General features: G+C 35.3%; 1 protein-coding gene across 1 annotated transcript; it reads right to left on the minus strand.

Annotated features, from left to right (window-relative positions):
- Nucleotides 1–5141: 5141 nt before the first annotated feature.
- LOC145672846 (glandular kallikrein, prostatic-like) lies at nucleotides 5142–97206 on the minus strand. The gene is made up of 8 exons (XM_081741998.1): nucleotides 97075–97206; nucleotides 63805–63896; nucleotides 57913–58025; nucleotides 56905–57023; nucleotides 36400–36559; nucleotides 15582–15692; nucleotides 10119–10274; nucleotides 5142–5877 (listed from the first exon to the last, which is right to left on the minus strand). Coding segments are annotated over exons 1-8 (963 nt in total). The 5' UTR covers nucleotides 97077–97206; the 3' UTR covers nucleotides 5142–5667.
- Between the last annotated feature and the right edge of the window lie 46973 nt (nucleotides 97207–144179).

Genomic DNA, 144179 nt, shown 5'->3' on the forward strand with positions numbered 1-144179 from the left:
TAAGACAACACAACTCTCAGTGATATTCCTATCCAATGAATCTCTACTTTGGTTCTCACTAGAAACCATCCTATATAGCCACATCGTTCAGGGCTAGAATCAAAGAAATTCAGCCAAAACAGGTCCTCACTCAGAACCTTCAACCTACAAAATTCCACATCATTCAGTGGCTGTCTCCTAAAAATGAAACCCTGTTACCCAATTCTCGTACGTATTTATAGCAGTCCACGACAACTACCTAAGGGACATCCCGCAGAGTGCGGGGAATTAAAGGTTCATCTTGAAAAAAAAATGTTTTTCGCTTCTGCAACCCCCAGCGAGAAGTGTTTCCACCTAAAGAAGATTATTAGACATACATAAAATACAAGTAATTTACAACTGAATACACAAGTTACCTAAATATAATTTAAATATAAATATAACTAAGACCAAGCCTGGTATTTTTACTAGTTCTATTAGCATATTATTTCTAAAAATATATACATTTATATATAAGATATCAAAAACCAGTAAGGTGCGCCTTGCACACTTTATCGAACGTGCTCCAGTTGAACATAAAAAGTTGATCACAACAATCAACCTGTACAAAGTTCGTTTACTCTTTGCTACATGTCAGGTGAATGGTATTTTTTGAAAGACTGGGTCACTAAGTATTTAACACCACCGACAACCAACTGCAACCCATAATAAGTTACATAGGAGCTATTACGTAGAAAACGAGTTACCCTAAGGCTCCTGCGTTTTGAATTAAACAAACAACCCGAGTCTGACTTGGAATTAGGATCGAAAGTGTTAAATAAATCTCGAACACAGTTCGGAAAACAGTACACTGAGAAAAATCCGTTCTCCGTACAGTAGTATATAGTACCGTACAAATATACGGAATCCTTTTGCTTACTACAGAAATCAGTACGGAACATACATTACCCATATGCTACATAGGCACTGCTCTTAGATATTACAACATGCCATTGCAGGATGTCTGATATCTAACAGTCTTCCTTATATTACATTCATATGTGGATGTTAAATTTGTCAACGTATAGATGGAACACTTATACAGAAAGTATTATAAAACATGCGTTTTCAGTTATACGTTTGCTGTAAGTTAAGACCAAAAACTAGAGGGTTTACAAATGTAACATTCAATTTTATGTACGCCACATACATTTTTTTCTCAATGTAGTATTCCAGGAGAGATTGATTTTTGCTATCAGCTATTAATTATTTGGACCCTCATTGAGCGTACTTTTCCTCAACGTCTGCTAAACTCAGCAACAACCAATAAATATTTAGTTAACATTTAATTTTACTACAATGCCTCTGCAGCCATGGATATATTTGATTGTTTCTCCAATATCTATTCATTAAGATAAAGTGTTTGGTCCTACGTTCCGTCAATATAACATCCTTTTATTTCGGAAGCTTTATGAAAGTGATGGGTTCTTCGTAACTGTTTCCTTGAATTAATTTTTTCTCTCCATTTCAATTCTGTTGGAATCAATTTGTTCTAATTACACTCATAAGTGAGCAAGCCAGTATCTAATTAAAGTGTAGAAGCTAGGATTTAAGTGTTCACTTTCACGTTTTGTGGCTTCTTTATCAGACGTTTCAATTCCATTTTACCTCTCTTGATAAAACACTTCTGTTTTTTTTTTTCGCTTTGATTAAGGAAAAACAGCACTTCTAGTTTTGACACTTCTCTTCCTTTCTCACATTTACAATAGTTTAGTGGATAATCACATTTACAAGAAACCATATCAAATAAGGTTTCTCTCGTAAATATTTGAAATTTTAATACATTAGCATTACATGTAAAAATTAGATTTATTTTACTAATTTTAGGAGCAAATAAAGTCTTTCATGAGATTGAAGGATGAAAATTAAAATTAGTTTTTAACTTAAAAAAGCTTTTTCATATTTAGATGACTTCTTAAGATAAACTACGTAAGCAATGTACTTTACTAACGGACCCTCTTCATAAACGAAGTTCACCTTTTCTGTTTACCTTTTGCAATACAATTATTTCACAAACTTTTATTGTAGCTAGTTGAACACAGCCCTTCTCGAGACCCAATAACATGGGAAACAACATTATGTTTGTTCACTGAGAACCGTAATCGAATCTTATTATTATTTTGATACACAAACTAATTACGCCCACACGCAGAGATAAAAATAATAGGCTTGTAAGCAATAGAGTTAAGTAACAATGGAGACAAGTAACAGGCGACAATGTTACAAAATTGGCTAGCTGGGACTGGAACTGGAGTAAGACGAGTTTATTTAAGCAGATAGTGCAGAGGAAGCTGCAGCAACACTTCTTACTAAATATTACACAGATTTATTGACCTATTCGCACAAGTCAAAGGGTGGTGGCATCTGAAACTTTGTGGTATTTTTTGCAATTTTTTTTAGCTTATATTTGAATTTTTCCGAGAGCAATTAGTACTAGGGGTTATACGGTAGTTGATCTTCATATTTATAAACCTTACTCATCAATGTTTTTGGACTCCAAGCTAATGGCGTCACCTTTAAGCTTGAGATTTAATTTTACATTTTTCTTGTTTTATCAATTTGATATAGGCGGAAATGATCAGTAAAATTATTTTTTTTTCGAAACGAACGTGTTCTCCACACAGCCCGACAAACAACTGTCCGATTCTTTCGTAGAAATAGTAGCTTACTTTATAATGTATTATACCAATATAAGGGAAATAACGTTAGTCTGATATGTGATTGTTGCAACCAATTTTCGAAATCTCATAAAGCGATTCACTGATAAACAAACTGTTTGGAACTTTAAAAGACAGATGTTATACAATATCGCATAATTAACGAAATATGAATTTTTGGCTTCTAAACTTATCTCCCATTTACAGATTACCAAGTTTCATATCCTTCAGTTGTTACTTTCGAAATACATGATAAATTCAATTGTTAATACGTAATATGTACGTTCATTTTTATGTCCTATTAATAAACAATGCACACTATCCAACTAATTCCAAACCTGAAATGTCAATTCGGAAAAGTATAACTAATAGCTACTAATAAGCCCCTAATATTTTCTTACGGTCTAATAATAAGTATATAAGTTTTAGACTATAAATAAGTTTCAAGTTTGAATAACATGTGAGGAAGTTTGATACAACCAGGATTAAAACTTGTTTCCCAACCTATTTTCACACCCATTCCTATAATCCTGAACATCTTAAAATAAAGGATTTCTTTAAGGATTTTACAGTAATGTTAAATAATAAATAATAATGTTTTACCACAATGGGGCTTGAATTTCCGAAAATAAATTGAGCAAAGTTATCGAACTATGAAAAAGAATTAAAAAAATTAGAACAAAATTAAGTATTTAACAATGGGGGTACACATTAGGTAACATAGGATGAAAAGCTCATTTTGAATTTATACTGTGAATTACAAGGCTGATGGACTCGCGCAATGTAAATTCAGTTCCCAAACACGGCTTCCGAAAATGTTATTTCTATTTTTTGTGTATGCTGATCCTTTTCAAATATATGCTGTAATGTTGCTAGCAGCGATTTTCTTATATGTGCCATACACAATACAGTTAGGTTTATTTGGTAGTATCCTGGAATAACAAGTTTATTTTACCATCTTTTATGCTATAAGTTTACTTGACTATTCCAGGAAAAGTCGTATTTATTATCTGTCTACATTAAGACAAATTTAAATCACACAGTTTCATTAATTGGTTTGAAGATCTCAGGCAGTAGTGCCCAAGTACTACGGGGCTGGCGAATTTTCAGTTTGAAATTTATATACCAAAAACGGATATGGTTACAGTATTAAAAGTAATATGAAGTTCTGTTGAGTTAATTCTAATAACAACAGACTGCATTACTTCTTTTACAAGGTCTGATTCTACAGCGTAAGGTTTACACGAGGGTTCATCGTAAAGTTTTAATATCACCAGGAAGTTTTAAGATATGGTGATAAAATTTTGTCATTGTTATGTTTGTTTTTATGTGAATGATGTTAAGAAAATTAGTTCCTAATGTTTGTAATATTTTTACAGGGTGTGCTAAAAGTGACCAGAGTGCAAGATGGATAAGATCAAGGCTCATATTGCGATAAATTTTCTGGATTTGAAGGGTAACAATGCCAGACAAATTCATAACGAAATGCAGGCTGTATATGACGATGATTGTTCATCTTATGACACCATTGTATAGTGGAAAAGGAATCTCCAAACTGACCACTTGTCCCTCACAGACGACGCAAGACCTGGAACACTATCTCTGACGGACGATGGGGCCACTGTGAAGAAAGTGGAGTGTTTAATCCTCGAGACAGACGAGTAACCATCGATATGATTATGAATGGGATTTGTCTCAGTAATCGTAGTGTGTAGAAAATTGCCCATGATGTCCTTCAAATGTCTAAGATATATGTGCAATTGATTCCTCGTTTGCTGACAACTTTTCAGAATCACCAGCTCATTCAAGTTGCAGTCGGGAAAGCAAGGGCGTGGTTCCTCCAGGTATTGCAGGATCCGGCTTATTCTCCCAACCTCGCATCCAGATGACGTCATTCATGAGGCAGAAGACTGGCTCAAAGCACAATGTACAGACTTCTACAATGACGATATCCGTAAAGTGAAGGAACGCTAGGAGAAATGGATAAAATTGAGTGGTGACTACATAGAGTGGGGTTAACAACTACAAATAACAACAATCGCTGAATCCTGCTTTTTTACTATAATAATTAAAAGTTTACAACATCCCCTCGTATTTCGTACTCAAAAGAAATTGAAGACGCATTGCCGAATATTCGTTAATGGATGGTAATTTGGCACAAGAAATGTATGGTTGGAGTTGCGTATTTTAGTATGCCGCTTTTAACAATTAAAATATTTTTTTTAATGTTTTATCTACATATGTGATATTCATGCTCTTGATTACTTGCTCATAGAAAGAAAACCAGAATATTGCGTTTCTTGTCGATATGAAATTGATGTGTAAGCACATAGCTATTTATTAAAACATAAGGTACATTATTATTTTACAATATATTTTCAACGAAAACAAATAGAATGTGAAACGCACAAATAGGTAAATTCGAAATCTTAAATATAAATGTTATAAGAAGAGTATAAGGGCATATTTTTATGTAAATTTATTTTAGCTTGCGGAAGGTTACAAAATTCACAAATGCTTTTAAAAATGTAATTATTTAAGATTAATCTAAATAAAAACTTCAGCTGATTGAAACATTGTCAATTTCTTTGATAGTAATCACTTCTTTTTCTAAAGCAATGGTTAAACCAAACCGTACGGCACTGTACTTAATACAGGCCACAAGCATTATGTACGGCTCTTTACAGATTTCCAAACTTAAAGACTGTTGTGACAAGAAAGTTGACAGTTGTTTATTATTTACATTGTACTGTTAATCATTAAATACATGGAAGCAACGAACAAATAGCTCAATTAGTTTATTTTTCAAATGATGTTATCCGATAAACTAAATTTTACAAAACACTGCAACTCTCAAATGACCAATATTTAAGAACATAATATATTTGAAACAAATTATATAAATAAATACATGCTTATAACATAATTTAAACAATGTCGTCCTCAACAAGTAAATATAATACGAACTAACCTATAAAGTCTATATATGCTGTTAATATTTTGAGTTTCCTTCGGTGATTTCTAGATGGTCATCTTCCTCCTCTTCGTCTATATCGATATGATGATCTATCCAGTCCGAATAGAACGCAACAGGTGTGTATATGATAGGAAAGAAATCCACTCCACAGATCTGTTCTGGGTTAAAGCGAGACATAATACCAACAAGTTTACCATCACATAATAGAGCGCTTCCGTAATCTTCCTGTTAAAACGAAAATTAACATTTAATTATTTCATTACTCAAAATAGCAAGAGGGATGTTTGCAAATAGTTTGATTAACTTCTATTTCTATTAAATTGCTGTTTTGTAATATAAGTCTGCGTCATTATACACACTTATTCTAGTGCGAAACTATTATATGTCCAAAATAGTTCTGTCGGATTTCCACATCGAAGAAAGACACATATTCTATAAATTTCTCTTTTGGAGGTGAAAAGCAAAGGTACAGTTTTAGCCATGCTTGTCCCTTCCAGCCCGTTGACTGTGGTCGACAGTTAATAGAGCTTTCATTGAGAACCGATCAACTATGGAAATCTGAAACAGCTGAATCCATTGCTAGTCTAAAGTTTGGACAAATGCGAGTGAAAACGGAAGAATGTTCGTCACGTTCGGTAGGGATATGGCAAATAGGTAGAAAGTTGATACATTTAAGAACAATTCCTCCATATGCGTAGAAAACGAACTACTCGAGACAAACAATACTGTATATATGAGACACTGAAACGGTCATTTTATTGTTGTGCTCCAAGCATTCTCTTGGAATTATATCAGCTTGTGTAAAGTGAAACGATGTTTTCCATGTTCGTCGACTGTGCCTCAGAAAGAGATAAACTAAACAGTTGGTAATTTGTAGAGTTAAAGACCCAACAACGGTTGGGTTGTCCTTTTAAATTAAAGTTTCATTTCTGCATAAAGTTCCAATGTGAGATGACAAGTTTATTCTTTATGGTATTACATAATCTGTTATTGATTGATTGGCATTCTATAAACACTGAAGATCGTGGAAGCCATGCTCCTAAATGGAAGAGGTGTTATTCTGCTTCAGAAATTTCCAAGCCACATCTTGGTACTGTTATCCATGACACCATTATACTGTTTGGTTGGTAAATACTAACAAAGATTTTGTGGATATTCCATGTGAGATTATCATTTTTCATTCTTTGTACAACAATACGCAACCACCTTGTTCCGAACACTCGATAACGTGTCCTATGCACTGGACGCACTGTTGACTATTTTCACTGTAGGAATATACTCTGCGTGGACGTTGGAAACTCATGCTTACTGTTGATGAGGAGTATTTCTCGTTTTTCATTTACTGTTTACTTCATGATATTGCCTTTCCTTTTATAGAGCCCAAATCTCAGAAAACGTCTTTCTGTATGTAATAAACAAACATAATAAACATACCATCTTCAGAGAATTTTTCACAGTTTATTTTATCCACTGGCTACCAGTATATGCTATATATTTTGTTCACAAATCACACACCAGTCAAGTCCTTCTTCAGTTCTGGAAAGAGGTGGTATTATCTAGGTGTTAGACCAATAAATGATGTACATGTGAGAGGATATCCCCATGCAGATGTTCAAAAATTTATTTGTTCAGACAGCTGAACACTGCCTTGCATTAACATTTTACAACAGTGATATGCTATGAAGGTTTCTAAGTCGTCCCTAACAATCACTTGTCACAGTAGACAGGAAAAAATTACAATAACATTCTATGTTAATTGTCGGTTTCTTTAGTATGCAATCCACAAAGATCATTCGCTATTGCAGAATACCTAATCACTATCTTATCAACAGAAGAAAGAGAATGTATTTTAGATAAAGATTCACTCAGTTTGAGATACTATTTTGACATAATTTAGGTGTCGAATTAAAATATCGAATACATGTTTAAATAGTTTTATTTTTGTTTACTAGGATGATACCCTTCAAGTAATAAACAGTCTTGAAGGCAGTTAGATATCTGATGTGTACAATTTCTGTTTCAGTTCCGAATGACCTAGCTGACTTTCAAATCAAAATGCAGAATGTAATGAATGTGATGTGTGCCAATACACACACTCCTATAAACCTGTGAATCGTTACGCGGCTTGTGGTTTTCATATTTTGGTGCTTGTGACATTCTTTAGAGCAAACTAAAACAAGGCTAGTACATGAAGTTCACTTTCTGGCAGTTACGGAGCAATTTCCCAGTACATCCACACTGCATGAACAAGTGTGTTACATACTGTATGTATCTCCAAGGAAAAATATCCCCGAGAATATAACAATTTTCCATTAATATATTAATCTGAATTTGTAGTATATTTATTTAGCGTTCAACGAATTGATGGAAGTGTGGAAGTTACATAGAATACGACATTGAATTGAACGAAGTATAGCAATTCCATAAGATTTGTAAGCTTAACATTAAATCGCTGGCTGTTTTCTTGGCTTTGGCGGAGGGAAACTGTCAGAAAAAATATTACCTCCAAGAACGTTACTGCAAACAAGCTTCTTACAATTATTATTTGTAGTGTTGCAATTTATAAGTAAGTGAACGATCTGTTTATATACAGTTTATTCTAGAATAACATAAGTTTTTCTATTCTATAGAATACGAACTACGGAGTATTTTTTGTTAAATAATATTTAATGTCATAATGTTGTTCAAATTAAAAATAAAATACGAACGGAAGTCCCAAACGAAAACCAGTCACACAGTTATAAGAACAACAGGAATTCCAATAGTACAAGTCTAGTCTTAACTCCTTTTCTGATAGTATATCAATGTAACTCGGGTATCAAATGAACACTCTACTTAATTATACTTGAATAAAATTCCACTATGTTCGTAATGTTTTGGTGATATGGATAATGCTCATCGACTTTTACTCTTCAAATATTTCATTGCAGTATATTAATTAAATGATTAAAAACAAATCATCGAAAATGTTATTTGCAACAACATTTTGAAGTATTCTTAATATTTAATCTATGTTTTGCGAGATTTCAGATTTCACATCAAGCTGATACCGTTATTTTTAGATTGAATGCTTAAAGATAAAGTAGTGCAGATTTTTTATAAGAAATCATTATTTAGCATTTACTTTTCATAATTGTGAAATTGTGAAGTTCATTTTACTGATAATGTCATATAAAAATCCCTTAGTCAAAGTAACAATATTAATGATACCTTTAGTAGCTAAATTCAACTACCAAATAGATAGGGTAATCGTGTCTACAAAGTAGAATTAGGTGGAAAAAAGAAAACTAGAATTAGCAGTTATCTCTTTAGCATTATTTACAATTCACTACATCGGGTATGAATTAAGGACCGATTTTCGTAAACAAAGTTCAACTTGTGTTAATTGTTAAAGTCATTGAAAACTTTGATGATATTCAGAGATTGTTAGATTCCACAGGGACGTTCAAACAATTTCTACTTCTTTTCTAATGCAATGTAGGAAAACATTTTTATATTCAAACACAAAAGTATAAAATTCAATGTGTTTTAAAATAATGCTTCTAATATTTTGTACGCAATTGACATTGGTTTTCGAATATGTTGTTGTTAGAAATATGAAGTCAAGAATGTTTTGATGTTTACTTAAAAATGTTTAAATGTTAATGAAGATGGTTCTCTCAGTAATTCAGTGGAATAAATAACATCTGCTTCATTGAAACATAATTCATAACATTCAATAGTTTCTACTGATGATTGCAATATAAAAAATATTTTCTGAGGTAAAATCAGAATTTTTTCCTTATTTACTTATTATTATATTATAATTTCAACAATTTGTTTACGTGAAAGATAAAGGATTGCAATTTACGGTAGAACGATAACATTTATAAATATGTATGTGTTGACATTGACAACAGTCCGTATCGTATATTTCCCATTATGGCCAGACCAGAACATTTAACTTGTTAAGTTTTGTGGCTAGATATGTATAAACATATTTTTTGCATACAATCCTGGCATAATACGTACAGAAGCCATTAATAGTGGATGTATTCTCAGTTATAAAGACGAAATTTTGTGAAAAATAAGAAGCTAAACGCAGAAAGATTTCCGAAAATAAATGAATATAAATGTTTTTGATCTTAAGAGTTATCACTGAATATTTAGTGTGTGAATTATGTTTTAATTAGTTCCAGAAATTATAATATATCAACCAATGGCTACTATATAGATGCTGTAACGCGCATTGGTTTCTCCTTACTTCAAGACATTTACTGTTAAGGCAAGTAGAACAATTTACAAACATGTGCTGTATTTCTCTTAATTGTCTTTGAAAGTTTGTTAAACTACATTTTTGACCTTCATTAAAATGTTTGATTATGAATGAAATACATATTGATTTGAATGGCGTACTAATATAAATACAGATCATGGAAGTAATGTGAAGGGTATAAAAGGAAATATTTTCATTGATAAAAACTTACTGAGCACACTGTTTCACTTCCAGACTCAGGAGATCGAATAACGCAAATATCTCCTTCTTGTGCGTTAGGTGGAGCTCCGTACACTTCAATGCATTCCATTATGTCTACCACGTCTACTTCAAATTTCATTAAACACGGGGATTGCGCCGGAAGATCCTATAATATAAGTTGCCATAACTAAGAATTGCTGTAACTTTATAACTTTATGTAGATAAGTGTCATAACATAAATACCATGCGAAATATATATATATATATATATATATATATATATATATATATATATATATATATATATACAGTATATATATCGGAAAAATAAAATTTTACTCACATATGGTGCATTCGTAGCACAAAGGAATCAAACTCAGTTACCAAAGTTATGAGAGAAAGGTGTATAAATATTTATACAATAGGCTTAAGCGTATAGAAAAATTAACATTGTTTTCTACAATATCAGAGATGTTTGCAATATTGGAATATGAATTATTTAAGCTCTGAAAGGAGTTTCACATCTTAAGAATCTTCGAGATCTTAAAGAGGTCCTTCGCGGCTGCACAGATAGCACAGTTGCCATGGCATGAGTGACACGAGTTCGATTCCCTTCGAGACCTCCTTTGGTTTGGATCCCATATTAAGCTGTAGATCCATGTCTCATATAGCATCGCTGCTGCAAAGGCCGTTAAACTCAGACTCAAATCAAATCAAACCAAAGATCTTACGTTAAAGGTGAAATACTTATGTCCACAAAAAACTTGACTTATTTGTGTATTCAACACACCGTATGTACTCACATTATAGGGTACATTAGGGTAGTTACAATTAACTGAGTAATTTCAATAAATCACAATAACAGATTTGGAAGAACTTATGCATCTATTTAATTGGGCCAATTTAATTGTCATATATGATAGCAGAGAATTTATCAATAGAGTATATTGTAATATTCTCCAATCTACATATTAACGTGTTGTACTATTTAGGAAAATTGCCTTAGGCCTTTCAACTCCTAAACATCCTAGAACAACAGTACATTAGAATTACTCTGACCTCTACATTTTCTGAGAGCCTGTAATTGGAAATGAAAGAGAAAGCGTTCAAGATACTAATTTCGTTACCATCTAACTACAATACCACAATGAAGACAGCAGTGTTCGGCTTGAAAAAATGTGAGCAAAAAATAAGAGCTAATATGCATCTCTACTTCCTTTTCTTCTTTCGTTACATCCATCTAAAAAAGAATATCCAGCATTATCGTCATTCAAGGCCGCCAAAACTGGAAGCTCAGTACAAGGACCTTATCCTATTCTGACACACTAGTTAACATGTCGAAAAAAGCGAAGGGAAAGGATTTTAGTGATCGAAATTCAATAATAGACCAAGGTGAACAACTCTTCTATACAAAATCATAAGGAGGGATTATAACACATCTCGAATGAAAATATCTATATCTCAGCAATTACTTCATAAAAAAAGTGAATGACAACCGGAATAATAAGGTTGATAATAAGCTAATAAAACTCATTGTTTAAGGTACACCGCAATGAACAAAAGCCAATAGAGCAAAAGTATGAAAATAACACAGAAGAAAACAGAAAAATTACGTTAGCATATTAGAATGCAGGAATATTATGACAGTGAAACCATAAACAAAAAAACAAACAAAAAAAACAGCAACGAAGTTTCTAAATGGTAAGAATATAAAAATCCAATTAAAGAGTGTACACATGAATTTTAAGAGAAAAAATGCTTTATTTATATTTCAAAACTTCAGAAATGGTACCTTCAGAAATGACACCTCAAAAAATGTTACAATTTACGTCGTATCAGAGTAACAACCCAACCATCATCAAATGCAAAATGCTTTCAGCATAGCCAAAAAGATATTAAGATAAAAATATTTAACATTATGAAACCACATGACAAGAATGTCCATCGCCATGAAAAGTATCCTGCGCTTCTTGCGAATCAATAGGTCATCAGATATGACTCAACGTACATCCTTTAAAACTTAAACTTCTGAAATCACCAACATCCAATGGGAATTATACGTACAGGGTGTATGAGAAACAACTTTCGTCAAAAAAAATTTCAAGCGGGGCACAGCTTACGAAATGACAACCATTTAAACGAAGATCTTCCACAGTCTTGCTTATATTCAGAAACGGCTAAGGATAAAATGATAAACAAAAAGTGAAGTAGGGAAATATAATAGGTAGCATTGAATGGAGTGCTCTGTTTGTCTAAAAGCTCCTAACATGAAACACTACAAGTTTAATGAAGGTTGTAAATAGGATGGTAAATTAATTTATGTATCATTGAAAGGAACATTTTTAAAAACTGTTGCAGTATATATTGAGTAGAAAACCATTTACCAAATAATCATTTAAATGTAAGTCCTTGCACAGTCATACAAAACACCAAGTGCTTACAAAGGTGAAATGGCTGAAGATGAAAAGATGAAAGAAAAAGTAAGGTAGAGATATATCATAGGACACATTGAATGAAGTATGCTGCTTGTCTCCCAGGTTCCCTATCATGAAGCACTTGGGGATCACTCGAAAATTGTAAAGAGGAGGTTATGTTATCGCATATATATTCTTTTAAAAAGTATGATACACTAACATTCCTTGAAATATAGTTGTTTCTGCTGGCGATCGTTCAAGAAAACCGAAGAGATCTAACGATTGAGATTATTAGCATTTACACAAATCAAATTACTTTTCATATTTACCAAATACAAACTATAAAGTCAGTAATTTTCCTGCAATTTGCAGACATCAAGTAAGTCTGAGTAGCATTATTTCATTTGTTGCTTGTACCAGCCAAAGACACCTACTTTGAAGAATGGCACCAAGAAGAATGTACCAAGAAGAATGGCACCTACTTTGGTCATTAGCATCCCTGAAGGTAAAACGAGTAACTCCAATGACAATTTAAGTTATTACCCCGACACAATCAAATTGCCAAGAAGATGGTTTATAACTAGCTGTACGAAATTTTTCTTTCTACAAAAGAACTAATCGGACTGTAGGCAAGTATAGTGTTTTTTCTGGTGCGGCGGACGTAATGTATACTAACATTTTTATATTGATTGGGGAATATTGCCAGTTAGCAACTCAGGAGCTCTTCTAAACAAAGAACATTATCCCAACCCATGTAACTTTGCACAGCATACACTTCATTTTTTCGCAGATTATCTACGACCAGCAGTCAAAATCCACCATTCCCAGCATGTATCTCAGAATCCTCGATTTGAGGGCAATAAATATATTGTTATTGACGTTCTTGAAGCTATCAATCTAAACCACATGTCTCATGCCACCGTCTAATATTGTGCGTATTCTACATGATTATAAGTTTCATCCTTGTCATGTTTGAATCCATCAAGTACTCTTATATCGTAACTGCGAGAAATAACATGTTTGTTGTTAGCGAGTAAGGGAAAAAGAAATCGGAAGAGTCTAACCTTTTATGCTTTATGCCATGCATGGACGAAGCAACTTTTACAAATGAAGGATAGGTTAATCTGCACAATGAATATCACTTGTCAGAGTGGCGTATTGTGAAATTTTACTTTGGGTAAGCAATGGTATCATAGGCAGCTCGTGAAGGGCATCACACTGGCAAAAGTAAGTTTTTTCCTCTCGAAACTAGGAGAACAAAAGTATTAAAAATCTAATTGTTGCATATAACAATTAATATATTAATTAACCTTTATTGCCTTAATTTCAAGCGACAAGACTACTTTTTATACCAGTGTGACTTCAATCACGAGTAGCCTTTGAATCATATGAAACTTGGTAGTCTTTTTTCTCCAAATTCTAGAATCATTTAACAGTTCCTTACACCAGCTAATCCATAATCACCTAATCTAGCTTCCATTATGACTTACGAATTCGATGTTACAATGCCGAAAAGATTACACAAGTCATAGTAATAGACTTTTTGCTATGGTTAGTTTTGTTTCATTAATAGATGCTTAATTATTCCAAGGCTATATAGTGAACGAATTAGCAGTTGCACGCAATCGTCTTTGTTTGAAGAATATGTACTCTCATTATGGCTCCCTGGTAACCTAGTCTTGTTTGGCCGGAAAACAAATAACATCAATCAACTGTTTCATAATGGATCTCTGTTTATGAACACGCTCATTATGTTGCTCAGGAACGTACGCAGGGAGAAGGTTCTGGGGATACAAACCTCGCAGGAAATCTCAATTTTTCTGTAAATCAAGGGGTATTTTTTTTTTCAAATTTTAATGTAATGTATCCTCCTATTGGATTTCAACTTCCCAAATAGCGTTTTACCCCTTTTGAAAAACATTCCTGCGTTAGTGTCTAGTGTCGCTGAGCTTATTTTCTTTAGTTCATGGTCAATCTTGGATTTCCCAAGTTCTTTTTGAATAATTATTATTTGCATATGACATTGAGAAAGATTGTTGTTATCTAAAGCTTCTTGTACATTATTAATATAAATACGTAGTTGTATCCTTCATTCTTCTACATATTCACATCATTCGAAAAAAAAGTAAACAATGCCAACAATCAGTAAAGGGTGGCTTCATCAAGATTGGCTTTAAGCATAAAATCTCACATTTTTTTCTGGATGAAAGTGATTTTGGTATAAAATTCTTTATATGGTAAATGTTTATTACTCTATAATATTTTGGCTCGAGAGGGGTTTAAGCCCTGCACATGTACTGCCAGCAATATTTTTGGTTTGTAGAACAACCACACACAAATGAGTTATTGATAGGAAAATTCATACTAAAATGTCGAACACTTGCTTCCACTTTAGTCGAACAGTTGGACGACCATTTTGGCACAATTATCTGTTTTTCTTTTTTCGTTTCCGTTTTATGGGAATGCTATAGAATAAAATTAAATTGGCGAATCCCACAAATTATACCGCCAGAATTGTCTCTATTTGCATTTCTCAGGCTTCTTGATTGTCTCCATTTCACAGGCATCTCGTTTCCACTAAAATAATCAGACACAGCTACTGCATACCTTCCTCCTATACAACTGCATGAGATTCAAGTATATCACTACTCTGTAAAACACCGAATATCGCAATAAAATGGGCACACGTCAATACAATTTATAAATTATTAATGTTTTATTATTTAACAAATTTTAGTATATATTTTTTTCGATGGTGACACGAGGGTGAATACTTTTTTAAAAATAGTTTTTAAGTTTTAAATTTCGATACTTGTAAGCAATACGAAGAATTACATCTAGACCCACTACAAGTTAAAAACTCGAGATATGTTACCTGAAACTGTGTATATTAAGCAATTTCATTTCACTATAACTTCAGAAATGAAACATACCATTAGCTGATAAAGTTTAAACCCTTACATAATGAATCAAGTTATATATAGGAAAAATTAGTTTCCAAATTTAGTACCTCTTAAACATGTAGCTAATGGCTAAGTATTGAAACGGAATGACCTTACCACTGGACCCCAGCCTAACGCTGTACAATTAGATCCAATTTGTACTTTGTAGTTCTTCTCTGGAAGAGGAATAATGTTCACGAAGTTGTCTACCGTAAAAGGTAATTCTAACTGAAAGAAAAACAAAGAATATATAAAAACTAGAACATAGTTGATCAGAAGTCATAACAATTTGAATTTCAATTTTTAAATGAAAATCATCTGTAGATGCTTTCATTTCGATGCCAAAATCCACTTGTGAAATCCTCACACCTAAACAATAAGTCCATATGAACATAAAACGAAAAACGCGCTGTTTCAAAGCTACGAGATGCCAAAATCGAGAAAATTGTAACTTTGAGGCTGCCTTGCTTGCAAACTACGAGAGATATCAATGGCTGTTAAAGAAATATTACAGATAATACTACGTTGTTCGTCTAAATAAGCATGTTTTAGAGTTGGGACGGATTTTATAGAGGGAGCTGCGGTATAGGTTCCGCTCTTAATCCCCTCTCTCTAAAATCCTACTCAGCGGTAGAATCCAACTCTGAAACATGGTTATTTACATAGACAGCGTACAATTGTCTCTAATATTTCTTTAACCGCCGTTGATATCTCTAATAGTTTTGAAGCTCAGCAGCCTAAAATTTACAACATTCTCGATTACGGCATCTCGTAACTTTGAAATAGCGCGATTTTCGCCTTATGTTCATATGGACATTTTCATCAGTAGATATTGGCTACATAATAAATAAACAGCCTATATATATATATATATATTGATAGATAGATATAGACACCTACGTTCTATTCCCGGTATAGGTCGGTTTATTTCGGACCGCACGTTAAGCTGTAATAAAGTACTAAGGTTTAATAATAATGATGGTCTATAGTTACTATATACCGGTATTCCTAATCCTTATTCCCAGCCTATCCAACATCCATTTTCATAGGAAAGTTAATTGGATTGAATACGTCTTGCGAAAAAATCTTAATGCCACCATAGAGGTGAAAATAGAAGGAAAACGAGAAGGAACAAGAAGAATACAACTTGTGGAGGTTGAAAAATAGAAGAAACTATTTGGATTTAAAAGAGGAATCTGAAGATTGAAACACATCAAAGAAACATTTCTAGGCCCAAACCTAAGAAAGAACAATAAACAAAACGTCCTTAGACGTAGAATCTGTCAATAGGCATAATAGTTAAAAATTCTAATCCAAACAAATTCAATAAGACTCCTCTGTATATACATAAAAATCAAACTCTATAAAGTGTTCGTATGGATATTAAATATTTAACATCGTGCACACATCAGCATTAAAACTCACCCAATACCTTGTTCACAAGTCACAACAAACAAAACAAAACAAAAAACTCATCTAACCTTCAGTGTTGCCAACGAAGCAATAAATTTTTCAACTCAATTCTTGTCTCGAGACCTTTAACTCCTTTCTAATTTCAAGACGAGACGGAAACATAATAAATGTTCTCTCGTTTAGAGACGAGAATCGAGACAAATCAGAAATTTCACAAGTTTTGTAGGCAACTCTAACTAACGCTAGCAATAGATATCAAACTGTGTTTAACGCTCGAAATTAATAGCATGAATGTACGAACATGATGAAAATCACCTATCAGTGTTTAAAGATTTGCAAATCATTACACAATACACTCCAATCACAAGTATGGTTTAAATATTATGTCAACATTTTAGAACGTGAACCTCTTGTGTCGCGGAATGATTCTCATAACTTCTGGATGAACGTAAGGGGAAAATTAGAGCATTAAGTTTGTAATAAATTAACAGTACGAGACAACACAGGAAACCTTTTCGGATAATCGAGACAAAATGAGAAAGAGTTCTTAGACAATCGAGACGAGACAACATTTGCACAGATGAAACTTTTGTAAAATGAGACGAGAAAGTTATTTTTCCTCGTCTTGTTTCGTCTCGTATTTTGGCAATACTACTACTAACGTAATGCTTATCTAAGTATTCCGCCATATACTTTGTTAACCTGACAACTAACATTAATTTGACATTTCAGTAACTTAACATTACGATTGAAACATCCAACTAATATCACAGCTACTCGATCTGACATGCACTAGTCATAGCATCATTTTGTCATCATATTCACTCAACTCTCCATTACAACATAACTATAGAGGGCGCGGTGACTCAGTGGTAAAGCATTCACCTCTAATATGTGTAGTTCCTCGTTCGATCCCAGCACACGCCAAGTGCATTTCGTGCTGGACAAACATTCTGTTGATGATTCATTCTCATTTCTCATGGTCTCCATTAGCTTAGCTGGCATAAGCGTGGGAATTAAAACTGAAAGATTTCATATCATTTCATTTACAATATAACTACAGCATCAAGCTCACAACCGTCACCTCACCGTCTTTGCGCGGATAGTGTGCTCACCTAGGGACGTCATCCCTCAAAATCGTGAGGGGCTAAATATTGATAGATGCCGAGAGCCCAGAAATCTAAATCCTAATCCCTAATTAGGGTCACAACCCCTTTCCATATTGTCGCGGGAGCGCCAGCTAATAACCTCTTCCTATCTCCAATGTCTTTCGAGAGTTTCTAAGTTCTTTCGGCAGGTGACAACAGGTTGACCGGTCAATGAATTACATAATCGCAAGAGAGACAAAGCCAGCGCTCTCTCTTCTCGTCTATCTCCTGTTCAACAGCAGCAGCAGCAGCGTATAAACCTGGACGGAGTAAGATCGGCAGAGGAAACATCCGGAAGACAGTTGCGGTGGCTAGTGAAGAAAGACTTTCTTTAAGTTGCCAAGTGATTGATTACACCTCAGGTGTGGAAAAGTGTGGTTGGCGGACAGACTTTGTCTTAAGTAACTATTGACTTCACCTAATTTGCCTGTACAGTCAAAGTCACGGTGTTATGTGTATGAAAATTTTCAAAATACACGAAATGTTTTTTTCTTTAAATTTTGATTATTAATTCCCATATACGAACCCATGCTCATAATAGCACGAGCCACATGCAGAACCGAGATGAATTGTACCGTCTCGTTCGATCGAGCCCAAATGCAACGGTGACAAGATCATGCTTCCTCAACCTCACACTCACATCATTTCGACATCACAGCTTTTTGAAGCTCAGACTTACAGGATTTCTTCGTCATTACGAAAATTAGTGAGGATGAAGTCTGTAGGGTGTAGTTTTAACTTACATTACGGTTATCTTGGCCTGTGACTGCTTGAGAAATTAGAGGAGTCTAGGATCATGGTGCACCTCCGTATGTGCTGAAGTCAATAAAGAGTTCAGGGCGATCTGCTTAGACCTTCAGGGAGATCTCCTTTATATATATTCTAATACCTGGAAAAATGCGTTTTTTTTTATTATCAACGGTTTATAAATTGAAAATATGTTTGCTAATTAGTGTTGTTAAAGAAACGACAAGAGACCAAAAATAAAGTCTTCTCGTCTCGAGAACTCTTGTCTCGACTCGTTTTCCTAAATAATACTTTTCCGTCTCGTCTCGATTCTAGGGAAGCTTTTTCTTGCTGATCTGGATTTTCTGGTCTTATTTTGTAAATATATGTACAAAATTTATGCGTTTTTTAAAAATAATTTTACTTAGAAGTTATCAGAATCTTCTGCATCATGTGAGGTCCTCGAAGAGTTAATATAACAGCAATTAAAACATATACATTTTAGAAATAAATTATCTAGTGATTTGCGTATTTTTTAAATGTTGAACTCTTTCTTATGTTGGTGTTGTTGCTTTATGAATTTATAGCATTTATAATATGAATCACTTAACAATAAAAGAGTTGGTTGACTTTAGTTTAGCGTCCCTTTCAGCAGCGAGGCTATATGAAAAGTGAACCTACTGATTAACGTCGAATCCGAACCACATGAGCTCCCGATGAAAATGGAACCCGGGTCTCCCACGCCAAAGCCGCGTACGCTAACCGCCTAGTCACGAGGGAGCCCGACAATAAAAGAGTGTTTGAGATCTAAAATTTAAGTGAAATAGTACAACGGAGTACACTCGAAAAATTTCTCGTTTCGTCTCGAAAACGAACTGAATATTGTAATGCTTTTCTCTCGTCTCAAATTGAAAAATATACTTTGATCTCACCTCTCCTCTTTTTCCGAGAATTCCTTGTCTCGCACACAACACTATTGCCGAATCATTTTTTTTTAAATGATGCGAAAATACACTAAGTATTGTGTAGATGTGAAAATATTATGTAAGTTGAGTTTGAATTGGATTGTGATATGGCGATATAAACTAAACTTAAAGAGTGAGGACACGATGGCTCAGTGGTACAACGTTAGTAGTAGAAAATGGATCGATCTGGCTCAACATTAGCCATACTTGCTCAACTCACAAGCCCCTGGGAAATTGACCACCGTGCACCGTGAGCCCACGGTCTTTTACGACCCCCATTTTAGGGGTGAATTTGTTCCCTTTTATGAGCACTTTTAAGGGGGTGTATTCGTTCCCTTTTATGAGCACCATTTTAGGGTGAACTCGTTCCCTTTTATGAGCATATTTTCCAACCCCTACGAACACAGCGAAGAGAAGATAACACATAACACTACGTAACATAACAGAAGATCAGATAACAGATAAGAATATGAAACATAGAAGGGGTGAATTCATTCTCTTTTATGAGCATATTTTTCAACCCCTACGAACACATAACATAACAAGGGTATACTCGTTTTCAACCCCTATTTTAACATAGCAGATAGCACAGCTAATAAAAGAGCATGGCTTATTTTTCAACCCTTATTTTAACATAGCAGGCCTCCATTTTAAGGGTGAACTCGTTCCCTTTTATGAGCACTGTTTAGGGGTGTACTCGTTTTCCAACCCTTATTTTAACATAGCAGAGAATAGGGGTGTATTCGTTTTGGATTCCACCCTTATTTGAACATAGCAGAGAATAGAAGTGTACTCGTTTCCAACCCAACATTATTTTCTTTTACGGAGTAGCAACACCCCCAACCCTCCTCCTTTCTCATCCAGGGCTTGGGACCGGCAATGGCGGAGTTTAAAAAAATAACATCATCATACTCTCATAAATGAATAAAGCATAATATCATTAGCATCAATAGTAGTGAGTGAGAATTTGTTTAAAAAATCCTGCATCGAATAACCAGATGCACGACATGCTAGATATAGAAAACAGTAATGTCCACAAAATTGAGATAAATCACCTTGAATACGTCTATTATTCCATGTATAATACAGACAGTTTCGTTTTAAAAACCTTATATGATGTTGTATATAGGGAGGTATACCATAGCTATCGAAATATTCTCCCACACACATATTAGATATAAACAGCAACCCAATGTTCACCAGGCTTATCACTAGAATCAGTGTTTATAATTATGGCGGCTGGAAATGTATGAATAAACAAAGGTAACTCATCAGCAGCATATACACCAATAAAATGATCTTTAGGCAAATTTTGTTGTAATGCTTCATAAAGCTCAATTGTATTTAACATCTTTAATTAATATATATTTTTCTCTGGAAATCAATTTCTAATTCTGAAGAGAATTAACCATAAATAATTGTTGTTACAGGAGATGGCAGTGCTTCTTTAAAATGAACCTCTAAACGTACACTACCTTGCCGTTGCGGACTAGTATGAAATGCAGCACTTGCGCTTGAATCAGGAGTTAAATCAAACACCAGTAGAGTATAACCATTAGGATATTCAGCGAGTGAAATATTATTACCTTGATTAGAATAATAAATACCTGAACCTGTAAATAACGTAGAACATGCTTGTACATATAGCTTATTATCAAAATCTGGCTGTAAAGGTTTGAAGGGCATTGGATTTCCATCAACATACAATGTAAAAAATGACATACTAAAATGTTGAAAATTGAATGGATTTGTTTGATAAGTACCATTGAAAGCAGTATTAGTAACAAAACCAATAATAATACGTTTAGGCACTATGCCTGAAAACAGATCTGGAAGTGTACTATCCATAATGCCTTGTGGCAGAGTTTCTGTCTTCACCTGCACTTTTGTTATAGGATATTTTATTCTAAATTTAGGATTTTGTAATACTTTATTTTGTGCTATTTTAACTGCTAGTGATACATCAACCTTTTTCACAAGCAATGTTGCATCTGTAATTACAACTTTTCCATCAGCATCTGCGTCACCCATTAGACAAAATGTAGGTTTAGCTGGAATTAGTTTAATGCGCAGTTGTACACCATTCAGTAAAAATTTCTCCTGATTGAAAATATCAGCATGAATATAACCCAATAATTCAAATGACTGACTTAAAGCAGTGAGAAGAAAACGTTGTTTAAATCCTACATTAGCATCGGCCACACTGTCCATATGCCCTGCAGTATCTTTAAACCACATTGATGTTTGAAGATGCGTTGTTTTAGCTTCAGTATTATAATTTAGTAGTTTTTCAATATACGATCGATATGGATATGTATGTGAAGAGTAGGAAACAATTTGATTATTTAAATATAATTGCACTTCACTGAACATTGCATTGAGAAAATCATTTACAGGGCCGATTTTCTTATCGACAGAAGTTATTTATATATTTATGACTTCTTTTACGTGGCGAAGTTAAGGCTCTGCAGCCTTCTCCGTGGCGAAGTTAAATTAGAACCATCTGATTTAGTAATTTTACCTTTAACATATAACATTGTGTGCGGTAAGTCAATATAGTCATCCCCATGACCGGGGACTACAAATTCTATTGGTGCATTATCAGCTATTGAAGCCACAGGTTTATATGGAACTATTTTATTACCTATAATACTGGTTTGAGTGGGTAAACCAGCAAATAAATCTAATTCTGATTTCATACACTCACACTGCATTTTTCTCTTTTCTTACTATTAATATTCACACATGGTAAAATTTATAATACCATATTACGTCTACGAAAATGTAATTTTACACATACACTGCCATATTGGAAAGGAAGTGGATTACCTGTACTATCTCTTAAATCAATAATAATTTGATCAAATTGTTTACGTTGCACAGTGACATAATGAGGATTATCAAAAATATGTACATTATTAATACCATACTCTGTAATATTTGTATTTATAATACGTAACAACGGAGCTACGGTGTCACCCACCATTTGTGGTTCTACAATATCACTGTAAATATACATAAGTGTAGGTAGCGCTTTTTGTAAATCAGGTGGATAACGAGCATGATGAACAAGTGCAATATCTTCTTGTTGAATATGATCAAAGCCTAGTATTTTGGCTAGTTCAGGAGATAGGCGTACTTCTATATGCTTCTCTTGATCTTTTATTACTCTATTAACCTCAATTCGTTTCACTGATGCTTTGACTTTTAATTGTAAATTTAATATATCACTTTTATGATTAATTTGAGATAGAATATCATCAACATGATAATAGTGGCTGGTAAGATTTGAGTTATTTTCCAGTTTTTTGTATTCATGAGACGATAATAAATATTATTTGTATATTTGGAAACATTCTGAAATGAACTTGTATAATGCACTTCAACAACAGCTGTTTCCCACACTCCTTTCTCCAGTACAATAGGTTGATATAATTTAGTAGTATAACAAGCAAGAGTATTTTGAGGAAAATATTCCATAGAACTATTGCTAGGAAGTGTGAGATAAAAACTATCACTTTGCTCCATAATTAATCAATCAAAAATATCTTTGGACCTTTTTATCCGTTTCACACCAGCACCACCACTAAAATGAACTTTCTTTCTTTTTCTTCTTCTTCCAGATCCTTCCAACACTTGATTTAATTTATTTTGAGCTTTATTTTTTAAATTTGTTTTAGCTTCCTGCCATCGATCATGCAAAGACTCTTCAATATGTCTATTATTATCTAGTACATCTCCTGCTACATTAATTCCTGTACGTATCAATTCTTTACCAACAGTTTTTGCACCTTGTTTTAATAAAGGAAATACAGTACGAAATAAACCTCCTAGAAAACTACCAATGCCATAACCTTCTTGATATGCTGTACCTCTATACACGTTATAATTACCTCCTGCTTGATATATGTAATAGTTAAGGTAGGGCTCATTCATCTTTCTTTCTATATACTTAAAAATAACAATAGATTACAATAGAATATTATTATTATTGCTTATAAGTACACCATTTGCGTTTACGGGGTGGAGGACCATCCTCTTCGTCCTCTTCGTCTTATGTTAGTTTTCTAATATAATCTATTCGTTGAGGATTACCAATGTACTCTAAGGGTATATTGGCTTTTGCTAATAATGTAGCAAAAGGTTTCCAGCCGGCAACTGAAATATTTTTCTTACGACATTTAACAAAATCGGATATCAAATCCACTATATTTGCACCTGGAATTAATTTATTATTAATATTCACATTTCCATTATCGTCCCATTGAATATTTGTATTTTGTTTCAATTTACGTAATAAAGGTCTCGCTTTACGTTTACAAATTTCAGGGAGAGTAGATATTATTTCATCATCCTCCTCCTCGCCCTCCTCGTCCTCTTGTTCTTCTTCCTCCGTAGTAGTTGTTGCTGTTGTTGTAACTGCTGCCGGTTTTTGAATTATATTTAAATATTTTTGTAAGACTTCTCTATATTTTGTCCATTTTTCTTCTGCATTTAAACTTTTATTATTTAAAATTTCTTTCATTTCATCATCAAGATTAGATATCGTTTGATAATGATGTAATTTTTCTGGTGAGATTAAAATAAGTTTTTGTGCGTTTTGCATAATTATTTAATTAAACTAGATAGTATACCTCCAATAATAGGTGCAAGCAAAGCAGTAAGAAAACCACTTTTTTGTATAATTATTCGTTTTTTCTTTTGTTTTAATGACGGACCTTTTTTCACCAAATATCTCAGTTCCTTTTTATATTTTTTTAGCTTATTTATCTGTGTTTTATTTAATGGAACATTTCCCTGTAATACGTTACAGGAACATTCACAAATAGAGCGAATTAAATAAGGATCTGCATTTTGTAAAATTGCCTTACGTGCTTTCGGTTTTGACTTTGCTAAAAGTTTTAACAAATGGGCATTTTCCTTACTAACACTGCGTTGGTCGCGCCCTCCACACTTACGTGAGTGGTCGCGCGTTCTACTATTGTAGAACATCAGTATTTTTCTGTACTGCTATGACTTTTAGCAATATTGGGTCTTGGTTATGTTAGTTATAGTATTACATAGGTTTCATAATAGTTTTAAATTATTTTGTTTCATTAAAACAACAATATTGACAAAACTAAAAATTTGGTACATCTTATTTAAAATATACCAATGTTGAACAGAAGACGGAATAAGTATTTAGGTGAAAGTGTTGAAATAACAGCATAAACCTTCTTCTATGATAGATCATATAGGTATATTGATGTATTTTTTCTGAATGATTGTCTACTCCAAGCAATAGTCACACACGCTTTCCTCTTGGTCTGGACACACCCATAGTTTTCTATAAGTTTTTTCTTGTTGACTTGTTGGGATAACAGCCCCAATGGTAACATTTTCCTACCACGGAAGCTCTGTCTTGTGGTAATGAAACGGCTTCGCTGAAGCCCAGCAGAAAGTCTTCCTTTGCATCGATGCTCTTTTGGCAAGGATTCCATGGCTAAACGTTCGTTTATTGCTGGTTTTGGCAACTCAAAAGCTAGATCGTGTAGGAAATTATAACGTCTGACATTCTCATCGTTCTTATTTCACTAAATATGTTAAGAGCATTAAACCAGCTATGTTCATCATCAGTTCACCACGAATTAGGCATAAAAATTATGAGGAACAAGCCTAAGAAAAGTTGGTATTCAAATTGGGAGTTCGTGAGTTTCTTGGCATTATGGAATCTACGTACCAGCGAGGATGTTCTACATTTTTATCTCTAAGATAGAAAACGCACGTGTCTCGAGAGAAGGTGGTGTGTCAGGACCCATGACTTCAAGACTGGCTTGTACTGGAATATTTTCTTCTTCTTCCGGTATATTGTCTCGTACACCTTCGGTATCACTGCACTCAACTGTTTCTTCAACAAAATCTTCCTCGAGCTTATCCATGTCTTCAATCCCGAATACACTTTCACCGTCACTTTCTGCCTCTTCTAACCAAAGACGCACCTGTACTCTTTCATACTCTGAGATTTCAAATATATACATGGACGTATTCCGCAAAATTAACGTGAAAATGTAAAACGAAATAAATCACTAGTAGGAAACAAACTAGTACGCCAATAGTCGCGCGATCTACAATAGTAGAACACTAATGAAAATCATGTAACAAATCGGAGCAGGTGCAAGAACAAGCGCTGAAACAGGACTAGAATGTACAGAAGGTTGGCTGAGAAAGGTACATAGCCGCTCATGGCCGAGTGTGTTGCCAATTGCTCACGGTTCTAAAAATAAAACACCTGTTCTACAATAGTAGAACGCGCGACCACTGCAGTGCTAATCATTTTTTACGGCTATTAAAGCATAAATAGTTGTTAGAATATAAACCATATTACAATTATTATTTTTTTACAGGTACATAAACATAATTAAAAGAATCTGTTGGAAAGATATTTGTTCGAACTCGCTGCTCATCAGGAGTATTTTGTTTTAAATCAAAGAGTAAATAACCATGTGCAATTCGAGTTGCATCTTGATATGCTTCTTGAATAAATTTTGTATTACCTGGATACAATTGTCGTGCGAGATAATTAATTTGAGCTTGGTCTCTAGGATTTTTAAAACAAACAATATAATGACAATTTAACGAAATATCTCGCATTCCTTTTTGTTGATGAAAAATATTCTGTGTGATAAATATTACACTTATATTTCTATGATGGCTACCCTTAGTAAATATATCTACAATCCGATGGTCACACTCACGCATTAAATCATCTATAATGACAAGATGTGGACCCTCATGTGCTTGAAATTCATTATTTTGAGGTAAACCTTCTTTAAACGTACAGTTTGAAAGAGTATCATACAACGGTTGCCATTCACCATAACTCCATACAATATTTTTAAATATCTTACTATAATGGTCAAGAAATGTTTTAACAAAATATGATTTTCCACAACCTGTAGGACCTGCTACCATACATGTAAAAGGAATTTTCCATTCCATCTCTATTACAGATATATTGCATTTATTTTAAATAGCGTTTTTAAATATTTTGCTTTCTTTTCTCCTTTACATAAAAAAACAGCGTTTGTGGAAGAACAAATTTGATTTAATATACTTTTTACTTGTGATACTGATAGACCTCGTGATGATGATGATGATGACAATTTAACTAAGCAACGAAAATTTACAGTGTTGCTAGAATTTAAAATATAAAGTTCACCTTTTGAAATTATAAAATCTACAAGAAATACTTGTGACGACATGCTTCACCTATAAATTCTTGACTTCTCTTTTTTTACAATATAGTATGTTTTAAATCAATCGAAGAATTTTCACTTTTTGGCAGACCTAACCATTTCACATAGGCCTTATTATTTTTCTTTCGCAAAACTTTTTCAATTAAATATGTGTTTGGAAATTTCGTTAATTGTAATTCGTGTTCGTAAAATCTTCCTTCAATAGGTTTATTATTTGAGTCTACTAAGTGATATGTTGGAGGATTAGTGAAGAAAACTTTAGCAATTCGAAAAATTTCTGTACTCCAATTGCGTGTAAAACCTCTATCAAAACCAGGACGCTTAAGTTTACTAATTCTTACATATTCACCTATCTTAAATTTACTTTTTCTTTTTATCACAGAAAACTTTTTGCAATAGATGTTTGTCAATAGATGTTTTTCATTTTCTTTTTTAATAGCGTCGATAGGTTTCATTTTAATAGTGGAATGAATAGTATTATTATATTTATGTAGTAATTCCGGTAGAATGCCAATCCATTTATAATTTCCCTGCAGTGTAAATTTTTTCCACATTAAATTACGTAATGATCTATTAAACCTTTCAATAATACTTGCTTTCACATCACTGTACGTGGAATAATGTTTAATGTTATTTTGGTTCATCGCCTTCTGAAACTCTGAGTTATAAAATTCTCGACCCCTGTCAGTTTGTAAAAATTTAGGGTTTTTGTTTGCTTTTCTCAGCACTGTTATAAATGCTTGTGTAATTTCTTTCCCAGTTTTATTTTTCACAGGAATAGCCCAAGCATATTTAGAGAATGTATCTATCACAGTTAATAAATATTTGAAATTTCGATTAATTTTTGCTAGACCTTTCAATTTTCCACTATTCATTTCAACTAAATCAGCTTGCCATAAATCATGAATCCCTTTCGTTATAACGGGTATTCGAGGATAGTTTCGTCTTGCACTTTTATGTAATTCTGCAACTATTTGTTCTCGAACTGATTGTGACATATTTTTTTAATACTAATATATCCAAAAAAATTATATCGTATTTACAATATACAAATCGTACATTTTACATCTTTATTATAATACCCCCAAGGAACAGTGTGTATATTACAATTTAAAATTTTTCTTTTGTCATCATACGGATCTAATCCTAATTTTCTTACCTGATTTGTTGTTAAATTATGGTATTTACTTTTAATTTCAAATTGTGTTTTATAGATCGTTTCGTTTTTAAATATACATGATTTATAATCGTCAAACGTAATTTGTTCTTTAACTATATTTTTCTTGATCCCTTTACATTTTTTCAATTCTTTATTTTCACCAGTTTTTATTGCATAATTTTTTGCCCGTAACCCAACATATTCAATCATAGGAACTCCACCTAATTCGTCTTTCATTTTACCCAAAACGTGTTTATTTTGTGTGCTATATAAAGAATTATTTTCAGGATAATTTGTGGTGTCAAAATACTCAATCATATCTTTATATCGTTATAAATATTGTTAGTTTTAATTTGGTAAATGAAAAAGTCAGTATCCATATATGCAATTCTAATTTTATCTCCATATCGCGGTTTCATTATATTATAATGGAAGTTATATATAGCTAATTTTGATAATTCTAAAACTGTCGCTCCTACGTAAATTGGTTTATTCAGAGTTACCGATTTTTTTACCATATGAAACAATGCCAAATTATCAGCCAATTTTACCCAATTTTCAAACTGATTTTGCGCTACTAATTTTTTACACTTTTTTCATTGTTAATTAATTTTATATCAATTCGTTTTCGTACATTCTCCATTGTCTTTCCGTATACAGAATTATTTAATAACTTATAGAAATCTTTTTCAAATTCAATTGTAGCATTTGCACGGCGTTGAGTATTTTCTTGAATATAAGATGCAAGCCATTTAGATTGACGGAACCATAATATTTTATGTACTTTTACCAATATTAAACCTTGTTTTAGATAAAATTGTAATACTCTATAATGCAAGATATAATTCGATTTCGATTTAAGTGTCAATAGTAATTTTGAATATTTACCTTTCGGTGGAACTTCATTAGTTGGAGCAGACGGAAAATCAGAATGGTATTCGTGTAAATAATTTGGATACTCTAAATCCACTTCTAGAAAAAATCCCCATTCACTATCCGTGGGCCAATTGATAATTTTATGTTTGTCTTGCCAATAGTCAATTTTATCCTCCCACCGAAAACCACCATATGGTAAATAGTCAATCATTGATAGTCCGTACAGATTGTTCATGTCAATATACAGTAAATAAGATTTTTCTTTTTCCGCATCAAAATCATGTACGTAAGAATTATTAGCTTTGGCATATCTTAACACAGCTTGAGTAATACCTCCGCGAATCGATTTTTCTACAAACATATACATATTGATATCTGATAAAAGTTCAAGTTCAATTTTTGTTCTATATAACATGGCTTGCCATGCCAACCCAGGTGCAGTAAAACAATTAATCGGATCAATACAAAAAGCATTTAAACATGTCTTTCTAAAATTCTCCAACACATCTGCTGTGAGAAGTACATCTCATTTTAAATATAGATCGTGGTAGTCCCCTAAATTTTCACATTTAAACACACGCCAAATCAGTTTTGCATATTGATAATCAGTCTCGGAAATTTGTGTTCCATTCAATCTGCTACTAAACGCCTCTCTTCCAGGAAATTCAGTTTCTTTAAATGTATCTAAATTTGTTATGTATTCATAAAAATAAATTCCCTTACGGAGAATTAAAGGAAACTTTTCATCGGAAAAATATTGCTTTGTATAGACAAATTGCTCAGGTTTTAATTTTGACACCAAATTTTCGAGACTATACGGTAGGAATTTAAATAAGTCTACAAAACGTAACTCGATAGGTCTACCATTAAAATTAAAATGCTTAGAGAATGTTATGTATTTCTCAGTGCTTTCAGCAATTACAAAAATATTTCCAGGGTTGCAACCTAATTCTTTCACAAATAAATGTGCATCATACCCAGACAAATTATGGAAGAAGACAGGGATAAAATTACTTTGACGCTTAATTTGTAAATTACACTTGTTGCATACCGTGGCAATAAATTGACCAGTTAAATGGTTATGATGTTTAACTTTTCTATTGTTACTCGTATATTTACTATCACAAACTGAGCATTCAGTGGATAGGTTAAACTCCCGTAACTGAGAACTATTTAATAGTATTAATGGTTTTTCTTGATCTAATATGTTTATGATTTTTCTTAATTCATTCTCCATAGCAGACATAAACTTCATCGATACATTTTCTCCCCGATAAATAACTAAATCTGATTTCATATAGTTGTTACTCCAACATACAATATAACCAAAAATGCATGGTATATGTTGGTGAATTTGTATTGTATGAGATCCACTTTGTTTATTTATAGGTTTTAATAAACTTTCCATATCTGCAATTATTATCACATCATTCTGTAATAATTTCAATTTTCGAAATTTTAAAACTTCTCCTTGTTTCGGCATGTTAATTTTCGTTGGAGTGCGTTCTTTACATAATTTGTCATGTTCATCTAATTTTGATTTGTTATAAAAAGATATTAAACATCGTCTACAAATAAATGTTTGATGACTACCTAACTGATGTCTGACTAAACCATTTAAATTTGTAATTAAACAATAATGAGAGTTTAAATATAATAAATCAATATGTTTACCTACAGCTGTGTTTTCGCTTATACGTAACGGGAAAATAGTTTCATGATCATAGTTAATGCCATATATATTAATGGAAATTTGTTCCTTAGTAAATACGGAATTATACATATGTTCAAATTTGCTTATGTGTTCTATTTCAACGGGAAATTGTATATTGTTTTTTTCAAATAATGGTAATAAAGTATTAATATATTGTATGTAATTATTCACACGATATGGATTATCTTTTGTGGGATGCAACGCAGCTAGAATACTATACATAAAACTTCTATTATCGTTATTTTGAATATTTAAAACACATTTTGTGGATAAAATCCATTGAGGCAATTTTACATAAGTTTTCTCTTTATGACTCTTCAATAACGCATTATTTTTTATTAGACAATAATGAGAGTTTAAATATAATAAATCAATATGTTTACCTACAGCTGTGTTTTCGCTTATACGTAACGGGAAAATAGTTTCATGATCATAGTTAATGCCATATATATTAATGGAAATTTGTTCCTTAGGAAATACAGAATTATTCATATGTTCAAATTTGCTTATGTGTTCTATTTCAACGGGAAATTGTATATTGGTTTTTTCAAATAATGGTAATAAAGTATTAATATATTGTATGTAATTATTCACACGATGTGGATGTTCTTTTGTGGGATGCAACGCAGCTAGAATGCAGTACATAAAACATCTATTATCGTTATTTTCAATATTTAAAACACAATTCTTTTTGGATAAAATCCATTGAGGCAATTTTACATAAGTTTTCTCTTTATGACTCTTCAATAACGCATTGAGATTTTTTATAAGACAATAATGACTGTTGCAATTTTCTTCACAATACAGTAAATCTATACGTTTACCTACAGCTGTGTTTTCGCTTATACGTAACGGGAAAATAGTTTCATGATCATAGTTAATGCCATATATATTAATGGAAATTTGTTCCTTAAAAAATACAGAATTATAGATATGTTCAAATTTGCTTATGTGTTCTATTTCAACGGGAAATTGTATATTGGTTTTTTCAAATAATGGTAATAAAGTATTAATATATTGTATGTAATTATTCACACGATATGGATTATCTTTTGTGGGATGCAACGCAGCTAGAATGCAGTACATAAAACATCTATTATCATTATTTTGAATATTTAAAACACATTTTGTGGATAAAATCCATTGAGGAAATTTTATAAAAGAAGAAGCGGAAAGAGGATCATATTTACTGATTTTAATTTCTAAGTGATGGTTTGGTTCAGAACATAAAGACCACCCTGATTTCTTAATTGCTCTATTTTCTTGTTCAACTAAAATTTTATTAAATAGTTTTTCTATTATAGAATTCACATCTGTACTCGGTAAAATAATTTCGTTACCACTATTTACAAAGAATCGACATGTTTCTAAATCTACTGGTTTTACAAAAGTTGTAGCCAACGAAAAATTTACTTTAAATGCTGAATTATCTTGTTCCTGTTTTAATATATCTAAACAGTCTTTTCTTTTATTCTTTAAAAAACATCCACTATCCTCATTTAAATCAGTATCACATTTTAAAATAATTTTTTTTAAATTATTATTAAATAGAGTATCAGAATTGATAATATTTGATTTGACCTTTTTTGTTGCCATTTTTTTTTAAAAACTAACTCTTCAAAGTTACTATAATAATTTTGAACTGAGTTTTTATAATATAATATTAGTAGTATTATTATAAAATGTCTTACTTACAAAAGAAAACAAAACCACACTATTAATAAACCACACTAATAATATAAACGCACACACACAAAAAATATCTGAACTTTACGCTTCACACGGTAAACATGAAGTGATTACAAAAAAACATGTCGGTCAGTCTTTTATACCTGTCTGACAGCATTACGTCATATTGCGCAATAGTATGAGTCATCCTCGGGGATTCCCCTCTTTTTTTATACCTTTGTGATTGATTACATTACGTTCAGGGATTCCTATCGTTGAATGACAAGTTATTGTCTGTTAAAGAGAAAACTAGGTCAATGTTTTTTAAAATCCGGATGAATGACGTAATGAGAATTATCTACATATGGCGGAAGTTATTATGTAACTGATAACAAAACACGGAAGTTTCGCATTCCTGTACAATCTTTAAATAATCATCTCTGCTATGTTCAAATATAGCTTAAAACAAGTTCACTCCTTAAAAGAATCTTTGCTATAGAGTTCGATTGTATTATCTGTTATGTTCAAATAAGGGTTGAAAAATGAGCCATACTCTTCTACTAGTTCTGCTATGTTACATAGTCTTATGCTAAGGGGTTGAAAACGAACACACCCTTGCTATGTTTCGTAATTAAAATAGGGTTGGAAAAGGGAATGAATCTTATGTATTCTCCACTCTGCTGTGTGTTCACCACCCCTATTCTCTGCTATGTTCGTTATGTTCAAATAGGGGTTGGAAACGAGTTCACTGTTTCGTAGTCTCTGTCTGATGCGCTATGTTCAATTAAGGGTTGGAAAACGAGTACACCCCTAAACAGTGCTCATAAAAGGGAACGAGTTCACCCTTAAAAAGTGGTCATAAAAGAGAATGAATACAACCCTAAAATGGAGGATGTTGTGTTTATTATCTGCTCTGCTATGTGTTCGTAACTGCTATCTTACATGTGCTGCTTGAAAAATATGCTCATAAAAGGGAACGAGTTCACCCTTAAAATGGAGGCCTGCTATGTTAAAATAAGGGTTGAAAAATAAGCCATGCTCTTTTATTAGCTGTGCTATCTGCTATGTTAAAATAGGGGTTGAAAAAGGGAACGAGTTCAATTTGCTCTTCTGTATGTTCGTTATGTTACGTAGTCTTATGTATTATCTGATCTGCTATGTGTTCGTAAGGGTTGGAGAATGAATACACCCATTAAAATGGAGGTTGTAGTTTTATGTGCTCTTCTATCTGTTCGTAATTAACATAGGGGTTGGAAACGAATACACCCCTTCTATGTTTCATATTCTTATCTGTTCAGCTGTGTGTTACGTAGTGTTATGTGTTATCTTCTCTTCGCTGTGTTCGTAGGGGTTGGAAAATATGCTCATAAAAGAGAATGAATTCACCCCTAAAATGGTGCTCATAAAAGGGAACGAATACACCCCCTTAAAAGTGCTCATAAAAGGGAACAAATTCACCCCTAAAATGGAGGTCGTAAAAGACCGTGGGCTCACGGTGCACGGTGGTCATTTTCCCAGGGGCTCGTGAGTTGAGCAAGTATGGCTAATGTTGAGCCAGATCGATCCATTTTCTACTACTAACGTTCACTTCTGGTCCGAGATGTCTGTGGATAGATACCAAGCTATGTTAACATGTGCTGCTCAATATCATGTCAATCGGTTTTGTCAGGGTTCTTCCGCTTCTGTCCACATTTTCATTTCATGAATTCACTTTATATATAATAATTTTAAAATTCCCTTTGATTAACCCACCTTGTTTTTTACCTTATAAGGCAAAAATGTAGGATGTGAAACAGAAATATTTTATTTTTTCATTTACTAATTATGAAATGTGTGCTTTTCTTCACTTTTCTTTCTTATTTCCACCTCCCATGTATTTAAATTAAACGAAATAAACTAATATACGCGTATTTATATAATCAGTCAGGGAGAAAGACACCCCTATAAATTCTGAAAATTATAACCTGTATTTTGTTCTGATAAACATATAATAACGAATTGTAGGACCCCGAAAAAAGGCATTTTACAATTATCTTATAGCTATCAACACTTATATTCTAGATTATCTTGCTCGTCACACATATATTATCCATTATCTGCAATCCATATATATCATTCGTTATCCAGATATTATCTGTTATCCGAATAGACCCGTCATCTGGATATTATACGTAATCCGGATATTATTCTTTATCTGTTATCTGGGTATTATCACTTATCCGTTATCCAGGTATTGTGCTGTATCCGTACTAGACCTACGGATTATCCATTTGTTCAAAGCCGATACCGGATAATTTGTTATCCGCATATATTGGTCATCTCTAATTACAAAAGGGTACATACAGTTGCGAAATAAATAACTCAGTGCTGCAAGTTACTTCAAGAGAGGAAAATATTTCCTAACCTGTTCAAGTTAGTTATCTTCTTGGAGAGAGTTGTGCTTTCATGTGAGTTCCGTAAGCAGAAGACTCTCTTAGAGAAATCCAGAACGTCCTGAAAAGCAAATCTCTTTTCGACACTAAGCTTAGTGGTTTCAAAAAAGAGGATAAGGAAGATTTGAATTTTAAGAAATGCAAGAAAAAAGTCATGCGTACAAGTTTACAAATCCCATATTACTTATTATAATTAATTCACATATCGAAATACTAATGATCTACTCACACATATCTTGAAGTGTGAGCAATGGAAAGTGATTTTGGAAATTCAAAACTGCATTATTGTTCTAATGCTATGAACTAAAATGGTAATTTTAACATCACCCGATTATGTCCTGAAGAGTAAATGGACTGAAGAAAATAATAGTAAAAGAAACTGAGGAATAAAATGGAAGAAAATAAAGAACTTTTATAAACCAACAGATACGGTGTTGTTCAACACAAACGTACATGTCACAGCATGGGATCGAACCAATGACCCTGAAACCACAGGTGAGTGCTCTATCACTGAGCCAATATACTCCAATTATGACAGTTAAAGGCGCTGCCGACCCGGATGTCAATTGGTGGGTTGATGAATTGATTTGGAGTTTGATCTCCTGTTCAGCGCCGAGTGGAAAAGTATTATACTTCAAGATCATGGTACATGTTTCATACATTTTCTCGAATTCACTAAATTGCGCCATACAGCTCCGTGGGATGGATTAATTATTTCATGCTGATGAATAATTTCTTGGTATTACTTCATATTGCCTTTTCCTGATATCAAATTATGTTATTTCGTAGGTACCTATGTGCGTAGACAAGAGTCTTCAAATACTTGTGAATTCCCTTTGAAACTTTCTAAAAGTCATTAAATTTGTTAACTTGTGAAATCACTGAATCCAGTAAAAGATAGGAAGCGAAAATATGATAAATGGAAACTAAATATTACACTCTGTATATATGATTATTATAATATATTTAAAAAGCAATAGCATCGTTTTTTTATATGCTACTTGTTTTATATACCTGACAGACAGAAGCGGATTAAGAGCGGAGCCAATGGATCCCAGACTCCGGGGCCCCCATGCTCAGGTGCCCAGAAACATCCCTCTCTTTAATACTAAAATATAGCAATCAACTTAATATATTATAGGCTTCAAACCAATGCTAATTTTTTTCTGCTCACTGCGCTCACGGTATCGCTACAGTTAAGCCTTCTTCTACCTGTGTCTCCACGATACTTATTTTGTGAGATTGACCACTTGGCTTGTAATTGGCATTTGTCTGTTTCACTGCAGTATATGAGCATTTAACTGTTAATAATGAATGCAATAAAACTAATTATTATAAACTTGGAGCACATTAAAATATTAGAGCATAGTTCTCGGTGTTTCAATAAGACTATGAGACTGTGAAAGGCAGCAAAGAAACTTTATGCGCTGGAATTATTCGTAATATAGGGCCCCAAAGAAATAGTCTGGTTCAGGGTCATAAAGCCTTAATCCGCCCCTGTTGACAGATATGTTAAATATAACGGTCTTGAGAATCAGTATCAATTAAAAGTGAACACATTAACAAAGTCATAAACAGAAGTTTGAATTTCAAACTTACTTCATATAGAGCAATGTCGTTTGATAAATCCTTATCGTCGAACTCTTCATGAAACAGCTCTCTCTTGATGGTTCTTCTTTGTTCACAAAATGTAACTTGATGCTGAAATATATTCCCAGCTACCGCAGTTAAAGTCAACTGGTTACGGAAATAGCGAACCCTGAAAACAACAAAATCAAATATATTCTATGTTTTCAGTTTCGAATGTAATTAACTATTTCATTTCTATAATGTTTAGATAGTTATAACAATAGGCAGTATTTCAAGTCTCTATAAATGATCTGTTTCATCTTCAGTTTTCAGTAATATTCACACTTTTCCTACTAGCAGAGGCTTCAACTTAATGTAAGTTTACGTATTATTAATTTTAAACCTTTGGAATTATTTTGTCAGCTAAATTATTCATACTTTCGTACTTGGGACTCCAATGCATACGTATAGCTTTCTATCTATCTATCTATCTATCTATCTATCTATCTATCTATCTATCTATCTATCTATCTATCTATCTATCTATCTATCTATCTATCTATCTATCTATCTATCTATCTATCTGTCTGTCTGTCTGTCTGTCTATTTGTTTGTGTGCGTGTGTGTGTGTCTAAGTCACTATTGATTTTCCAGAAGTTTCCGATTAAAAGGCAATGTGTCTATCCAAAACCATGTTTATTGGATTTCTTTTTGAAAATATACATTATTTATATATTTATTTAGACAAGGAAATGAGAATTCATTATTTTCCTGACATTGAAACAAATTTAGTGAGGAAAGTTGCTTGGCAATTACTGGTAACTAATTAAGAGATAACTAACGTCACGCTTTGTATGATGATGCATCTTTCAGTATGTGGTGTGTGTATGAACCCGTGTCAGTAGTTATCTCTTTACTTCAACGACACGTGTACTTGTTTCAATGCACTATTCAAACGTTTCCTAATATGGGCAAAATTAGATGCAAACCTGTGACATGTGATCATACTGTTTTCATTCGCGTGAATCAGGGGGTGAATAACATCCAAATGTGGAAAAGAAACTGTTCAAGTGGTTAACTAAGAGGTGAAGCACGTATTAAAGTACAGATGGTGATTAGAAAAATGGAAACACCTGAACGAAATTGCAACTTGCCAGATTAATATGGTGTCGGGCCACCTTTCGCCTTCAGAACAGCCTTGATGTGACGTGGGATGGAAACATAGAGGTCGTGAAAGGTATCAAGTGGAATTTTACACCATTCGTCGTGCAGGGCATCCGCAAGTTCTGTGAGAGAGGATGGAGGTGGAAATCGTCGCCGGAGTCGTGTTTCCAAGACGGACCACAGATGTTAAATTATGTTGAGATCTGGGGATTGGGCGGGCCAGGGAAGGCGTTGAACTTCATCCCGATGTTCCTCAAACCACGCTGCAACAACGCCAGCTGTGTGAATGGGTGCATTATCATCCTGGAAAATGGCGTCATTGTCCGGGAACAACATCCGGACCATAGGATGCAAGTGGTCTCCTAAAATTGCAACATAATCGTTGGCAGTGATTCGTCCGCTAAGTGTGACCACAGGACCCAATGAAAAGCATGATATGGCGGCCCACAGCATCACCTAGCCGCCGCCATGTTTCACAGTTTGACGGAGACACTGCAGATCATAAGCTTCTTTGGGCGTTCTCCACACATAAACACGGCCCGTGGTTGGGAATAGGGTGAAGGATGACTCATCCGACCATATCATACGTTTCCAGTCCTCAACGGTCCAAGTTGCATGGTCGCGGTACCATTTGCGGCGTGCGAAAGCGTTATGGTCCCTGATAAGCAGCTTGGCCCGTGCAACACACCCCGCAAGTTCATGTCATGTAATTCGCGGCGGACTGTGATTGTCGAAACAGGGTGGGGGAGGTGCTGATTGAGTTCCTCCGTCACTTGCTCCGCAGTGGCACGACGGTTCTGCGTATCAATACGCTTTAATACCCAGCGTGACCTGTCACTCATGATTTTCTTCCGCTCACTGTTCCGCTTCCCTGGTGTGGTTTTTCCGTGTGTTGTGTAGGCCGTCATCACCTTCGACACAGTCCCACGCGACACACCTAACACAGTAGTCACTGCCGTCATACTCACTCCACATAAACGCGCACCAACAATTTGCCCTCTTTGAAAATCTAAGAGGTCTCCCATTTTACACTACCTCCGTCTGCTACAGCCACTTTACACTGCTGTTCCACTGCGCCTGACGTAGTATGGAGACCGACCTAACACGCCACAACCAGCGGTCCGGCGCTGCGGGCACCACGACACCACTGCCAACCCATACATCTGACGTGTTGCCAACTACAGGTGTTTCCATTTTTCTGATCACCATCTGTAGTTATTTTAAAAGAAGAGAGTCCTTTTCTGCGAAAAATCCGCTCATTGATCAGACGAAGCAATGTGTCGGGCTTCTGATGGATAGTTACAAAGTGACATAAACATTACACGGAAACGCATTGAGCGTCCTAAAATAACAACTTCTCTTCTGGAGTAGTTCACTGAAAACCACTCCGGAAAGAACCAATAGAACTATGGAAGAGGTATTTCAAACCAATATCAAATAAAATGGAGGCTCAACACCATAAGATTTATGGTCTTAAGGGTAGGATTGAGCAAACAAACAATTCCTTCCAGCAGGTTCATTAAACATTAAAAACATTTAAAAAGGTTAATACAATAAAATAAACATAGGTACAATGAACAATGAAACAGGGTAACCTGGAGGACGAATTTTAAATCTAACGTTTTCCCTTCCAATGCTAGAAGTATGTGCATATTCTGTCGACAAACACTTTTATCCGTTCCTTGTAATACTTCTTCAAGACACATCAAGCTTTGGGAATGCTTACAGACAAGCAAGTTGATAATTTAGTTCGAATTAATGGAATAATGGACACAAACGTGTTTCACAACTTTTAAGCAAGGCATGAAATTCCATTAGGAACGCGCATTTGTTGCAGTAACTTTATACTACAATAGAATTACCATCTCAAACATTCTTCCAAGTTATGCAATACTTATCTTCAATCCAAGAAATCGCACATATCATCAAGAAATAGAATAGTCGAAACAGTCATGAAATTTGTTGCCCATCGAACTCTCGTAAAATGAACTTAACAGTACAGTCTATAAATAGATGCTAAAATTACTGAAGATCTTTGGAAAACTCTTCAGAGCTACACAGCTTTGCAAAAGTTGGACAAATTAATCAAACAAATGCTTGGAATTTGTAAAAGTATTATAATGACTAAGGGTTGCAATTCTATTGTAGACAGAAACTTACAACAGAATAGAACGTGAAAAATAATTCAAATAAATGTTCGTATATTAGGGTTGTCATTCGTACAAGAAAATCCGTGACCAGAACAGAACCGAGATCTGCGTCCCGGGGTCTCGAAAATATTTCTCGGGACGCTTAAATGTCTCGGATTTGATCGAAGTAGAAAGGAAGGGAATATTATAGTTTACTTTTTCTACAGAATTATGTATATATTATCCGCTTCAAGTTTTGAGTATGGCAATTCAAAAGTTGGAAAAAAAATAACGCAGCCAGAACATATTGTCAATGAATTAAGTGTTCTAAAAAAGGATAAAACACGAAAAGACAAAACGTGTGAAAGGAAACATCCTACCTTGAGTGAGCTAAAACAGACTCTGAAAGCCACGAAACATGAGAGATCTTGAGAAATAAAACAAATGCTTACGAAGGAAATTAACAAATCCTCTACTTACGTTTCCTGAACTAGGGAGCAGAAGAACAACCGAAATGACTAAAAATGTGATTTCGTAATACTTGAACACGTCTATCTAATGGAAAAAAGTAAATTAGTGTTATGTACTAATTTACTCCGTTATACTAATTTATATAACACTTTTCATGTTAAGCATTTGAAAGATTCTTATAACTTAGTAGCGTCCCGGATTTCCATTTTTGTACTACGATAACCCTATCTATACATACCAACACAATTCCTTAAAATTAGGAAATATTCACTGTGAAAATATATTATAGTTAAAACGATCAATGATCATTTTGTCATTTCACTTAAAATACTCACCGCACTGAATGTCCACCCCAAACAAAGATTTGAAAGTTCTTCTCCAGTTACCTGAAGAGAAGGAAATACAGGTGAGTAAAAATATAATTTTAGTATTTCCAAGTGCGATTGCAGTTACAAGTTAACAAGAAAGTTTCACAAAGATATGTTCTAACCTATAAAGAAAGTAAATGATATAAATTGTTAATCTAGGAAGTAAAGGTACAAAAGAATTACAGGTTGCTCTAAACATTAGATACTCGGATAGCATCCAGAAACAGCATTTAAAATAGGCTGAGCCTAATTTGTAGTCCAGTGTACGTCCGTAGATTTATTTGTAAGTCCTCTTAAAGGTTGTTCAAAAAAGTTTCTATTCTAGTTTAATATAAACACTGAAGTTTATTCGTATTATTTTCCGTTTTGCTTTTCGTTTGCTGTTTCTTATACGCTAAAAATTTTAGTTTTTACTTTATGGATTTCGCTTCCAAACATATTGACTCGAAGCTAATTGTATTAAGCCCCATTAGAAACATAACTCGACAATTTGAGCATAAAATACTAACCGATTGGATATTAAAGTATTCCTTTGATTTATTTTTGTAGTTGATAACAAGTAGCGTAATTCATTTATTTTGAAATAGTTTATTTAAATAATGTAAATATCAACATACCTAATATTTCATATTAACATTATCACTTTCGTATTAAAACATTTATAAAAGCTTTAGTAAGATAAATAAAAACGAATGTGATATTTAAGGATTAATTAGTTTGTTACTTCTATTTATTTGTATTAAGTTTCAGATTTAAATTACTTAACTGCAATCACATGAGAATCTTCTCTTCAGGTAACTGAATGGAACGAATATATTAATATATAATATATACAAAAAATCACACCAAAATCGATACCGAGGAGGAAAAATATTAGTTGTACGTGAAATTAGCCATGATTAGTATACGAATAACAAATGTCATGAATATTGTCAGTTATTTTGTTTTAGTCTTGATTTTATTGATATTTTAGTTTTCAGACCAAGTGTTTTCCCACTTACATAATAACGTGTAACATTTTATCCACTGAAGCTTTCCTGGCGTCGTATTGCAAACAGGTATTCTCGGGTTTGCAGGAAGATAAATTTTGTTGTATCTTGCAACTTTTCGCGAGTTGACCTTGTTCGCACCTTAAGGCAAGTATGATGGAGCAATAGTGTGCGTGGAATACATACCTCATGTGTGCGTAGGTTGGACTCTTCTGATTGGTCGTTGAAACAGTGGCTTCTGATTGGTGGTTGTAACGCTGATACGAACATCAGCAGGAACAGAAGATTCCAACGGAGTCAAATATGGACACCAATTATATCCCACCATTACAAGCATGAATAAGAAGCCGCTATTTCAACTACCAATTACAAGACTCCAACCATACACACGTGACGTATATATTCCACCAACTTTATTGCTCCATCATATTTGCGAGAAGATGAGGAAAATGTTATTCTTTGGAACGTTGTAAGATACAACAGTATTTACCTGGCTGATAATCCGAGAAGACCTGTGTGTAACATTTTATCGTGGATTTTAGGCATAATTTCTATAATGTATAGTGGTAATTGATAATTTAACTATAGCGTAGATACGTAAATTGGTTAATTATAACATGATATTGAATATTACCATGCGGATAAATAAAAGTAAATAGTACAAAATGTTAAGTACAAAGGTTATTACGTCTATATTGCCCTACTTTCGTTATATTATAATTTCTGGAAGTAATTAAAACGTAGTTTATTTACTAAATGTTCAGTAATAACACTCAAGATAAAATATCTTTAAACTGATGTATTTTTCGAAGATTTTCTACCTTTACCTTCTTATTTTTTCACAACATTACTTCCTTATGATTGAAAATAGATCCACTACCAATGGGTTCTTTACGTATTATATCAGAACTGGTAGATAAACATGTTCAAACATGTCTGTCTGCAAAACGTAACAATTTAAATGTTCAGGTCTGGCCAGAAAGAAAAATAACATACGATACGAACTGTTATCCATATTAACAGATACAACATTATGTTATCGTTATAGGGTAAATTGAAGGACGTTACACCTTTTTAAATTAGTATATATATTTAAGTTTAATAACTGATAGCATTATCTTATTAAAATTTTGGTTGCCTACGATGATTCTAATAAACTTCTGATACTTCCAAAGGTTCATTGAAAATCAACGTGTTAAAGTGCAAAGAAATTGACTAAATTCTGTTAGAGCACAAATTATGTAATGAATTATGTTATTTGGATGCAAGATCTCTTTCAGCGGTAGGTGTGGATCGAAAAAGTGAATCTCATGTGGTTCAAAGTATGATAAAATCCATAAAGAAATTTTCCAGACGAATACAAAATACTAGAAACACAATTCAATATGCTGATTAATCTCAAATTTACCAACTTATATACTATGTATGAGCGGTTCTGGGAAAGACCGTTGCATGTCACACTTCCTAACTTTTGAGAATACTGAAAAGGAAAATTTAACATTCCATGCAATTCAATGTAATGGTACATACCTAAAACCTTTCCCTGTCATCTTCGAAATTACCCTACCAATATACTTTCTGTGGTCCAACCACAACCCATTCCATCTAATAACTCAATTTTACCGAAAGTGATGCTTACTACTGCTTTTTCCTCTCAAAATGAATAATGTAGAATGTTGTTGTAATAACACTCCGTTACACGAGCTTTAATTAAGTTTATTAATGTAAAATACCGTCAGTACACAAAACTAATATTGATTCCTCACTTTTCCATGACGAGCTATCATCCCGAAATCATATAATCGAAGAGGAATCCAAAAGAGAAATGCATAATGAAAATTTCTTTCAAAGGTAAACTAAATCATTTAATAAAAAAATGAAATTTTAAAATAATAAGCCAAAGATTTCATGAAATATCGGAAACACGGTTCTAGAAGGAAAGAATTTGCTATTCTGCTGTTTAGAAGAAACATTTTACAGACATAATGAGTTTAATTACGTTTGAAAGATAAATTAATAATAACCCCTTCCAGACATATGTGAAGTATGCCTCCTTTTCACAATTTGTTCTATATTTTGATATATACGGTGGATTCTTTTTATTTGCAAGTCCAAACGAAACATAGAACTATAGAACTTAACAAAATGTGAGGTACGGGATCTAACCTGGGTTGCATTTAAATGAAATCCAACACGTACAAAGGAAACAGACTGTGATGTTAAAGGGGGTGAAAAGGGGCAAGAAGGGAGTAACTTTCGGGATAGGTTAATCTACTCGCACTTACTTGCAGGTCTGATCGTTGTCCTCTCCACGATTCCTCCAACGGGCCTACGTCCGTCCATCCCTCTGTTTGGCTGGCTGGTCGTTCAAGTAACCAAAGTTAAGAGTCGGGGAAACCCGGACTGAGTAACCAACTTCGCGAAGACCGCAACTTTAGACAAACTTATAACTTCTTCTTAAAAAGCAATACATCGTCGTTGAATCAAAGGTGCTCTCTAAGATAGAGCAAGGCTATCAATCGTCAATTTCAAATGTAGCTAGCGGTCTACCTTCTATCTCGTCCCTCGCTCCATGTCGACTGTCCCTTCCGATAGTCTCTCAATCCATTTTGTCTGGCGTTCCTTCCGGGTTCATATCCTCGGTTATTCACTTTGATTTGTGTCTCGATGGAAAAAGTGCATGCTCGTAGATTAACCAAGGTGAAGTGATGATAGGAATGCGGACGGGGAAGCAATCTGTTATTTTATTAACTGAAAAATTTACAACGTAAGAAATGAATGGCAGACAGCAAAGGCAAATGAACTTAGAAAAAACAAGTCGATAGGTGATTTAATTTGAAACGAATGATGATGCTTTTGACTGAGATGTTCTTTTAAAATAAAATGTCCCATTGTTCAAAATAAGAAACTTTTCCATATGTCCAAATACACATATCTTCACATCCCCCCCCTGAAATCAAAGTCCCGAATGAAAACATTTCGGAGACAAACAAAAAAAATCACTTTTTAGAATTTCTGTTTAAAAAAAAAAAAAAACTTAAGCATCTTTGTAGTTTCATTCAGTCTTCATGATAAAAACACAGCAGCAAATATAATCTGAAAAGAATCATATGATAAGAAATGATGAGTACAGCAGAAATGTTCACACACTAACACAGTTGACAGCAGAACAGTCAATGCCAAATGACGTAAGCACAGCAACGTCGATCTTGTAAACACAGCATCACTAAGCATAAAATGTAGAACTGGAAATCACAGGTACAATGTCCTTACACATCACTTAACTGGAAAGTTCATTCAGTACAAGTAGATTATAGGAGTAGGGTAGACAGGTATATGATAGTAACATCACAAAATTTAGGGGATACAGTCAATGACTGCCCAAAACACGTAAGATATGAGAATAGGGACAATAATTGGATAAAATGATGGAATGAATAAAAATCGACGAAAAATCAGGGGAAAAAAAAACAAAAGTAATAACTAAACCATAATCCATACGTATATATCTATATATAGTAAATAAAACTCAAATTCCAATAAAATTGTAACTCTATAATCAAAATTATAATTACGCGGTAGAAGAAAAATTAATCTAGCTACCCATAGAAAGAACAGATGAAACAACACAAAAGAATGTTGATTTCAGGTTTTAGAAAAACGAATTGTGGAGAATTTAGTTCCACAATGACCGACGTGTTGGCAGAGTTATAGCCCTCTGCACTGGCTATTAAAAACCTCAAAAGAAATCAACATGACAGACTATCACCAAACATATTCCTAAATCCCTAACTAATTATGCGCTAAAAGAAAAGAAACTTCTTTCTTCTTATATGAAAGTAAAAGTACGTATACCCACAGGAAAATGTGGAATTAAGTCAAATCTATAAATATACAAAAATATACATCAAATAAGCACAAATCTTCATCATACATAAATCCCAAGTCATCTTCATGATGAAATACACAAATTTATTATATACACTGCAGGCGATGAAAAATTGATCATTCCAAAAGATCACTAAAATCACACAAGAGGTTATAACAGTGTATATTCCTTTGAAAAGAATACATTGACTGAGTATATTCCCAATAACTAATAACAAATCGTAGGATCAAATCAAAAATCCAGGGAAAGAAAAAAAACTGCATTCTTCTTTACATCCACATTAATATCATAAAATGCATCTTGAAAAATGCAAAAAACGTAAGAATTCCTTCTTCATCACTATCATAACATAGATAGCAAACAAATATAAATTCATAGTTGCGTCTATCTCCCTAGTTTTCTTCTGCTAGACATAATGTATCAATAAGATGTTGATTAGATGACCAAGAAAAAGAACGTGTTCTACAAAGTTAACCAACAGTTCTAAGTGACTGAAAAAAAATGATGTCTATATGAGTACTCCTTTTTCTCCTTATCTTCGTTGTAATTGTTATTGCCGGCAAGACTTAGAAATACAAACAAACCAAAACAAATTCCATAATGACATGGCCAGTGTCAAAACAAAATTCGTCACCAACTTCACAGATGTTCCTAATCCATCAAATCTTCCTTTGAGAACCGTCTTTTTTTCCTTCTTTTTTTTTTAAAAAAAAACTTCATTGCAGAGAAACAGCTTCCACTTCTTTTCCTTCTTCCAAGGGAAAATACACAGGTAAAAGACGCTGATAGAGATCCCAATTCTCCTTGTCGAAAATACACAATACAATACGGTCTACGTTGTCCACATGATCCTCTAAAAATTTTCGTGTACTCAACAATGCAATTCTCGCAGCAGGTTCCTTAGGGAAATGAAATGCACCAGCAGCGATGCAAGGAAAAGCCACAGTTGAAAACTGATTTTTCAACACAAAATCAAAACAATTGTTATAACAATTCTCCAAAGTCTTCTTGTTCGCATCTCTGGGACCACACGTCAATAATACATGATCAGCGGGGAGATTATAGCCTGGAGCAATCTTCACTTGTCCTGGTTTTAAAGAACGTATTTTCTCACAATCTTTACGAAATTCTTCTCCTGCAGCTTCTTGGATACTTCTATCTGCTCCTCCTAATGGAATAAGTAATTCATTCGTGGGATTGACAACGGCGTCAGCTTTAATCATAGCGATATCTCCTCGAAAAACACTGATTTTCTTGTTGATTGCAGAATTGGCACCAAACTTCGGTTTCAAACTGGAACAATTCTTCCCTGTTTCAGCCCAAGTAGGTAATTGGTTGGCAATTTTCTATCATGTTTACCGCAGGATTAAAAATAATCTCATAGAGTTCTTCTTTTTCTTTCTCTCTCTTATTTCTTCCTTCCTGTTCTTCGGCACAGCAGGCATTCGCAGTAGCATCCTCGACAACGTCTTGTATATCCAAGTCAACATTATCTTCTTCTTCCTCTCCCTCGTTTTCCTTCTCCTGTCTCTCGTAGTACTTCTTCAATCTTTGTACTGCAATCGAATCAACCTTGAATCTTCCTCGTGCAGTCTTGAACTTAACAAAATAGGAATTTGGGTGGTCAATATCCTGAATTATTCCTGGACCAAAATAACGTCCACTGAAAGCTCTGGTGGATCCTTTCTTCATGGTGCTGTCCAAAATCCATACCTTGTCTCCGACTTTGAAATTGGGTTTCGAATGACGTTTGTCATAAAATTTCGTTGCCGTCTTATGTCTCTGGAACCATTTATCATGGGCTTTGTCTCGTATTTCTCCAAGTTGCTGTAAACGTTCAGCATTGTCCTGAAATTCACAAGGGGTGTCCAAAATTGCTTCGTGTAGCATTCTACATCTGAATCCATGCAAAAGTTCAAAAGGGCTGTATCCAGAGGATAAGTTAACAGTTAAATTGTGGGCTAACACAATAGATGGCAGCAGTTCGACCCATTTTCCTTGATCTTTATTACACAACGCAGATTTCAGTCTCTGTTCAATGTTTCGGATAGCTATCTCAGCAGTCCCGTTAGCGTAATGAGCTTGAACATTTACAAATCGAATCTTAGCTCCAATCATTGCACACAACTCCTTGAATAGGTTACTTGCAAAACATGGACCTTTGTCTGTGACTAATTCTTTGAAAATACCGTATTTCAAAATTACATTTTCATAAAGAAAACTACTTACAGAAGACGCTGTTATATCTGCTAATGAACCACAGATAGTATACCGAGTAGCTGCATCGACTACGACAATCAAATACTTGTGTCTCAAAATATTACTCGAGGAGTACACCCCTCCAATGTCTACAAAAATGCGATAGAAGGGCGGCACTTGAGGATACGTTTGCAATGTACCATAAGCAGAACCAGGTTTATTTTTGCTGGACTGGCAAATTAAACATTCTTTGCATTTCTGATAAATATATTGTTTCATATTAGGAAAATACACAGATTTCACTAAAAGATCATATGTCTTAGAAAAACCTCCGTGACTTGAACCAATGGCAGAAGTATGAGCCGCATCAAAAACTTTGTAGCGTAATGAAACAGGTACAGCAACTAAAAATTTCATACCACTAGATGTTTTTTGTTTTCTATACAAGATTCCTTCTTTAACCGTGAAATAAAAGGCCTGTCTTTCAATTTTGGGATTTTTCTTTTCCTTGTTTTCTAACCAATCAAAAATATCCTTATAAAACGGGTCCTTCATTTGTTCATCTCTGAGAGAAGGCTCGTCACTTAGCATATTGTTACACTCTGTAACAGTGGAAGAAAATACTCGAGGGTCTTCCTCATTTTGTTGCTCATCAGAAATGTCCCTGGGGGCACGAGAAAAACGTGAAAGTGCATCGGCTTCTATGTTAGATACCCCAGATATGTGTGTCACAGTAAAGTTATACTGTTCAATAAAACTAAGCCACCTAGCAAATTTGCCTACATTTTTCGTCTGCTTTAAGAACAAAAGACTCTTACAATCGGTTTTCAAAAAAAAGTGACGTCCTAGTAAAAAATAACGAAAGGATCTAAAGGCATATATGATACTCAAAAGTTCAAGTTCATAAGGGTGTCTAGACTTCTCGCTTTTATTTAAGCTACGGCTACAATAAGCAATGGGTGCTAACTCTGGGTCATCTGGAGAGGATATAGGTTGTTTGAGCACGGCAGCCAGACCGCGAGTTGATGCATCACAGAACAAGTATACAGGGTGTTTAGGATTATAATGCATCAAATATGGCGATTTTATGATAAGATCTTTAATTTTCTCAAAAGCATCTTGTTGTTTTTGTGTCCACTTAAACGGTACATCCTTTCTGAGAAGTGAATTCAAAGGTTCCGCAATTTCAGAAAAATTAGGTAAGAATCGTCTTACAAAGCTAGCTAATCCTAGAAAACTTTTCACATGTTTTTTCGTCTTCGGACGTTCATAATTACTAATGGAGTCAGTTATTTTCTTGGAAATTCGCAAGCCATCGTACGAAATATCGTGTCCCAAAACTGTTAATGAAAAATAAGCCAATTTCGTTTTTTCTGGTGCAAGTTTAAGACCACGTTCTCTAATTCGTTGAAATAACTTCTTGGTGAGGTTGATAACATCCTCAAAAGTATTCCCACCCCAGAAAAAATCATCAAGGTACCCGAAAATTTGTTCAGATTCTAATCCTTCCAATGTCATTTTCACTAATCTGTTTAAACCAGCGGAACTAGTGATAAGGCCTTGGGGAAGTGCTGTAAAACAAAAAGAACCAGCTCCTGGGATTGAAAAGGCAGTGACGTGTTGGTATTCTTCCGCGATTTTCACTTGAAAAAAACCACTGAGCAAGTCCGAGCAGCACAGGTAGCGACACTTTCTAAGACGCGAAAGAATGTCTTCTATCGACGGTACAGGAAAACTGTCTGGTGCAATGTGTAAATTGATCGCTCTACAATCCAAACAAAATCTATAAGATCCAGACTTCTTTTTCACGAGAAGAATAGGCGAGTTATAACTCGAGATGCACCTCCTAATAACCTTTTGTTTAAGCAAAGTATCAATCTGTTTTTTAACTTCTTCTCTTAAATGGAAGGGGATAGGAAACTGATTGGTGTGAACTGGGACGTTATCTAGCATTTTAATTTCATGTACGTAGCCCTTGGCCACTCCAAAATCATCCTCTGACCAAGAAAAACAATCCTTATACTCCTCTATAACAGAATAAAACATTTGCTTCTGATCGTCCGAAAGTTGAGGGTTAATGTCCACACGCTTGACATCAAAACCAGCAGGAAAGTTATCGTTGTCTTGTTTACTGGCTAAACCATGATTTTGAACACTATCTGTATCATTTGGATAATGAGCACCCGGCCTAATGTCAATAGCTTCACCTAAATGAAGATTTTTCTCTAAACACAACTTTTTGTTGGTTGGGTTGACTACTCTAATGACAGGATTAACAGGATCCACTCTAGACTCATTAACAAAAATTTCGGCTTTAGAATAGATTTTTTCATTGGGTTGCAAAACATTTTTAATTCCCACTAAATCATTAATTTTTCTAACAGGTACTGAAACACTGGAATTTGGTGGCAAAGTAACAGATTTCGCCGTTATGAAATACGCTTGCATAAGGTTCGCTGTTTGTTCAGAAACTGTGCCTATAGCATGACTTTCAGGTAAAGCGTGATCAGTAGGCTTCCCAAACCTAACTATGTGAACTACGTGAATATCCTGGTTAATAGTGACATGTTGAGGAAGTAACCAATCATTTCCCAACAAAACAGAAGATGCAAATTTGTCAACAACTCTAAAAGTATGCGTAAATGAATAGCCGTCAATTTTGAACTTCAGTACAGCTAACGTGTTAGTTTCAAGTCCTTTACCCGAGATGCCACGGATAATAGTACGTCTTTTAACGAGTCTAGTGTTCGGAGGAAGGAGCTCTCTAGTGCAAATTGAAATTTGACTCCCAGAGTCCAATAACGCTTTATACTCTTTATTTCCAATAGTAATTTTGATACAAGGCAGAATCCTATCCCTAACAATAGGCGTAGTAATCGTGTGGGTCTTAAAAACAGGTCTCTCACTATTCCCTGAACTATTTCCACTATGTAAAACATTACAATTATTACTTCTCCTGACTTGCGCCATGTTGCACTCTAATGCTTTGGCCGGACAGTGTATTTTATTATTCGCGGGAGACGTACTATGATTCTGTTTGCACTTGTTCTGTTCGTTCTTAACTATAACAGAGGTATTCGTCGCAGAGCCCATTCTATCATGCATATTATTACTATTCTTGGCACTCTTACATTCAGAGGAACAAAAAGAAGAAAAAGAGTTACATTTCTGTTGATGAGACGGAATAGAATCTACTGACTGTTGATCACCGCATTCTTTCTCAGCGGATAAGATATCATAATGCAAACGTGCAAGCATTTCTTTTTTTTTCCCGTTGTTCTTCGAGAGGAAATGAAACATGAGAATTATCGCGCAATGAAACATCAGCTATCTTAGCGATAAATTCCGGTGTACTAAACTGCAAGACTTGTTCTTTCGAATTAGATTTAATGAGCGTCTTGTAATTTACTATTAACTCAGCTGACTGTTCTTGTAATAAAAACTCACATAACGCATCAACAGATGGAAACAATTTGTTGCATGTAAGCTTAAAATACTGAGGCAATAACCCTTCAATAAGGAAATTAATTTGTTGTTGAATAGGCATGGCTTTATCAAAACTAAGTATGAGATCTAGCTTCTCATAAATATATGTCATAATAGGTTCCCCTTCTTTTTGATCTCTGGAACGAATAGTATGTTCCGTCACCTTCTTAACTACAAAACCACCAAATAATGTGATCATTCGTCTCTTTATGTCTACATACGACAAGTTCACAAATTCGTCTGTCCTAGTTAAAGCTAGAAACCACGCTAAGGCTCCGTCCCTTAACAGATATGGAAGCAAATGACGCTTCTTTACTGCATTGAACTCATAAATGACGCAGTAAGATTCGAAATACTCAAAAAAACGAATGACGTCTTCCCCATACTTGCCGTGAAAAAATGTGGGGCGCACAATAGAATCTAGAGACGTAAGTCGAGTTTGTGCCATAATGCTAGTATTCACCATTTTCTCTAAATATCTCTAAATAATATAACTAAAAGCACACAAAACAAAATAACACAACAAATTGAGAGGGTGGAGGGAGGGTGGCAAAACAAATAGAATTTCATCAAATTCTAACGGTGGGCGGCAAACAAACTAATGCAAAATAAATCGAGGGTCGCAGATATGTGTGCATCCACACAAGTTAAAACCACATCTCCGCCATGTGCAGTCGCCCCTTGTCGGTCTGAGAGCTCAGATGATGAGTTAATGATTGACGTGTTTGGGGATGTCAGATCCGACAAGTTGCGCCCAGGATTTTGTAAATATAGAACTTAACAAAATGTGAGGTACGGGATCTAACCTGGGTTGCATTTAAATGAAATCCAACACGTACAAAAGAAACAGACTGTGATGTTAAAGGGGGTGAAAAGGGGCAAGAAGGGAGTAACTTTCGGGATAGGTTAATCTACTCGCACTTACTTGCAGGTCTGATCGTTGTCCTCTCCACGATTCCTCCAACGGGCCTACGTCCGTCCATCCCTCTGTTTGGCTGGCTGGTCGTTCAAGTAACCAAAGTTAAGAGTCGGGGAAACCCGGACTGAGTAACCAACTTCGCGAAGACCGCAACTTTAGACAAACTTATAACTTCTTCTTAAAAAGCAATACATCGTCGTTGAATCAAAGGTGCTCTCTAAGATAGAGCAAGGCTATCAATCGTCAATTTCAAATGTAGCTAGCGGTCTACCTTCTATCTCGTCCCTCGCTCCATGTCGACTGTCCCTTCCGATAGTCTCTCAATCCATTTTGTCTGGCGTTCCTTCCGGGTTCATATCCTCGGTTATTCACTTTGATTTGTGTCTCGATGGAAAAAGTGCATGCTCGTAGATTAACCAAGGTGAAGTGATGATAGGAATGCGGACGGGGAAGCAATCTGTTATTTTATTAACTGAAAAATTTACAACGTAAGAAATGAATGGCAGACAGCAAAGGCAAATGAACTTAGAAAAAACAAGTCGATAGGTGATTTAATTTGAAACGAATGATGATGCTTTTGACTGAGATGTTCTTTTAAAATAAAATGTCCCATTGTTCAAAATAAGAAACTTTTCCATATGTCCAAATACACATATCTTCACAGAATGATTCAATAAATGAAATAGCTTAAAACATTCATTTTAAATGCCTAAAATTTAAATGATATTTTATATAAAGACGAAACTTTAACATCCAATAGACTATATCTTTGAGGCAGCATATTAATTGCAATGATTCAACATCACAAACAAAAGAACCTACGTTTACCCACACATGTATTAAGCCATCGTGAAAAACGCATTTAAGGATAGTACTAAGTACACTGAATTAACAACAAAACCACATACAACGTTAATTACCTCTTTTCACTTTTGTTATCTTCCTATAATTTAATTTGTTTTTATACGACCTAACAAATCTTTAATTTATTTATCGCATCAAATACATCACTAATAACATTTGGATGATACCCAAGAAATCTGAATTTTTCAACCACTTCGGATACATCGCATGAGTTTGTCAAAAACTGTTTCATAGATCAACCTCATCTTAATCTCTTTTGTCATTATCAAATATGTTTGTTTTTGTGTCAGTTTATCACACGCCCGTCCGTTTATAACTGAAAAGAGTTAGAATTATCTTCTCCTCTTTCTAATCAGTTCAACACTAAAGTTCTTGTACTATAAATGCCGAATAAGAGGACCGAAATGTCGATGTACCTACGATTTTTACCACTGTTTATAATACAGTTTTCAAAGCGAATAAATTTGTTCAAATTATCCAAGTTCACATTAACGAAACTCTACTCTTTTAGTATTTAGAAATAAACACACTACAAAGAGTAAATGTGTCACTTCATCTTACTTTTGTGTCTCTGTGTCCCCTACTTAGGACTCAGGATACTTGCCCCGAATGCCATAAGATCACAAACTAAGTTTCGGCAATAGTACTTTTTCCCATCAAATCTTCTATAAAATCACCTGATCCAGTGATCGCAAACATCATAGTGATCTGAACTTCGGTGTTATCTGTGTCTATGTTTGATCCTTCCTAACATCTAGCATCGAATTTACGTTGGTTTTGTTAACAGTATGTTAAGTGTAGTTTGTGAAGAATAATAAATGGCAGAGGATGTCTTCAAAATTCTTCTTTCGTGTGAATAAGAGCAAATGATGATGAAAATTATATGTGGTTATGATAGTGAAGTGTGATAAGAACGTGTATAAGTGACAACAACAGAAATGTGCCTAATGTTTATTATTTAATATAATTTTCGTTCTATTTTTTCTATAATTTACATTTTCGTTTGCTCATGCATACAACATGTGTCTCTTTCTAAACTAAAATTCTTGGTTTACCTTCTGATACAATAACACTCTCTAGTCTTAATAAATGTAACTGAAAAGCATGAAAACTTGCAACGACTTTTAAATATCACATCTGATTGGTTAGGTATTTCTCAGGCATTCTTAATAAATCTGTAGCTCCGTCAGTTAAAATATAATTTATGAAAAATTCTTCATAAAGGTTAATGAATAAAAATGAGTTCTTAGTAAATTTTCTGCAAAACAAAATTAGTAGCTTGAAAATTATAGAACTGGAATTAACAGACGCGGAATTTTGTAAATTAATCAGTAATTCAGTAACTCCTTATATATATTGTTACTTACAAAGATAACTTCTTCCATAGAAGAATATCTAGAATTTGCTGAAATGTTTGAGTTAAATTACTCATATAATCTACAGTACAAACTTTTCGTTAAAACTGATGATAGTGCTGTTTATAGTAAATTATTGCTTCAGATAAATACGAAGATTATATGAGTTTTCGTTCATGTAATGCTTGTAATTCGTTAGCGAACTTTTCGCAAAGAAGACCTTTAGGAGAAAGTATAGCGCAAATCAACATCCGAACAATATCTTTCTAAAGGACGAAGGTAATTACCATATTTTTATAAACGAACATTAGTATTTGTCACATGTTCTTCTTCTGTGTGATCGATAGTGGTAGTACCTTATCGTTAGTCGACAGAAAAATTTCGAAGAAAATTCATGAAACGTGTAGTCCTAACGTAAACTTAAACTTTTAATATCTCGTTGTCAATCATGGGAACTGAGCACGTGTAAATACACTAAATGATTGTTCTTTGTTATGCTCGTAAGTTCGTCGTAGTTTAAAATTACTAGTAAGAATGAACTTTCTTTAAAAATAATTTCGCCCACATAGGCATTCGTAAAAGGAAATTCTGTTTCGAAAACTCTAAATGCGAGGTTACACTAACTCCCTCAGCTTCTCAAAATAATCCAGTTCTAAGTGATCTGTGGGCCACAATTCTCATTTCAGGTATGCTCCTGTTGATTCTGGGCCTTGAAGACAAATTACGTTATGTTTTTGACACTCTACTGCGAAGAGTTATTGGAGAGATGAAGGTTTGGCATGTTCTACTGGTATTGCTACTACTACGCAGTCCAATCAAGGTTGCCAGGATCAATCCTCTCGAAGTCCCAGGAAAAGAAGGGAAGTCCTCCGACCGCAACAATTCCCGGGACCATTCAGGAAGTAGAATTGGAGTTAATATCGCATAAGTGTCAACTACATGGGAAAGGATGGAGCCGAGGCAGATGCTATTAGCACTGACGAGGTTCTTCCACCAGGTGTCAATACCTTTAACGTCTTATAAGGAATATACTTCTGATAAGGATATGTTTTCAGAATCTATTTTCACACCACAAAAGTTTGATTTTATTGTTGGAAAGCTTTTCTGGTAGGTGATATTTTCTAAGTACTAAGTAATTACGTAGACAAATTTCAGGATTATCTTTCTTCATGATATTTTTTTTAATACAGATAAATAAGAGCGAGATTGATGAGCAGCTAAGCACCAAAAATTCATAAGGCAAAAGAAAATTCTTGACACTAAAATCAGACATCCTTAAAAGGCAGAAAATATTGCCTTACCAATTGTACATTTGTTGTTCTTGCCTTATCCGATTGCTAGTTTCTTGCGTTATAACTTCTGAGATTTTATGCATGTTGATACGAATCTTTCAGACTTCCCAACATTTATCTATTGTGTTTTTTATGTTATCTGATCTTTGTCTTGTCTCTAAATTCGAGAGGATTTCTTCAGATGACACTACATTTTCTCCAGATTACACGGAACAACTTTAAGACAGACAGGCGTGTGCTGCAGGTATCAAGTGATTGATTGTTTCAATGATGTGAATTCTCTAGTATAGTTGTTGTAAGTGGGGAGTTTGCAATGTTGCTTTTCGTAGGAGAGATTCGAATTCCATTCACATTAAGATTTCTTTCGGTTGTGATGCAGAGCAAAGATTAAATTAATGTCTTATGTTACTTTTATGCTTACTCATAATTAAGAATTGGTGAAAAAATTCAATCAATTATACTTTAAAGTAGGAGTGATATGTTTAACAATTATACTCTCGTCCTCTTTCTATAACCAGTATATCACCTCGGGGTACAATGACTTAATAGTGAAGCATTCACCTCTGGTGAGAGAGACCCTTTATTCGACCCTCATGATGTGAATTTGTTGTAGACAACTTCGTGTTGTAAGTTCTTTCAGAATGATTTCATTTCCTCTCATATTTCAATTCAGCTAATCACTTTATAATCCTACACTTTCATGAACGACCCCTCTTATGTATCCAACTGTGGGACAAAAACCGAAATATTTTGTTTCCTTCCTAGCTAGTTTTCTTACCCGCTGCAACTTGCAGCACTTTAGTACCGCAATATTTATGGTTATCTTACGAATGTGAAATAGAAATTAAGTAACAACTTTTTGAATACTACGTTAAACGTTGACTGCCATGTGTATGGAATTCCATACACACAGCTGTCCCATACAGCGCCGCGTTTATGGTTTGTCATATACAAATAATATGTTGCACTTTTGTCGCGTTCATTCGACAGGTGTGTATGCAATTACAAACATATGGTGTAGAAGTCAAAATTTCATGTCCTCGCCGCATATATGAATACCATACACAAAGAAAATTATACATTTAATAGCTTAAACAAAGACAAAAACGAAATATTACAGATGGGCTGTTGCGCGTGCGCATGGGTGATAATGAACAACACTGATGGTGGCAGTCAAAGTGTTAATCATTTGTAAAAAGAAAAATTAAATTAGATGATGTTATTGCTATTATGTTATTAGAAATTTTTAAAAATAAGTGTGCATTATTTCGTGAAATATATATTTAGAATATAATCTATTCCATTGAACATACAACTTCATATTTATGCGAAAAAAGCTGCTACTTTTCGTAATAGGTGAAAATATTTAAAAATAAAATAAAGAAGAGCATTAAAAATCTAAGTACGTACTTGAAGTCGCAGTGTGCTACTGTAAGCACCCATTTATCATCTATAAGTACTCCTGCACAGCCATGTCCCCATGCCCATTTTTTCTCCACTTCATCGTACATGGAACGTCGTAATGACACCTTTAATATCAACAAGAAAAGAAACAAGTAATCTTTACTGCTTAGGTACTAATTATAATTATTATAGTTTTCATTTAGGCCTGCTATACACTATAGGACAGATTCTGGAAAATCTCTTACGTTTTTTCCTAGAGGCAAAAATCTTGGCGTGTATGGCATCAGATCGCATGTCATGCCCTATGTTCTGAACGATCCTATTACATTTCTCTTGTTTAGGGCACGCTCTATTTCAGAAAGAAAATTTGTAAGATTTCGATTTAAGCGATATTAGGTGAGAGAAAGTGAAAACAAATTTGTTTCCTCCTCACCAGTCTCCATTGTCTCCACGATACGAAGGCATTTTATTTAACAGGGAGTCATGAGATGGAACAAAGATACACAAGAGGCTCTTCCATTTGTAGTTCATTTTCCACCATTTACAATACTATGTTGGTAGTATTATTGTTTCGGAGATACAGACACGGTTTTTGTTCAATAACGTCTATTTTCGTTCCTTTTTGCTGTCATAATTAATAGTGTTGTTAACACTATTCCTGTACTACCAATGCTTGTTCAACAGTAGGCACCACTTCGTTTTATCGCAATGCACTATGGATCAATATCTCGCAACGTCATTTAGTCGGACAAAAAAAATCTCCAGGTATATGGCACAAAAGGCTAGGATATCCTACGATATATGTTGTAACATTTTTCCTAAGATATTTCGTATGATTTATCCTATAGTGCATAGCCGACCTTAGTTTTATTTTGCTTGAAACTTTTTAAAATTGTTAATATTAAAGTTACTTTAATTCAGTTACAGCTGTTAGTCATTCAACTAGCTTATGTATAATAACTGTAAAGGATATAAATTCAGCTTTCAAATACTGATAGGCCGTTTGCAGCTCACCATGAAAGGAAATTCTCCAGTTGTTGCTTCCGTTCCTTCCCACACCACATCTTCATCTCTTGGTTTTTCGTTCTTTACAATACAAGGAGTGTAGCATCTTAGCATTTGCTTTCCTGAAATAAGAGTGTATAACGTAAAAGTTTCGTGGACTGTATTAAATACAGCGAATATTAGATTCCTGCTATATTCATCCTTTATTATACCATGATTTCAAAAATATTTACGCAAGATTTGTGGCTCTACACTTATCGGTTATCAACTTTCCTGTAACTCTTCCATGTCTAATTAGGTCAATTTGACACATAAAGCCTTAAAGGAAGCTGGTAGACTGGAATCCGTATGTGCACAATGAAACAGCCATAATATTTGACCAAACTGTAAACACGAGCAGATGTTTGGTGGTTCTGTCTACCTCTATTCCACAATTGTCCGTTTGAAACTGCAAAAAATGAAATGAAATCTTTAAGTTTTATGTCCCACGGTTATGTTGGTTAGGTTAAAGGAGACGGTGATGATGAGAGATGAGTGAAATGGTTGAATGAAGAAAGTGGGAGGAAACGGAAGAATCCCGAGAAAACCCACGAGCAAGGTGTTTGTCCACCGTGAAGTCAACACAGCGCGAGCTGGGATCGAACCAGGGACCCCAAGCAACAGAGGTGAACGCTCTACCACTGAGCCACCGCGCCCCCTGTTTGAAACTGCAGTATTCATGATGTCACAAAAGAACAAAAAGTGATTTCAAAACGCACAATTTCGTACTAAAATAATGAAGCACGTAAAAGTAAGTTCAAATCACAAAGGTGTTCCAAAAAGCATGATACAGCGAGTGTTTTCCAGCTTCGGGGCTACCCAGCAAACAAGTTGCCGCAAAAATACTGGTCGTCCTGCCGTGAAATCAGGATCGAAGATGATGGCGAAAGTGCAGAAAGTTTTTCAAAGATATTTGTCGATGTCGTTTCGTTGTGATGCACAGAATTTGAAGCTGAGGAAGTCAACTCTGCAGAAAAAGTTGGAAATTAAGGCTTGCCTAAAGAAAACTGCACCCAATTGCATCAACGATTAGGAGGAGCGTGCGAAAGCAGGGTGCCGTCACGTTTACGAATAATCCCTGTGCAAAATCCTTGTAGTGTATGACGAGACTTATGTGCCTTGGGAGTCAGATGAAGTTCCAGGGAGGTATTTCCATGCCTCGGATCCATCTGCGCTACGATACGACGTAAAAAGGAAGAGCCGGAGCAAGTTCTTCAAGAAAATACTTGTGTGGCAAGCAATAGACAGCAAGGGGAGAGTTTCGGAGCCCTTTATAACTGAAGGCACTATCATCGCCAATGCATACCTCTCAAAATGCTTGAAGAAGAGATTGATTCCTTTTTCATCCGGACGCCGAAGACACAAAGTTTTGTTTTGGCGAAGAATGTCATAGTGAAGACATCCCATTCGTTGAGAAAGCAAAGAATCCACCTAATGTACTCCAAGGGCGAGCCATAGAGGCATTTGGGGCCTTATGTGAACAGAAGTAAGCTAAATTTCACCAGAGCAAAAAATCTTCGTGACTTTACGCAGATTTGAAAATCTCTCAGCCAAGAACTTGCCTGAACTACAGAACTCGACCTGATGCGGAGGGAGATACATAATCTGCGGAAAATTTGGTACAAAGGAATCCAGAATGCCAATCTTACTTCAATTGTTTGGTACGGAGTCGTCATTTTAATGTACATCTCAATTTGGAAATAAATTTCAAAAATATATCTTAATCCTCATAGTTTCTCCAGCCTACCAATTTCTTGTTCACCCTTTATATACGGCACGCATTGAAGGAAGCAAGAATCTAGTGGATGATTATATTCAACAGTTTAATAGAGATATGCAATAACAATATAGTTCTTCGTATGTAGTAAAGTTATAAGCTTAACCAACTTTTCCTTTCAACAGTATAACTATAGAAAGTTGTAGGGCCACACTAGGTTGTCAGTGTAAAGTATTAGTTATATAGTGACAAGTATTCTTACACAGTTCAATATGTGTTGCAATTATATGAAGTCAATACAGGATGATAGATAAACTAGAAATCATAGAAAGTACTGCAACAGTCGAAACTACCCAATAGATTGAATACTTTAAAAGCCAGTTCGAACAACCAAATTCACAAACTTTCTCTCTTTGCATACAAATAGAACAATTTCCATTCTTATCCCTATTTCTTATAGTTATGACTTACAAGCTATATTACAAACAAATGGTTTGAAAAATTTTGCCTCTCGCCTCAAGTTTGTATTAGTTTTAATAGCTTGTGTTATATTTCATTTGCTGAAAATGTACTACAATTTTACAAACTTAAACACAGATGAGAATTTAAGAATTTGTCTACATCTTTTACATCGTCACCTCATTTCGATACAATTTATGTATGCTGAATTTTTCTCAAACCAAGGCGGCTGGGTTTCTGAATACTCAGGAAAAAGGAAACGGGACTACAAAGTCAGGTGATAGCTGCTGATATTCATTAAAAAATGTGTATTTAACAAACTACCTACTACAACGTAGATACAGAGGTTTTTGCCTCTCGCCTCAAGTTTGTATTAGTTTTAATAGCTTGTGTTATATTTCATTTGCTGAAAATGTACTACAATTTTACAAACTTAAACACAGATGAGAATTTAAGAATTTGTCTACATCTTTTACATCGTCACCTCATTTCGATACAATTTATGTATGCTGAGTTTTTCTCAAACCAAGGCGGCTGGGTTTCTGAATACTCAGGAAAAAGGAAACGGGACTACAAAGTCAGGTAATAGCTGCTGATATTCATTAAAAAATGTGTATTTAACAAACTACCTACTACAACGTAGATACAGAGGTTATTACTTGATGAAATACCTGTCATTGTTCAAACACTTGTTGAGTCGGGCTATTCCCGACTGTATCCCGCAAGTATAGTATTCTACTGCTACTCTACGTCATGAAGATCGGTTCTGCCTCTCCAAAATTCATAAACATATGTTGCCAATTCATAATGTTTCCACAAATGAGAAGAAGTGATTTCTGAATATTCGCTGGGTGGTTACAACATACTTGGAAAAACACAGGACGGAGTACAGATGCTGATCAGAAAAATGCAAAGACCTGAACGAAATTGCAACTTACCAGATTAATATGGTGTCGGGCCAGCTTTCGCCTTCAGAACAGCCTTGATGCGACGTGGGTTGGAGGCATAGATTTCGTGAATGGTAGCAAGTGGAATTTTACACCATTCCTCGTGCAGGGCATCGGCCAGTTCTGTGAGAGAGGATGGAGGTGGAAATCGTCGGCGGAGTCGTGATTCCAAGACGGACCACAGATTCCAAGACGAACAATTATGTTGAGATCTGGGGATTGGGCGGGCCAGGGAAGGTGTGGAACTTCATCCCGATGTTCCTCAAACCACGCTGCAACAACGCCAGCTGTTTGAATGGGTGCATTATCATCCTGGGAGATGGCGGCATTGTCCGGGAACAACATCCGGACCATAGGATGCAAGTGGTCTCCTAAAATTGCGACATAATCGTTGGCAGTGATTCGTCCGCTAAGTGTGACCAAAGGACCCAATGAAAACCATGATATGTCGGCCCACATCATCACCAAGCCGCCGCCATGTTTCACAGTTGGGCGGAGACACTGCAGATCATAAGCTTCTTTGGGCGTTCTCCACACATAAACACGGCCCGTGGTTGGGAATAGTGTGAAGGATGACTCATCCGACCATATCACACGTTTCCAGTCCTCAATGGTCCTAGTTGCATGTTCGCGGCACCATTTGCGGCGTGCGAAAGCGTTATGGTCCCAGATGAGCGGTTTGGCCCGTGCAACACGACCCCGTAAGTTCATGTCATGTAATTTGCGGCGGACTGTGATTGTCGAAACACGATGGGGGAGGTGCTGATTGAGTTCCTCCATCACTTGCTCCGCACTGGCACGTCGGTTCTGCGTGACAATGCGCTTTAATACTCGGCGTGACCTGTCACTCATGATTTTCTCCCGCCCACTGTTCCGCTTCCTCGATGTGGTTTTCCCGTGTGTTGTGTAGACCGTCATCACCTTCGACACTGTCCCACGCGACACACCTAACACAGTATCCACTGCCGCCACATAACCGCGCACCAACAATTTGCCCTCTTTGAAAATCTGAGAGGTCTCTAATTTTACACTACCTCCGTCTGCTGCAGCCACTGGACGCTGCTGTTCCATTGCGCCTGACGTAGTATGGAGACCGACCTAACACACCACCACCAGCGGTCCGGCGCTGCGGGGCCACGACACCATACATCTGACGTGTTGCCAACTACAGGTGTTTCCATTTTTCTGATCACCATCTGTATATTTCACATTTGGGAGGGTTCTAAACTCTCACAGCCACTCCAGTCATTGTAAATGACGGTTACTTGTGCTAGACTAAGCATAGCAATGAGGAACAGCCACGAGAGGGAAGCAGATGGATATCAGTTTAGTGAAAGTCAGTTATATGCACGAAAATATTCTCTATCCGGCTACAGGAGTTCTGACTTTACGAATAAGGACGGATTTTCATGTATATGTGGCTTGGATATCTATGTATAGCAAACAAAAAGTTGCGTTACACGCGGAACCCTACTTAAACAACTTTGTCAATTAGCTATTCAGTAACATCGCAAGCGACGTACCTAACGGACGTTTGCATGAATATCTGTAGTCTTTTATAATATATCAACAGTATAAATTTAGTGTAATTTTCGCATTCTCTCTTTCAAAGAAGTCTTTCACATTTGAATGATTTCTATTACATTGTGTAGAATTCTTCTCAAAATATTTGGTTAGAATATATGACAAGTTCACACTTATGATTCCGTGGAAAAAAATAAGGATATAGAAAGAAACCTGTTGAGAATGCTCCAAGATCATTGCAAGCAGAACTAAACAAGAATGGAGAAATGAAGCGGGAAGGATAACCGTGATTGGTCCCACATGTGAAAGTATATCTTTTTATCCGCACTTTCTTCTGTTTCTCGCAAAAATTCGCAAAATAACATTACTATATGACTTACGGTTCCCGAGATATGGCTCCTTAAATCTTCCGAAATTCGAACTTTTTTTGGCCAATATCTGAAGAATAGTGGCCAGTTAGCCAGTAACCCTTTGGTTAGTGGCCACCGGTTACTATTTGCTACAAAAATGTTTACCATGCGGTTAGGTATTGATCAAACCAATATTATATGTCTATAATTTATGATTTCTGAGATGAAAAATTTGCATATAACAGACACACACACACACACATACTCGGACATAGAGAATTCAGTAACGAACTTTGCAAGTGCGTTAGAACTCTCGTAAAAAAATTATATTCTGTAAGATTTCCAAATAGTAAGACTATTCATGGCTTTGGTCAGTGTCTCTTTTGTTAAAAAAAATCTAATTTTAAAATTCAGTTAGAAACCAATTGTTTTATACAAATATTTGACATCAAGAATTAAATTTTAGATGCCATCTGTATATGATCACAGAAGAAAGAACGCTTAATTAAAAAATTGTAGTTCATGAAACGAAATCTAAGTTTTACGTACGACGCTTAAGCCGGCTAGGTTAAAGGAGACAGTGATAATGAGAAATGAATGAAATGATGGAATGAAGAAAGTTGGAGAAAACGGGAGAACCCCGAAAAACCCACGCACACGGTATTTGTTTACAACAAAACTCACTTGGCGCGAGCTGAGATCGAACCAAGGACCCCATGCAACAGAGGTGAACGCTCTACTACTGAATAAAATCGTCTCCTTTGTAGTTCATGCGAGAAGAAGAATGTTATGAATATAAATACCCTACTCTTGAATGATAAAACCTTATAGGTTTAGTATGTTGAAATGAAATCCAATAACTTACCTACAGCATCATCTCTGCCAAGTGAAGGAATCACTCTCAGAAGAAGAATTAGACATCTAAGGAAGGATATTGATGTGTAGGGACTTAAACGCCTGTGTTAGAGAAAAAACATAAGAACGCATTATACAAATAAACTCCTTACCAAAAGTTCTACCTATTACAAACATGCTAAAGCTTTGAGGAAATTAATTATAAAACACGAGCGCAATTAAAGTTTCAAAAACACTTGTGAGTCACCACGTTATTATCTATTTAGATGGCCACAGTTGTATTATTGAACATTGTTTACGAAACCTGAAAATGTGAGATTTGAATTGTCCGAAAACTATAAATCTCGCTTGATGCGCGACTTACTACTGGGCTACTAATGTGACGGTCTTTCAACTGAATCATCTATTTCTTGATTTTTCATGAGTTACCTTCGGCCATTAGCCATCACAGTAATTTTCAAACATATAGTATTAAGATATTTGGAAAATATTGAGTTAACATTAAAATAAGAGCAAAGAACTAGGCTACTTGATATCTGAAACCACTTTAAAAGTAAAACACATTGAACTCCATGGGTACCAATGACATGCATGTGGATGTCGCGAAAATGTATCTCTTATTAACTGTCATATTAATTCTGGAGTTGATGATATTTGTTGTAGATGCAAGATAAGACTTAGTTGTACTATTTCTCCTTAGGTGAAGGCACCCTACTAACAGAGAAGACAAAACAATGTGCTGTCTCAGTAGATGATAGATCTAAGGCAGCATTATTTACAACATACATATGTCTGAATTGACGATAAACAATGATCACAATCAAGATCTACTTCCAGATCGGAAAACGAGAAGGCTTTGTCTTTGATCTCCGGAAAGTGTTGCCAACCTGATACAGCATAAAATTCCTTCAGAACACCAGAGTTTCTCATTTTCAGTCCAAATATTCCATAATACAAATAATTGTTTTTATCAGTAATGTGATCGCTCTCCTCACGCACGCACAATAATTATGCCCTACAAAGCGGTCTAGACAGTTTTTAAGAGTAAATGAAAAGGGTATTACAGCACGCACATAGCAAAATGATACCTAGAGCGCAAGGGGTTAATATTAAGAAAAAATGTATTACATATATTGATCAAGTTTATTAATTCTATTATACGTTATATTTTATATTATAAAGAAAATATAGAATCCAAATGGTAGTAATTTATTTATTGCAAGTTAGAACATATTCAATTAGGAAAACGTACGAGAAAATATATTTAAAAACTATTTCAAGTAAGCCTTTAAAATGATAAAATTACTAATTTCCCATATGATATTTTAGAACAGTTTGAATTTATCAATCACAAAACTTTCTTTCAACTCACAAATTCAAGCTGATTCCAAAATCATAATTTCTAGTTGCAGCAAAATATAAGAAAACCATTTATCTACTTTATTTACTTCATTTGTGATTGTATGTTGAAATCTATACAATTAGGTTAAAGGAAATCTCTTTTAAATTTAAATATTGAAGGCATGTTTCACAGATACCATTGTATTTATTCTTATTTTAATTACGTAAACAGTTAGTTAACCTTTCACCTTAAACTTTTCATAAGCTTAATATACTGTATTGTTCTTTTTTCATAATGTGAGAACGTAATCTCGCCTAGAGACTGTCTTTTGTCTGGGGTGCAAGCAATATGAGTGCCGGTATCTGTTTTGTTTGGACATTTTATATTCATTGCCTGTACAGTGCATTGTGCGTTTATCTTAGTGTCGTGTCTACAGAGGAAGAACATTTTACCATTTTTTACAAATCCAGATAGTTCTGCAGACACAGATAAGTCATTCTATTATATTATTTTACCTTTTGTTAGTTTTCCCTGGAAGATACCAGACATTTTTCTTTGTACTTTTTTTATGACCGGAACCATTAAATAGTAAATACTTTGTACGCAGTAGTTTTCTTTCTTTATACCTTCTAAGTAAATTCGTTTTCTCGATCACTCCCGGCACCAAATTATATAACATATATTCCTTATATATTGAATGTAGACAAAATATTGTGTATAAAGTATTTATTATTTAATTGTCCCGGTTATAATAACAATACAAACTAAAAGGCTTGGTATCTTCCAGGGAAAACAAACAAAAAATAAAATAATATAAAAGAATGACTTATCTGTGTTTGCAAAATTATCTGGATTTGTAAGAAATAGTAAAATGTTCTTCCTCTGGACACATAACACTAAGTTAAACCCATAATGCAATGTAAAGACACTAAATACAAAATGTCCAAACATAAAAAATATCGACATTCACATTGCTTGCACACCAAACAAAAACAGTCTCTTGGCGCAATTACGTTCTTATATTATTAAAAAAACAACACAACATATTGCGCTTATAAAAAAAATTAAGGTGAAAGTTCAACTAACTGTTTACTTAATTAAAATAACAAAGGTAATATACATACATACATACATATATATATATATATATATATATATATATATATATATATATATATGCAAAACTAAATGCAAAGGTAATATATATATATATTGTTCAGTCTACATTTGGCCAATTTCGACTTATCTAAAAATTTAGAAGAATCAATGGCGCCAGATCCGCAAGTGCTCGATGTGTTTCCCTTGGTTCCTAACAATAGCCCGAGAGCGTAAGTTCCACTCTTATGGGCTTCCCTGAAGAACTGGAAGGGTAATTCCCTTTGCATAGCTTTCCAAAGTCCTTCCACAGTTGTCACACGCAGTTTTCCCAAAGTCCGCTCAGCAATCCAAATTCACAATAGTAATAGGACTTGCATCTGGAGCTTTAACAGGTACCTCATTGAAAGGTATCACCTGTATATCACTTGCCTCCTCCATCTCCCTGTGAGGGACGAACGTGAGGTATGCGATGAGGCCTTGTCCATCTGAATGCGCACCAGATTGCCGTCATTTCCGTACATTGTTGGAATCTCATGCTCGTAGATCTGCCGCATGATCTGCCCCTGAAAACACTGCGAATTTATTTTCCAGTTTTTCGCCACCCTACTAATCTTCAGTTTATCTCGATAACAGTAGCCAGTAACGACCCCTTTTGGGAAGGATTCTTTACAGACACGGACCCACCTTCTGAATTTCTTGGCGCCTTTCTCTCGGTATATGATGGCTCTCGGTTTGCCGCGGTCGGAAAGGTAAATCCATGCTTCATCGAGCGTTACGACTAACATCCACCTTTGTTTTGCCAGATGCCCTTCGTACAGCTTCCGGGCGTTACACTTCCATTCCTTTTGGTGGGCATCCGTGAGAAGATGACCGCGAGCTTTCATGACTTTTTCCAGCTTGACTTGATGGTGTAACGGCCGGTTCACAGTCCTCAAAGACACGTCAAGGCGCTCCAGATGTTCCTCACAAGAAACAAGCAAATTGACGGCGTGTTTAAAACAGATACTCTAGGTAACTTTCACGAATACAGTTCTTGTCCTGTAGCGCTATATGCAAAATGTTATGAGTGCTATTACACCGTTATATACCAGGAGGACATTATGTTTTTGATACTTATATTCAGTGTCCAAACATTTATAAGAGACAGCTATTTTTATTCCCGATATTACGGTAATGTTTTTACTTTTACCTTTACAGCTTCATTATCATAGCGTTGTATGCAAAATGTAAATTGTGTAATTATTACTAAATCTGAATTCCAAACACGTATTTATTGTTTTTCGTGTTCAGCGCTCAAAAATTATAAGGGAGGGATGTTTCTATTTACGTAATCATTTCAAAGTTTGGTGACTTTTACCTGTACTATTTCATTATAATAGCGTTATATGCAAAAGGTAAATTATGCAATTACTACTAAATCTGAGCTAGGAACATATTATCATTGTCCTTTTATTGTGCAGTGTGCAAGAAATTATAAACAATAGCTATTTTATTTCCGTAATCATTTTAATGTTCAATGAAAATTATACCACCAGCGGCAGCCGGCAGAGACGCGAGGAAACGCCAATGAACCACAAAATTAGTCCCCCAAAGTACGTTAAATTGCCTATATGCGTCATTGGCTTACATTAAGGGAATCTAAAAACACTAAAAATGTAACACTGGTTGGGTTCGAATAACCAACTTTACGATTGCTAGAAGCGTCTTCTTTTGACTTCACCACGTAGACAATGTAGAAAACCTTGCTCGTAGAGGGATAATTCGTTGAGGTCTTTTTAATTTGGTCAATCAGAGTACTTCTTTAACCGTGTATATTCGACGATAAGCAATTTGGGTCAGATAAAATGTGTTAGCCATGTAGTTTATAAAAAAATGACGCCCGTCTATTTACCTTATTTCATAGTTCACCCATATTCACTTTGTAATGATCTTTGACAGTTGCCATCTAAATTCATACAATTACACGCATTCATCCCAAGATTTTTTACTTCATGATAAAGAGGTAGGGGTTATTGTAGACTTCAGGATCTCACTTTAGAAACAATTCATCAGAAAAAAATAATATATAATAATAACCGCATGCGCATGACACTCGATAGTTCTTGTTGGTCCCTTCGGGATTCTCCGCTACAAATCGAAGGAGCGCGGACCAAAACGAAGTCCTTGCTGCTACGCGGTGCTAACTTCAATACTCCGACTCTAGATATCATTTTCGACTCCACGATACCTTTCAGCCAGTGGCACAATGGCGGCAATTCTTCGACTTGTCAATACGTATATTGACGTTCTACATTTACTGCCAAGTGGGCCACTAGATGTTGGTGACGTTTACGGCATAGGGGTGTTTTATCCACTTTGTCAAAATCTGAAAATTTTGAAATTAATTAATTTGTGATATCTCCTGTTTACGTGTATAATAAAAAAATGAAATGCTTTTTCTTTAAAAATCTAATATTAGATAATTGCGACTTGAAAAATGTGCTAAATCATCTTATTTCCGCAAACCAGAACGAAAAAGCTTCAGCTTATTTTGAAATCCATTAATATCTTTCATAAGAATAGAAACTAATTAGCGTTTTTTCCTATAGCTATACTTGTATGTCCAGCTCATTTGGATGCTCTGTAATATTTATGTTGGTCATAAATATTAAATGTCGAAGAAAATCGTACTTGAAAAATTCTCTTCTGAGCATGTAGTGTTTGATTGAAACAAAATCAAGTATTTTTTTATTAAAAAATTCCTTAGGACAATTTCTTGCATTTATAACGATAATATGTATTTGTTAATATGGAAAATTGTCTGTAACATGTGATATCATTTTCTTCTATGGCCAGATCTGCATATTTATGGTATTTACTTTGAGCCAGACATGAATATCTAGGATTTTTGCAATTAATTTAGAACATAAAAGATATGCCAATGTGATTGCATGTATAATCGTTTATAAAGAAGATATTTGGTAAAAGCGGAAAAGGTAAATATTAAAGTATTCTCGAATAATACATGAATTTACATATTCTGTATTATATCATTTTGAACAGTTAGTGAATTACGTTTAAGTAATTCTTTATTACATCAAAAACGAACTTAGGTCAAATAACAAAGCGTGAATTGGACACTGAGTAAAGAAAATTAGCTTTATATATATATTTAATGATGCGTAGTAGCATGTACATATTATCATTATACACTTAACCACATAATATGATTGTAAAAGAAAATAGACCTTCGTACTCCCATCCCATACCCTCTGAAAATTGATAAACCTGTGATGTAAAGCAGTTCTATTACATCTCTATCATATTGAGAGCTTCACATCCTTTCCGAAGCTTTTGAACTCGTTTCATAATTTGGCATGAAGAGTGAAATGCAGGGTAATCCAAAACCTATTATTCCAGACTTTTCTCCTTCTACTGCCCGTGCGTCATCTACTACAAGTGATAGACGTTTCACATTTCTAACTGCTTTCATAAATGAACCGCTTGCTGCAGAAACAAACATTCCACACTTCGCAATGTTTGCAGGAGACACAAAAGCTGTAGATTATATTTACGATATTTCCACCATAACTTGAAAATTGAAGGCGTCACAATGCTCATTGTTATTGAGCGGACAAATGTCATGTCGGTGCCAAACGATCCATTGACCTATTACAAACCATTATCGTCACACGAAAAGGAAAATATGTAAATGTTGGACGTTTTTGCTTTCTGCAATAAGGGGTTCAAATATCCTTTTCCATTGTGATGTGACGAAGAACATGTGTCTGACAGCTTCTACCTACTCTAAGACTGTTCTTGTGTTGCGTGTATAAAAGTTAGAAGCTGATTTACGCCTGACTGATCATAAAATACAAAAAGAAACTTCTCGATTTCGTTTGAGTTTTTTTATTTAGTCACTCATTTCTAATATTTGTCTCTATACAGTTAATAAGAAAGAGCTACGAATTAAAAGCAATTCACCATTTTTATGCCACCAAAAAACTTTGTCATTTGTCATTTGCAGTATATTTAAAATATGTGTTGGTTTGAACAGTGTTAACTTTAGTGAATATACCTGTACTTTTAAATATAAATTTTCAATTAACATTTTTCGAGAATCGCCTTCATATTTATTATGTTACTTTCATATACTGGCATATACTGGCTTTCATGTATTAGCTCTTCGTATTATACAGAGTTAGCATAAATGACTCATTCGTTTTGAAAAGGCTATATTTTCAAAAGTACTACAGATACACACACTAGCGGATCCAGAAGAATCATTTGGAGGGGGCGGTTCGCTTCCTGGAAGATGAGCATAGCCTCAAAGTGACCAGAATTTCAATTTGGAAAAATGGGACACTGATGAATCCGGGGCTGGAGAGGGGTGTAAGCTTGATTCCCAGATTAATTTTATGACCCGAATATATTTTATGAACCGAATTTGTAAGTTTTTTAAAAAATGAAATTATATTCTTTCTCTAGATTTAAATTAAATACGCACTTCTGTTTCGGAGGCCCCACGGTATCATAATTCACTTCACACTTAGTCACTGCGATTTATCAGATGCTCTGTATTGGACAGTACTTACACAAAAGAAAGTGCTATATTGAAGATGGTATTTATCCTGTCATCTGTTATCTGCCACGAAGCCTGTCCCATTTCTCCTCTGTGTATATAAATATAGCTTCCCTTTGTTTCACTAAAGTGATCACAAGAAAACATGAAGCCTGACATAAAGCTATCAATTTCATTATCCAATAGAATGAGAGGGTATGTTCCGGTCGTCGATCCGTATCCATGACATTTTTTCTCAGTGCCTCTCTGAGAGGGACATCATCTTTGATCTCTGGCGCTATGCGAATAACATTTCCTGAGGGCAAGGTGTTGAATTTCCGTTACGTTTCGTTTTTCACCATGATTTCAGTTTGTCAACATTGTTGACATTTTCTTAAGTGCGTGTTAAGATTGCGGCTATATAAATTGTACCAAAATCTTCTGATGTATCAAAGGTGAAGAAAACATTTCTATGATTGGTATAGAACCCAGGATTCATGAGGAGTTGGGGAGTCACTGACTGATAAACTTTGACACCCATGGAATTGTTCATTTCTCAAGAAAAGCTCCCAACTGTACTCAATTGCTCTATTTAAAGATGAATGTGTAAGGAATTCAATTTCTGGTACACCCAGGAATTTTCCACTTAAACAGGACAGAGCAAGAATACAAATATAGGACATTATTACAAAAGTATAGACTTCTGTACATAGGGTATTTTGATTTGTTTCTTGAGTTTAACGTTCCACGGTAATGACATGACGGCTAAAGAAGACGTGCATTTCTTCTTTAGTGGAATCCGAACCACCTTTTTCGTTAAGATGTACCCTTACCGGGAATCAAACCCGGGCCATGAGCACCGTATAGGGTATTTTGTCCGAATGTTCCGCTTTTGCAGTGGTATAATTGAGTATGTAAAGAAAAAACGCATTAGACCAGATTAGGAATAGTGGGTTGGAAATTGACTCTATTAGGTAATTTCTTAAAAGCAGCATTTAGAAACATGTATAATTATAGTCATGCTTACAACAACAATAAAACTATATTATAGTAGCCTTCGCCCAGGTGGGATTTCGCTCCCAGCCCCCAAATTTGTTCGGAATACGGCTTCGCACAATATAACAAATGCTTCTATGTGGTACTGTGACACAACATTTCGCGTTCTCTCATCTGTGTCTTTCATATAGAATTGGATTGAGCTAAAACGCTGTCACGGAACATTTTAAACACCTCACAAACATTTTAGTGAACCCTCCCTTCTCTTTCTGTCCTTCTACGTTAAGTGGCGAAAAATGCTCAAATCCATTCTTCCTTTTTCGTCTAATAACTTTCTAAATCCTGCCTTCTTCCAATTCTTTATTATCTCCTCTTTTACTTCTTCTTTCATCTTTCTCTCATTTATCACCTCTTATGTCTCGTCGCATAATTCATCTAATTTCTCTTTGTAACATTTTTCTTCCATTACTACTACTGCTCTTCCTTTATCGGCTTGTTGTATAACAATGTCTTTCCTTCGTCTCAAGCTCTTAAATCCTTCTTTCTCTTCTTTTGTAAGATTCCCTATTTGCTTGTTCATATTCTGCCTCACTATAGCAGCAGCTTTTCTTTTTATCGTGTTCCTTTCTTCCTCTTCTTTTATGTCCATAATTGCTTGTTCCACTGAAAAAACTAATTCCCTTGTATTCGTCTTTTCTTCTTTCACTTTGAACTTGTATCCCAAATCAAGGCACTTTTCTTTTTCTTCCTTTAGTATTACGTTTCCTATCTTCACAACTCTATTTGCTTTCCCCTTTTTTCTTTCTCTCCATCCTAAATTCTTCCCTTTCTTTTCCAATCTTTGCCACTCTTTCTTTTCAAACCTATTTTCCCATTCATTTAGGCTTTTCAATACTTCTCTCACAAACACTAACAATGCATCTTCAATTTCTTCCTTTATCTTCTTTGTCACTCTTTTAAACTTCCCTTGTCTTCTCTCTAATTAAATCCCATACAAGTTGCTTCTCTGCTTTCTTCACTAACTGTTTATATCTCCTTGTTTCATACTTTACACCTTTTTTAACAATCCTCAGCCCTTTTGGTGTTGTGTTTTCCTCCAAACATTTTCTTAAGAATTGTATTTGTTGTCTCTTAGAAATCTCCTTCCTTCTCCTGTCCCTCCATCCGTTTATCCTCCTATTCACACTTGGAGGTACTTCTATCTGAATGCCACTCATTCTAGCTTTGGAACTTATTGTATAAAATAACAAACAAATTCTGACCAAAGCATATATTAACTAATAAATAATAGCGTTACAGTTTTGGCAAAATAACTTTGCCTTCATCAGACACATTGTGAAATACAATTTCTAAGATAACAGCTTATATACTTCTTAAAGTGAGAGGAAGTATTACATGAACCAATCATATTCGTCCTTTCCTTTAACAATTTTTAATTAATACAAATGCAACTTTTAATGATCAACTTTCACTTAAGAGCTAAACTTTTAATTGGCACACCTGTGTATGAATAACTTTCACTTTAGAAAAACATAAACTTTTAACTGTCTATCCGTTGTTCAATACACCTGTTTTAACCTCTTCTTTCTTCTCTGTTTTATCCAGTATCTTTCTCCATACATCATGAATATTTAGTCCGCTATTCCAATTCATAAGTTTCTTGCTTCCTTCCTTTCTTATCCATGATGCCTCTTTCCATTTTCTTATAATGCTTCGTTTCTCTTTTTCCAGCCCTTCTACGCCTTCCCAGTCTATGTCCTGTCTCCCTTACATGTTTATATATAGCGTTACTATCTCTCTTCAATCGAACATCGTCCCTGTGCTGTTTAATCCTTTCTTGTAACCTCTTTCCTGTTTCACCTACATAAGTCATATCACATTCTTTGCATTTAATTCTATATACAACCCCTTCATCACTTATTTGAATCTCTGTTACCTTCCTGTTCCTCGTTCTCAACGCATCTAACATTCTTCTGCTATCTTTTGTGTACGTTCTTACTCCTCCTTTTTTCAATAAGTTTTTTTATATAGTTTTATATAGTTTTATATAAGTTTTCAATAGGAAGGTAACAGAGATTCAAATAAGTGTTTGACAAAATTCAGTCAAATATTTGTCAGTTATTTTATACAAGAAGTTCCACCACTATCCGAATTTCAAGTTTCTAGTTTAAGTGTTTTAGCCTGTGCGAAGATCAGGACCACAACAGCATGTAGCTTGTATTATTTCCTAAGAAAAGGTGAAATGCCATTAAAAGTCACAATGAATGTTTCCGTGTTGAACCTCAAAAGTCACAGTTCTTTGTTGATGTAGTATCTAGCGAGAGTACCTTTGATCTTTGATGCATGAGGTTCTGTGGTTTGATACCAGATGAGTGAACATCGAACGCACTACAGTGGTTCAGATCCAACTTTAAACTCTGGTTCTCGTTCTGTAAAGCATCACTTTTCACGAACGACGTAAATGCATATCAATCAATCACCAACCTAAAAGTCTCATCTCAGATTTAGAGAGCTTTACAGTAAGGAGCGCTGAATATTCTATATTTCTCTTTATTCAAGGTAAAGGTAATTGAAGTTTCAGGATTTGAATTCCATCCCCACATCTTTTTTTTTCTAGGACACAATTTTAAAATATATATTTTTAGTTCACAGAGTGAGCAGTGTTTCCTTCTTCCTACAGCTGTTCGTTCAACGTATGAATCATTCTCTCTCGTTTGCGGCTTATGGTAACCGTCCCAAGGAACTAGGGACAGAAGTATTCACAATTGAAATATGTTTGTATTAAGTACCATTAAGTATCACACATTTTGATTATACTCTACTAGGCTTGTTACACAGATTGGATCGTCCGGGAAAAGACAATATTTGTATTTCCGAACGATACATGCTGGAAGTAGACATTTGGGGGGGCGGTCGCCCCTCCGCCCCCCACGTGGATCTGGCAGTGGATACACACACGAAAAAAATATATGGAAAGAACCACAAACTGACCAAGTTTGATTTGTGTAGAGTTTAACACCCTCTCATTTGCACATCGTAGCTCATGATTTCCTAAACGCTGAACTTCTGCATCGATGGATTGGACGTATTCGTGAGAATGACCTAGCTTTTTTCCCTGACCTCCCACATTTCCTGATTTAATACCCCGAGACTTCTTCCTGTGGGTGCTTGTTTAGGTACCCCCACTAAAGCAATCCTTAGTCAAGCTCAAAGAACGCATCAGTGCTGCAGTGCAGACAACTGACAGGATTATGCTACAAAATATATGGAATGAGCTCGAGTATCGTCTGGACGTGGTCTTGTCACCAAAGGGACTCATATTGAACATTTTTAAGGGGTGTATAAACGTGGCGAGCTTCTGGTTCTTTTCATATATTTTCATGTGAAAATGAATGAATCATTTATGCTAACCACGTATCTTAGGCACAGTATAGGTATATAAAACATTGCAGCTTACCCATGTGGTTTGATTTGAAAAAGTCACTTCCATACTGCCCCTGATATACAGCTCTTTTTCATTTTATATTTTACCTACACATTTCACAAATACATCAGACACACGCTAAAATAAAATTAACGCTTACAAAATTTCTTATGGCACCATAACTGTCGATCACTCACTGAAATGACGGACGCTACAGCTCAACAGTACAAAATAAATAAATAATTAAAAAGCTGTAGTGCAGAACTTAAAAAAAATATAGAGCATAATGTACAGTGATGTGGGGTGGAAAATTTTCCGCTACATTTTTTCGGGAAATTTTCCATTTTAAGAATATCAGTAATCAAGTAACAATTCCTCAGTAATCATAAAATTGATTGAATTCATATATAGAAATGTTAAAAAGTGAAAGATCGTTTAAAGAATCTGAAAATTTTTATGCCTCAGACCATTTTCAGTACTATGTAGGAATAAGCGAAACAATTTTTCGTGAATCGAAATATTTTCTGTATTCTATGGAAAAATTGAAAAACTTTTTATGAGTCGGAATATTTTTATCATTTTGAAGCAAAAAATGAAACAACTTTTTGTGAATCGGAAAGTTTTATTGGTCTGTAGAAACAAGTGAAAGGAATATTCATGGATCGGAAAATTTTCATTACGATGTAGAAACAAGTGGAAAAAACTTTTCATAAGCCGGACAATTTTGCATAGATCTATTATATATAATGATGTTAGGTGGAAAATTTTCCACTATATTTAACTGCACATTGAGCTACAAAACTGAATTTCCGTAGAAGAAAGTTAGTCAGCAACAAGTTATAATTTTCCAATTAGCTTTCGGGAACCGGAAATTTTCTAATATTTCAAGTTGGGAAGTAAAAATTTACATTGTGTTTCTTTCTCTCTCTCTGCGAGCTCCTTCGTTGCTAAGCGGTTAGCATATATGCCTTTGGCATGGGAGACCGGCTTCGATTCCCAGCGGGAGCTCATGTAGTTCGGATTTCACATTAATCAGTTGGTCCCTTCTCATATAGCATCTCTCCTGAAAGTAGTGCTCTCAAACGGGTCTGGTCGGGTCAGGTCAACTAGATTCGGGATGTCGGGTCGGGTCAGTCGGGTCAGCTCGGGTCGGGTTGTCGAGTCAGGCTACTCGGGTCGGGTTGTCGTGTCGGGTCATTCGGGTCAGTTCACTTTGGTCAACTGAGTTTAGGTTGAGCTTAAACTCGGTTGGAGTCGCAACTGCTGTTTTTCACTAGCTGCCTAATTAAAAATAGCAATTTTCAATTGATTTTATAGAAACCATAAATCTATTTTGAACACTTGCAGCTAGTGTTTTTATGGTAAATGCTTATTTTTGTACTTGTGTGTACTTTAATTTTTAAACGTGGAAGATTGATTTTACCAATCAACTGTAATATTAATATCTACGCCAATATGGAGAATGGATTTAGAACAAAACTAGAAGTTGTTTAAGTAAGGCCAAAATAAAGATTGGATATCTACGGCCAAGCCCAAGCAGGGCTGCGGTGGCTTAGTGGTAGAGAATTCATCTCTGGTGTATGGTGTCCATGGTTCGATCCCAGCTTGTGCTAAGTAGGTTTTGTGGTGGAGAAACGCCGTGTAGTGGGTTTTCTCGAGGTTTTCCTGTTTCCTCTCACTTTCTTCATTCCACCATTGCATTCATTTCTCATGGTCACCATATCCCTTAGCCTCGGTGCAGAATCGAGGGACCTTAAACTGAATATTTCATTTTATTTCACCAAGCCCAAGGACATCGATACAAGAACAAGATAAAGATTGAATATGCATGACGAATTCCATAGTAATCTTGCTCTTGGCCTTGTTTTGGTTATCACCAAGTAGCGATGAGCGTATTTTCTTGCTTTGCGTATAGTATGAAAGACCATAATCAAAATCACACTTGGTCTTCATTTCTACCGATGAGGCGAGCATTCTTGGCTCTTGTATAGCATGAAAGACCACCAAGACTACAAAATCCAGGACCAAGACTTGACTGTGCAAAACAAAGAATAAGACGCAGTATTGATGACCAAGACCCAGGGAGCGAATTGTTTGAATTTCATTTGTTGGGCTGAAAGTGATGAAATAGAATTAGTGCTTTATAATTAAATATCATACTGTATTTTTAAATTTTAAATTACAAAGTTCATATTATGTATCTTCTTACGTGCATCTATATATACTGTAAAATACGTTTTAATTACCGAGAAAGAATAATCAAATTGGCACGGGTCCCGGAATCATAAGAACCTATTTTAGAATGAAAGTTGAAGGGTTGGAAAAAATCACAGGTGTTCTCCTGTTTCCTCAACCCTTATCATTGTGGTTAAACGATTTCGGTTTGTCTCCGCCAAGAGACTCTTGCTACTGTCTTCCGAGAAGACCCCCTGCCGTCCGAGCAGGTGAGAACACTGACCTTGAAGAAAAATTTCGTCACATAGAACTAAAGCAAGAAAAAAAATTCTCCTACGTCGGACATTGGTATCAGTTATAAAAAGAAATAACCAAACCTCAATAGTGCCAAATATTCATTAAGATGTATATACAAATCCCCCGTTTGATCTAGCTAGTGGTTAACGTGTAAGACTTCGGTACACGTGGTCCGGGTTTAATTGCCAATGGGAGTGCATTTTAGCGTTCACCCAGTGTCGTGACCATAGTGCTCTCAAACGGATCGGGTTGACCCGACCCGACTCGGATCGGGTCAGCTCGGGTCGGGTCTGGTCGGATCAACTCGGGCCGGGTTGTCGGGTCGGGTCAGCTCAGGTCGGGTTGTCGGGTCAGGCTATTGAGATCAGGTTGTCGGGTCGGGTCAGTCAGGTCGGGTTATTCGGGTCGGATTGTCGGGCCAGGTCAATCAGGTCGGATCACGGTTCGGGTCAGTCAATTCGGGTCACGGGGTCGGGTCAGTCAATTCGGGTCGGGTCAGTCAATTCGGTCTTCAACCCGACCCGTTGAGAGCACTAGTTGAAAGGGACGTTAAAGTCAAAATCAACTCAACTCTATCTCTCTCGGTCTCTCTGTATATATATATATATATATATATATATATATATATATATATATATATATATATGTATGTAAAGTGCCGGGAACCAGTGATGTAATCCTAATTTTTTTAGGTGGGTATACGCTCCATCCCTTGTCACACACACACATTATATTAGGTGTTTCAATACTATTAGTCTTTGCACTATTAAGATTTAAAGTTGAAAGTTCATAAGAAAGTTGTAATGAAATATCCTACACTGGCTCTCTGTGCGTATCGGTTGCACAACAAGCAGGATACATATATATACGAAGTAACAAAAGAAGTCCGAATGGAGAGCTATGTTTTGGAGAACAGTTACCGAACCACTTAAGCTATGAACCTGAGACTAACAAGAAAAAGATTACCTACATGTTATAGATTAATTTAAGACCTTTATTTAGCTCTCTGCGTTAAGTGGATCAGGCTGTAGAAGTTGTTGTACTTGCATGACTGATAACTATAAGAAGAAAAAAATGATTTGGATCAATGTTGTTTCCGCCACCTTGCTCATTTCTTTTGTCCTATCTATCACTATGACACTTTCAAAGGATGTATTTGATGTATACAGAACTACACATATCTCGTTTGAGTTAAAATGTTGAGTACATTTGGAGTAATTTAAGACTGAAATTTTGAATTTTAACGTTGTAAATCTGTCACGAACCACAGCCTACTGGCTGCTGTGATTTTCAGGGCCATAACCAAGAAGAGATTAATCGCCCTCAATCTGTAGTTTGTCCGTCCTGCAGCTTACAACCTCTCTTTCTCTCTCTCCGAAATTGTGTTTAGTTGTTGTTCTTTTACTCGGAGAATGAATTTAGCTTTCTTATGTCGGATCATAATTGCATTAAAATAGAAAAAGGTTAATTTTGGTTTCGTTGTAGCATGATGCTTTTAGAATTGATAGATTGAGTCACCCAGTAGCCTAAGTACCAACAGCAATAATGTCGAAATTAGTATCCGTATTAATATTAATATCGACCTTATTGCTGTTGGTACTTAGGCTACTGTGTCACTCAACTATTCAATTAAAACAATGACAGCTATGTCCCAATGAGCAAATAATTAACGACTTGAAGTTTTAATAGCTAAGTATAAAGAACAGACAAATAAACAATACAATAATACGAAGACAAGCTGTTTTCATGAACTACCAGAACTAGAACTTAGAATTTTAGATGTCTCGAAAAAGCAGAAATAAACTTAGGTTATACCACTGTTACAAGTTCAAATCTAGTGTTTGTTGCGATCTTCAGACACGAAGCTTTCTTTTGCTGCTTTAAATACATTACGATAGTTCCGGGATTCCACCTTAAAATGCAGGATAATATTTCATACAGTCATGGTGTTGAAAACTGACTCTAAACTTCAACAAATTCGTATAAACAAGCGGCTCTTGAGGGAAGTCACATCGGGTCTATGCCAACTTCAAGATAAATTTAAATCAGATTAAGCATATGACGCCTGCGGCGGTGTTATGTTTGAATATTTTTCGTGTTTGTAACTTGGTCCGATAAGTTTTTTTTTTCAATCAAAAGTTTTCTTTATCAGAAGCGATTGAAAAGATCTGCTTCGACCAAACAGCAAAGAGGAACCTTGGAGAACATTTTCGAGGCCAATTTATGGTCGAATTAAGCCCAGATACCAGCGCCGAAGTTAGAGTCGGGTAATATCGGTATACCTATCTAAAACTTTATTCCAATAATTTATTTCGATTCGAGGCTTAGGTTGCCCGTCAGGAGCGATTTTTAAAAATCACAAACGACAATCTTTCCGAGAGAAGTAGCTCAAGTGGTAGAGCGTGGTTTCGGATTCGGTAGATCGTCGGTTCAATTCCCGCTACCAACCATCCTGATTGGTTTTCCTTAGTCCTACGTACCATTCAAATACCAGGATAGTACCTACTAAACAGGCGCTGGCCGATACCTTCCCAAATCCTTTTTATTAGTGTTAGGAGATTGGAAAGACGTGTTAATTGAAATAATGCTTACCAGATCATTGCAATGTAAAATTGTTGTTAAAAGAAGAAAAAGAAGGATATATATATAATGTGCTTGTTTGTATTGTAGTGTTCGAAGTTTTACAGAGTTCTAAAGTGTATTTGTTCTGATATCTAGATTCAGTATATACTTTATAATTTATATCAGTTTATGTGCAATGCAAAATGGTATCAAAGTGCATATCTAGTATTTGCTAATTGGTATTGATTTGTTTAGTATAAATTGTTTATATATGATAAAGTTTAGGTGTTGTTAGACCTAAAAAATAAGCCTAACATTATAAATGGATGATACTGCATAAATAACATTTAGGAGCAATAATCCATAAAATTTTCTACATGTTAACAATTAATATTGTTGTTGTTAGATAAAGCATTATAAAATGGACTCTGAGCTGTATCTGGTGATTGTTAAATAAATAAAATAAATACGCACCCTGGGAAAAAAGGAAAAATATATAAAGACAAAAAATGCCCTCCTCCTAAAAGTATTTCCTAAAAGAACCGGGTTCAGGTAGGTATAAAAAAACAAAAAAAAAAAAGAGAGAGAAATACTCAAGAGCGCATACAATCCGTATGCAAAATTTTAATCTTGATATCTTGAAAACTAAGGGTGTTTTTTTTTAATTTCCCTCACCCCTCCGCCCCCACTTGGCACCGCCAAGTTTACCATCCGGTTCCGAAACGCATCTGGGGTGCTCCTTGGTCCATGCTTGACTTGACCAATAAAAAAAAGAGACTGGTTTATTACCTGTATATGAGCTTAATTAGCATTTAAACTCAACACTATTCCATAGTACCGATTCGTACCATGAATTCCCAAAGCGTTAAACACTACTAAGCAAATATTTTCAAAGTAACTGCTGTATCAAAATGATCAAAGATTGCTGTGCCATGCTCATACGGTGCAAATCTTTCCTGACTTTTTGTTTTCTACCATTTTCTGTTAAAAAATTTTCTTCAATTTTCCTTTTTATCTGAAAGAAAATGAAACAACGAAGAAAAATGTTTATTTTTACCCCGTCCGTTTTTTTGTTCAGTATATCAATCGCTCCTCTCTTTGATGTCAATTGCGGCTACAAATGAGCAGTACTAATCCGAGGTTCGTTGTTGTATTTGGTGTTATTGGGAACGACGGTGAATGTTTCAAACTAGGCCGACGATAGGTCATATGATTTGTTATTTTTGTGGAGGCCAACGACTTCTTGGCGCAAATACATTCATTTAATTTCGTTACTCTTAAAGTAAAGACCACACTTTTTCGGAACTCCTTCCGTGATTAGAAAGGTACTGGTTCCATCCCATATTGTCTTGCTCAAATTGTATCCAATCGATAGACTTTGAATTGAATTTGGAATTTGGAAGGTACGGAGAACGCATGTGACATCTTGAGGAAAAATTACTGCATGTTCAGAGCGCTGTTTTCCGTTATAGAAGTGATTCTCAGAAAATTTTATTCTCACGGCTCGAAAACGCAAATATTTTAAAGGAATTTAGACATCATTCGCGGTAACAGCCTGAGGACCAGCTGTTTAGTGAGACATTTTTGTTGTGAAAAGTAAATGAAAAGCAGTTGTTGTTTGTTCCATTGAAGTGAGTATACTATTGATCGAATGTAGCATATACCCGGGTACTTCCTAAATTTTAGGTAGCTATGCGATAGTTTCCAAACTTTAGAGGTGGGTATACGCCGTATACCCGCGTATACTTTCCATTACATCCCTGCCGAGAACATACATCGAGTTCTTAGAGTACAAATATCCCATTCTATTATTTAAAATTAAAATTTATTAAATGTGATGAATATTTTCCAATTCATAAAAACACACTTCACTTATTCGTACATCGTTGTTTAGCAGTAAACGTTATTGGTAATAAATATTGTTTTAAAAAGTTTCATGAAATGAAAATCGAACGATTCTTTATTTCTTCAAAGACGTTTCAAAAACTTCAATGCGTTCTTCCCTCAGAATCCACTTTTAATATCACAAAATTATATTTTGTCAGTTTAATACGCGTAAAATGAGGTTTTCTCATAGCTTAAGTACTTTTCTAGATTTACATACTGCAATATTTATGAGTGCATAGAGATAATATAAAGTGCATCCTATAAATTTTTGACTATTAAAAATTCGAGTTTAAATAACTCATGAAAACAAATACTGACCATTTTCTGGAAATAAACATTTATTTATTCATATATTCATTCAGAAGGGAAAGTGAAATATAACTAATAAGGAAGTTGATTTGTGTAGTTGTTCTTGTAATAAAATAATAAAAGAAACATAAAAAGCTGCAGTATTTGCGCTCCGTTCTAAAATAAAAAAAAACAGTTTTTTATAGTATATATAATGTACTTGTTCTATCCAATAGTCATTATTTCCAATACATTTGTATACATAATAATGGTAGTTTTACAATACAAATATTTGCTCTAAGATGTTTATACAAAATTTCAATATTGAAATTATGATTTACGAGTGTTAAACACAATAAAATCAAAATATTTCGTCTTATTTTCTGTTACAAAAATAACCTTCATAACAAACTGTTGTGTTGTTATTTCATTATATAGGCAGGCCTATATGTGAAGAAATAGTGAAATGTTCTGTTTTTCAAATAATTATAATTGATAAATTCACAAAGGTTTGTTTTCGATTTCTTGTCAAATTTTAAATATTGGAATGGGATATTTGTTTTCTTTGAACTCGATGTATGTTCCCTGCACTTCACAACACACACAGAGAGAAAGAGAGAGAGAGAGAGAGAGAGAGAGAGAGAAACACTGTCTGAATTTTTACTTCCCAACTTGAAATATTAGAAAATTTTCATGTTGCGGAAAGTTAATTGGAAAATTATAATTTGTTGCTGTCTAAGTTTTCTCTACTGGAATTGAATTTTATATCTCAATATGCAGTTAAGTATAGTGGAAAATTTTCCACGTAACATCACTATACATAATGTCCAAAACTGTCCGGCTTAAGAAAGTTTCTCCACTTGTTTCTACATCGTAATGAAAATTTTCCGATCTATGAAAATTCCTTTCACTTGTTTCTACAGAACAATAAAACTTTCCGATTCACAAAAAGTTGTTTTATTTTTTGCTTCAAAATGATGGAAATTTTTCGACTTATAAAAAGCTCTTCAATTTTTCCATATAAGACACAAAATATTTCGATTTATGAAACAGTTTCACTTGTTCCTACATAATACTGAAAATTGTCTCAGCCATGAAAAGTTTCAGATTTTTTAAGCGATCTTTCACTATTTTAACAATTTGTTCAGAACGAAAAATTTTCCGGAAATATATAGAAGAAAAATTTCCACCTCACATCACAGATAAAAAACGATGTAGGAATAAGTTGAGTATGTTTTTATGAATCTGAAATTTTTGTTGAAAATTTTCATCACTGATAATGTATTATAGTTTTTTCTAGTAATAAAGACGTGAGTATTGAAGTGATCTTAAAAACACACATTCTGTCTGTAGTTGTATTGCCGATTGCGTTGTTTTGTAGCTGTTATAAATAATATACAACAGTAATAAAATAATATACATAATAATATAAACAAAAATGACGATATTACCAATAAAAGATAATATTAATTAAAATGGAAAAATATAAATGAATGCCTTGTGCGACACTATTTTTATAGGTCTGATTTATATTTTTAAAATGTAACGTTTATATGTTTGCCCGCAGCAATTCATATTCTTTCTTATTCCTTTCATTCTTTGCATGCAGCTCTGAAGGAACGGGTAAAAATATAGTGAGGAATTACGAAAGAATTCATTCATATTAGAATGATACGCTACGAAGAAAGTTCAATTGAAAGATAAACAAACATTCCCGTCAAGAGGACACGGATAATTTCAAATAGTTTTTTTTTAATTTTTAGTTAATCTAGGTTATGTGTACAGGTAATATCTCTGGATATTTATTCTTTCTTACTCCATTATATATATATATATATATATATATATATATATACGTCAGCGTTTTTTCAGATGTTGACTTTTGCGGAGCAAAATTCCAAACAAATATAAATTTGCATCGCAATTTGTAAGTTTTTTTTATCGCACTCCCGCCAGCGAAGAAAAACATTATTATTGTTACTATTATTATTATTATTATTATTATTATTATTATTATTATTATTATTATTATTATTATTATTATTATTATTATTATTATTATTATTATTTCATACAAAGAAATAGTAAACATTTTCTTTGCATTACAAACAACTATGATAATGAAAAGCAAAATAAGGGAAAAGTAACAGCAATTATATTTTTTAAAAGTTTTAACTTTGAAATCATTACAGATTGCTTAAGGTGGTAGCTGTTTGGAATGTGTCTGTATTTTTTAAAATTAAGTTTTGAGTTCGAAATGACTTGAAGAAACTTGTAATTGGAATTAGGCACGGCAAAGTGAACTTAATTTTTTTTTACGATAAAACAAAATATCTTATTTCACAAATAGTCTAGTTTCTAATTGTTGCCAACTGCTACTCGGATAAAATTCGTTTTCCATATTTTAAACGTTTTAAATCAAAAACCTTCTTCCCTAAGTTGAATGTAAACTAAGCGAGCATAGCAAAACAGATATATACTTCTAGGTTAATACTATAAAAGAAACATGAGAACAATAGTATGTCAAAAAAGTACTGCCAAGGTCCAATATTTGAGCTAACAATCTAGTTTTTGAAAAGCAAGGTCGACCCTTGGGTTTGGAGAGTTGATTGAGCCACTTTCTTTACACAGAGAAAAATTTGTTCTCTGGACGCTGGTATATTGTACAAATATACGGTATCCTCTTGCTTACTATAGATATCAGTACGGAGCATACGTTATCCGTATGCTACATAGGCACTGTCCTTAGATGTTGCATCATGTCGTTGCAGGATATCAGACATCTAACAGTTTTCCGTATACCACATGCATATACTTATGTTAACTTCGTCAGCTATATGCTATATACGTAAATTTGTAAATGAGATCCTGTCCGCCTACATTGTTTCATACGGAAAGTACATATAAATGGAACACTTATATAGAAAGTATATAAAAACTTGCGTTTTCAGTTATACGTCTGCTGTACGTTAAGTCCAAAAACTACAGTAATTACGCATGTAACCTATCTTTTTAAATACGCCACCTACATTTTTTTCTCAATGTACACATAGAATAAAGTCTTAAAGAGGATATGATCTCTGTCGTTAGTTCTACGGTCTGTTTCCAATAATTTGATTTGTAGTCAGTAGTAGATTGTGTTCTTGAGAGCCAACAGACACTTGAAGGCAAACGTCGGGTTTCCAAGAAAACTAGTCACTGAGCTTTAATTGTATGTAAAATAATAATAAAAAAAAACTATTGTGAATATCACTCATTTTATCTTTCGAACTCCTTGTATACAATACAGAACAAATTCTGACAAAAAAGAAAACTAATAAATAATAACATTACAGTTTCGGCAAATTATCTTTGCCTTCATCAGACAGATACTGTATCTGGTGAAGGCAAAGATAATTTGCGAAACTGTAACGCTATTATTTATTAGTTAGTATAAGCTTTGGCCAGAATTTGTCTTTTTAGTCCAGTCAACAAAGGAAAAAATAGACTTTTGTCGGAACTAAGTAACAAGCTGAAACTTTTGCAGTTATTACATCATAAGGGAAGTATTTCCTCAAAAGTTCCCAACCCCCATCCTCTTCCTTTCTCTACACGGCCCTAAACATGCAAATTTGCTTACCTACATTGAAATATCAATAACTCGATTATGCCAGCTCGTATCAATACGATTTCTTGAAGTTAGCTTCCTCACATTACGTTCTTTAAATTATTTCCTTACGTGTTCTTAGCTAAAGTAAGTATATATGATGCTATTGAAATAAATTGCTGAAAAGTAGGTTTTTCAATATATGTTCAACATATTTGTTATTATTACTAAAAACATGATAACGCTCCAACAAAATGTTTCAAATAAAACTTTTCGTTTGTTTTATTAGCGTGAAAATAATATAGTATTAATAGGTTTATAGAAATGGGAACGATGTCTAGCGAGTTCTTACCAAATGACAGCACATGCGGATAGTCATCTTGCCGGACCGGCTAGGCGAACGCTTACCCCATTTTTGACACTGTCCACTTGATGCGTCAGTTTCACTTGCAGAATTATGAAGTTTGTATGTTCTAAGTGATTCTGAGTAGTGGAAGTGAGAAGTACTTAATGAGAATCTAGTAGGTTATAGTTTCTGTAAGATTTTTGGTTTATAATTTGAAGTGTAGGCATATATAAGTATGCCTTTAATATTCTGATTTGTTGCCTAGAACGTAACATTTTATTTACTTACTCATAACCAATTTATATTTTTATGTTTAAAAAAAATCTACAGACAGGTTTACGTTAGGTTTAACTGCAAAATAGCAGTTTTCGAGTGCAAGGCAAGCACTGAAATGTTTAATCAATACATGATTATTCACAGTCAATTTAAAAAAAATGTATAAAATATGTTATGTAATATGCCTAGATAAAAACCTAAAAAAATATTCATTTCAAAAAATACTTAACTTTTTATAACGTTTTGTGATTATACAATATTTTATGATTATGCAATTTTCGAGCAGGCAATATTACTATTTATTTTTTCTCAATATCACACCCTAATTAATAACAGAAAGTAGAAAGTAATGTTCCTAATTTTAAACTTGAATTTCCATATGATTTTAATTAATGAAATTTAACTCAGTATACTATACTATTTTCACAAGAGTGTATAATTTCATATTGTTCGAGGCTACCTGAGCAAGATTAATATAATAAACAAAAAATAATTTGGATTTAATTTGTTTAGTTTGTGGAAATGAACTTAACGTAGACAATGTAGTTAAAAATGGTGTACATTCTATTTGCGAAGCTAGTGTACAAAGAAAATGAGATGTGCATGAACAGTTACGGAGAAAAAGTATTTAAAAAGTGCAAACTTTAAGAATACAATTAATTAATTGGGGAAAAGTCTTATTCCAGAAAGTCTTGCTATTTTACATCACAAGTTACAAAAAACAAAACTTAAGTGAATCCCAGAAAGTTGAGAGTAAGTTTGTTGTTATAAATCACGTTCTGGTATTTGCTGTAAAACCTAGATCATTTTTGTCACCCATATAATATAGACAAGCCTTGCACTAAAAATACATCGATAATACGGTTTAAAATACTTAATAAACATAGTTCATTAATGGGAGTGTGAACATCTTACCATAAAACCACAATCTACCTAACATCAATCATTAACGTTGGCTCCCCAGATATTTATTCAGATGCATTTCTCCAGTATGTTTTTGATAATGTTGACGTAAATGTGCGAAGTCTTGGTAGGAAAGGCACCATTTGTACTATGGGAGGGATTCATTGTGTCGAAACTAAGACAGCAGCTAAGAGAATTCTAATTGTTTATTTTGTTAACACCGTAACTATCAGAGAGTACTTATATCCAATGAAAAAGAGAAATTCAGGTCTTTCTTCTATGGTCATTGAAGACTTAAGTGAATTTCAAAAAGTAAGATCTCTTACGGACCAATCTTCATAATTTATGTTTCCTCTCAACCTTATATGGCTTGTTGGATTACAGTCGCAGCCAGAATGGAGTGGATTTATGACTATTATAATGAGAAATTCGAAAAAGTGTCCAACCACATATATTACGGCTATACGTACTGCAATTGATCAAAGCAGAAAATAGTGAGCAGAAACCAGTTCTAGTGATTGGTGGATTTCTTGTTTATTATGTTCTTTGTACTTACGGAAATGTTATTCAAAACTGTAGCAACTACACTAAGTGTTCACTGAATTACGACCACCTACCTAATACTTTGTTGATCCACTTTTGCTCAGAGGATGGCCTGAACACGGCGTGGTATGAATTCTGGTAGTTGCTGTTACGTTTCCACGGGGATCTGACACCATATAAACCTAATGGCATCCCACAATGAGCCCAGAAATGTTGGTGCAGAATCACGGTGCGAAGAGCTCGTTCCGTAACATCCCATAAGTGTTCTATAGGATTAAGATCCGGTGACTTAGGGGACCAATTCATACGCTGCAGCTCCATGAAATGTTCCTTAACCCAAGCAAGTGCAGTTCTGGCTTGGTTACACCATGCTTTGAAGTCATGGAAATACCGTCTTCGTGTAGGTAGAAGTGTTGTATTATTGGGGTAAGTGATTCTCTAACAAATGCAGGTACACAACGGACGTCTTGCAGTGGTTCATGCACACCAACGATTCCAGTCCATGCCAACAGAAGAATCCCCAGACCATACAACCGCCCCAACCTGCCTGTACAGTACTCACCATACACGACGGATCAATAGCTTCGTGCTGTTGGACACGCCCACCCGAGAGGATTAGTACAAACCGTGACTCATCGAATCAACACGCCCTTTTCCAATTATCCATGGTCCAATTAGCTTGTTTCTATGCCTGAGCGCAATGAAGTCTGCGGTGACGAGTGATAAGGTGTAGGTGACGAATGTGTAGTCGCTGTGGAACTACATGCGACCAAGTGTACACCGTATAGTTGCTTGGGATATTGGTGTTGTGCATCCACCATTAAACTGGTCACGTAGTTCCCAAACTCTGATAGTTTGTTTGGCTTTCACAAGCTGTTTGACGCGACACTCGCTCCACGTTTTGAACTTCCATACGCCACCGTAGTTCCGTCTCTTAGAGAACGTTACTCCATTTTTTCCCCACTCCTTGTACACCTACACTACACAGGAACGGGCGCATCCGACAAGTATTAATGTCTGGGTTATTGATGCACCTTTTGCTCAGGTACCCAAAACCATGTCCTATTAAAATGCGGATAAATCCTGCCCATTTCCGATTATAACAGTGTACTGTCTGCCAATATGTAACTTCGAGTGTGTTCTTTCTCTGCAATACTACCAGTCGGGGTGGTCATATAGTCATATAGAAGAAGTGTCACTGTCGTTTTTGACGGTTATCGTGAAGATGGAATATGTTAAAGGAAAGCTGTAATAGCAGTACCAAGCTTTAAGCACCTGGTGATCTTCGTCTCGTTTCTCACAGCTGTGAACAACGTTGCGCCAACTATATGTAGAAATATAGGGTTAGATTGTTCCTACATGTGTGAACAATGTACTGGACTTTCCGGCGATAATTCTCCTGAATAGATGATGTTACCGACTTTAATGATCACGCATGTGAACAGTGGAGCATTTTGTTTTAACCCGATTGGAGTGAGAACTGAACTAACTTTATCAGTCAATAAGTAAATATTGATTGTATAAAATGTGTAGTAATATTGTAGAAAGTAGAATATTTCATTCTACTTTCTACATTCAGTGTCTTTTGGGTGCGTGGTCCGTGATGATGTTATTACAGTATAAAGCACATTATTTTGTATTGGTCATCATCTACCGATTGTTGCCAGTCCAGGGCATGGCGGGTCCATAGGTAGCGGATAATGGACCGGCCCTGATCTAAGTTAGGAATGATTCCCCCATCCAAAATTGGCCACATTAATTAGCAATAATACAAGTTATAAAAAGTAATAAAATATAGTAACCAAAATTTGTAATATCCATTATAAATAAAATATTAGCTTACGTGCATATTAATCATCTATATACATGCATATATTTTAAAGTTAAGGATTATATTTCGTTCCGTATGTCATATTTCCTTGTATACCAGAAGGGTAAGAGTGCTGTTACTGGATTCGATTCTTCGAAAACATTTCATTTGTATTGTTAAACAGAATTAAGAAATATTTTCCTCATATTTTTTCTAGATTTGCAACGAAACTTGGCACATAGCCTACATTTATATAGAAAATATTATTTTTCAAGGTAGCTTATATTCGTGCATATATACCCGGTACTGCTCCTCGAATTAAAGAAAAAGGATTTTTTGGAGGGAAATTTCCATATTTATCTCCAAATCCTAGGCACATGCGCATGGTATCATTTAAAATTTTATTTTATTTTGAAAAGAATGGCTTATTAACCATGACACTTGGATATATAGTACTGTGTTAGGAAACTTATTTTATATATATGTCGCAATTTTCCTTATTTACATATGAAATTTGGTATTGTCAAGCAGGATTGAAACATATTTTCCCCTATTTTATTTCTATATATTACAATAAAACTTGGAACACACAATATATATAAACTACAGTATTTTTCAAGGTAGGTTATATTCAGGTACCTGTAGCCAGGGTTGTTCCAAAGGGTACCGAATTTCAGAAAATTGACTTTTTGGAACGACAGTTCTCTATTTTCTCTTCCCTCGTACATCAAGTAAACATGCAAATGATAAATTTTGAAAGCATGTTTTATTCTGAAGGGAATGACGTATAATTCATGATACTCAGACGAATAGTACAGAAGAAGTAGGTACTTAACTGAAAGTCAACATTTTCCTCAAAAAATGCAAGAGTCTAAAAGGGTTAAGGGGACTAGATGAGAAAGCAAGAGGGGGAAGAGTGGGGACTTTTCAGAAAATATCCCTTATATTGTGGTCTAACGTTCGTGAAAAATTCAGCTTGTTACTAATTAGTCCCGACAAAAACCTTTATTTACTGGACTATTTGTTGTATAAAACAATTCTGTCATAAAGGAAAGATAATGATAAACTGTTTTCTGTTGCAAAATTAACAACAATTCGGTAATGAATTTTGATCAGAGATGCATTTTGCAATATAGTTATTCGTGGGCCTCGCATTTTTAGGATGTTGTGTATTAAACTGCGAAGCGATACCGCTTAAATTAAACGCTGATATATGGAGGTATATATATACGTGACACCAAGATAAGGCAAAAAGTATAGACCAACTTGGGTGCACAAATGCTTCCTTCCGGAGTTACAGACTACCGAAAACATGAAAAAAAATGAATTTTAAATGTCCATAGCTTCAAAAGTATGGAACCTACCGTAATGAGGTCAATACTTCACTTAAGGACTGGTATGTGCTCTATCCAAAAATCCATGTTTCGGAATCCTAAGGTACTCATTCAACATTTTTTATGGAGGAAGTTTAGCTACGGGCATATAAATTGAAGTACTCACCAACTAGCTCTATAAAAATTGTTGTGGAAAGTGCCGCAGGATTCCCAAACTTGGATATTTGGATAAGGCACTAGTTCCTAAGTGAAGTCCTGATCCCACAATTTTGAAGCTATGGGCGTTTCAAGTTCATTTTTCTCATATTTTCGGTAGCCTATAACTCCGAAAGGAAGCACTTGTGCACCGAGGTTGGTCTATACTTTTTGCCTTATCTTGGTATCAGGAATTTCCTCCCAAACGTTGTCGGTGTTCTTATCAAATAACCTGTATATATAATGTTATATGTTAACAAAAAATTGCTATAAAGACATTTCCCAGCACAGATGTCTTTCCAAAATAATAAAATTGTTTACTACTAGCAAGTTATTTATCCAGAATTTAGAACTCAGGGGGTGTACAAAGAATCTGTGAGGGTGCATTCTTGCATTAAGGTCGTATACTATTATCGTTTCTTATTTTTTTTTACAAACCTTAAAATTCGTTGATGCAACGAACGATTGAATTGGATTTCCTTCCTCAGCCAGAGTCAATTAGCGTCGAGTTTCTCATGCTTGGTGTGACGTCGAGACGAAATCGTTTTCAATCGATTGATCAAATATTGTTGTGACGATTACAGCCGTGTAAAGGATGATTTCCATTCAATCTTGCGTTGCGAGTTTTGCTTGAAAATTTATCTTGTCCAAAGTAAGTTGTTTTATTCTATTGCCAATTAAAAACAAGAATTCAGAATCTTTTATAAAACAAAATAGCAAGATTTTTAATGGCGTCTTCCCGTTCTGCCTAAAAGATCTCTAGCACTTTGTAGAAAATATTTAAAAAATATCTTATCTTTAGGCTGTACGGTAATTCCCGTTCTGCCTAATCCTGAAAGACGAGAAATTCAGCAAAACGAAGGATTTCTTCAAGAGAATTTTTATTTAGTAATTGCAACAGATTCTGTAAGAAGAATATCTATTTCTTTAAGTCTTATCATACATTTTAGATTATATTCTCTTGTTTTTAGAAAAATGACTAGATACAGTTCTGTTATTAACAGTGTTATTCACATCTGTTTAAGTAAAAGTGAATATGATTTTAAGAAAACTACCTCCAGAGAAATGGAAAATTGATTGACTCAGTTACAAGAAAGCTGTTTGATATTGTAGCTCAAACGAACATAAAACAAACTTACTTCGGTCTAACGTCAAGTCATTTCACTTACAAAATTTTATTCAGTTTCCCAGTAGTTCACCTCCAACATGCTAAGGCTTGCAATACTTAAACGGTGCAACAGTTCACATTCCCAAGAAATGTTTGGCCATATATTAAACAAACAATACAAAAGGATGCTTAAGGCGGCCCTTATACTCGATTATCTGATCTCTTGACTCGATTGAGACTACAAAAAGCATACAGGTATTTCAATATTGATATTGACCTTATGTCTTGCTCCTATTTACATTGACAATATAAACATGAAAATAGAAGTATATATGATACTATTGCATATAGTATAGAATTATGTATAGAAGACAAATGAGCTCATAAGGTAATGCCGAAAAGGGAATTATGATGTAGAACACTGACATTCTTTCTTAAGAGTCGCCTTATGTATCCTCTTGCATTGTTTACTTAATATATGACCTAACATGTCTTGAGGTTGTGATCTGTGGCACTTTCTACGTACTACGACTCTTAGCATGTTAGAGATGAACTACTGAAAAAGTGAATAAAATCTTGATTTGAAATAATTTGATATAATGCCGAATTAAGTTTATTTTATATTCGCTTCAGTTACAATGTCAAACGGCTTTCTTGCAACTGAGTCAATCAGTTTTTCATTTAGCCGCAGGTTTTTTTTTTTTTTTTTAAATCACATTCATCTTTATCAAAGTAGATGTGAATAACACTGCTGATAAAGAACTGTATCCTCGTCATTTTTCCGAGAAGAACAAGAATATCTAAAATTTATGATGAAACTTGAAGACATAGTTATTCTTCTTACAGACTCTGTTAGAATTACCAAACATTATTACGAATGCAGGGCAAACTTCAAGAGGACAAGCCCCAAAGAAAATTCAGACACAACGGAGCAAATTCAAGCGACAGAATCATAGCCGCACATTAATAAAAGAACGATTATTTTTTCTTCAACTGTTATGCATCTAAAATGTTATCTGAAATTGTTAATCTTACAAAAATAATAAAAAATGTGCTGAAAACCCAATAAAAGACTTAAGACTGTTATAATAAGTATACATTTCACATTTTGATCTTGAGAACTGGGTTCGATTCCCGGCGGGAGCTCATGTGGTTCGGTTGTTGAGTTGAGTTGATTTTGAGTTTAACGTCTCGTTCAGCAGCGAGGCTATATGAGACGTGGACCTACTGATTAACGTGGAATCCGAACCACATGAGCTCCCCCGGGAATCGAACCCGGGCCTCCCACGTCAAAGGCGCGTACGCTAACCGCTTAGCCACGGATGAGCTCTTATGTGGTTCGGATTCCACGTTAATCAGTAGGTCCACGTCTCATATAGCCTCGCTGCTGAAAGGGACGCTAATCTAAAATCAACTTAACTCAACAACATCTTGATCTTCATTTAAAAAAATATTGATCAGTATTTCAGAATTAAAATACATATTTATATATTACTCAAAATAAAAGGCTGCCATTTGCTACAATACAAGGACAACTTTTTATTAAAAAAACAAATAGCATAACAATTACTTTTCGTAATTAAAATGAATGGTCTTACTATAATATGCTAAACGTATTTCAAATATTAAAGGTATAATAAATAGGAATACCCAGAACTGTTGATATGGGTATGTGTGAAAGCAATTAAAGCTAATCTGCCCTTTTATTACAACATGTTTACTTTTTATTGGGTTTTTAGCATTCTAAAAGAAAGAAAACGTTATTTCAGTTGAAAAAATACAGATAATATTTAGAATATATAAGAATTGAAGGGAAAAACAATAATATAGGGTGTGCACTGGTACATCCAATATATATTTCTGTGATTTTGTCCCTTGGATTTTGCACTCGTCATAATTTTCGTTGCATTTAGACCGTTTGGATTTAGTTCCTGCCCTCGTTACTGCAGCTATTTGATGCATGAGTTCCGATCTGCATACAAACACGGAAGGAGTCAACCTTTTCGGTGCTGCATTTGCCTAAAAATATCCTCCTCGCATAGAATTCCCTATCCCCAAAGATTAGACAGAACGGGAATTCCCGTTCTGCCTAAAGATAAAATCATTGAAAATATTTTCTACGAAGTCCTGGAGAACCTTTAAGCAAAACGAGAATAAATCTTTTTAATATTGCACCCCGTAGTTGGGGATGTAAGTAATTTATTTCTGGGGTGTCGAAAAATTTTAGAGGGGTGCTGGGGGTGTAGACAAAACACTGCTACTAGCGGAAAGTACAGGAAAGAATACATATTTGTCTTCCTAGATATGATTGAAAAATCTTAATTTGTTTCATCGTATTTATGCCTTTTGGTTGTTTATAGCACTACTGATTTCTTTGCGTTACCCCACGATTCAATTATTACGTCCAAAATGAAATACAAAATAGAACAAATGACTTGTCCTCAATACGTAGAAACTCACGTCTATACCTTTAATCATTTGTCACAATACAAAGTATGCCACAACGCTCATTATAGTAGTTCTCTTCAATGAACAATATAGATTCTTCTAACTTGTGTTTCCTCAAAGTAATCACTAACCGAAATGTGATGATTTTAAAGTTCAATCATAATACATTTCACATGATATAGATACTAACTAATCAATCGTATAATTTTTCAGATGTAGAATCGATTAATCTCAGGACAATTTATTGATAATTGCGTGTGTCTGTGTGTGTGTGTGTGTATGCATAACCGCCTGGTAGTTCACCTTTATACATATAAAGTTGAAAGAATAAAAACCCTATGTAATTCTTTATGCCATACTTAACTAATGGGCGTGGCGTGGTGGCTCAGTGGTAGAGCGTTTTACTCCGGTGCTTGGGGTCCCTTGTCCGATCCCAGCTAGCGCCGTGTGGACTTTGTGGTGGACAAACACCGTGCTCAAGGGTATTCTCGGGATTCTCCCGTATCCTCCCACTTTTTTCATTCCACCATTTCATTCATTTCTCTTCATCACCGTCTCCTTTAGCCTAACCGGCATAACAGTTGGACTTAAAACTGAGAGATTTCATTTTTATTTTTAACTAATAGGTGTTATGTAATAATATGAATAGGAAGCATTTTCTTAAGAATACTCGAGCATATTGTAGCATATTTACCGACAAATAAATATTATTTCAGTATGTTTTGCAGTTTCAAAAACTCTTTCTAACGGGGCAAAGTAACTTGTTACGTTTTTGTTAGTCATATACTTCAAGTGAAAGGAAGAGAAATCTAAATTTGTCAAATAAATTAAATTGGTAAAAAGCAAAGCTTATGCTATCCATGTAATCAAAATTAATGTACATTTCATAAGATAACTTCCATTTCAGCTACACATGAAGACGAATATCTTTTAGTTCCGTAAAAGTCTCAGTTTAAATATCGATTTTCTACTATAGTTATTCCACAGCTCGAACATTCAATAGAAGATCACTCTCTGAATATGGGTTTGAGGTTGGAGTCTAACATAACCACAAAATCTCTTAAACCATATTCCAAAGAAAGGTAATCTATCCATTCAAAATTGAATCGTTAAATGCTACTATAATTTTGTTTTACAATGCTATTTGAATCACATATGACAAGAATTTGGCAATTTTGTATAAAATGAAGGACATCTCTTTTCATTATATTGTCCGAGATATTTATCCTAGTTTCAAAATTTATATTACAGACATTTATGCCTATGTAAATCTGTTTCTAGTGTTACGTTCATACCGGAAATGTTACTGTCCGGTTTGGAAAAGTAGTGTTACTGAAAATCTTTCTAAAGAATTGTCGTTTATTTGACTGTTCGATAATGCTGCTTCTACAAACAGTAGGATGAAAGGTGGTCAAAACTGTTATGGAAATTCTTAAATAATTCTGTTAAATTGAAATGAAATCTTTGAGTTTTACGTCCCGCGGTTATGCCAGTTAGGCTTAAGGAGACGATGATAATGAGTAATGAATGAAATGGTGGAATGAAGAAAGTGGGAGGACACGGGAGAACCCCGAGAAAACCCACGCACACGGTGTTTGTCCACCACAAAGTTCACTTGGCGGGGGCTGGGATCGAACCCGGGACCCCAAGCACCAGAGGTGAACGCTCTACAATTCTGTTAAATTATTTGGTCAATTATGTTGTATTTCTACGTGAAAACGTATTTTATTTTTGTTAAAATATTGGTTTTGAACAAAAAACTGGCAGTACATATGCAAAAATAATCATATTTGCTGGAACGTGATGTATAATAATTTAATTTCTTACAAACAACGAAAACTGAAAATTTAGAGCAATTAAAACAGCCAACGTCGAACAAGCGTCTTCAAAGTAATGATTTGTCTATGAACAGAATAGCTTGTTGTTATTATATAAGCACCTATTCTAATTGAAAATTGACATACAATTGCGTTATAGAAAGTTTTTTTTATGGAAACAATAACATTTCAATTCGTTAATAATAAAAAGAAGAAAATAACATTTTCCGAGCTACAGTGATCATTAAAATCACATTTTGTTCACTAGTGGAGAAAATAGTTATGTTGCTGTTATAATTACTTACATAGTCGTAAATGAAGGGAAGCGTAGACTCGATTGAAAATGTTTTAAGTTCCAAGCAAAGAAGCCATTCGACCAACAGTTATTCTCAGTGGCCAGTAAAACAATCCTGCAACAAACTGTTCTACAAGAAAACTCATCAACACACAACGAGGTGTTTTCCGTCTTCAGAACCAAAAATTAGTTACAACTGTTCGTGCACTTGTTTTTCTATACGTATTTATGTTTATATATGTACAAAATTTAAGTGTCTATAGTAAAGATTATGTTTTAGAACATTGTATTGAGTAAATTGTGTGTTGGTAATCAAAAAAATCATTTCCACTAATAAAACGAATTTTATACCGTCACACATTCTGAATATTACGAGGATTTGGATTGAACTCATACAAAGAGTTATTTGCACATATGTCTTTTATTGTCTCTTATGCAACGATTTATGACTTTCTTTATGGACCGTATAAAGTGAGACAAGTAAACTATCAATATCTTTCTAAATTTCTTTCTGCGGGAGAGGAAGTTGATTATAAACATCTTAATCACCCACTTCATCTTATAGATTCTGAGCTAAATAATTAACCCTTTAATTCGCAAGCATTGATAGTACAATCATTAAAATATTTAGTTTGCTTTTATGGTTGAACCATGTCTTCCTGATTATAATTTCGTAATTTTTAAAGATTTTTTGTACTTTGGTTTCAAAATACAGGATGTTAATTTCAAAGCAACATTGCCATAAAATAGATAAGCAATTATGGTCAAATATCATAAGAATAGTTTCTGTAATTAGCTGCAATTTCGTTGAAATATCTTCCTACAGACCAAGAAACCACAAATAAAACAAATAAAAGAACTTTCGCAGGAATGAAGGAGAAGAACTTTCGCGCTTCTGCAATACTAAATTTGACTGTGTCCTGTTGACGAAGATTAGAAATATCTAAAAAAACGACCCGCAAATCATGTATATGAATATTGTATGAAAGCAATAATGCCAATTTAATGTGATCACTGAAGTTATATTTCGTGCGGATAACGCAATAGAATGCAATGTTGCTTGAGAGCAACAGTGCCAAAAAGAGGGTTAAATGTGTTGAAATGTTGAAATACATTTCCAGGTCAGTGACACTTACTCGCTGCAAATACTGTTTGTAGAATGAAAATCAAACAAAAGGACAACAGTCTCCTGCATGAGTTGACACTTAAAACAAGAGTAAGTAGGTCTGAATATCATTGATATAGCAAACAGCAAGAACAATGAGTACTTACAGACTTTTTTGTCAAGTGGGCATTTTGACTTGTCTCGCCTTCTGCTGATAGCAGTATTCTTCACCAGTGCTGCTGTAGGTGTGTAAGACAGTGAATCACAACTAGAGGAAAGAAACGAGCTTGAAAGCCTTGGCTGGACTAACCATTCATCTTACTTCATTTTACTTCACAACAACGAATTTCCAGTTGAATTTGTGAACAAAACACCTCCTAAAGTATGACGTCATTACTTAATACTTTGACCCCCTTCTGCTCCAAAACCCAAAAAGCACCTTGTTGTGTGTTATGGTATACTAAAGGACTAAGTATTTCCAAAATCTCAGATATTTTTATCCAGGCCCATTGGAGATATTGGACAGTGAAATATGCCAAATTGGCATCATTCCCCAACTTTACGTTTTTGTCAGACCTTTGGAAGCAGCTACAGGTCTAAAAATTTTTGTGTATATATTTATGATCCTGTACTACATACACACACAAGTGCAGATCTCAACATCGCGTTTCCATTTTCACAAATATGTCTTAAATGTCCAAAAATGTTAATACTGTAGGCCCTGATTTCATTCCTTTCAAGTGGTTTTATACAAAAATGTTAAGAGATCAAAGTTTTAGCTCTGCACGAGTTGGAGACGTCCAGCAATGTTCAATTTGCTAGGCCAAATGCATGCTGAGATATTCAAAACAACGTAAACGCCTAAAATCGAAAAAAACGCAAAATGGCGGCAGCCGCTGCGTCGCCATGGGATGTTGTAAAAAAATAATTGATTGTGATTTTGAAGTACCCTGATATAGGATAACATTTATGAAAAAATTAGATATTTTGGTGATGACCGAGCGCCACATGCTTGATCACAAAATTGGTTGACTCCATTACCAAGCTGGAGGCAAAACGGAGGATGCGATGTGAAAAACTCTACAATGGTTCTATGTGATTTCATTCTTATTTTGAGGTGCTTTACATTACAGATTTTAACAGGATACAAAATGTCTTTGATAAAACCTCAGAAACACAATATTCATAAGTAAATGCCCTTTTACATATCTTCTGATACAGTATAGTGGAATTAAGTAACACTACATTTGTTTTACAGTGTAAACCATAAACTATTAGGGATGGCAAAGAAAATTATGTAGCACTGAACCATCACTCGTGCACACTCATTTCACGAAACCTCACAATTCTTTCTAAAATGCATTCTTTGTTAAAACATCAGGCACTTTTTAAAATTAATTTTACTTTTTTCCAGTTTCAGGGTCTGTATGAAATCGGATTCCCAATTAGTGCTAAAATAACAGTTTGATATAGTATCAATGGATAAAAGAAAATAGGTTGTTCAAACACTAAATAATAGTCCTTTCTATACAGTACCTGAAAATGAAGAAAAAATATGAACCTTACAATGTTGACTGACGCAGTATTAAATACTAATTTTATATGTACCTAAATTCAATACAGCACCGTATATAATATATAGTAAGCCCATCACTTATATAACATTCATGCTCTTCAGTTCCTGGTTTAGGATCCATGGTTTCTGGAAGAAGGGGGTGTTGGCACATCTCTCAAAATGTGGCCATGGTTACTTCATCTCTTTAATTTTCAACACGGGTTGATAGGACCATGAAATTTGGAATTGTCATAAGTAAAAATGAGGTAGTGGTATATAGGGACAGTGTGTATACCTCTGAAAATTTGGATGGTCGACATCGTTTTGTTAGGTGGATGAAATAATATCAACAATTCGAACTCCGGAGTTTTTCTCCTTACTTATTCTCTAAGATAAAGCTTTATTGAGCAATGTAGTGGATGTGGTGTCATGTAGTATATAAACCAAATAACTTTCAATTCATTCGTATTTCAGGTTTTACATTGGATACCGTCCTTACTAAATTTTAGGAATCACATCTGAAATCCCAATTATGCTAATGTATTCTTTCCGAAAATTATATACGAAATTTGATGGATATGAGTTTTTTCTCTCAGTTTCAAACATCTTAGATGTTGTCTTACTTTTGCTTATTTCAAACTTAGTTCTCCTAAGATGTACCAGTTGTAAGTACTAGGCTAATATACCCCTTCCGAAAATAAGAAAGAAAATTAAATCGATAAGTGTTGGGAGGTACCTGTCTGGGTTTTAAACGTCTCAGATGAAGTTTCATTAAGTACTCCTTTGTATTTTGAAAGTAGATTTCGTGCTCCAAGGTACCCATCTTATAATTTAGAAACAAAATTTGGTATGAGAATTTAGGTGGTACATTCTTGATTTGCAACCTCGGTCTAACCTATCATTGCGAATTGAAAGAGACATTGCGCAGGCGAAATCGCGCTGGCCATTAGCATTATTATACTTAAAAAATATTTTGTTTTATTGAATAATTTATTTTACTGTTATGTTTTGTTGTAAATAATTAGCAACAACAAGAAAACCTATGTGTAATAATAGTTTCTGTAATAACCTCAGTAAAATAACAACACATATTACTGCTTCCCTCTTTCAGTTTCTTAAGTATGACTATATTCACTTTAAAACCATGTAAAGACAGTTCACTTTAATACACCCGATGAAGCGCTACGACAACTATTCGATCATTCATTGCGTGTTACTTCTCAAAATAATTGAATCAACCGTCACCTCGCCCTTCGCACTTTCTTACTTATGACAACATTGTATCACTGTTATATATATATATTTAAACTTAAAATACTTAAACAAAATATAGAATGTATATATTGTTATACATTTTTAGAACTATCTAATTTTGAGTTAACAGAATTGAAATTTTGTAAACCTCATTAGTCATAAAATGTGTTAAAATCAACCTGTATAAAAATTGCTTGTAAACTTGATTACTGCATGTAAAACCAAGTGTTTATCAATAAAATTATTCTATCTTAGTATATATATATATATAATCAATTGCGTTTGGTATTATTACTTAGGTTCATATTTTAATTCTGGATCTTATATTTCAGTAACGATTTAATTCTTTGTTGTTTTAAATCAATAGATATCAATTTTGCATCATATGCGAAAACAATCAGATTCACTTTAGAGAAACCACAAGACCGAATTAGAACAGGAAACTGAAAAGCAAGCAATGGTACAGTATGCGGCAAAACAAACAGTACTGAAATCACATCGTTCACAGTTATTTATTTATTTGTTGTATAACATAATGAAACATAGAAAATGTTGTCAAATGGGTGCCAACTGAATGGTACTCAACACATATTGTATATTTAAAAGGAATCGCGCCTGTACATTATATGTTCAAAATATTGGCGATCATGTTGCATACATTATTCATAGCAATCCTGTAGATCGATGAAGATGTTAGTAAACATGGGTTTTTAGAACGACGAAACAAATAACCGAATCTTGTCTCTTAAATCCAGTATTGATAGGGGGTTATATGTTCGGAAAATTGCTTCCTTCAGCATATCCCATATATAGGCATCTGGAGCCGTGGGATCAGGGGAGTGTGAAGGATCAGGGGAGTGTGAAGTCCGTTCCACGGGAAATCAAGCGATGTCCAAAATCTTATGAGCAGAAGAACAACTGACTCACTTGCAGAGTGGGCAGTAGCTCCATCTTTCCATTGTTGTAACGACAGATATTTGGTGCGACAAAATCCTCTCAAATCATGCAAGAATAGATCAAATCAACTGTTGATAGACTAGCGATCAATGTTTGCATGGTTCTCATCACTGAACCATATGTTACTGATCGAATCTTCATCTACATATGCCATAGCTGCAGAGCAATGCATACAGAGAAAAATCTGTTCTCCGGACTGCGGTATATTGTACAAATATACATTATTCTCTTGTTTACTATAGAAATCAGTACGGAGCACACATTCTCCGTATGCTACATAGGCCCTGCCCTTAGATGTTACATCATGCCGTTGCAGGATGTCTGACATCTAACAGTTTTCCGTATATCACATGCATATACTTATGTTACCTTTGTCAACTATATGTTATATATGTCCATTTGTATGTGAGATCCTTACCGCTTACATTGTTTCATACGGAAAGTACGTATAGATGGAACACTTATACAGAAAATATTATAAAACACACGTTTTCAGTTATACGTCTGCTGTACGTTAAGTTCAAAAACTACAGGTATTACTCATGTAAACTATCTTTTTAAGTACGCCACCTACATCTTATTCTCAGTGCAGAAGACGTGTGCACTCATCTTCAGCAATGAGACAATGCGTCACACCGTATGAGCGGAAGTAGAGTTCGACAATAAACATTTTTCCTCTGTTTTGAGTAACATTATCCTCGTGGCAACTGCACACTACGCTAGTCCACACACAACTAAGCACACATGTGACAATCCAAGCTCATACCACATTCAACCTGCGCGCCATCTGTACGGGAATTTCAGTCTGTTTGTTTTGCCGCATACTGTATTTAAAGATGTTAGTCTCTGACTCTGATGAAATTCAGCCTACTTATATTGTGCTGCTGTGAATGAAGGTAAAGAGAAAGAAAATGAAATTTTTTTTATAAATAGGGCTATACATAAGCTTTTAAAAGTAAAGAGCACCGAAAGAAAACTTTGGAATTTTTAAACGATCGTAGACTTGTCTGGCAGTAAGTAAATTAGGTTGGAATGTGTAAGATTGGAGAAATATTTAAGCTATGTTATTCAAGGGAACTGACAGAGGAATTGGAAATCAGTCTAGAATTCTCAGGTGAGACTTTCATCACGACAAGAAAAGTTATGAGACATTTTTTCATATAAATCTGATGATCAATTTGTTGTATCAATCAGAAAGAATTTATTTCAAGGTTATATTTTAATGAGACATTAGCAATAGTGGTAAATTCGATTTCAGAAAAAGTTTCAAGATATGTGAAATCACAGTAATAACATTAAGTTTCTACCTTACATTCCGAACCATAAAAATAAGTGTTGTGGTACTCTCCAGTCGGTTGATAACTAGTATGAAATCGACGAAAATGAGCTGCTGGAAGAGCTCTTTCTAGGTAACTCTCAATTAATTCATTTGCATTTTCTTGAATATTTTTTGACAGCCCAAGAGTTTTGCTAACAATTACAATATCAGTTACTAGCGAGAAAACGGCGTCAAAACAACTAAAGCTAATATAAAACTACGTGATGTTTGACATTTCAAAACAACGTGTTACCAACTAGCAACTTTAGCTGAAAACTCTCAGAAAATCTATACCTCTCAAATTTACTGTACTTTCCAGCAATAAGTTGGGTATTGTACAGTCGTTTTATGTACTTCTCATTTGTTTAAATATATCGTTATGTACTTAAATAAGCACATCTGTTTTTATTTACATTTCACATGTGCCATGTCGTAAAATCCAAAAAAAAAGTGCAGGTACTATAATTTCATACGAAAATGCTCTGGACCAAGGCCCTATTTAAGGAGGCAGTGCAAAGATTAGACAGAATTTTCTCTCAGACTAGCCCTGCTTGGGTATAGACTAAGGTACCGTCCCACAAACGCTTAACAAAACACGTGTTAGACTTGACATTAATTTTAATGTTTTGCATTGAATAATGTCAAGAACACATATTTCCTTGACAACCACATAGTCTCCCATCCACATATTTTCTGTCTTCAAAAGCAGACTCAAACAATCTCCTTATTAACAACTGTTCATTGTACAGACGTTGGACGAAAAAATCTAAAACGTTTGCACAAGTGTGAAAATCATACCTAGTATGGTGTGGGGCCTCCTTTTGCGTCCAAAACAGCTTGAATCCAACGAGAAATAGATGTATACAGCTCCTGAATCGTGGTGTTTGCAATTTTGTACCATTGTTCCAGCAAAACATGTCTCAGTTCCTTAAGGGATGCTGGTGGAAGGTAATGAGACCGAACACGTCTTTCTAACTCAGACCACAATGGCTCAATGATGTTCAGATCTGGAGATTGTGGGACCCAGGGGAGGTGTGATAGCTCTTGGTCATGCTCCTCAAACCATGATTTCACCGTTTTCGCAGCGTGACAGGACGCCAAGTCATCTTGGTAGATGCCATCACCATCAGGGAATAATATTTAAGCCATGGGTAGAACCTGGTCCCCCAAAATGGCTTCATACGCCTTCGCATTCATCATTCCATGCAGGGCTACGATAAGACCTGCAGAAAACCACGATATCACTGCCCATACAGTAACAGAACCACCCCCATTCTTTACAGTTGGGAGCTGACAGTATGTATCATAAACCTTCGACGGTGTTCTCCATACGTAAACACGGCCGCTTGTTGGAAACAAGGTGAAGGTCAATTCATCGGACCACATTATGTATTTCCACTGCTCATAAGTCCACGCCTTATGGTCCTTTCACCACTCGATACGCCTCTTCGCATCTACTGCTGTGACCAGGGGTTTGGCGATAGCGGTTCTGCAATGAATTTTCATTTTATAAAGTTCCCGTCGCACTGTTTTCAATGAAACTGGGTTCTGTAGGCCGAAATTGAGTTCGGATGTAATTTTCATTGCAGTGGTCTTCTCTTTAGTTGCTACAATCCGTTTTAATGCCCTCCGGTCCCTATCTGACAGGATTGTTTTTCGACCACTGTTCTGTTTTGCAGACGTCGTCTGTCCATGAATTGTGTATGCCCTCGTGACATTGGATACAGTGTCTTTCGATACCCCCACAATGTTGTCGCTGTTGCCACTGAAGCTCCAACCAGACGGGCACCAACGATCATTCCTCTTTGGAAGTCTGTCAAGTCTCCTATTTTATCGCCCCACTTTCACACCACTTCACTCACAGGTGAACTGGTTACTGCTGACGGAAGAGGAAGCTCCACATGACACATTGAAAAAAAAAAAAAAAACAATCGGCAACCGCAACTCGTATTGTACACTGCAGGACCAAATGTACGTGTCCTGTATGAAGTGTTTTTAGATTTTTTTGTCTGTCCCTTGTATTTGGACATATGAGGTCATCGGACAGAGAAATATAAGATCTGTAATACAACGCATATAACTTCCACTTTAAAATTTGAAAGTATAATACTTGTATCCAAATATTCGACATATGATTAACTTCAAATTTGATAGATGTGATTAGATAGGATTGTAGTACCTTAAGCTTGATATCAACATGCACGGTAGTGCATGGGAGCCAAGTTCCGGGCAGAGAGTGAAAAGTGCCCTGCATTGCCGTAGGCATGTTATACAGGAACAAGAATTTTGTGTAAAATCATTCATTTCGAGGCTTTGTAAAAAGTATTCTATTAAGAGCAGAAATATGAGGTTTACAATGTAAGAAGATATTTAAGAGATATGCTTATATATCAATTCTCACATTCTTAGCTTCCACCAGATTTGAGTACTGGACCCCTAAAATATGCGGTTTTCAGGCTCACTGATTCACTGACTTACTCAAAATGTTGATTAGGTACTTTCCAATGAGATAGAGACGTGGAACTCTGCATAAAGGTACCTTATAATGACTTGAGTATGGAAAAGTTCCAAAATGTGGGGAATGTACTATGTGAAAATTTTTGTGGGCGAAAAACTGTCCTTAACTAAGCAAGAAATTGTTTAACTTACTCACTTATCACATTAATTAGGTACTTCGCAATGAGATAGAGATGTAAAACTCTGTATAAAGGTACCTTATAATGACTTGAGCATGGAAAAAGTCCGAAATGTACGGAATGTGCTATGGGAAATTTTTATGGGAGAAACACTGGCCTTAGCCAAGCAGAAATCGAATCATTCACTGACTCAAAACATTGATTAGCTAGTTGCCAATGGGATGGAGATCTGAAGCTCTGCATAAAGATGCTTTGAGGAATGTTCTATGGAATTTTTTTATACGCAAACAACTGTCATTAGTCAAGCAGCAATCGGTTCATTCCCTCACTCGTTAAATTGATTAAGTACTTCTTAATGTGATAGAGATATGAAACTCTGTATATGGTACCTTATAATAACTTAAGTACGGAAAAGGTCTGACATTTAAGGAATGCGCTATGGGAAATTTTTATGGGTAAAAACTGTCTTTAGCCAAGCTGAGACCCGTTCACTCAAGGTTACTAGAGAACAGGTTGCCTCTTAACCATGCTGCACGGTCATAGGCTGTCCCGAAATGACGTCACTCATAGACCCGTGAAACGCGCAAAAAATTGTCGTCTGCTTTTTTCCCACTTAAGAATAAGGAAAAGGGTCTTCGCGTGAGAAGTCCTATACTGAATTAAAGTTACATAGTAAAATCCTTTTTGTTGCTTGCATGCAGAATCAAACTTAAGTGTCTGTAATTTATTACATAGAATAATGATCGAAAACAGAATTTATAATAATAATTGTGTTTTACGATAACATTCTATTGTTAGAAACCTTATCTCACTGGACAAGTTTCCTGAGCTTTCTCTCCCGTTTGTCCTGAGAGCTTCCTTCTCTTTTTACAGAAACCTTAACACTTTTCTGTTTTGCCAAACTATTCAAAAACTTAATTTATTCTCATTTGCACAAATGTAGTCACTATCTCAGAATTCGCATTATCATTACTCCCACAAACAATCATCTTTAAACATTTCATGGTACCTTTTCCTCTACGCACTGTTCTTCCATGGTAAAACGAAAACTGTTCTTGCATATCTTTTACACACCAAAGCACTCTCCAGTGGGCTGTGTGAGATGGCCATGAGACAAGCTTTGAATCAGGGGTGTAGCCAGCGGGTTTATCTAGGAGTGGCCCGTCATTTTTGGGGGGGAGGACAGCTACAATTTACAAAGCCAAAAAAAGTGTTACAGTTAGTAATTTTGAGGTCTGAAAAAACCGGAAATTTTGCGTTTCCGTCCGGAAAACTAGAAACACGTTTTTTAAAAAAGCTTTGGTTTTGCTTTTTCTCCACAAATACGTATTATGTACCAAGTAGTTTTTATTATGCTTAACCAAGAACTACAGCTCCGGACCAAATGTTATGCCTGTGTGCATAACTATTGAAATTTCGAATAATATCTTTAAGATTTCCTGACAAAAATATTTATTAATTTTTCTTGACTAAAAACATCATACAAATTCTCGTATTAGCATAGATTGACAATTATTTTAAAATAGGTCTATATAAGATATTTTCATGCTTCATATTGGACATGATCCGAACAGAAGTACCAGATCAATCGATTATAGCAAATGTGGCAGCAAGCTCTGCATTTGGTCATTCCTTACACGGAAGAGATACCATACTACTTTTCTATCGGTAAGGATCGGTAAATAATGTCCCTATTATTAATTATATGTACTTTCTTATTTTTAAATTACTGAAGCGAGGCAATCTGACGATGGTGTTTTAAAAGCTGGCCATTTCGGTGGTCCAGGAAATGATTTGGGGGGGTCTGACCCCGATGCTCCCCGTGCCTACACCTCTGCTTTGAATCGATGATGGTAAAGAATGAATGAACAGGAACATTTTTACTGTACTGATTACTTAAATGAAGATGTGTTTCCGTATTTTTACGTATTATTATTATTATTATTATTATTATTATTATTATTATTATTATTATTATTATTATTATTATTATTATTATTATTATTATTATTATTATTATTATTGCAAGCCAACCTGCTATATACGCCAGTCCATCTTCTTCCATTGTTGATTGTGCCTCAATGTAGCACACTTGACTTAAGAACATCTTTGTTTTCGGTCATTGTCTTCAGCATTTCATCAATACATACACCACCACATTTTAAAAGAAATTTGTTTAAAATAAATTCATTTTCGACAGTATTTATGTTTTGTTAATTTTCAGTACACCAGCATTCATTGTCTAAAATAATCATTCTAATTCTATTTACTGCATTTAAAACTGTAGGATCACAGAGTTCTCAAGTGTCTTCAAAGCGTTTGGTCCACGGGTGACGTATTACGATCTTTACCTACTCCCTCCAAACGAAAACCCAAGTGTTTCGCGGCAACCTGTTTTCTAGTAACCTTGCCGTTCACTAACTGACTAACTCACTCATAGCATTGATTAGGCACGTTCCAATGAGATAGAGGCGTGAATAAAGGTACCTTATAATGACTTGAATATGGGAAATGTCCAAAATTTAAGGAATCTGCTATGGAATATTTTGTGGGTGAAAAGTGTCCTTAGCAATGCAGAAATCGGATCGCTCACACACTCATCACATTGATTAGGTGCTTCCCAATGAGATAAGACATGAAACTGCATAATGGTACCTTATAATGATATGCGTATAAAAAGGTCCGAAATTTAAGGAACGCTCTATGGAATTTTTTTATAGGCGAAAAATTGTCCGTAGCCGTGAGGTACTTCCCAAGGAGATAGAGATGTGAATGTCTACCTAAATTTACCTTATTATGCATTGAATATGAAACGTATCAGAGATTTAAGGAATGTGCTATGGAATTTTTTATGGGCGAAAACTGTCCTTACCCAGAGATCGGTTCACTCACTCACTCATCATTGATTAGGTACTTCCTAATGAGATAGAAACGTGAAACTCTGCATAATGGTGCCTACTCTACGTAATGACTTGAGTATGGAAAACGTTCCGAATTTAAAGAATATGACTAAGGGATTTTTTTTATGTCTGTAGCTCTTAGGTACTTCTTAATGAGATAAAGATGTGAAACTCTCCATAAAAGTACCTAATAACGGATATTGTGTGAAATTTGAGGAATTTGCTCTGGGAAGGTTTTCATTGGCAACAAATTGTCCTTACAATCAGAAATCGGGAAAAACTCCGTTATTCGACACATCATGTGCATAGTGGTAATGTTGTCAGTCGTCCGGGTGTTCGAGTGAGTGTCTTCCCTGCTGCTTTTTTGTCTATCACGTGCAACTTCAGTGTACGGGGTCTCGGGTTCGATGTTTCTGTGTTCGTGTCCCTGTCGTTCTAGGTTAATAGAAAAACGAGATAAGCTCACTGAGATAAATCCGTTATCAGGACAGCAGTATATTGTACAAACATACGGGATTCTTATGTTTACTACAGAAATATTTAACATACGATATCTAAGTATTTAACATACGTTATCCTTATGCTACATACGTACTGCCCTCTTTCCCACTTAAGTGTTGCAGTATGTCGTTACAGGATGTCTGACATCTGTAGTCTTCCGTACATTACATACGTATACAACACTACGTCAGCTATAAGTTATATACGTCCATCTGTAACTGAGATCCTGGCAGCCTATATACAGTTCTTTCGTTCGTACGGAAACTATGTTTATTCGGGACAATTATACGGATAGTATATATAAAATATACTTTTTACGTTATACGTTTAGTGTACGTTAAGTCCAACAACTACAGGATTTACATATATAACCTACATTTCTACGTACGCCAAATACATTTTTTGTTCTCAGTGTGCGAGTAAAACAAGTGAAACCTAGTAATAAGTAGTTAAGCTAGTTAATGAGGCACGTTCTATGCATCAGCTGAATTAAAGAAAAAAGTGGGCTAAGGCATGTACACCTTGTCTCAAAAAGGTTGAGCGCATTCTTTACTGGTGTTTTGAGGCAATAATTTTCTAAGTCCAGCTTCGGGTATCTTCGGGAAAAAGTAAGCCAGGTTCGAACCTCCAAGCCAGCCTTTGCAATCGGGAAAAAGTTTGCAGATGTGTTTTTCTTCTTTTAAATATAATAAGACTTGTTACCAAGTGTTTAAAAAAGCAACATTGATTGAAATACTTAATGATACAATATTTCGAAACCTTTTTTTTTTTAATGTTAGCACATGCTTGTTTGTCATTTAGCTCTCCATACGTAATGGAACATTTAAATACGTTAAGGAATCTTTCCATATGTAAAAGAATGCTCAAAGTTAAGAAATAGAACATAATTATCGCCTGAGTACTAAAATAAAAGTCAAAGTAGAACAGAAAAAGCGTTTGTAATGGATATGAATGTCATAATTATCTTGAGATCCGTTATGCCTCGCTAGAAGGTTGTGTTAGCTCATTGGTAAGCTGTCGGATTTCAAATCATAAGGTTGAGGGTTCGAATCCCGTCTAGGCTAATCCTTTTTTTTAAATTATATTTTCCGCAATGCATGAAAAATTATATAAAATAATTACATTAGAATACATAAGTTGTGTATATATAACATAATCATTGCAGAACATAGTAATTATTATGTTTTAAATATAACATCTGAGATAATTTTCACAGTAGGTCGGTATTATATATGAGGATGTAAATACAAGTTAAGAAACTCGTTCAATAGCAATAAATAAATCATGTAGTGTATTTATTTGCAGCTATTTGTCATATAGAGGGTAATCCTCAACATTCATAATACAGAATGTCATTTATGTTCTTGAAAAGTTATTCGATGCATAAACAGAAGGTATAAACAGAGAATCCAAAGTCGGAACGCTCGCAAAAAAAATTCATGAACCCCAAAGGTCACGTGAGCAGACTGGAATTGTCCTTATGAAGCATGCCACAGCAGAAAGTCTTTACATAGATTTTCAATTCAATTCCTGATATATGCTTTTGCAATGTGGAGGTGGTGATGCCTTGAGTCGGCCTCTCTCGCTCGCTCGCTCGCTCGCTCACTCTCTATTTATACAGAATATAAAAGTGGATTTATGTGTGTATTTCAACATAATTCTGATATATCTAGAGCAATTTTAACTATATTTCTTACAGTCTGGAAAAAGAGTACTGTCGGGATACATATCAAAAATGCTAGAAACGGGTCGATATTAGTATCGAATCTATAGTTTCGTGGTCGCTTAGGTGAATAGTTCTACTTTCAATTCAAGTCCAATTAAGCTTCCATTAGCACCCAGGGTGGTTACGTAGCGACATAAAGATATCGAAATCATTCGATATTAGAATCGAATCGTAAGTTTTCAGCGCCGCTAACAGTGCAGCATTTCCCATTAGTCCACATTAGTCCATATTTCACATTAGTCCCATTGCCTAGAGGGCAACATATTTGCAGAGTGCAAAGTTTAAAACTTGAACAATATTTTAATTTTTTCCGTATGAAAAAGTTATAAATCAAGAGCAAATATACTATTTCACGAACAATCCTCTTTTACTATTCTAATATGTTTAATAATAGCGTAAGAAATCTAATAGTAATTCAGAACATGTTTCACAGTTGTTATTTTTTGTTACATAGTTGTAGCTGTAGCATGTAGTGAGTGGAATTTAACTGTGATAAATTCACTAATTAACCATATTCGAATTAAGTTTTATTTTTAAGTTCGGGATGAAGGGGTGGAGAAATATGTAGTTATTGGGGGCACCGAGCTTTTCTACATTTTACTTTCAAGATCTCCATTTTTCTTTTGTCATTTGTTCCTAATAAAAAAAAGTTCAGTCACTTTTGGATTGTCATAGGATAGTAGGAGTTGGATTTTGGGATGCAGCCTGTGAGATTCTAGAGGAGCTAACTGCTTGAAAAAATATTTTTGAATCATCTGTAACATATGAAATAAGGATATGTATCATAAAAAATTGAAAGTAACTATGTCTGCGTAATCATCACGGTCAAATTGCAAAGTCAAATGAATTGACGTTTGGTATATAATCAGGCTCCATTCCCAACTGGGAAGTTACCATACGCGTGTCACTTTCATTATAATACATATCCTTAGGGGGAGTAGAAGTCCGAATTTTTGCGAAAAATTTAGTATCTTACAAGCCGTTCAACTGAGAGCTGAAATTCAACATATAACTCTTTATTAAAAATAAAGAAAATATGTCCTGGCATTTTTTAAAATTATCTTTTATGGGCGGGGGGACGGGGGTGCATTTTCTATATATTGGAAATTGGTAGTGGGTTGATTTGTAAAAATAATCGAAAACGATTGATATTAGTTGAGAAACAAATTGAGTAATGCATACTAAAGTTCTTTTTGAATTTTATACCCACTGCTTTCTATTTATAATTGCTGAAGCTGGTGTTTAATGTATGGAGCGTTCCGAGCATAAGGCAATCAAGCCATAAAGTTAGAGAAAAATGGCCATAAAATTTGTAACATGGGCATTTTCAATTAGTACGGCATGCTTAATTATATAGAAAATTAGTTTCTCTCTCTCTCTCTCTCTCTCTCTCTTTTTTTTTTTTTTTTTTACGTTGGTCTACTTTTCCTTGATTTGAAACTTTCAAATTTCACCCTATTTTCTACTGAAATGTGTCTGTAAGGCAACAAAGAAATAATTATATATGATAAATTTAAATTCATTTTAATTTGGAAGATGAGAAACACTTTGCCATTATATATCGTAAAGGTCAGACCCACCAGTATTGTAACAGAGAGGTGCTTGAGCCATTGACGGTAGAAATTCAAACTCCGATAAGTGATAATTTCACAGTCTTGTTTTATTACAAGTGTAACCTCTTTAGTCAATGGAGAGGAGGACGTGGGCCATCGGTCAGAGTTGATGTCGATGGGTTTTGGTGGGTCGGAGTTGGTCGCAATGGTTCAGAGTGGTTCATAGTTGGTGGTGGGTCAGAGTGGATCACGATGGTTGATGGGTCAGAGTGGGCCAATGGGGCATTTGGGTGGTGGGTGATAGTGGGTCATGGTGGGTCGTGGATCAAATTTTCATTGACCCACACCATCTCTGGTTAAAATTGTACTAAAGATAAGAGGCACCGAAGATGCATGTCGGCTATTATGCTCAAATTTTGCTCATGGATAGTACTCCACCAGGAAGCAATAAATCTGAAACGGTTCACGGTATCACCTTCTAGAACTCGAAATGTAGGGGTTTGTCTGATTGGCTAAATTAAGACGTCAATGATTTATCCTTCAACAACCAAGCCTTTTATGATCGTTTCCGTGGGGAAGTCAGGAGAACACGTGCCTAGTAATCGTAATATTGATAGTTTGCGTCCACCCCGGGTATTTGTTTTGTGTTTTTTTGATTCACCTAAATATAAACAAATCACACATATAGGCATTTTGACATATTTTGGGAGAGTAATTTTGTGGTTCGTTGGCGTTTCATCGCGTCTCTGCTGCTGGTGGTAAAGTTTTCAAAATGGAACTTGGGCCACCACGGATCGTCGCTGCGGGGCCACCAATTTCTGGCGAGAGGTCAATAGTTGACCATCTGTAGTCCACCGACGCTTACAGCTTAGAGTAATGAACGATATCTTTGCCTTGTAGAGTTCATGACTACCGACGTCGGCAGTCAACTAGCTTTTAATATTCCTTTACTAACCATCTATTGTTCATGTTTGTACACGGTGTTGTCATAATAATAATAATAATAATAATAATAATAATAATAATAATAATAATAATAATAATAATAATAATAATTATTATTATTATTATTATTATTATTATTATTATTATTATTTGTAGTAACAGTAGTATAATTGATGATAGAATAAATATTGTCTATGTATTGTCTAGGTAGGACTACACACAGGATTTGGCTCGTTTTGGTTCGACTTGACTCTAATCCGAGTCGAGTTGGAAGATATTTTTCGCGCCGAGTCCAAGAGTAGACCTCAAAGATGTCTGTTTCGAGTCGAGTCGAGTTTCAAAGAAAAGTCGTTCGTGCCCATCTCTACTAATGAGAGCTTAATCGGAGTTAAGCGAAATTGAAAGTCTCACTATTTATCTAAGCGACCCCGAAAACTATGAATCTAATATCGATCATTTTCTAGCAATCTTTTATATGTATCCCCCTACCATTCACCATAGGTAACCCGACAGCAATCTTTTTGAAACTATAAGAAATGTGGTTAAAATTACTCTAGACCAGTGGTTCTCAATCTAATTCCTATCACGATCCCCTTTTATCACACGCTCTTGCCAGCGACCCTTTTATAATTTGTTTTATAATAAGCTTGTGTGAGATTTTTAACATACCTATTTCTATAATAGTAGAATCCATTTTTTTGTTTATAGTGAACAGTGCCATGGAAAATCAGTGCCCGGGGCGAGAGTATAGTACGATGTCACCGTATATATGAGTGACGTCGACAGACTAGCTACGAAGCACCACCATGGTTGGCACGAAGCTCAATAACATTTTCAAAATAAGCCCTACCTTTCCTTAATTTTGAGCACATTTTATTACGTTTTTCCTTCTATTTTACACATGTGCACATGTACTTTCCTAACATGAGTAACACACTTCCTCCGAAATGTGTGGCCCCTTTTTTCGGCGCCCCGCACTGACAGTGGATACAGTAACTGTAATATCTATATTCCCAATGACGAAGGTGCTGGTTCAAGATGGATGTTAAACTCCTTCATTGAAGAGGCCATTAACGTATCCGATCTAAGCCCACAACTTCTTGACCAAATAATAGAATGATCATGCTACAAGTCTTTGCAACTGGTTTTTTGTAACGAAGACTTGGACAAGTTCTGCCTGATGAGGAGAGAAGAATATCCTGGTCTGGGGATTGCTGCTTTAAAAGTAATAATTCCATTTGCTATATCGTACTTGTGCGAAAGTGTGTTTTTTTTATGGTAAACATAAAAACAAAGATAAGAAATCGCTTATCAGTTGAAAATGGTTTGATAATGTTCGTCATGAAGATTGAACCGGACATTGCTGCACTAGTGAAATTACACCATGCTTAGGTATCTCATTAGGTTTTAACTTTAATTGTATTTCAATGTGCAGGTTTTGTTGCATGTGTATTTTTCTAGTATTTCTATATACAGTTCTCATTAGTTTTATATCATACCTCTTTGATTTAAATTCATTTTTAAACAACTCTACTAACTAACTAACTCTATGGCCTATGGAACCCGGAGGTTCAATGCCGCGTTCACAAAAGCTCTACACTGACTTCTATCCTTAGCCAATTGGATCCAGCTTCTACTTTGTATTCTTATCTCAGCGAGATCCATCTTAATATTGTCCTCCCATCTGCGCCTAGGTCTTCCTAATGGTCGTTTTCCGATTGGTCTTCCAGTCAAGATTTTGAAAGCGTTTCTACTTTCTTCCATTCTAGCTACATGACCTGCCCACCTAAGCCTTCTAGACTTGGCGACCCTAACAATGTTGGGTAAACCGTATAAATTATGTAGTTCCTCGTTATGAAGTTTCCGCCATTCCCCATTCCCGTTCCTCTTGGGTCCGAATATTCGTCTAAGGATCTTGTTCTCAAATACTTTCAGTCTATGTTCTTCCCTCAGAGTAAGCGACCATGTTTCGCAACCATACAGAACAACAGGCATGATTATCGTTTTGTATATTTTAAGCTTCAAATTTCTCGACAGAATTCGCGACGACAAGAGACTTTGAACCGAATAGTAACACGAATTCTACACCCTTTGAAAATGTTCAGTAGACTTATTTTTTATTGTTCTTTACAGTGTGTATAAAAAATAAAAGTATGCTTATCAGAACAAAATTAAAAATAATATTTAAAAATAATTTCTGGTATTAGATTCTAACTATATTTATCTCTTCCGCCTATCTTCGCGATCCCCTAGGGGCCGCGACTCCCAGGTTGAGAAACCCTGCTCTAGGCATGCATGAGTTATGTTGGAACATACATACATACACTTTTATGTGTATAAATGCAGATAAGAGAGAGTTGAGAGAGAGCGATTAAGGAATTGCCGCTCTCAATCTCTTCACTTTACTTTTGCGATTCGCGAATTTCTTGCGTGACAGTTTGGGGCTAGCTAGTTTTTTGTCTTGGACCACGATCCGATTTTCGAAATGCTCTACCTAAATGCTGTAATGCGAATATTGAGAAGTTATCTGCGATGAAAGTAGCTGCAAATAAATACATTACATAATTTATTTATTGCTATTACACGATTTTTTAAATTTGTATTCAATATTCACACATAACACACCGACGTTCTGTCAATACCTCAGATGTTATATTTTAAAGATAAGAATTACTTATGTCGTGAAATGATATGAATATATATATTCAACTGATATATACAACTGATGATATGAATATATATATTCAACTGATATATACAACTGATGAATTGTAATGTAACTATTTTACATAATTTTCATGCATTGAGGAAAGTAAAATATCATAAAAGAATTTCACCTGAACGGGTATCGAACTCACGATTTAAGCGCTCGGTGGTGTACCACTGAGCTAATATGACCGCTTTTCGGAAGCTGCTTCTGAAATATAACTGAGCTCATACGTAAATGCTCTTTTCCGTATGGAAATCACAATGACGAAACGAGAGTGTGAATACATAGTCTCGAAATATTGTATCATTAAGTATTTCAATGTTACTTTTTTCTACACTTAATACCATTTGAACATGTCTTATTATATTTAACAGAAGGAAAAACATATCTGTACATCGTTTCCCGATTACTAAGGTTGGCTTTGGAGGTTCGAACCAGCAGCTTTAGTTTGCTGTTTTCCGAAGATACCCGAAGTTGGACTTCGAAAGTGTTTGTCTCAAAACAGCTATCATCATATCGCTCAATCTGTTTGGTATATGGTATATGTTTTCATACGTGTAAAGTCAGTATAACAATTCATTCTTTAAACAGCTTTTCGTATGTATTAATATTCCTTTATAAAAACTGTTTTTAATATTATTATTACGGCGCACCATTTTCAGATTTCTTTCGCGAGTCGTTGACCAAGTCGTTCCCCACCAGCGTTGCCAGACTCACAGCTCGGAATTATTCCAAAACCTGATCGAACTTATGCTAGATTCGGTCAAATTATGCTAGATCCTCATAATTACTAATTCAGGAGTTTAAAAAAACGAAGTTGAGATACGATAACGTAACTTAAAATACACAGAGAGCAAGAATGCATGGATAGAACTCAATACTTCACGCACCAAAATTTTAACTCAACTAAATTAATGCAGTCGTTGCCAGATTCAATGGCGTATATGTCGTATAAATGAATGCAAAGTTTTTGTTTACATATTTTGAAAGAAAATTACTTCGCAGCATAAGCGGAGTTGGGAATCGTCTGCTGGGGGGGGGGAAGATTTTTGGTCGGTCTCGGAGCTGTCATTTCAGGAATAAATATGATCATGAAGTCAGAAATAAAGATGGTGAAGTTGTCAAAAAGTTGGGGGGAGAATGGCCCCCATAGCTCCGCCCATGCGTCGGAGTTAAAGGATTAGAAAACCCTGGGTGGAGCCACAAAAAAAGCCCAAAGACGTTTCGAACTTACTTCGAAAAATAAGACTGCCTGTATGGTTTACCGACTGTATGAATCAATGGAAGAGGATACATTTCTGCCGTTCTTTTTCTTCCCACGACCAACTTCTTTCTCATCTTCAGGTTTTACGGCTTTTTGATAAACTTGCTGAAATTGTGCTAGATTTGGGCAGGATGCTAAAAGCAAGATGCTAGATGCTAGAGACATGCAAATTATGCTAGATCTAGCATCATTATGCTAGATCTGGCAACGCTGTTCCCCACAATAGGCGTGTCGTGCAAGTAACCAATCACACGTCAGGTACTAGCTTTTACCTATTGCTTCCTTCTCACAGCTCAGAACATTGGTAACTATGGATAGACGTACAGCAGTAATTACTTTATGGGAGTTGGAAGGTTATTCTGCAACTGCAGCTAGCAGGCGAGTAGGTGTCCCGGCCTCTACAGGAAGGCGATGGATTCGGAAATATGGTGCTACAGGTCAGACTGATAATTTACGATCTCCTGGTCGTCCGCATGTGTCAACCGAAGCCCAAGATGCGAGATTAGTAAACGAAGCCCGGTTAGACCCACTAAGGACGTCTAGACAGCTAAGGGAAGTTTCTCTCTTTCCTGGTAGTAAGCATACAGCTCTGCGAAGGCTTCGTCATGCTGGGTTACGTGGCCGTGTTGCTGCCGTGAAGGAAAAACTCTCAGGCGACCACAAAATTTACCGTCTCGCGTTTGCACAGGCGAATGTGGGTCTCAATTGGGAAAACGTAGTTTTCTCAGATGAATCCATATTCACAACATCAAAGGAGGGACGCCGTTTTGTGTATCGTCCGAGAGGCACCCGATATGACCATGGATATGTGGCTGCTTGCAATCGCAGTGGCCATGTATCTATTTTATGTTGGGGTTGGATTTCCAGTCGCGGAGCAGGACAGCTTCATAGAATTGAAGGACATCTGGACAATGCTCAGTACTTAGACATTATCAGTAATATCATGGTGCTATCTGTACGAGTATTTCAGCCTGATGGTGTAATTCAGTTCCAGCAATACCAGTCGCCAATACATACTTCCCGTGTGATTCAGGAATGGTTCGCAGGGCATCCTGAGATTGATTTAATCGACTGGCCGCTCGTGGAGCAGACCTCAATCTCATGGAAAATATGTGGGCAGAAGTGAAGCGTACTCTAAGGGAAAGTTGACCTGAGGCAGATCCACCAAGAACTCAGGATGACCTGTGGCATCTTGTTTCCGAAGCATGGCTGGAGGTAGGGGAAGGAGATAGATTTGTCACCCATGTAATAGATTCCATGCCCAGAAGAATGGAGCGTGTAATAAATTCAGAAGGGTCTTGGACACAATATTAATGTCCCAGCCTTAACTCCCGAAAACAGCCCTTTTCAGGGCTACCTAAACGCTTCTGAAAATATTTCTAGAAGTAAACCACTCCTTGTATCCGATTTCTGTGCAATCCTACCAACAAAAGAATGATAATTATCTGTAGGCTTTGAACTCAAGACCTCTTTATTGGCAAGTCCGTACTCTACCAGTGAGCTAACATGAACACGCAAACCCAATCTGAAGAAATACGATTTTCAATTTCTGGTATTCGATGACAATGATCCTCATATACTTGGCAAATGTTGTATTCAACTTGGGATATTCCGCAACACACATACACACACACATAAACAAAGCGAAAGAGAGAGAGAGAGAGAGAGAGAGAGAGAGAGAGATGAATATACAAAAGCATATTCAACGTATTCGAATGAGACTCTAAGTAACGACATTCCGTTCTAAAGAGAATTTGTTTCTTCCCGTGACGTTAAGGGGATCGGGAAAAGTTATGTATCTTGAAGCAGGATACGACTTTGGATACTCTGTTTATACACTTTCTATATCCGTAGGAATATATTGTATTTCACGAATGTAAATGACATGCTGTAATGAGAATATTGAGAAGTTACATCTGTATGACAAATAGATGCAAATAAATACACTACATAACTTATTTATTGCTATTAAATGATTTTCCTAACTTGTATTTACATCCTCATATATAATACCGACCTACTGTGAAAATTATCTCAGATGTTATATTTTAAACATAATAATTACTATGTTCTGCAATGATTATGTTATATATACACAACTTATGTATTCTAATGTAATTATTTTATATAATTTTTCATGCATTGCGGAAAATATAATTTTAAAAAAAGGATTAGCCTAGACGGGATTCGAACCCTTAACCTTATGATTTAAAATCCGACAGCTTACCAATGAGCTAACACAACCTTCTAGCGAGGTGTAACGGATCTCAAGATAATTATGACATTCATATCCATTACAAACGCTTTTTCTGTTCTACTTTGACTTTTATTTTAGTACTCAGGCGATAATTATGTTCTATTTCTTAACTTTGAGCATTCTTTTACATATGGAAAGATTCCTTAACGTATTTAAATGTTCCATTACGTATGGAGAGCTAAATGACAAACAAGCATGTGCTAACATTAAAAAAAAAAAGGTTTCGAAATATTGTATCATTAAGTATTTCAATCAATGTTGCTTTTTTAAACACTTGGTAACAAGTCTTATTATATTTAAAAGAAGAAAAACACATCTGCAAACTTTTTCCCGATTGCAAAGGCTGGCTTGGAGGTTCGAACCTGGCTTACTTTTTCCCGAAGATACCCGAAGCTGGACTTAGAAAATTTTTGCCTCAAAATACCAATAAAGAATGCGCTCAACCTTTTTGAGACAAGGTGTACATACTGCTGTAAATTTCGTGGTTGGAAACCCAGATAAAGAAAAACTAATATTCTTTTCTTTTTTCAGCGAATATTTTTCCTTTATTGCAACCATTGGTATTAAATGGATATTGAAATTAAATTGATAAGTAAGAGAATTTAGATAGGGTATTTTTAGAATTAATTCAGTTTTCCAAGAAATAAGAAATACAATTGCTCAATTTTTGTATGAAACATGTTGGTGGCAAATATAATTAAGTTTACAAGCTATTTGGAAGGTGTATATCATTGAAAGAAAAACCCGAGGCAGTATGAAACTGCACAACATGCGCGTCATGTAATAAACTCCGTAATTTCGTAATGTGGAAGGGTAGAGAACAACTAAGTGATGTACGATCGACGATTCAACATTAAGGTTTTGGGACCATGTTAATACTCTTCGTATTTAGGTAATGAAAAATGAGATATTAGAAATCATGATTTTGTAGCTCGCGTAAATGAATTATATTCTTGTTTGGACATAATTGTTTGACAGGTATTTCATAAAAGAAATTCTCCCCGCTGGTCTAGTGGCTAGCATGTGGCCCTTTTGTTACACAGGGTCCTGGGTTCGATTCCCGGTGGGAGGGTAATACGGAACTAATGTTGCATGTGACACATTATGACTCCTTTAAAAATGTACAATTTAACAATATGCCACAATTGAGAATGCCAACATACGATATTGATATGGTGAAGTACAAAAGGAAGCAAAATCTGAACAACACTGGAGATGCAAAAAGTGCAGCAAAGTTAGTCAGTCTCAAAAAGTGTTCTTGAGACAGTGACCAAGGCCTTGAATCATCTAACCTCATCTTAACACTTTCTGAGACTGACGAACTTGGCTGCACTTTTTGTACCTCTGGCATTTTGTTCAGATACATTTCATACTACGAATCTATGTGTTTGCAGTCGTTACTAATAGTATAAGATCCTCTTAGAGCTCTTGAAGTACTTTGCTTAATATCAATCAGTATTAAGTTTTAGGTGATGAAATCTAGTTGGTTAGGGATACCACGCTATAAAAGATGTTCACTCCATATCATTAATTTCGCGACACATCCACCGATAAGGAAACTTGGAGTCAAGATATTGACATACAGCTTGTGTTGCATGAGAGGGAGCTCCGTCGTGCTGAAAGTACATGGACGCCCGAATTTGAAGAGTCACATCTTTCAGTAGTAATGATAATTCGTGGCGCATGGAATGTAAATAATATTCACCGGTCACGCTGTGGCAGAAAAAAGATACCAATGATCTGATCTCAGATAATGAACGCCCAAACATTTACAGAAAATCGTTCCTGATATTGTCTTACACTGGTTGTTCTAGGACTTTCGTCACTCCAACGATGCCATTTGCGGGTGTTGTTCATCCCATTCCTGGTGAAAGTGGCCTCATCGGTGAACAAGATGGATGGCAAAACATTAGGATGCTCCTGTACTCATTGAGCGAAACCAACACGTAGTTCACTGTCTGCTGGATGGAGATGTTTTACTCTTTGGACATGGAACGGATAAAGCCCTTCTCCTCGCAATGCATCATGTACATGCGGACGTGGAAGTTAAAGTTGTTAGAAAGACTCCTAATGCTGGTGATTGGACTTCGCTGTACAGCCTGAATAACGTTGTCTTCTTGTTGAGGAGTGTATTTTGAGGCTCGCTTTACGTTGGGAAGCTCACCAGTCTCTCGCAGTTTAGTATACACGTGTGTAAAGGACCGTGCAGTAGGGACTCTGTGGCGAGGAAATCTTCGTTGGTATTCTTCCACCGCATCTTTGCATTACTATCACAAAACCCGTAGACGTACATCATTTCTGCATATTCAGCGTGAGTGTATTGAAACGGCATTCTACTATAACATAACCACTTTTACTTCCTCACGGTACCGAAACTCCTGGTATAACTTGCACATTCGAGAGAAAATGACTACTGGAGGGCGCTTTCAAGTTAATAAGTTGCGGTGCGGCGCTTGCAGCAGAAAGAAAATAGAAACATTCCGCGGGAATTGGGCATAATATTGGCAACGTCTATGTTTGACGTACGTGAGACAAGTAAAATGTTTGTATGCATTAGAAGTAATTACTTATGATTTTGACAACCTATTGCAAAACTAAATACCTAATTTTTGGATCAAAGTTACAGCGAAACCCAATATTAAAGCTAAATGATATAAACATAAAAAGAGAACAAAAGATAAGATATCTTGCAATAATATTAGATGAAAAACTAAATTTTGATGAATATTTGAAATATATAACAAATAGAGGGAACAGCATAGCAAATAAATTAATTACGATAGCTAGAAACAAATACAAACTACCATTGAAAACAATAAATTTGTACCAAGAAACCATTTTAGCAGCTGCAATAACATATGCATCAAGCGTTTGGATTGGGAGAACATTGGAAAATAAAACAGATAAGAATAGATTAAATAGGCCACAAAGAAACATACTAATAAGAGTAAATGAAGCTTTTTCATCAACATCACATAGCTCACTTAGTATCACATATTAGGAGTAAAACCCATGAATATTGTAGCTCTGCAGAGGGCAGCGAACCATTGGTTAAGAAAAGAAAATCTAGACAAAATCAGGAATACATTTGATAAAGAACTAAATACCGAAAAAGAAATTGAAGATCACATGATAGCAATTTGGAATGGAGATTGTCAACGGTATGAAGGAGCTCACACAGTACATCAGATATTTCCAAACGTAAAAGATAGACTACAAATATAACATTTAAATCAAACTTACGGAATAATTCATTTTCTAACAGAACATGGACCGTATGAAGATTACTTGTATAAAATAAAATCCAAACGAACACCAAACTGTGAATATGGAGAAATTGGCAAACCAGAACACCACATTATGTGGTGTGCAACAATGGAAGATGACGTGATATTAAGAAGGGATATTCGAAACAAGACTTTACAAGAAATATTAACTAGTAAGGAAGATTGTGAGAAATTGAAAAAAAATAACTAATGAATACTCAGATATAAGAAAAATATATACAGAAGAAATTTAAACAATGGGAAGAATTAAAGTGATGAATGGAAGAAAATGAACAAATGTGAGGCTTGTTCCTGGATCGGAGAAAAAACTCCAGGAGAGGAAACACAGGAAAACCGTGTCTCCCGCTGGGAACAAATTGAATGAATGAATGCATCTCCGTTGATCAGATCGTCGACAATTAAAGCTTACTCTAAATCCCTACAACTAAAGAACTATATGTGCGCCGATATGAACTCACAGTTCCTGCAGGTCCAGCACTGGGTCTTGTATACCACATTCTTCACAAAGCCGCAAAGAAAAATCTAGTTGGAGACTTTGGGGTTCAGGCAATCAGTCGTCCTCAAGCAATCTAGATACCTGGAGATATGTCGTCCAAAATAATCCTAACGATCGCAGCCCAGTGAGGAGGGGCGAAGTGCTGCAGCAGCAAGGTGTCAGGTTGCAGGTGTACGATCTATGGAAATGCAAACTGTTAAAATATGTCCAGATAAACAGTCTGGGTGATTGACGCGTCTGCAAAGAAAAATGGACCTACACACGGTCACGAAGGAGACTACATCACATGTTTACTTCTGGACAATTTCACGGCTTACGTGGGGTTTCTCTGAGTCCCACATACTCATATTATGTCGGTTTACAATCCTGAATACATGAAAGCACGATTTGTTCGAGAACATCACCTTTGTCAGAAAGTCTGGGTCATCGACCATGGGAGTCAGAATCTCAATTGTAAATGCTTTGCGCTTTGGTTTGTTATCAGGTTGAAGTGCATGCAGCAGCTGCAACTTGTTCGGCTCCGGAGAAATGTCTGTTGAACCCGTTCCACACTTCCGGTTTCCTTGAACCTCGTGTACCACTGGTAGATGGACAGACTTGAGGGCTGTGACGCGTCCGGAAGTTCCGCTAGACCTTGGGTGGCAGACATGGTCGCCATCCATCATTTCACACACTGTGCCATCTCCCAGCGTGTGGCCATTTTTGCCAATGACTCACTTGCAAAGATAAAAACGAAATAAATTATAGATTTATTAGAAATGTTGGTATGGAAAAAAACTTTCAGAGTGTGTGAATATTATGCCTCAAACTCACCTTTCTATCTATCCTCACTTGTGACTTATATGGGATCGAAATTGCAAAGATCATTTTGGAACTCCCTGCACTATTTAAATATTATTTATTCTCATATTTCATTAATTATAATACTGAATATATTTACTCCTAACAGAAGCTATACGACACATGAAATTTAGTTCCAAATTTTCAATTATGAAAGAATATCTCAAAGAAATTTTCACCTAGTCATTCGTGCCCATTGCCAACAAAGTGGGTAATGGAATATAAGCGAGTGCTACAAAATTTTAATTAGTACGAAATATTTTCTATTTATGTAAAAATGAAGACTAATTCCAGTACAATTTAAAAATCATGTGAAACAAGTTCATTAGAAATTTAAGGTGACAATATATTTGCTTTTTGACTTCGAAATATGCTAATAAGCAAACAAACGAAACTCACGCCAAAAGCAACATATTACGATGAATGTGACGAAGTCCTTGTTGTGTAGTGTAAACATATTTCTTTCAATTTAGGATTTGGATAACAACAGCCAACAAATGTAGTAAGTGAGCTCTAATGGATTTACACTTTTGAATTTTGTATCTTAAGTGCTTGGTAAGTCAATGAGACAAAAGCTCTTATTTAATATACACAATAATAATATAGTTATGATAACCATATTTGTTGTTAAAAAAGATTAATTCGTTTACTTTTTAAAACAAACAAGCAGTGTTTGGTAATTGTTATTGTCCAGCATATACGTCACTTTTTCATAACAAGTTTAGATGTTGTTAAAACAGTTTGTTTTGTACTTTTTTCAACAACTGTTTACTAAAATGATATTTTATTTCTTACTGAAGTCGTTAGAGACATATTGCAATATGTGTTGATGAAAAACTGATGTCCATTAAATTAAAAACTAGACAGTTCATCAACACAGACTATGTGTCAATAACCAATGGTGACAGGTACCACATAAATGATGCACGAGATGATATACATACTTTCATTGTTTGCATACAATGATTTAAAGATTGCCATATCTAATTCAGCACAAATATGATCATTAATATTGTAATATATCACGTGCTTGTGTTTATGAACACCAAGCAAGTGATTCTGTTTATAAAACATTCTACAAGTGCTCCAATTTCTAAACAACAACCACGTATACTTTACGATGGAGTACTAGAAGTTGCAGACGACGGAGACCACAGCAACACCATGGATCACATGGCGATGAGAAAACAGCAGCCCCATCGTCTCATCTGGAATGTTATATAACAGAAAGGATTCCATGGACAGGCACCAGTCTCGATTGGTCAAATTTCCTTTCTGGGCTTTCAGTGGAACCTAGGAACTACCTACCAGTCTCGATTGGTCAAATTCCCTTTCTGGGCTTTCAGTGGAACCTAGGAACTACCTACCTACCCTTACTCAAAAATATTAGCTTGCAGTATAGAGAACGATTCCTTCCCCTCCTGGCTTGCAGTGAAGCCTTTATCTCTCTTTCTGCTTGCAGTGGAGCAGCGAGAGAATCTTAATCACAACCCTGCCAGGCTTGCAAAGGAGCTTTGCTGGGAACGTTAAAGGAATGTCCTACACCTCCTCACGTAGTTCGCTATTGAGGAATCCTTTCAAGGACCGCCAGATCGAAGAGACACTCATTCCAACCTTAGATTAGAGGATTTAAATTATTGTAACATTTCTGTAAAGATACTGTTTATAGTGGATTTTTATAATAAACTGGTAGTGGAAAAAATTCCGGACCTATAGTTTTGCTCTATCAAGTTCTATCTACCCCTATACAGCGATAACGTTGCAATATAATCAACTGGATCATTGGTGTTTATTAAAGTTTGGAGCCCATTGTCAGAACCGAAGCTATATAAAAAGTCAACTAACAGTTTAGGATAGAGTGTCAACTACTGTAATGCATTAAGATTTTAAAATTTCATTAGTAGATATCAAACCACACAAAACCACTAGATATGTGGAGTGGCATAATCAACTAGAATTAGCAGTGTTTTTCATTGTTCAATATCTAATTATACACCAAAGAGTTCTGCTGTAGAAGATTTTATTATAGGTTCAATTGATATGGTACTTATACTAACAGTGACATGTATAATTTTAATAGTATAGTGAATACGATGAACAAAACTACTGAACATTTCTTGTAAATTTCAGTGTTAGCGGTACACATGTATTCGAATAGAAACTTATTACAAGAACAATTTCACAGTAATTAACTGGAATCTTGATGAAATCATGGTAATGTTGTTCGCCAACATCATTACCAATGAACATTTATACAATACTTCACGCACTACATACATTTTTTCTTGAATTCTTGAAGTTTGAAATATGATGGTATCTCCTGAGATCGTTAGCTGAAACGAAATTCACGACATTTTCGAAATAATCCTTTATAAATTTAAAGCATTTCCATTTTAAAACAATAACTCATTTCGTAAATATCTTTGGTAATATAGCATTCTTATCATTTATCTACTTACCCTAGAGATAAGCATCCACACTTTGTGGAAGAAAGCTAACTAGACAAGATTCTACCAATTGTATTCCGTTGAAAATGGGTAATCTTGTGATCAAAGGGTATTTTACTAGTTCTCTCGTGTTTAGAAGTTGTAAAGTCGTAGCCAATGTGGCTTTACGATGGATACTATCTCAAACGGCATACATTTTTTCACGCGCTACAATAGCCAACCCTTTTTAAGTTCGTTACAAGGAAGCAGGTGAGGTTAAATTTACATTGAAGTTGCACTATCTAAGTGTGATGTAATGTCACAAAATAATACCATGGGGGGCAAAGATGGAATAACCCCCCATTTCGGAGCTTCTAATCGCCTTCGCTCGCTCAGTTATGTTTCGTAACGTAAATAAATCACTTTTCTGACACGAGAGAAGGCAAGGAGGTGTATTCGTACCTGTCCCCTTCCTGGTAGCCCCGGCACTTCAACCTCTTTAACTTTCCACTACCTCTACAACCCCTAGCTTCGCGTGGAGCCGATTTTTACCCTCCTCTTGGTTTGTAACGTCATTGTTTATAATGGCTATCAGAAATATCTAGTAAATGTTAAGAAAATCGCATTTTATGCATTATATACATAGAAGGGCCAATGAGTAATATTTTTATTTTATTATAATGATAAAAGTGCCATGAATTTTTTTAAAAAACAAAAAGCAAAAAACTTCCTTGGGCCAGGTTTGAACCCACGCCGAAAGCGATTTTCATTGCTAGCCCACTCGCTAGCATGCTTTACTACGAGGACCAACAGCATCTGGTTTTTGGTTTATGCTATATGTATGCTAAATGGCGAGAAACGGATAACTCAACCAATCAGAACCGTGTATTTGATTCCTACGGCTAGAGTCGAGCACGATTAAAATTTTAGGGTCTATGCTCTTGAACGATACTTCCATTTACACAGTTGTGTACGCCAGGAAACATATGGAGTAATTTATTTCAATTGTTCTAACTTGTACTTAATTGATTACGTCACAATGTTAGAATGATACTGCAAATTATTAACAAGAGTTGGCATCTTTGAAAGAATGACTTTCGTTTCCAATGAACCAAAGACTTTCAGTGCACATATAACACGTAAAGAAAAAATTATACTCACTGATTGAAAGTTTGAAACATGAAAATAAATACGCAAAAGGTTGAAACGAAAAATATTTATCGAAACCCGAATATTACATATACTTAAATTTTTAAAATAAACATATAACAGCCAAAATGTTACAAACAAACAACATGAACTTTTCCTTCAAAATACTAGAAACCAATTTGCTTTTTTCAGTAAGAGAGGTTTCAAGAGCTAAAACTTTGTTAAATCTATCATCAACTAAAGGCCGTTCAGCAATAGTAAAATGTTCAAACGGTTTTGTAACTGTAAGTGTTGATCTTGTCATCATTTTAAAATCCAAATAATATGCATTAGATTAAAGAATATATTAACGCTATGTGGCATATACCATGAGTAGTCCGAACATGTTCAACAGTTGGAATTCATATAACTGCCATAGGTCTTGCTCTTAAAAGCATAAAATTCATAAATGTGGCTTGAAACTATTTTTTGATATTATACTTTATATACATCATTATTTGTATACAAAATGATCATTACTAAAATTAGTTACAACTTTCATTTGCTTCGGAGACAACATAATTCAGATTTGTTGTCATAACATTTCCTGTTGTAAACAATGATCTAAAATGCATTGTGGCATGTAAGTAAACACACCATTGTTTGAGTCACCATGCATTCAAATAAAAGTTAATTTTCTGAAAGACTTAGCTTCTAACTGGATATCGGTATTGTCAAATTGCAATGTTTTAAAGCTCTTCTTTTACAGGTGACTAGTAGGATTTCTGGAGGACGGATTCGACCGATACGCTACTCTGCAACCGACAATGTGAATGAAGCTCATGGCCATCTGCGTCGCATGGACTGGATGCACCAAAGAACGCTGCACGTTAAAAAAAAAAAAAAAAAAACACTTCGTTCCAATTGGTCTTGTATCAGTAAGGTGCGTGTAAGGAGATCAAAAACTCTCAGCATGACTGAGAAAAACAACCGATTCCAGTAGGTGTTAGCCTTACCACCCTAGAAATGCTAATCAGGACGCCGTCGGTTGACAATTCCTAAATTATCACTACAGTGAATGCTCAAAAATATGAAGTTGAAACCATATCACCTGTGTCTCATCAACCGGTTGAATGATGATCCTGAACACAACTTACAGTTGCTGAAGGTTGATTCAGCAATCTGGAAGACGACCCACGGTTGTAACAAAGCGTAATATGGACTTATGAAACCAAATTTTACCTATCCGATAATGTAAACAGATATAATTGCGTTTACTAGTGTGAATCGAACCCTAATGTAGGAATTGACTAAGAAGATGAAAGTGCTGGGGTTGTAGTGTAAGGAGGTATTAGGTACCAAGGTGTCATGGTTCTTTCTTATTTGAAAATGACGTCAATGGTGAGAATTATCTGAAGCTTCTTAGGGACGCTATTTATCCTTTATTCTAAAGAGATACCACTTTAATCAGTTGTAGGGGCAGCATGACGGAGCTCCCTCTAATTATGCCACAATAGTAAGCATCAGGCATTTCTCGGATGTTCGATCGGACGTTACAGCGAATTAGATGGCCGACACACTCTCTCAAATTCATATCTCACAAATGTGATTCCTACATTTAGGGATGGTTACCTTGATTCAGAAATCAGATCTAAGGAACTTAAAGTACCGCTAAAAAATTTCATCTAACAAGTAGATGTTCCCACGCAACAATCTGAACCTAGACGTGGTACATATCTATATCTATCTATCTATCTATCTATCTATCTATCTATCTATCTATCTATCTATATATATATATATATATATATATATATATATATATATATATATATATATATATCGGGTGTTGCAAAATAAGTGTTACAACTCTTGGGAGGTGACTCTTGCCACTGAGACAAGAAAAAAAGTTCTCTTGAACTTTCGGCTATCGGACATAGTTTCAGATCTACAAGGTGCCGAAAGCGTGGGAAAATGACTTTCAGACGCCAATAGTTCGGAAACTATCCAACATAAAGAGGGCAGATAAAAAATTCACTGAAGAAGTCATACCTGCTCTATTGAATTTTGCATGTTTCACAATCGTACCATGCACGCGCAAAGGATTCCCCAAAGGAAAGTAGGGAATTCCGGATAATCTGCCAATTGAAAGTTGGTCTAAATGGGTATGAATTGATAGGCTATCTACTATGTAACAATAATTCGTTTGTATTAAGTCGATATCTGCAAGAAATACAAAATGGCGAACACCTTCATGCCCGTTGTGTGTGGTTGTATAATCGCCAGGTACGGATGCTGGCCAACAATGAAGTTCTGAGTATTAAGTCTAGCAAATTTGTACTCAATTGCTCTAGAAAGACATCTGGAGTGTCGGTAGAGCATAACAGATGAAGCAAGGTGATTCACATGTATGGAAACATGTAACAAAAAATGCCCAGAAATGCACTCATACTCAGTTAACGTGACTTCAAAGCGTCGGAAACGTAATGATTAGCGTCAAGAACATGAAAGCCATTGCCAATTCAACAATAATATTCCTCCAAACCGATGCAATATGATGTACACGGTTGCAAACCAATAAGGATGCAACAACTGAGGCCAAGTTGAAATTGTGCAATTGGACTCAGAAAGGAACTGGGTAAAATAAATGAATGTTACTAGCGGGATCGCATGATCGATATTGAAATGTGGCCAATGTATATGTTGATATCAACATGTAGCTAATGGACAAATGTCAACCTGTCGCACTACTGCTGGGACACGGTCTCACATGCGAAAACTAGGAAAATAACTACTCGAGTTTTGAATCTGAGGCCGTGGGCTCCCAGTAGGATTGAAAACGGCGATTACGCGAGCAGAAGCGAGCGCTCTAGCCCTAAGGTTCGAAGAAGCCTCACTTTCTCTGTATTTATTTCTTTGAGGAGTACCCACTTTGTTTGGCAAGCGCTCTTGTACAGCCTCACGACAAGCTTGTATGTTTCATTTTGTTACTCCTACTGCACAGTTGTAAGCAATCAGAGCTTTAAGACGTTTCTTCCTATTTCTCATGTCGTTTTATTTTCCATATGTATGGTGTTCCAGCTGTAGTGTTAAATGTGCCAAATCAGTTCATTTTCGTCTTTGTGTTGGCATGTTTACTGTGTGAAAGATACGAATTTCTGGAAGTATTTTCCTATATTTCGAGTACGTCATATGTCCAAGAAGACATGGGACATGATACAAGATTGTTATTTTCACGCTCTATCAGAATTTGAACCATGCATTAAGAGATTTCTTTTCATATGTGTCGACTGTGGGACAATGTCCCAAACAAAGAGGGAGATTGATACAATCGTGTTCTACTTACGTTCTACCAAAAGGTGCACCAGATGTAATAGCAGAATGTACAACTTTATTTTCCTAGTTTTCGCACGTGAGACGGTGTCCCAGCAGTAGTGCGACATGGCGACATGTTGACATTTGGCCACGCTGATATCAACACACACATTGGCCACATTTCAATATCGATCATGCGATTCCACTAGTGACATTAATTTAGTTTACCCAGATTCTTTGCGAGTCCAATTGCACAATTTCAACTTGGCCTGGGTTGTTGCATCCTTATTGGTATGCAACCGTGCACATCATATTGCATCGGTTTGAGGGAAATTATTGGTGAATTAGCAATGTCTTTCATGTTCTTGACGCTAGTCATTACATTTCCGACGCTTTGAACTCACATTTACTGAGTATGAGTGCATTTCTGGGCATTTTTCGTTACATGTTTCCACACATGTGAATCACCTTGCTTCATCTGTTATGCTCTACCGACACTCCAGATTACTTTCTAGAGCATTTGAGTATAAATTCGCTACACTTAATACTCAGAACGTCACTGTTGGCCAGCATCCGTACCTGGCGAATTTGCAACCACACACAACGGGCATGAAGGTGTTCGCCATTTTGTATTTGTTCCAGATATCGACTTAATACAAACGAATTATTGTTACATGGTAGAAAGCCTATCAATTTATATCCATTTAGACAAATTTTCATTTGGCAGATTATCCGGGATTCCCTACGTTCCTTTGGGGAATCCCTTGCGCGTGCATGGTACGATTGTGAAACATGCAAAATTCAATAGAGCAGGTATGACTTCTTCAGTGAATTTTTTACCCGCCCTCTTTATGTCGGATAGTTTCCGAACTATTGGCGTCTGAAAGTCATTTTCCCACGCTTTCGGCACCTTGCAGATCTGAAATTATGTCCGATAGCCGAAAGTTCAAGAGAACTTTTTTTCTTGTCTCAGTGGCAGGAGTCACCTCCCAAGAGTTGTAACACTTATTTTGCAACACCCGATATATATATATATATATATATATATATATATATATATATATATATATATATACCACGTCTAGATTCAGATTCAGAATTAGATATATATTCGTAAAGTACTAACCGAGATTGATAAAAATAAAAACTTAGAGTAATCTGTAGCTAACATTGTAATTTGTGAAAAATATTATTTCTACAGTACTCTCAAAGTTCTGCTATATACAATGTTTACAAACAGACTGACTAAATCCCGAAAATATAGGAATTGTAGAGTTAGAGTGCAGATACGCGCCTTCTTTCTTAATAATGATACAAATAATGAAAGGCATTAAAAACAATTTTAATACTGACTTACTGCCAATCTGTCCATGACCCCTGGACGAACGCGAACCCCAGTTGAGAATAATTGACTTAAAAATGCACTTAAATTTCAGGACGAAAAAAGTAGGAATTTAACATACGAGAATCATTATCTATATTTTAAGCCTAGCAATTAAAACACAGTAATTTGTCATTGAAAATTAATTTATTGTTTTTGGAAATATTCTGCTTTATAATCAATACACTTTTGTATTCGTTCGAACGTATCAAAGCATTTTTCCAATCTTCTTGAGACACTTCCATAATATGGTTTTTAACGCATCAACGGTTTCTTCTGCCGACGAAAATCGTTTTCCATTCAATTTACTCTTGACATTAGGGAACGAGAAGAAGTCATTGGGTGGCAAATGAGGACGGTACGGTAGATCACCCATTAATTCGATTTTTTGAGTGCTCAAATAGTCGGTTATTAGACGAGATGTGTGAGAGCTCGCTTTGCGTTGATGAAGAATGATTCGACAGCACTTGTTTGTTATCCGTATTTGACTGAAACCTCCGGCTAACAAATTGTTGTGTACCATTCAGAGTTGACCGTTCTACGTTTCTGTAAAGGCACAGTTGCCACATGACCAGTCTTCCCGGAAAAACAGGCAACCATTTGTTTCGATGTGCTTCGAGCGCAAACTACTTTTGTTGAATTTAGCTCATCTTGAAACACCCATACAGTCGGCTGCTGTTTACGTGCCAGCTCATATGCATATATCCATCATTCGTCACCGATATATCTACGGGAATCATAATTTTTCCTTAGAGGGAACAATAGGGTTGCTCAATCATAAAGCTCTCACTTTCATTGTAGGGTGTTCGTCATCCGATCTCAGATCATAAAAGTTTGTGGTGTTTGTTGTGTCCATGAATTTATTCGAAAGTTACTCGCTTTCACCTACATTTCTATTCCACAAATTCTTTCACAATAATTAGCTTTCATTTGTGTCCGTCTCCATTAGCCTAAAAGACAGAACCATAAGATGTTAAAGACTACGTTTCACTTCAGTTCTTCATGTGAGAATTTATTTTGTATTAAGACAAACTAGATAAAGATATGTATCTCTGCTTCTTTCGAATTCTTATAACTCAAGCAATGCATATTGATATTCGATTAAATACTAAATATCACTCTTGTTTAGTTTCCTCTTTCAAATTTTGATAAAGCAGTCAAAGAATTATCCAGTTTCTCTGGGATCCCTACCACGTCCAGTTGTGTATTAAAGGATTCCACGATTAAAACTTATAGAGATTCCTCTTTATTTGACTTCGATGAGACATTTCGCTCTTGAGTTATGCTGTTTGTGAATTTTGTCGATAAATTTTCAGCTAGTCATAGAGCCGAAAGGATTCATTTCTACACCCAAATTAGTCTATACTTTTTTTTTCGTCTTAGTGTAAAAAATTACCTCACAAATGTTTTCAGTGTTGTTTTGAAACAATATATATATATATATATATATATATATATATATATATATATATATATATATATATATATATATATATATATATATATATATATATATATGTGTGTGTGTGTGTGTGTGTGTGTGTGTGTGTGTCTGTGTGTCATCTAATAGTTACTGGCTTTTGAAGGTCAATATTGAAAATACATTTACTGTGATTTGGGAAGTAACATTATGATGCCAAATACTATAGACGACCAAGCGATGGAAGATGGTGTGTTTAGGTACCGACTTAGCAACGACAAACAGGCTATAACTCGTCGTTCCTTCTTCGCTACCGACAATGTGTCGGGCACTCGCTTGCTTAACTTGTATGACTTCCCTATCATATGCAGGTGCAGTCTGATTGTTTCAGCGAAAACATGGAACCTTACTGCAAATTTATCACACGTTATACAACTACCCTCCTCGATGGCTGCTTTCAGGGCCTCGTCATCCAACACATGTGTGTGGTTCCATTACAAGGTTCATCCGAGAGCCTCACATCTCGCAAATAAAATGTCTGTAACCTATGTTGGCGGTGCCTTCGTTCACATCATTCTGCCCGAATGTCTGGCATATTAGTGACTTGGTGTGGCAGATAACAAACTCATCAAAAGTCATGTAATATAGTACACAAATGAACCAGCTGCTTCGATATTTCCATTTCTCTTCGACATTTTACGAGCTATACCTGCTGTACACGCAACCACAAAAGAAATCTCCCTCCTAAGTGCTCTAATTCCATTAGTTGGGGTCCAGGTAATTTGCAGTTGTGATAACGCCTACACAGATGCAATCCAACTTGCATGTAACTTTTCTGGGCACTGACAGCAGTAAATAGCCCTGATTCAAATGTTCAGGTGTCAGGTAGGTAAAGTTTTAAGGTAGGTGACTAACGAAACAGTTCTCCATTCTAAGATGAATCTACATGGTAGGGATCGTATTTTCCAAAGAACACCATATACTTATCTTAAAATTACTGTGTATGTAATGTATTATTTCTTTATATAGTGTATGTTTAGAGAAATAAAAATACTGACCACGCATGAATCAGAAAATGCTTGAAAGTAGCTGTAAATATCAAATCTAGAACAACTGCTGGAAATAAGTTAGTAAATGATTGCCTTCATTGAGAGACCTTCTCCAATTCTCCTCATTCCAAAATCTTTTTCTATCTGGAGGAGAGAAGTTTTTGCTTGTCGCACTGAGTATATATTGAAATTGAAATTGAAGTTCAATGCGCTAACCCCTTACCTACCGCATCACTTTATTTTCCATCTAAACTATTAGCTAGTTAAAAGTATGGCATGTAAGACTATATACAAAATACTCATACTAATACTCGTATAAGGAGACGTTCTTTATGAGCGTCACAATCACTTACTCGAGGTTTCCTTCTTTAGCTCAAAAACAAGTGATATACACCTTCGTCAATGAGGAAAATATCGCGAAGCGTTCTTCAAGATGAGGCTACCTCATTGTTTTTAACTGGTCCCGATTTATATTACTGCAATTCTTCCTCACTTCTTCTAATTTCTAAAGAAGAAAAGCCGGCAGACATTATTTTCGCATTGTTTGAATTGCATCAACACGTATAGAAATAGTGTGTGCTATGTTTATCTAACATAACTACAAGTTTATTTTCTTATCTTTGTATGCTAAATTTATGGCAAAGTGTAGTCGTATTGTGGCAGCGGTGACGAGCAGACCTGCGGAATGCGCTGTAGCTTGTTTATACGGCATACATTCATACATCAACTGATAATTCTTCTGATCGTCTAAATGGTAATGAAACGAGTTAATACTTCGCGCGTGAACTTTAGTAATGTGTCTAATTGCCCAATTGCTTATAGAATACGTGAATTCATATTTGACAATTTCAAGTTAAACAGTGACGAAATTCTGAGTATTGAATTAGACAATTACCGACGTTGTGTGTTCGTTAAGTTAATATCCCAGATTTTGTGTGAACAGATAATTCGAGATAATAGTACTGGATTACGATATACTGATGAAAATGGAATGTATGATATGAGTGTGGAAGTTGCAGATAAGCCTATTACTTTAATTAAATTATGTTTAGTGCCAAGTGGATTGGACGATGAAGAAATACTAAAAGTGTTGACACCATATTGTAGTGTCAAAAATATCAAGGACGAATTTTATGATAGTAGTCATCGATACCGAGTGTGTACTCGGAGGAAATTGGTGTACATACAGTTGGATAAAGCAATTCCATCGTCTATTGAAATCCAAGGTCAACGATACTTAATTTCTTATTTTGGTCAGAAACGTACCTGTTTTTCTTGTAATAGCCCTAATCATAGCTATGACCAATGTGATAGATGTAATGTAAACTCTAAACCTATAGTGCAATCTGCAACCGAAGTTAACATAGTCCGGACACTTAATTCGGTTACGAGTGTACAACCTGTTGTTTCATTACCTTCGTCTTTTAGTGACAAGGTTTTCCCCCATTAACTAGTGACAGTGATACCGTTGTGTTACCTTCTTGTGCGGAGATAGTGAATGGTGACACTGCTATCCTTCCATTTGTAGTTTCGGCTACTTCTGAATGCAGATCTAATCCAGTGCTTGAACATACTACAGATATTCAGCCATTATTTGAGGATTCTTTACCTCTTGCAACAGGTTCTGTTTCATCTCCAGTTATACGACTCGATACCTCTAGCCGCCGCTGTTGCTGACGCTGCTGACTGTGTTCTTGACGAAATAAGTGATGGAGCTGATGTTCCTATTACTAAAGACAGTGGTCCTGCCAGTGAGAAACGCATTTCATCTTATAACCATACCTTCATTTTAGCCTCAGTTCCCTTGCAAAGTAGTTCTAAAGAGCGCTTCTCTCGAGATAAGAAGAGACGGAAAACAGTGAAAGACGGAAAAGTTTCTTCATCTGCTACAAAACCTGATAAACCAGCTAGTGATGCTTTGTACAGAATAACTAGTGCTAATGTTTCCAAACAATTGCAACTTGCTGTAACAACTTCGGTAGAAGACAGTGCTTTTGGATTTGTAGAGTCTCCACTTTCTGGTGTCACTGTCACCTATTAATTCCTCTGTGTGTACCATGGTATGTTTTCTAGTGTGTTTTCGAGTTAGTCCACCCAATTCCTATCTCCGTCACCTCATCATGTTCTATCAAATCTCCCTCAAGTCTCCTACCATTTCATGGCAACTGTTCTTACCATTGTTAGTATTAATCTCAATGGAATATCTTTACCAACACAGTGTCACGCTCTGTCTGAGTTTTTGATAAAATCTGAAATTGAGGTGGCTTTTTTTTTTTTTTTTTTTTTTTTGCAAGAAATGGGTCCGGAAGAAGCGAATGTACATGATTCATATAACGTTTATAACAATTCAACGTATAATCGTCTTGGTACTGCAATTTTGATTAAAGATAGGTTACAGTTTACGAATGTACAATGTCACCCCAAGGGTAGAAAAATGAAATGAAATCTTTGAGTTTTACGTCACACGATTATGCCTGCTAGGCTAAAGGAGACGGTGATTATGAGTAATGAATTAAATGGTGGAATGAAGAAAGTGGGAGGAAACGGGAAAACCTTGAGGAAACTCTCGCACGCGGTGTTTGTCCACCACAAAGTTCACTTCGCGGGAGCGGAGATCGAACCCGAAACCCCAAGTACCAGAGGTGAACGCTCTACCACTAAGTCACCGCGGCCCCTACCACAGTGGTAGAATTATACGAGGTGATTTGTTTGGTATGACTATGATCAATGTATTCACCGTCTGGAAGTCATAATCGTTGTGCGTGCAACACATTTTTTGCGACGAGAATCGTTGTGCTTCGAGAATCGAAGATTCCGTTTGACGAAATCTCTTAAATCTCAGCTTTTTGATATATACCGTTATCCTGTTTGTTTTAGTGATCATCTGTCTTTAGTGGTGAAAGTTAAGATTCCATATGATAAAATTGTGCGTGGACGTGGTTACGATCGTATGAATGAAACACTATTAACAGATGAGGGATTTCTTACATCGTTTCAGAGTAAATGGGACTATTGGAGACAACAAGCAAAACGGTATCCAAATATCCTCATATGGTGGACTACCTATTGTAAACCTAACCTAATGCACTTCTGTAAATGAAAAGAAATGAAATGAAATATTTGAGTTTTACGTCCCACGGTTATGCTGGTTAGGCTAAAGGAGACGGTAATGATGAGAGATGAGTGAAATGGTTGAATGAAGAAAGTGGGAGGAAACAGGGCTTCTGTAAATGGTACTCTGGTGAACGGTCTCGTGATGGCCTGACATTGTATAATTTTTATTACGGATGTTTATTAGAGACTCAACGAAATACTCTCTCCGACAGGGCATTGTTGCCCCTTGTTAAAAAATATAAAGGAAAACTCTTAGATTTTCGTAGGACTCAAGTTCAAGATATAAAAATTAGAAGTAATGCTCTTATGTTTGATGTAACTGAACAGTGTTATCCTAGTCACGTTTTGAAAGAAAACCAGCGTTGCAAGCGCCGCCTGATCAAGACGGTTCTTACTCCGGACGGAGATCCCTGCAAGAATGTTTTAGCAATTCAAAAGGTATTTTATGATAATTATTTAAAACTTTTTGGTGCATCGCGAGGACTGAATCTTGAGAATTTCATTTTTGATGTTATTCCTAACGTCATAACAGATTATGATAATACGTCTTTGACGGCACCTTTTACACTTGAAGTAGTAAAGTTGGCAACATTTGCTGTAAAGCGAGGAAAATTAGCCGGACAAAATGGAATATCGGGTCTATTGTATCAGAAACTTTGGCACGTCATGGGTCAGACACTTACTGATGTGGTCCATGCTTGGTTCTTTTGCCTCCGAACATATCTGTGGACCCAATCATGCTGTGACTATTTTTACACCTAAAGTGCCTCAACCAACAATGGTTGAACATTTCAGACCTATTTCCCTTTTAAATACTAATGTTAAAATTAATAGTCGTTGTTTGGCTTCTAGATTAACTCCTTATATGAATATGTTGTTGGGTGATTTGCAATATGCTGCAGTTAAGGGCAAAACTTATATCAGATTTTAATTAATGTTAGAGATTGTATTACAATATGTCAAGATAGTGAGATTACCACAGCTATTGTTAATGTAGATTTTCAGTGCGCGTTTGATAATATTGAACATTCCTATTTGTGGAGAGTTTTGAAAGGTTTTGGTTTTAATGCTCGCATTATACAATGGTTTAAATTAATGGTCATCTCACCCTTCCAATCAAAGTAGTTCGTAGTATTCGACAAGGAGATCCTGTAAGCTTACAATTATTTACTTTGGCTATTGCACTCTCCTTGTATGATGTAAACCGCAATATTCAGAGTTTTGATGTTATTGCACGCCCTCTACGCGTGTGTGGATATGCTGATGATGTCAATGTTTTCCTACATTCTGTTCATGGCTATAACCTCTTGCTGAAAATGTTGCTAATTATCAACAAATGTCTGGAGCTCTAGTGAATAGAAAAAGTCAACCGGTTTTATAACATAATTCTGAGGAGTTTAGTAAAATTCTGGACATTGTATTTCAATCTAGTATTAAAATACTAGGAATATCATTTATGAGTAATCTTTTTGAGACAGTAAGATGTCATTAATAAAATCAGGCATTTAAGTTTCTTGCATAAATGTAGGTCACTATGTTTGTTGTCTCGTGCTCGACTTCTTAACGTTTATATTTTGAGTAAACTGTGGTATGTTACTAACGTCTTTGCCCTGCCTTCTACAGCAGGCTAAAAGCTACAAAGTGTTTGTGGTTGTTTTTTGTGGAACAATTGTGTGTTTCCTTTTCGCTATAATGACATCTGTTTATCGGTAGCGAACGGAGGAATTAACATGACTCACGTGCAGTTCAAGGCGGAGAGTTTGTTTATAAGACGTAACTTGACTGCCTTAGTTCAAGATGTACCTTCTCCCACTAGACATTTGCTGCGTTATTTATTTGATACGATCGATAAAACATTGCCGTTAACGACCACTTCCGCCCCTCAAGTTGCTCTTACTTAAGTAGTATCTTGTGTGCCTATATCTATCAACATCATCGAACTCCCAATATTTTGAGTGTAACCAGTAAACAATGGTACATACACCACCTACAACAGCTATCATCATGTAAATTAATAGAAAGAGAACCGAAAATGAAATGAAATCTTTGAGTTTTACGTTCCACGATTATGCCGGTTAGGCTAAATGAGACGGTGATGATGAGTAATGAATGAATTGGTGGAATGAAGAAAGTGGGGGAAACCGAGAGAACTCCGAGAAAACCCACACACACGGTGTTTGTCCACCACAAAGTTCACTTGGCGGGGGCTACGATCGAACCCGGGACCCCAAGCACCAGAGGTGAACGTTCTACCACTGAGCCACCGCGGCCCCCGAAAGAGAACCAGAATACAATTGGCATATAATATTTCGTAATATACACTCAAAATATTTAACAGCAGAAAATAAATCCTTTTGGTACATAGTAGTGAATGACATTGTAGATACGAAAGTAAAAAGAAATAAATGTGCGTTTAGTGCCGATATAACATGTTCTTTCTGTGGTGCCGCTGATTCATTGAGTCATAGATTAACAACTTGTCTGAACAGTAAACAAATATGGTAAAAATTGCATCAATTTTTGGGTCTTATTATGCGCCAACCTAGTCGGTCAATCGAAGTCAATCTCCTGTTGCGACGGGAATATTCTCTGTATCCCAAAACGAAACACAATTCTGTTACCTGGCTTATAGCGCAAATAATTAAGTATGTACTCTCACTGGAAACTACAGGTAATCCTTTTGCTTGTATTGAATATCTTAAAGCTAATTATGACAAAATGAGCTCCCTTATGAAAACTTGTACTTTTGCTCGTTTCCTCGACAATACCATATATGTGTAATTAACTTGTACTCCTTTGTTATTCCAATGAGCTTTTAGTAATTTGTAAAGCTTGTGTATATTTTTACATCAGTTCTTTAAAAAAGATGCACAGATTGTACAATTTGTATCTATGCTCCATAAGTTCTTTTTCTTTTCTCTTCCCTTTTGAGTTATATTGTGCATTATTAGCTGTATATATTTATATTGTTCTGCAGTTGTGTTAATGATCGTATGTATCCAACTTTATTAGCTAATAAAAAAAAGTTGTTTAAAAAGTGTGAAAGCAAAGAACTGCCATTTCAGTGACCTGGGTTCGAATCCCAGCGTAACATTTATCTTTTATTGGAATGTATTGTTTACGTAATTGATATTATTATTATTATTATTATTATTATTATTATTATTATTATTATTATTATTATTATTATTATTATTATTATTTGTATATTTATATGAATTTCGATGGCAACTGCCGCCGAATATTAGAAAGTGAATATGGGAGAACTATGAAATAAATTAAATAGATGCGCGTAATTTTGTTATAAAATTATATGGCGAACACATTTTATCTTATCCCAAACGGTTATCGTCGAATATACACGGTTAAAGGAGCACTCCGTTGGTCAAATTAAAAGGACTCAACGATTTATCCCTCTATAAGCAGGCTTTGCTTATGTGAATGTCAGAATAACTTACTCGAGATTTCTTTCTTTAAAGCAAAAAAAACATATAATCGTTCCTCAATGAGGAACAAATACGAAACATTCTTCAAGTTAAGGCTACGTCATAGTTTTCAGCGATGGTCCCGATTTACATTACAATTCTTTAGGTATGGGCACGAGTCGAGCTAAAACTCGACTCGACTCGAAACTCGAAGCAAATTCGAGTCGAGTTTCGAGTCGAGTCAATGGTAATTTTCTCGAGTCGAGTTCCAAGTCAAGTGACTGTTCTAAGGTCGAGTTTCAGAATGGCTCGCTCGTTTAGCTTGTTTTAACTCGTTTTGAAATCATTACCTGATTAGACTGGAAAACGAAAGCTATGGGAAATGTACGCAGTAATGTAGAATATTTTTAGTGTTGCTCATGAGGTGGGATATTGCTCACATGACGTCTTGTCTTGATTAACAAGACTACAGTGGATTTTTATAACGAGACAACCTCAAATGTCGTAAACACTAAAATAAGTATATACTGTATTTCTTACCACCAAGGTATGGTCGAAGATTTGAGCGGAACCGGCCCAACCCGGGTAGTGATGTTAACCGACTCAGCTCGGTTCAACTGAGCGAACAGCTCGAGCTGACTTGGTTGAGATGAGGTACCTAGTCAGCTCGAGCCGGGTGAGTGAACTTCTAGCTCTGCTCGATAGGGAATGAGCTCTGAGCCGATTCGTTGGAGCCGTTCAGAACCCTAAACCCGGGTCAAGCAATTTTGAACAATTTGTAATGATTTTTGATTTGAGCCCGGATGCTTGCATCCCCGGAACTCAAATTTATAATAGAACCTCGTGAACAATATCTTTGCCTCCTAGACTTCACGACTAGCGATGTCAGAGGTCAACTAGTGTTTAGTATTCAGATATAAATGATGTATATCTTTCATGTTTATACATGGTGTTATAATAATAATAATAATAATAATAATAATAATAATAATAATAATAATAATAATAATAATAATAATAATAATAATAATAATAATAATAATAAGTAGAAGTAGAAGTAATATTAGTACTAGTAGTAGCATCATTGATAATAATTATATTGTTTTCATAGGATACTTGAAGAAAGTACCTAAAACTACACATAGCATTTGCCTCGATTTCCCTCGTTTTGACTCGACTCGAATCGAAACTCGAGTCAAATTCGAGTCGAGTTGGAGGAAATTTTTCGAGTCGAGCTGAAAAGCGTCTGATTCGAGTCGAGTTTCAGTCGAGTTGGAGTGACAAAATGTGAGAGCAGAGAACTGCCATTACAGTGACCCAGAAGTGCCATTACAGTGTGGATATACTGGAGTTATTCAGGGTTATGCAATAGTTATGTCACGAATAGCTAAGATTTTGAGCGTTTTGTGTATTACTATTGCACTTTGTTTGGTTTGTTTTTACAGATTTTACAACACATAGAAGATGGAAGACCAAAAATTGCTTTTTCTCCATATTTTATTGTTTTAGATCAGGCAAGGAGAAAACGCGCGAATAGTGTATCTGCTTTTTACTGTCCTCAATGTTTCTGTGCTTTGGTAATGTTCCTAAAGAGTTACTGGAAAAAAACTGTAAAAGTGAATAAAGGGACATTCCATGTCAAATCAACAAGTCATCAGAATTCACCATCTCAGATTTGTGTAAACAAAAAAAATGATGCACAGCTTTATTACAGTGGGAGATGAAAGAATCCCAAATATTACTTTTCTTCTCCTGAAAGTGTCCCCATACAGGGTATTCAAAAATGGAAAAAAATGAAATGAAATCTTTGAGTTTTACGTCCCACGGTTATGCCGGTTAGGCTAAAGGAGACGGTGATAATGAGAGATGAGTGAAATGGTGGAATGAAGAAAGTGGGAGGAAACGCGAGTACCCCGAGAAAACCCACGAGCACGGTGTTTGTCCACCACAAAGTTCACTTGGCGGGGGCTGGGATCGAACCCGGGACCCCAAGCACCAGAGGTGAACGCTCTACCACTGAGCCACCGCGCCCCCCAGGGTATTCAAAAATGTCAAAAAGGGCATTTTTCACTTACAGTGATTATTAAAAATTATCATAAAATGGTTCATATGTGCACTAGAGACGTGAAACAAACAGCATTAAAAAGTTTAAAGATTGTTCTACAAGTTGTATTATATTGAAATAACCATAAGTAATAAAATATAAGTAACAATTGAAAAATTCAAATTAAAATATCCCATGCTGTAAACGTCGGCAACACCTAGTGACCCACTTGCTATAGCGACGCGTCGTACGACTGCCGCTAGTGTGTGGCAGGGTTTCGTCAAGTTGAAAGAGATATCTAGAGTCGGGGTATTGAAGTTACCACCACATATCAGCGAGGACTTCATTTTGGTCCGCGCTTCTTCGATTTGTCGTGGAGAATCGCGAAGGGATCAACACGAACTATCACCAGTAATGTGCATGCGGTTTTTATTATATATTATTTTTTTCCTTACGAATTGTTCCTAAAGTGACCTAGAGGGGTCAAGAGCAACCCCTGACTCTACATC

This window comes from Thermobia domestica, chromosome 16, assembly GCF_964235325.1.
Source record: "Thermobia domestica chromosome 16, izTheDome1.hap1.1, whole genome shotgun sequence".
Taxonomy (NCBI): Eukaryota; Metazoa; Arthropoda; class Insecta; order Zygentoma; family Lepismatidae; genus Thermobia; species Thermobia domestica.

Bases quoted from the DNA above. Each gene is read 5' to 3' on its own strand.
- LOC145672846 (XM_081741998.1), bottom strand. The intron at 36,560-56,904 runs GTACGTACTTAG...TGTTGTTTTCAG, and splicing joins GTAGCACACTGCGACTTCAA to GGTTCGCTATTTCCGTAACC. The intron at 15,693-36,399 runs GTAAGTTTGAAA...TTTTTCTTTCAG, and splicing joins ACGACATTGCTCTATATGAA to TTAGAATTACCTTTTACGGT.